Source organism: Eschrichtius robustus, chromosome 6 (genome assembly GCF_028021215.1).
Source record: "Eschrichtius robustus isolate mEscRob2 chromosome 6, mEscRob2.pri, whole genome shotgun sequence".
NCBI lineage: Eukaryota > Metazoa > Chordata > Mammalia > Artiodactyla > Eschrichtiidae > Eschrichtius > Eschrichtius robustus.
In genome coordinates, this window is record NC_090829.1 from 47042273 (window position 1) to 47186451 (window position 144179).

The window sequence follows — 144179 nt, forward strand, 5'->3', positions numbered from 1 at the left end:
GGTTAAAAATCTCATTTTTCAGTGTATAAGCTAAGTATTAGCTCATTTTCCTGGTTTTAGTTTCTCTGAACTAGTGGTAAGCTTTTCCATTGTCACTCTTTTGTATAAACTCTAGCAAATATCATTTGAATATCATAAATTATCTCATAGTTGTATGTGAAAATTCTTTCGCATTCATGTGTAGTTTTAGTTAAAAATATAATTCTACTCTTCTTACTAGTCTTAAATGAATATATATTAATAGGTACTATTTATATGATGGAAATTTGATATATAGATAATTAATATTTGTTAGGTTTTTTGAAATGACTAATCAGTTCTCTCTTGAAGGGGAAAAATATGTGTCTATAGTAAATAATACTGAGTAAAAGCAGTGACTTGCACATACATTGAAAGAAGTGGAAAGAATTTGTAATAAGGAGATAAAACTATGAATAAAGTAATATAATAACAAAATAAAGAGATAAAGTAATACATGGTATATTAATTTCCTACTGTAGCTGAAACAAATTGCCACACATTTCCATAGGGAAACACAAATTTATTACCTTTATTTCTGGAGGTCAGAAGTCCAAAATCAAAGTCTTACTAGACTAAAGTCAAGGTGTCACTAGAGCTGGTTCTTTCCTGAGGCTCTAGGACATTCCTTTTTCTTTGCTTTTTCAAGATTCTAGAGGCTACCAATTTCACTGGCTAGTGGCCACATCACTCTAACCTCTGCTTCCATCACATTTACATTTCTTCACTTTGACCTTCTTATAGGGATCCTGTAATTTTACTGGGCCCATCTAAATAAATCAGAGTAATCTCCTTGTCTCGAGATGCTTAATTAAATCAGATGTGCAAAGTATCTTTTAGTATGTAAGGAAAAATATTTATAGGTTCCAGGGATTCAGACATAGGAACACTTGTGGAGCCATTATTCCACAATAATATATGGGAAATATTTTTAAAAATTAAAAGCAAAATTCAAATGTTAAGTTTTATTATTTTCATGTCAAGTGACCGAGGAGTCACAAGTAAGATACAGACCCGAAAGAGTAATTTCCATAGTTTTCTTTAACTTGATATTATGTTCACTTCTATTTGACCTTCACAGAAATTCTAGTAATGTGTGTGGCAAATACCATGATTTCCACTCTCTAGAAGAGGAAATAGATACAGTGTATTCTCGTCACTTGCTTAAGTAGCATGTATAATTAGAGACAAATTTAGGGCTAAAATCCAAATTCCTGAAACTTAGTCAAGTGTATTTCCTATTATTGTCCAATATTTTTTCTTAAAAGAAAAAAAATTCAACCACTGTAAGGATAGAAAGAATGTCTAAAGAGTCTAATCCCAATTGCACTAGTTCTTCAAGTCAGAAAATATGTCATTTTCATCCTTGTAACCACAGGAGTAACCACAGTGGCTAACACATAGTAGGTGCTTAAAGTATGATAGAGAATAATAATGGATTGAGAATTTAGATTAATAACATGAGTTTATTTGTAATTTTCCCTATATATTTGATTTATTTAGTACAGATATACAATGTTTAGTGCAACTAAAATATTATTTTAAAAAGGAAATATTAATACGTACTCATGGATATTTTACTTTGCTTTTCTGGTTGGACACCTTCCTATACATTTATTTCCTGCTGACAGCAAAACATGAAAAATCAAAGTCAGAGTAAAACTGAAAGCAAAAAATAAATAAACCCTACTATATACTCCAGGTTTAGCTGAGATTCTGTAACATTAGCTGCACCTTCACCCAGTAGTTATCATGGACAGTTCCTTCAAAGATTCTCTATATTCACCTGGTGTAATTGGTTTTGTTGAAAATAAAATCATGCAAATCTTGGACTTTCATCATAGAACAAAATGTTCAGTGAACCAATTTCTTCACTTTGCCTGTGATTTTCAGTGCAGGTAACAAAGACCCATTTAAGGGTGTGTTATCTGTTTCCCCCATGAAATTCTGTTCCAATCTATAGTATATTGTATGACTTTGTTTCCTAGAGTCCCTATGTTTTGAAAGCCTTCAGCACCTCCTCTCATCATAGCATAGTGTACTTTCTTATTTCTCTGATTTGGGCATTGGCCATGAGACTTGGTTTGGCCAGTGGATTAGGAGTGGTTGTGGTATTTTCAGAAGCTGTAAATGTGCTTGTGTAGTTTGACCTGGCCCTTGCACTACCACTATTCTAGAAGAGAACATGTCTTGGGTAGCCACTAACCAAGGAAGATAAAAAATACATGACAGATGTGAGCTCCACCCACAGGCTGAGTCTAAGCTGAATGTAACCACTGCTTGAGGCAGAGCTGCCCATTCAAGCCCAGCTGACATTACCCAAGCTTTCTTCCAATCCACACACCTGTGAACATGAGAATAAATGTTCGCTGTAATAAACCACTGAATTTTGAGTGATTTTTAACAGCATTTTTGTTTCAAAACCTGACTGATAACCTTTCCAAATTAAACTCGAAGTTCACCCAGGCTGGCTAGTTGATTCCTATCCCCATCCCTCTCCCTCTTTTCATAGCCTGTGGCTCTCACTTCTGTTATAGCAAAGCCACATATCATTTGCTTTTAAGTTTCTTCCTTAAAATGTTTAAGGAAAGAGCTGACATTTAGAGATAATTTGAACGTTATCTGTATTGAAAGATCTATTATTTGCATTCCTTTTCTTTAATGAAAGGCTGAACACTACCTAAATAATGAATTAATTTTCAGGATATGACTGCGTGGTATGCAACATCTTACTGAATATATTACCTTTTTGCTATTGGTTACAAAGTAGAGTGCACTTTTGATTTAGAATGTCTTTCTTCTCCTTATCTTTTGAACTTTATCTTCCTGCTGCATAAGTGAGCTAAGGTAGACAAATGAGAAATACTGATTGAACGTGAATGTTATACTTTTATTTCACCATCTTCTAGTCCTTGCTCAGACTTTGCACTGTGTAAAGTAGCCATAATTAAAAATATCTCAATCATTTGAAGTCATACATTATTTTATTACATTGATTATTGCTTTTTAATGGTTACTATCAAGTTTCCATTAAATTTCCTTTATATTCACTGTTATGAGTCTACTGATCATATATGTTGACTTCTTTTGTGAAGAGTTTTCTGTTTATTAAAGCAGAATATGGCCATGTTTTGCTGGTGATTCTCTAATGAGGACTAGCAAAGTCATATGCAAACTATTTATTTCTCAGGCAGCATTTATATTTTTGTCACAAAAATATTAACCCCCTCTCAATATTATAGCTATTACTTTACTCCTAAAGGGCACATATCTAATGTCCATCAAATGCTAGTTTTGAGGCCATTAATCCTTAACTGTCTGATTCAGACATACTAATTCTCTCAAATATTTTTGTTAAATTGCAATAATTTAACTTATTCATGCAGTAGGTCCTAATTGTTTCTAGAAGATTCCAGGTAAAGGACGGATCTTATTGTTCATGTTTCAATTTCACACATAATCTCTGTGAAATGGTTAGATTATTGTATACTGAAAAATCCTCCCACTAATCAAGCATGAGAAGCCAAAAGATATATACTGCACAGATGGGCAGTTAATTTCTTTCCCATTGAGCTGGCAATGTGCTCCATGATTTTGCAACAGCTGTGATGAGAATGGTGGATATCCCCAATCTATGCTTCATTTAACTTCAGGAATTCTAAGAGAGTTCATTGTGTAGGAAATAAAACTGTAGTTTTAAGCAATGGAGCTTGTTGTCCTGAAGTAGCATTTCATTTTTAACAACTGAAGTTTTAGCACAAATGTTGATACTTGTATATTTCTTTCTTCTGACAACTTTATCATCAACTTAGGTTGTATTTCATCACTAAACACATACTGTCGACCTAGTCCTAGACACACTAGAAAATCAGTGGGATCTTGATGCAGTAAATGGAAGAATTGTACAGTAAATATTGTTTCAATTGTTTACCACTCAAGTTTAGTTTTCAAAGACATTGATAATACCATATTACATTTGTATAGCACTTTTTGTATTCGAAAGCATTCTCCTGTCAAATGGGAATAAAAATGCTTATCCTACTCTCTTCACAGAGCTGATGATATGATTACCTGACACAAAAGAAATAAAATGCTTTCTAAAGTAAAGAGTGCTCTAAGAGATATGGGTTTATCATTGTCATCATGCCTGAGGAAAATTTTAGTCAGTAAAAAGTGCAGAGGCTTGGAAACAAGAACTGGATTTCACTTCTGGTTCTTGGTAACTTGGGAATTTCCTTACTTTTACACTGAGCCTCAGTTTTTTTGATGTGTAAAACTTTTGAATAATTATAAACTAACATATAAGGTGTGTGTGTGTGTATACACGCTTGAAAATTACAGGCGTTTATATATGGAAAATGCATAGTTCAGTGTTGAGTTAATGTATGTCATTTACAATTTTTAGATACCATAAAAGCCATTATTTTAAAAGTATCAACTGTGGATAGACTGGTAGAAGACACATTTTAACAACAGATATTAAGGGCCTACATCAAATCCAAGAAAGAAGAGGAAATATAATTATAATGGCTGAAGGAAATCTTGTGTCCCTTGTCCTCCATTTAGTATGCCTAAGTGGTATATTTAGTATTTCTGCTTAGACAGAGCCATTTGATGATCATATTTCTGGTGGATCTGTAACTGCTAGATTACATGTCATAGATCATAATCCCTTTAGAAACAATCCTTGTTCAATTTCTAGAGGTAACTCAAAACTCCTTCCTAGCATCCTCTTCCAGTCTCCAAGAACTGGTCATGTCGCTTCATCCCCAGAGAGTAAAAGGGTGATTCAGGTTTTAGAATAATAAAATGAGTAACCATGACAATGGGTAATATTGGTATACTGAGTTAAAATTTCAAATATACATAGTTATGGTCCCTTTTGAGACTTTCTCCAATATAACTAGAGTAGTAAGAATTAGTGGCTATTTTCTGTGATTTCCTTTTTTTTGAGACTTCTTTTGCTGTTGCATTTTTCTTCCTACATAATGGAGTAGAAATAACAGCAAGGTTAATTTTTCCAAAGAAGGTGCTGATTAATTTATTGTGCTCCCTTCATTGGAATCAGTTTCCTTTCCTGCTTTCTCACTTCCGCAAGTCTCAAGGGGACATAAACCCAGGGCTCTTAAGAAAGAAAGCCCTACCATCTTTTCTTTCATGTATTTCTCTCTCCCTCTCCCATTCATATGCCATAATATGGGTGCTGTTGTATAGGACATCCTTCTTTACCTGATGCCTCAGGCTCAAAAGCTCACAGTTCTGTGGTTCATGAGCTAAACCATCTTCTACTCTGTTGCAGAGGATATGCTTGAATCAATCATTGTATCCTCTCCCTGTTCTCTATTTAACATTGAAGTTTTAGACTTTATTATTTTCTTTTTTTTTACTTAAATTGACAAAACTTTAATAGAAATATTATTCTGGCTGCCACTCCACCCTTATTGCAACTCATTATAGTTAGCAAGTTTAGAGAATAGAGTTATTCTGTACAATATTTCTAGTACAATCCCTGGAGACATTTAAAACTAGCCTAGATGAAGTATTACAAAGTATATTGAAGAGAATAATTTTGCACAGGCAGGGAGATTTATTTAGATTCAATACATCTTTCTTTTTTCCTATCATTGCTCCTAATTTTTAAAGGACAATTTTACAAATTATAGTGTGCCTATTCTTTTCTTTTTCTTTTTTTTTTAAATTTTTATTGGAGTATGGTAGCTTTACAATGTTGTGTTAGTAGACTTTATTATTTTTTTACTGTCTGGTGTACCTTACCTTTTATTTGTTTACCTGTTTAATGTCTATCTCCTCTTCCTCCACTAGAATATAAACTCCATGTAGGCAGGGGTTTTTATAGGTTTTTTTCCTGTTGCTTGGAGGAAATGGCAGGTGCAAAATAAATACTTGATGTACAAATAAGTCAGCACATAAATAGAAAACCTGTTTTGACTTTAAAGAAAAGACGTATTTCCAGACTTTGGCTTTCCTAGTACAGCAGAAATGTGCCATGTTCGTATTCCAGCTCAGCATGATAGAGCTCTACCATAGGAGTAAGCCAAATCCTAGCTAATAATAAATTATTGCTTTGCTTTCTTTGTGATTGTCTTACTCAGGATCCTCACAGTTTATGCTACTAAGAACAACTAGGCAAGAGATCAAGATAATACTGCCTTGGTATTACTGCCTAAAAGTACATCAATCCATCATTTTCAAAAATAGCATGGTTTTCCTAATAATAAGAGAAGTTATAATAATTCTATAAAACAAAAAATATAAAAGTATAGAAAAAGTACACATAATCCTAAAACAGGGGAAAATACAATAAAATTGTAGTACTTTTTATTTTAGGCATTTTTCCTAAGTGTATTTTTATTTTCTATGTTAAATTAGGTTCATAGTCTTTGTTAATGGAATTGTCTCTGCCATGATATCAGGAGTGTTGTCCCCTAGTATATGCTATATAAAACATGAATTCTAATGTTTGCATAGGGCACCAGATTATCAACCATATCGCCACATTTAGCTACTTCCCTAACATTGGCAAATTGTTTTGTTTTGTTTTGTTTTTCTGTTTTGTGCTCTCATTTCCATAGTTTGCTATCAGTGTTTGATTAGAAATTATTTAGTAAAAACCCTTTGATTTTACAGAGAAGACAAATTAGATCCATGGATGTTTAAGTTAATTAACCAAGCATCATAAGTTAAGACTCAGAATTTGAACTCAATCTCTAAATTCTTATTTCAGTACTCTAAAAAAATGCACATGTTTATTAAAAAATAAGTTGCATTACTTATTTTAAGCCTTAAGTTGTGCTCTGGATTTTTGACGTTAAAGAAACCAGATGGAATTATGGTAGAAACCTGTTATAACTGTTAGAGGACTTGTGAGTCAGAATTTTTTTCACACCAAGATCTTAATTTATTTCAATGAAAATTTACAATGAAACAAGTATTTATAAAATTATATCTAAAGTAAATCAATAATAAAAGACTACCCAAAAGTGGTGAAGGGGGTGGCTTAAGCATAGGCAAATGGCCCTGGATGTCTGGGAATGAAGGAAGAGGCCACAGTGTAGAAGAAGAGGGAAAGGAGGGCTGTGGACACCATATTCATCCCTTTTTGGTTCCTCAGCCTATTTCCTCCAGCAATGTATTCACTAAGGTATTACCCTGTTATATGAAATAGATCAAAACAAAAGGATGGGGAAAAAAATAACCACATTCATTAAAAAATGGCCTCAGTTTTCAAGCTCAATGTCATTTATAGTAATAATGTGTGTTTTGTAATAAAGCATTATACATATACATATTTATGCATATATGAATGTGTGTTTATATATGTGTGTGTATATAGTTCACAATGTTAAACTCACACACATATAAATACGTGTTCCCCAAAACAACTTTATAGGTTTAAAAATACTGATTTAGATTGAATAAAATTTTTGTTTTAATAGCATTAAAATATTTTAATTCCACTGTATATTACTTGATAAAATTTAATGGGAAGTGATAATGAAAAGAGAGATTCTAGGTAATGTATTATAAATAATAATTTAAAAACACTAAATACTAAGATCTTCTTGTGTTTATTGTGTTTGAAAATGATTACAGTTTAAACTAATAGTTCTTTTAATTAATTTTAAATTATTATGAAACCCCATAGATATTCTTATGATATCCTTATTACTATCAAGTGAGTATTAGATGGATATTGTAACAGTATTTACCAAAGGAACTAATGCAAATAACATCTTAATTTTTAAATGCTGCTGGTATATTTTTAATTTTACTTGAACCTAAACAAGCGTAAAATTAAACTGAAAGTGGTCTTCAAAGCCAAGCAGGTGTTCTGGTCAACAGCTCAACTTTATTGAAATTCAGTGAGAGTCTTGAAAACTCATTAAACATTTCAAAAAGAAACAGTCCCCTGTGAGAGCTTCACTTTTCTGTGAAGCCTTTTTGGAACTCCCATATTCAGAGTTGGAAAAACTAAACACCTGCTTTTAAGGGACTCATGAATGTTTAATCCTGGTGAGTAGATTACTCCAGTGAGATCCAGACAAACAGAGCAGATCAAGTAAACATGAAAACAAAATACTCCCTACTCCAGAGGCATTTCCTTGTGCTGCCTTCCTTCAGTCATTCTATTTTTCTATTTATTAAAATTTGTATTTTCTATTGCTCATGATTATATATGTACGTATGTATATTCTTGCAAAATTATGGACATATATATTAGATATAAATAAGAATATTTGATATGACTTTTGATTACTTTCTTAATCTGCTAATAATTTACATATAACATATTAATAAAAATTGTATCCACAGTTAGTTTCAAGTTCTTTTAATACCTGGAGTTAATCCTAGGAAAACCACGTTTTCTAAGTATAAAATATAATACTTTCTTTAAATAATGAATTCTTAGAATATATCTGAAGTATGCATAAGTAACCTTTGGAAAGGGTAAGAGTCATACACTCAATGGGTTATTCTATTTATCTGACCACAGATCTCCTTTGCTTTGAACAGAACTAACATGAATCATGTAAAAATTGTAAAAAGTTAATGTAACTTACAGGTTTGGAGGATAAAGAGAACCTGTATGAAATATTAGATAGATAGATACACACATACATACATAGCAGTTAAACATTTTACTTAGATATAAACAGTGCAATTTAAATCAATAATATTATTGTGTGCTGTTTTTAATTTACAGCCAGTTCTTCAATCCAATCCGATCATTCTATAAGCTATTAAGTTAGACAGTGCAAATAAAAATTGAAAACAAAAATACAATTGAACAAATACTTAATTCTTCAGTAGTCTGGTATGACATTTACTCTAAATGTGCACTTGAAGACATTCTGCCAGTTTTCCAATATCTCTTCTACTGTATTTGAGTATTTGAGTGGATTTTAGGTTCTTCATTGGCAAAGACATAAATAAGACATTTAACATCTTTTTCCACACCTTAAATATGGTGTCCTATTTGGGTTGTGCAACCGAATCTAATTAGACAGTTACTCTGCTCATTCAGTGGAAAACTAGGGCTAGGGAGAGCAAATATAGGATGGAATAAGGTGGTACAGAGGTGTCTAAACCAGAGAAACCTCAAAGCCAACAGAAATTAAGACAGCAAAAAATAATGCCTGATTTTTTTTTTCCTCACACTGCAAATTCTGTCAATCCCAACTTCCAAATATATATTGTATTTGTTTCTTTTCACATCTACCATGAATACCTCCAGAATATGTCACCATTTCTCACATTTGATTATAGCTCTAGCCTCCTTACTGTCCTACCTTTCTTCTTTTTTCTACTCTTGCCTATACTCTACTACGCACAGAAGAGCTGGCATGAACCCCCCAATATATATATTATATATATATATATATATATAATATATATAGGTATAATAATCTATACTGACAGACTTAGCAACATGGATGAATTCAAAGGCATTATGCTGATTGAGAGTAGTCAGTTTCAAAAGATTATATATTATATGATTCCATTTATATGACATACTGGAGAAGCCAAAACTACAGTGACAAAAAATATTCAGTGTTTGCCAGAGGTTAGCAGTAGAGAGAGGATATGACTTCAAAGGAGCAGGACAAGAGAGTTTTTGGGGCAATGGGATCATTCTATGTCCTGATTGTAGTGGTAATTACACAAATCTATACATGTGCTAAAGTTGTACACCAAGAAGTTTCAAATTTTCTTTGTTAATTTAAAAAATAAAATTAATTACATAATAATTAGTTCTGGTTTTTCAGTTGGCCAAATATAATTTTGTATTCCTGAATAAATTATTAACCTCTCCAGCCAGTGTTTCTTCATAAATGAAAAGAGAACAATACTGTTATTTTTGAAGGACTGCTACCTCTAAAATATAAAATGTTGTCTCACTATCGTATCCTTCTGTCTTGTTTAGGGTTATTTATTCAGTAAGTATAGAGAGATGCATTATTTATGTTTCTCAGGAAAGTTCAATTGATCTAGTCATTTCTGTTAATGCAGTGTATGCAGTACCTTGTTTTTGTCAGGGAACCAATTTGGTTGGAATGCCCACGGTTTTATATACCACAGTGGGTGTTCTGCAGATGATACATACAAATTACAAGTTAACATAATTGCTAAATCTCTTTCTATAAAAATATAATGATGACAGACTAAAATAATCTAATTGTATTTTTTAATGTGAAGGTGATATGCTTAAATAAGCAATTATAAAATAAGTCAAGGAGCCCTCCTAAAATGTACTAGGCTATACAGAATCATATTTTCCTAATTCAAGTCAAGTATAATAAAATGTCTGGACTTTTTAAAAAAATTGGCAATGCAGACATAAAATCCCTTTTCAAAATAGTGATCCTCAGGTGTCATACATATGAATTTAGATAGATACCTGACATGTTTATTCAGTCTTCTTGCAATCAAAAGGAACCATGTGCCTCTTACTAATTTAATATGAGGAGTGTAGAATATCTCTGCAGTGAAGGGTGATTATTCTATTTCTTTTATGAGTATGAAAGTTTCATAACTCATAGACAACACAAAATGCCTACGGAGTTTGTGAGTTATTAAGGTCAGCCATGGGAATAAAGAAGATAATCACTTTTTACCAGTGAAATATTCAGTTTATTTTATGAGAAAACGTTTTTATGTATTACCACTTCAAGAATGGCAGAAACTAATAAAGAACCCAGAGGACTTTTCTGTCCACCTGTTCATATCATTCCCAGACCTATGTGACTGTGCCCTTGTTGTTTTAGAGATGGTCACACACTGAAACAATAGCAGAGAAGGATAAAGATTTCTTTCAGTTAATTTTGTAATTTTTTTTTTAAATATTTAAACATAAAATAACTGTTCTCTGCCTTACTTAATAATTTATTTTCAGAGAGTAGAAAAAAAAATTTATTTTTAGTATGGCCCCAGTCAGTGTGACTGGGCACTGTGATTGGGGAGAATGAAAGGATCTTGACCTCCTGAGTAGCAAATGATGTAGTATGTGTGAGAAAATACATGTGTATGTTTGTCCTCCATGCACTTATAATGTTAAGAGTATTGAAAATTTTTGACAAGAAAGAATGATACGGGGAAATATTTAGGTAATCTCAGAAATCAGTGTCCTTTGATTCTTATTGCTTATGAGGATGACTTTTGTTTTTCTTGTTTTCACTCATTAATTGTTGATTCATTCAAATTTTATTTATTTATTTATTTATTTATCTATTTATTTTTTAACATCTTTATTGAAGTATAATTGCCTTACAATGGTGTGTTAGCTTCTGCTTTATAACAAAGTGAATCAGTTATACATATACAATATGTTCCCATTTCTCTTCCCTCTTGCATCTCCCTCCCTCCCACCCTCCCCATCCCACCCCTCTAGGTGGTCACAAAGCACCGAGCTGATCTCCCTGTGCTATGCGGCTGCTTCCCACTAGTTATCTATTTTACATTTGGTAGTCTATATATGTCCATGACACTCTCTTACCCTGTCACATCTCACCCCACCCCCTCCCCATATCCTCAAGTCCATTCTCTAGTAGGTCTGTGTCTTTATTCCCGTCTTGCCACTAGGTTCTTCATGGCCTTTTTTTTTTTTTTTTTTTCCCTTAGATTCCGTATATATGTGTTAGCATACTGTATTTGTTTTTCTCTTTCTGACTTACTTCACTCTGTATGACAGACTCTAACTCCATCCACCTCATTACAAATACCTCCATTTCATTTCTTTTTATGGCTGAGTAATATTCCATTGTATATATGTGCCACATCTTCTTTATCCATTCATCTGTCGATGGACATTTAGGTTGCTTCCATGTCCTGGCTATTGTAAATAGAGCTGCAATGAACATTTTGGTACATGACTCTTTTTGACCTATGGTTTTCTCAGGGTATATGCCCAGTAGTGGGATTGCTGGGTCGTATGGTAGTTCTATTTGTAGTTTTTTAAGGAACCTCCATACTGTTCTCTATAGTGGCTGTATCAATTTACATTCCCACCAACAGTGCAAGAGTGTTCCCTTTCCTCCACACCCTCTCCAGCATTTATTGTTTCTAGATTTTTTGATGATGGCCATTCTGACCGGTGTGAGATGATATCTCATTGTAGTTTTGATTTGCATTTCTCTAATGATTAATGATGTTGAGCATTCTTTCATGTGTCTGTAGGCCATCTGTATATCTTCTTTGGAGAAATGTCTATTTAGGTCTTCTGCCCATTTTTGGATTGGGTTGTTGGTTTTTTTGTTATTGAGCTGCATGAGCTGCTTGTAAATCTTGGAGATTAATCCTTTGTCAGTTGCTTCATTTGCAAATATTTTCTCCCATTCTGATGGTTGTCTTTTGGTCTTGTTTATGGTTTCCTTTGCTGTGCAAAAGCTTTTAAGTTTCATTAGGTCCATTTGTTTATTTGTGTTCTTATTTCCATTTCTCTGGGAGCTGGGTCAAAAAGAATCTTGCTGTGATGTATGTCATAGAGTGTTCTGCCTATGTTTTCCTCTAAGAGTTTGATAGTGTCTGCCCTTACACTTAGGTCTTTAATCCATTTTGAGTTTATTTTTGTGCATGGTGTCAGGGAGTGTTCTAATTTCATACTTTTACATGTACCTGTCCAATTTTCCCAGCACCACTTATTGAAGAGGCTGTCTTTTCTCCACTGTATATGCTTGCCTCCTTTATCAAAGATAAGGTGACCATATGTGTGTGGGTTTATCTCTGGGCTTTCTATCCTGTTCCATTGATCTATATTTCTGTTTTTGTGCCAGTACCAAACTGTCTTGATTACTGAAGCTTTGTAATATAGTCTGAAGTCAGGGAGCCTGATTCCCCCAGCTCCATTTTTCATTCTCAAGATTGCTTTGGCTATTCGGGGTCTTTTGTGTTTCCATACAAATTGTGAAATTTTTTGTTCTAGTTCTGTGAAAAATGCCAGTGGTAGTTTGATAGGGATTGCATTGAATCTGTAGATTGCTTTGGGTAGTAGAGTCATTTTCACAATGTTGATTCTTCCAATCCAGGAACATGGTATATCTCTCCATCTATTTGTATCATCTTTAATTTCTTTCATCAGTGTCTTATAATTTTCTGCATACAGGTCTTTTGTCTCCTTAGGCAGGTTTATTCCTAGATATTTTATTCTTTTTGTTGCAGTGGTAAATGGGAGAGTTTTCTTAATTTCACTTTCAGATTTTTCGTCATTAGTGTATAGAAATGCAAGAGATTTCTGTGCATTAATTTTGTATCCTGCTACTTTACCAAATTCATTGATTAGCTCTAGGAGTTTTCTGGTAGCATCCTTAGGATTCTCTATGTATAGTATCATGTCATCTGCAAATAGTGACAGCTTTACTTCTTCTTTTCCGATTTGGATTCCTTTTATTTCTTTGTCTTCTCTGATTGCTGTGGCTAACACTTCCAAAACTATGTTGAATAATAGTGGTGAGAGTGGGCAACCTTGTCTTGTTCCTGATCTTAGTGGAAATGGTTTCAGTTTTTCACCATTGAGGACAATGTTGGCTGTGGGTTTGTCATATATGGCCTTTATTATGTTGAGGAAAGTTCCCTCTATGCCTACTTTCTGCAGGGCTTTTATCATAAATGGGTGTTGAATTTTGTCGAAAGCTTTCTCTGCATCTATTGAGATGATCATATGGTTTTTCTCCTTCAATTTGTTAATATGGTGTATCACATTGATTGATTTGCGTATGTTGAAGAATCCTTGCATTCCTGGAATAAACCCCACTTGATCATGGTGTATGATCCTTTTAATGTGCTGTTGGATTCTGTTTGCTAGTATTTTGTTGAGGATTTTTGCATCTATGTTCATCAGTGCTAGTGGCATGTAGTTTTCTTTCTTTGTGACATCTTTATCTGGTTTTGGTATCAGGGTGATGGTGGCCTCGTAGAATGAGTTTGGGAGTGTTCCTCCCTCTGCAACATTTTGGAAGAGTTTGAGAAGGATAGGTGTTAGCTCGTCTCTAAATGTTTGATAGAATTCACCTGTGAAGCCATCTGGTCCTGGGCTTTTGTTTGTTGGAAGGTTTTTAATCACAGTTTCAATTTCAGTGCTTGTGATTGGTCTGTTCATATTTTCTATTTCTTCCTGGTTCAGTCTCGGCAGTTTGTGCATTTCTAAGAATCTGTCCATTTCTTCCAGGTTGTCCATTTTATTGGCATAGAGTTGCTTGTAGTAATCTCTCATGATCTTTTGTATTTCTGCAGTGTCAGTGGTTACTTCTCCGTTTTCATTTCTAATTCTATTGATCTGAGTCTTCTCCCTTTTTCTCTTGATGAGTCTGGCTAATGGTTTATCAATTTTGTTTATCTTCTCAAAGAACCAGCTTTTAGTTTCATTGATTTTTGCTATTGTTTCCTTCATTTCTTTTTCATTTATTTCTGACCTGATCTTTATGATTTCTTTCCTTCTGCTGGCTTTGGGGTTTTTTTGTTCTTCTTTCTCTAATTGCTTCAGGTGCAAGGTTAGGTTGTTTATTCGAGATGTTTCCTGTTTCTTGAGGTAGGCTTGTATTGCTATAAACTTCCCTCTTAGCACTGCTTTTGCTGCGTCCCATAGGTTTTGGGTCGTCGTATCTCCATTGTCATTTGTTTCTAGGTATTTTTTGATTTCCCCTTTGATTTCTTCAGTAATCACTTCGTTATTAAGCAATGAATTGTGTAGCCTCCATGTGTTTGTATTTTTTACAGATCTTTTCCTGTAATTGATATCTAGTCTCATAGCATTGTGGTCGGAAAAGATACTTGATACGATTTCAATTTTCTTAAATTTACCAAGGCTTGATTTGTGACCCAAGATATGATCTATCCTGGAGAATGTTCCATGAGCACTTGAGAAAAATGTGTATTCTGTTGTTTTTGGGTAGAATGTCCTATAAATATCAATTAAGTCCATCTTGTTTAATGTATCATTTAAAGCTTGTGTTTCCTTATTTATTTTCACTTTGGATGATCTGTCCATTGGTGAAAGTGTGGTGTTAAAGTCCCCTACTATGATTGTGTTGCTGTCGATTTCCCCTTTTATGGCTGTTAGTATTTGCCTTATGTATTGAGGTGCTCCTATGTTGGGTGCATAAATATTTACAATTGTTATAGCTTCCTCTTGGATCGATCCCTTGATCATTATATAGTGTCCTTCTTTGTCTCTAGTAATAGTCTTTATTTTAAAGTCTATTTTGTCTGATATGAGAATTGCTACTCCAGCTTTCTGTTGATTTCCATTTGCATGGAATATCTTTTTCCATCCCCTCACTTTCAGTCTGTATGTGTCTCTAGGTCTGAAGTGGGTCTCTTGTAGACAGCATATATATGGGTCTTGTTTTTGTATCCATTCAGCCAGCCTGTGTCTTTTGGTGGGAGCATTTAATCCATTTACATTCAAGGTAATTATCGATATGTATGTTCCTATTCCCATTTTCTTAAATGTTTTGGGTTTGTTATTGTAGGTGTTTTCCTTCTCTTGTGTTTCTTGCCTAGAGAAGTTCCTTTAGCATTTGTTGTAAAGCTGGTTTGGTGCTGCTGAACTCTCTCAGCTTTTGCTTGTCTGTAAAGGTTTTAATTTCTCCATCACATCTGAATGAGATCCTTGCTGGGTAGAGTAATCTTGGTTGTAGGTTTTTCTCCTTCATCACTTTAAGTATATCCTGCCACTCCCTTCTGGCTTGCAGAGTTTCTGCTGAAAGTTCAGATGTTAACCTTATCGGGATTCCCTTGTGTGTTATTTGTGGTTTTTCCCTTGCTGCCTTTAATATGTTTTCCTTATATTTAATTTTTGACAGTTTGATTAATATGTGTCTTGGCGTGTTTCTCCTTGGGTTTATCCTGTATGGGGCTCTCTGTGCTTCCAGGACTTGATTAACTATTTCCTTTCCCATATTAGGGAAGTTTTCAACTATAATCTCTTCAAATATTTTCTCAGTCCCTTTCTTTTTCTCTTCTTCTTCTGGGACCCCTATAATTCGAATGTTGGTGCGTTTAATGTTGTCCCAGAGGTCTCTGAGACTGTTCTCAGTTCTTTTCATTCTTTTTTCTTTATCCTGCTCTGTAGTAGTTATTTCCACCATTTTATCTTCCAGGTCACTTATCCTTTCTTCTGCCTCAGTTATTCTGCTATTGATCCCATCTAGAGTATTTTTAATTTCATTTATTGTGTTTTTCATCATTGCTTGGTTCCTCTTTAGTTCTTCTACGTCCTTGTTAAATGTTTCTTGCATTTTGTCTATTCTATTTCCAAGATTTTGGATCATCCTTACTATCATTATTCTGAATTCTTTTTCAGGTAGACTACCTATTTCCTCTTCATTTGTTAAGTCTAGTGTGCTTTGACCCTGCTCCTTCATCTGCTGTGTGTTTTTCTGTTGTCTCATTTTGCTTATCTTACTGTGTTTGGGGTCTCCTTTTCACAGACTGCAGGTTTGTAGTTCCCATTGTTTTTGGTATCTGTCCCCAGTGGCTAAGGTTGGTTCAGTGGGTTGTGTAGGCTTCCTGGTGGAGGGAACTAGTGCCGGAGCTCTGGTGGATGAGGCTGGATCTTGTCTTTCTGGTGGGCACATCCACGTCTGGTGGTGTATTTTGGGGTGTCTGTGGCCTTATTATGATTTTAGGCAGCCTCTCTGCTAATGGATGGGGCTGTGTTCCTGTCTTGCTAGTTGTTTGGCATAGGGTGTCCAGCACTGTAGCTTGCTGGTCATTGAGTGAAGCTGGGTCTTGATGTTGAGATGGAGATCTCTGAGAGATTTTTGCCATTTGGTATTACGTGGAGCTGGGAGGTCTCTTGTGGACCAGTGTCCTGAAGTTGGCTCTCCCACCTCAGAGGCACAGCCCTGATGCCTGGCTGGAGCACCAAGAGCCTTTCGTCCACACGGCTCAGAGTAAAAGGGAGAAAAAATAGAAAGAAAGAAAGAAAGAGGCTATAATATAGTGAAGTAAAATAAAGCTATTATAAAGCAAAGCTATAAAGACAAAATCTCACCCAGAAGCATATACATATACACTCACAAAAAAAGGAAAAGTGGAAAAATTAATATATCCTGCTCAGAAAGTCCACCTCCTGAATTTGGGATGATTCGTTGTCTATTCAGGTATTCAACAGATGCAGGCACATCAAGTTGTTTGTGGAGTTTTAATCCGCTGCTTCTGAGGCTGCTGGGAGAGATTTCCCCTTCTCTTCTTTGTTCGCACAGCTCCTGGGGTTCAGCTTTGGATTTGGACACGCCTCTGCGTGTAGGTCGCCTGAGGGCGTCTATTCCCCGCCCAGACAGGACGGGGTTAAAGGAACAGCCGCTTCGGGGGCTCTGGCTCACCCAGGCCGCGGGGAGGGAGGGGTACGGAGGAGGCAGGGCGAGCCTGCGGCGGCAGAGGCCGGCGTGACGTTGCAGCAGTCTGAGGCACGCAGTGCGTTCTCCCGGGGAAGTTGTCCCCGGATCACGGGACCCTGTCAGTGGCGGGCTGCACCGGCTCCCGGGAGGGGCGGTGTGGAGAGTGACCTGTGCTCACACACAGGCTTTTTGGAGGCGGCAGCAGCAGCCCCAGCGTCTCACACCCGTCTCTGGGGTCCGCGCTGATCGCCGCGGCTCGCGCCCTTCTCTGGAGTTCGTTTAGGCGGCGCTCTGAATCCCCTCTCCTTGCGTGCAGCGAAACAAAGAGGCAAGAAAAAGTCTCTTGCCTCTTCGGCAGCTGCAGACTTTTTCCCGGGCTCCCTCCCGGCTAGCTGTGGTGCGCTAACCCCTTCAGGCTGTGTTCACGCCGCCAACCCCAGTCCTCTCCCTGCGATCCGACCGAAGCCCAAGCCTCAGCTCCCAGCCCCGCCTGCCCTGGCGGGGGAGCAGACAAGCCTCTCGGGCTGGTGAGCGCTGCTCGGCGCCAAGCCTCTGTGCGGGAGTCTCTCCGCTTTTTCCTCTGCGCCCCTGTTGCTGTGGGATCCGCGCTGTTAGCTGCGGCTCGCGCCCGTCTCTGAAGTTCGTTTAGGCGGCACTCTGAATCCCCTCTCCTCGCGCACCAGGAAACAAAGAGGGAAGAAAAAGTCTCCTGCCTCTTCGGCAGCTGCAGACTTTTTCCCGGACTCCCTCCCGGCTAGCTGGGGCGCACTAACCCCTTCAGGCTGTGTTCACGCCGCCAACCCCAGTCCTCTCCCTGAGATCCGACCGAAGCCCGAGCCTCAGCTCCCAGCCCCGCCCGCCCCGGCGGGGGAGCAGAGAAGCCTCTCGGGCTGGAGAGTGCTGGTCGGCACCGCTCCTCCGTGCGGGAACCTCTCCGCTTTGCCCTCCGCACCCCTGTGGCTGCGCTCTCCTCCGCGGCTCCGAAGCTTCCCCCCTCTGCCACCCGCAGTCTCTGCCCGCGAAGGGGCTTCCTAGTGCGTGGAAATCTTTCCTCCTTCACAGCTCCCTCCCACTGGTGCAGGTGCCGTCCCTATTCTTTTGTCTCTGTTATTTCTTTTTTCTTTTGCCCTACCCAAGTACGGGGGGAGTTTCTTGCCTTTTTGGAGGTCGGACGTTTTCTGCCAGCGTTCAGTGGGTGTTCTGTAGGAGCAGTTCCACGTGTAGATGTATTTCTACTGTATCTGTGGGAAGGAAGGTGATCTCCGCATCTTACTCTTCCGCCATCTTCTCTCCTCCCTCAACTTTTGTTCATTCATTTCTTAGAAAGATCTCAATTTTATTGAGAAAAACTTCTCTCCTATAAGGTTTTACACCGTGGAAACAGTTATATTCTTTATCAATTTTTCAACAACTCTAATTTTATTTCCTCAAATATTTGAAGACAAATATAATTTCCTCAAATTTATCTTTTACATAGTCAAAGCCACAAGGTCAAGATTTCCTTATTTAACTTAGTTTGAAGTTCCTTCATTATTCTACTTACATTTTTCTCGTTTAATTTAGTTTTTCTGGCAATGATATTTTAAATTTTAAGTTTCTGTGTGACATGGACATACAGTAGGTGTGAAATTCACAAACAAAATGTCAAATGCAACATGCAGATTGTCGAAAGAATTGGAGAGAACTTGTTTTGGGAGTCTTGAAGACTCTTAAATGCCTTCCCTTACTTGAAGAATAATAAGAGAAGGTTGTGAAAACATTCATTTGTTAAGAATTAACCATAAAAAGAATGAAATTTTTCCATTTGCAACAACATGGATGGACTTGGAGAGTATTATGCTTAGTGAAATAAGTCTGACAGAGAAAGATAAATACTGTATGATATTACTTACATGTGGAATCTAAAAAATAAAACAACCTAGTGAGTGTAACAGAAAAGAAACAGACTTACAGATATAGAGAACAAACTACTGGTTACCAGTGGGAGAGGGAAAAGGGGAGGAGCAAGATAGGGTTAGGGAATTAAGAAGTACAAACTACTATGTATAAAATAAATAAGCTGCAAGGATGTATTGAACAGCACAGGGAAATTAGCCAATATTTTATAATAACTATAAATGGAGTATAACCTTTAAAAATGGTGAATCACTATGTTGTACACCTGAAACATATAATATTGTAAATCAACTATACCTCAAAAAAAAAAAATAAAAGAATAAATGAAGTTGTGTTAAGTTTTGCATACTGCTGCCACCTGGAGAGGAGAAGAGAGGTCAGCAGAATGAGACTTGTGAACCAAGAGAAATCTTGGAACTGAGAAAAGAAATATTTGCAGCCACATGAAGCAAGCACTCACTCTCTTGGGTAAAAACAACCATTGGTGGGAAGTGCCTGGTGATGGGGATTTTTATTTCAAAAAGTCCCTAAAAATACCCTGAAAGAAAAGCCAGCTTTAAACAACAATATCCTAGAAGACCCCAAGACAGATTTTGAGGGTCCTACTTCAAACAAGAATTCTGCGCTGCTTCATTCCTCCCTTCCCATATACCTGCTCCGAAGTGGTGAAGCAATATACTTCATATGTTTCATATGTTCCCTACTTGTAACTTTATTTTGATAGGTTTCTTTAATTTCAAATTATATTTCCTTTTATGAAGGGATGACATACTTTCAGAATTCTTGACTATTTGTTTTAGTCATTATTTCATTTGTTTGCCATTATAAGTGTTTCTAAATGTTCTCATTTGGAAAAATCTGGGGGTTCATTATTTTATCTTCCTCTGTCTTCTGTCTTCTGAAGTCTAATGTTAAGGAAAATAGACCTAGAAATAGCTTACATTTTTTTTTTTTTTTTTGGTTATGTTCTAGGTCATCTGTTTGCTTTACTTGGTAAATTTTATGAGACTACAACACATTGATATTGCATACACAAGCTCTTTTAGCAAAGTTCACTTCTCTTATGTTTCATTTATTCTCTTCTTAATGGCAGTCTCTTCCTTTCCTGGGTCAATCTTATTAGTATCTCTTTATGAGTCCTAAAGCTTATACTATGTTCTTTTTATTATAAATAGTGCTAATTATGTGTTTTAAGTGTTAATAATTTATTTTTTAAATTCTATGAAATCATTGTTGCTTTCCCCTTAATGTCTATTCTAGGCATTATCAGATATGCTTTCATTTTATTCTACTATGTTATCTTTCATTTTTTAAGCAATGGATTATTCTTTTTAACCTGGTGCAATTGTTAAATAGTTTCTACCTAAAATTAAATATGTTCTTCTTCTATCTGTTGTATCTTTCAGCTGTTCTTTCCTATCTCATTCAAATTTTTTTCCAAAATATCTGTGTTTTAAATTTTTTGTTTATTTTCCTGTTTATCTTTTCATGATAGCAGCACTAACATGGATCCCTATAAATAAATGTGTGTACAGGGGCTTTCTTTTACAGATTTGATTGCACTGATTAGGGAAGAATAAATAATAAAAATACCAAATATATTTATTTACTAATAGCGCAATTTTGAAAAAGATAAAACATCTTTTAAATTATCAGAAAATTTGCAGTAATGTTGTGCTGTTGTCTAATGTTAATATCATTTAAAATATATAAGATAATATGCTAGTAAAACATAACAGCATATTTTTGACCCCAAAATTCAGGTACATATGTTCCTCTTGGAAGAATCTCCTACTCTTGACAACAGAGTAGGAACTGACTGATCTGGGAGACAGTGGCCCAATTGTTCTGTTCCTTTAGGTGATATCTTGAAGATTAGATGACCCCTCAGTTTATCTGGAGTCACCCATTAAGATGAGCATTTCTGATTAGTAACATTGAATTCCAAGGGGAATTCTGTCTACAACATTCATCACAAGCCACACTTATTTCTAAGTGATATGGCTGGTGTATAAGTGGTTCTCAGGAATGAGAAAATAAAGTGTATAGCTGTAGCTGATAATAAGTGCTTATTCTTGGCTACTATGGCCCCAGTTAAAAGGTTTTTCATTAAGTACCTGTGGATTTAGGCTTAAAGTAGTTCTTCTATTCTCTAAAGGCTCAGAAATTACTTAAAATCTTTAATTAAATAGGGGATTTTGATTATTGATTCAGAAGCAAATCTGATACTTATCCTTTTTACAATATGTTTAGAATGGTGACTTTTGAACCTCTTAACTCTGGCACATTAAAAATACACTTTCTGCATCATGACACTACACACACACACACACACACACACCTGAAATGCATAAAACCTATGCTGTACTCTGTTATTTCTCTTTTAGTCTGTTTCATTTGAAATAATAATAATGGCTCTCACAAACTAAATCTATTTTGTGACCCATAATAAGTGACAAACAACAAATTTAAAACAATACTTCAAAAGGCCCACAACCACAATAATTTGAGTTTGGCCAACATCAACTAATCAAAATAAAAGTCTGTGACGCCAAAGATTCTTATATTCAAATATAGGTTTCATTACTAGATTGGGACAAGACCTCCTCTAACAGAGATAGAGAATGGGGGAAGTATTCGTAAAAGTCCTTTATTGCCAAATCCTAAAATAATCTATAATTAAAACTCAGAGAACAAACTAGATATTCCCTTCAGGGCTATAATTGCAGAGAGATACTTCAAAGTGAATACTTCTTCAGACTTGGTTTAGACTAAAGTTACATTTAACATTGATTAGTAACACTTAAATCTGGTATCAGAAAGGTAACCAGGTATTTGCCTTTTATAAAACTTTACCCACTAATGTATCAATTACTGAAAAATATATGCAAAATTTGTGTTTATTGATTATATATTATGAATTTATTAATAATACATTATAGATTAAATTATGTCTTCCCCAAATTCATATGTTGAAGTTCTAACCCTCAGTACCTCAGACTGTGACTGAATTTGAAGAGAAGGTATTTAAAGTGGTAATTATGGTTAAATAAGGGTGTTATGGTGGGGCCCTAATCCAATCTGACTGGTGTCCTTATAAGAAGAGAACATTTAGGCAAACAGAGAGACACTATAGCTGCACATGGACAGAGGAAATATCACATGAGGACAGCCGGAAGGTGACCATCTACACACCAAGGAGAAAGGCCTCAGAAGAAACTAAACCTCTCGACACCTTAGTCTTGGACTTCTGGCCTTCAGAACTGTGAAAAAATAAATCTCTGCGGTTTAAGCCATCCAGTCTGTGGTATTATAGCAAACTAATACAATATGTTTCTTGGGGGAAAAAAAGCAAAATGAACTGTGCTAAGTGTTTTCTCTCTTTTATTGTTTCACACTAGTAGAAAATCAAACATTAGATCTATAAAACCAAAATCTCAGTCACTTTATTCCATTTGATGTCAGATGCCTAAAATATCATTGTGGTGCCTAGAAGATAATCAGAAATAAGTAAGTTATGAATAAGTAGTATTGCTAGACAAACTTAAAATGATAGCAGATTTCACAAAGTGCAGATGGGGAGGAAAATAAAACGAAACCATAAAATAAACAACCCAATATTCTTTGTTTTCTAATGACTTCACCTCAACAGTAACAAAAAAATTTGTCTTGTCATTAAATCTCAGAGGTCTTAAGAAAGCAGCTGGGATGTCATACAGGTGTGGTTTTAGGTAGGTTATTTAACTGCACCATGACTCATTTTTGTCATGTTCAAAACATTCGTGTAACAGAAATACCTACCTCATAACATTGTCTTGTACATGAAACGTTAGTGCACATAAAGCAACTTAGTGTTTCCACAAAGTAAATGGTAAAAAATATTAAATGTTGAATGTTGAAATATCAGAAATATTGGTTCTGATTCTAAAAATTGTTATTTTTTACAAATGCACATAGCAGAATATTTTTCCACAAACTATAATGTTCCCTGAAATCTAATGAATAAAATTAATAAAAATAATATTACTAAGACCAATAAAATAAAGTAAAATAAAAGCATCAAGAGAAAATGAATCTAGAAACAAATAAAACAAACAAGAATTAGCAAAAATCTACATATGAAGAAGAATGGGAGAGAAGAAAATGTTTCTTCCTGTGAATAATCTATAAATAATTTATAGATTAGAAAAGCCATCTTAGACTTATGAATTTTCCGGTAAGATATATGGTTTCAAATATTCAAATTAATGACCACAATATCAAGCAATAGTCACAGTTTACCAGATAAGGTTCTCTTTGCCAACCATATTGAATATTCAAGCTCAGTTTCACAAACAGCCCACGTTCAATTCACATGTACTATGTGTTACGCAGGACTTGTAGGAGAGGAAAGGCATGCCTAATTAAAATGTCAACATTTGTTTTTGATGAAATGACATATATTTCTTTTCTAACTTAATTTGTATTCTTTGACTTTTAAAATTGTTCTTGGCTATAAAAATGTGGCATTTCAGGGACTATTCCAATTGACATTACATAAGTTCTTTCAATAGACGTTTCATAGGTAATTTAGCTTCTTGATCCACCTTCCCCTCTCTTGAATCTTAATAGTGGTTATTTCCAAAACTCAACTCTTGGAACATTCTCTTCTCTCCTTGCAGAATTACCCAGGCTCACAATCTGAGCTTTACATGGCTGCCTACATAGTTTAAATCTCTGACGTTTTTTCCATTTGATTTATAAGCTGCATCACTCAGCTTTCTATGTGGTAGCTAACTAACCATCCCTTAAAACTCAATATGTCACATATGAAGAGTATTTCTTTCCTCAATAAACACTTCCCTCCTCTTATTTCAGTTTCTGTTGGCTGCGTTCCCATTCTTAAAATCACCTCGGTTTGAAACCAGAAAGTAATCTTTTAGTCATTGTTTTCCTTCAGGTTCTATATTTGTCCAACTTCTGAAATCTACGTCTCAGTTCCATTCTCCTTTATCTTCACTATTATGATTCTACCTGGGATATTACCTCCTTACAGTCCAACTACAGAAAGGGTCACTTCACTGATACCTTAGTTTCTAGGCTTTGATCTTTTCAATACATCCTCCTTGCTATTGCCAGAGTAATTAGACTACTGAGTTATGTCACTTCTTCAAAATTTACAAAGCCTCTCTCTTTCTTCTTTTAAAATTTATTTATGTTTAATAAATAAATGATATATATATTTAAGGTATACAACATGATGATTTGATATACAAATACACAGTGAAATGATTACTACAGTCAAGCTAATTAACATATCCATCTCAGCACATAGTTACCATTTTTGTGTGGGTTGCGAGCACCTGAAACCTACAATCTTAACAAATTTCTGGTATTCAACACAGTATTATTAACTGTAGTCATTCTGTATATTAGATATCTAGATTTATTCATCCTTGTGACTTTGTACACTTTGACCAATATCTCCCCATTTTCTGTACCCTCTGGACCCTTGTAATGACCTTTTTATTTTCTGCTTCCATGTATTCAACCTTTTAGATTTCACATAGAAGTGAGATAATGCACTATTTTTCTTTCTGTGTCTGGCTTTTCACTTAGGATTATGTCCTCCAAGTTTGTATGTACTTTTAGGAAATGAAATCAGTACCTCAAAGAGATACCAGCACTCCTATGTTCATTGCAGCATTGTTCGTAGTAGCCAAGATGTGGGAATAGCATAAGTGCCCCTCCATGGATGAATCGATAAAGAAATTGTGGTATAGATATACATATAGATAGATAAATATAAATATTACTCTATCTTAAAAAAAAAGAAAATCCTGCCTTTTATGACAACAAAAATATTTCCTCTCTCTGAATTCTAAAGCCTCAAATCGTCTTGACTATCCCACTTGTATTCTTCTATATGCTGCTACTTTCACTCACTCATTCTTGATTCCAGTCTTATGGTTGGCCTTGGCCTGGAATGATTTCCCATTTTATTCTATCCATATCCTACTAATTCTTTAAGATCTACTTGCTAATATTTCCCCTTGAGAATGTAATGCTTGGTGAGTTTTCTTACCTCTCACCTTCACAACACTTGCTGACTGCATCAAGTGCTTAGGCTCTAACCTCTTGAGTTGTTTGTTGCTACTGGTACACTGAACACAGAGTATTAAATTGGGAAGAAACTGTGACAAAGACCAGTCCAGATTTTTTATGTTACAATTAAGAATCCTGGACTTTGCTACATTTAATATTCGAAAACTTCTAGAAGGTAGGATGAATGTTATATCATTCCTCTGTATTCTAACCCCCTCCATCCATGCACTTAGGCCAGTGCCAAGATTCCATTAGGTACTAATTAATTCTGTCATCCAACTGTATTATGTGACTTCAATTCTGTCTTAGAAGCTGAATTTTAAGCTTTTTGATGTTCTATAATTCTTCTGTACTCTAGGACATATCTATTTGAGTTAAGGCTATATGAGGTACTAATATTTCTTGACATGTAATTTTTCTCTCTTATATGTATATATAAATATAATATATATGAATTTATATTATAGACATACATATTCTCCCATATTACTGATGTGGACACTAGTCATTTACATGGCTGGTACGTGGTGAAGCTATGTTTAAGATAAGTCAGGTATCAGAGACTCCTCAGATAACTTCCATGTTATACTTCCTCTTAGGTACTTAAAAACAGTGGCTAAATAAATATATGTACTTCTGTTAGGTTGATTATGTAGCTGGTATTTAAGTTCTTTGTGATACCAAAATAATTTCATTGGATCCATTCTATGATGAAAACTATTCTAGTGTGAATTCCAATAAATAAGGCATGTATTGAGCAAATATTAATTAAGTACTATTTATGAGCCAGGCACTAAGCTTGTACTAAGAAATAAAATGATTCTCAGATGGTGCTTTTATAGGCATGTGACATCTTCCCTCCTTCGACACAAAGCACACAGGACATGTTTGGTAGTGTGGTGACAGATCTTTGAAGACAGGTACATTAACCAACTGGATTCTAAGATAAAAGCACCTCGATTTTGTATGACAATATGGACAGAGTCTTGATACAAATAGGTGAGTTGGTATAGTGCCAAAATGATAGGAGAACTCTCTACTGAAAAGAAAAGAATACAGAAGAGAAGAGAGAAGCAAAAAGAAAAGAAAAAAAAAGAAAAGAAAAGAAAACCCTTTATCTGCAACTCTGATGTCCTGAATCGTAGTGAGAGACCCATTTTTTATTTTTACAACTTAGCTTTTAGTGTACAAAATTCCAGTATGACTCGCATGTTAATTTGTGTATTTTTGTATAATTTAATTCATATCAGTGATCACTGACCACTGTATCATTTGCTGGCTGGTACATTTCTTCAGTTTCCTTGAATGCCAATCCTGTGTCCTCTGATTTATGTAGGCAAATCGACTAGATTGGAGTGAGTGAGAGATTAGAATATGATGTTGTTTCTTTCACTTTGCAGTTTTGTTCTTTTACTGAAATCCCATATCAAACGCTAAGTAGTTGCACAGATAATTTATAATAATAGCTGTCACTAACATGATGTTTACTCTGTGCCAGGCACTGTTCTACAAAATTTACACCTGTAATTCTTTCAAATAGCATTAAACCCTATGATATGTGTGCTAATATTATTTTTATTTTTTAGATGAGATTAATTAGCTGATCCAAGATGACATAACTAGGAAATGGCAGTGCCAATATTTGAATACAGTCAGCCTGGCTTTTACATTTTTGTTCCTAATTACCATGTTTTACCCACTCTTAGGAGTTTGACAGAAAGTGACAATATACATGTTTTTGATTACTTATTTTCTACATCATGACATTTGAATTTGATACTAAATACATTCTGACAGTGCGGCTCACTAATATTTTTATTTGAGTGATAGAAAAAAATAAATGATTGTAGAATTATTTAAAGATAGACCAGCACAAATAAGGAGCTAAACATTGCCAATAAATGTCACAATTAGGATGTCATAGGAGTAAATTTCTGAAAAATAGATTTGATAACTTTGCTTTACGAGGATGGAAAGGGAGACTGAAGGAAATATGAGCATTAGTAAGATATTTATCTTCTTATACTTTTTCCTATAGTCATTCTGGTTTCTATATTAAATTCATTGTTAAGCCTCTTATCTAGTGACCTGTTTATCTCCTCATGGACAGAATCTTTTCTGTTTTCTGTTGATTGAAGAAGTTATTTATTTGTTTATTTTTGCCATCCTAAAAAACACCAGTAAGAATCAAGTTAAATGTTAGAATTCATATATTTGGTGAGCAATGTTTAAGCTGAAACTTGAAAGATAATAGAATTTCCTAAGTAAAGTGAAAAGGTGGCAAGTATTTTAGGTTGTGGAAACAGAATGTGTGACTATCCAGAGATGAGAAGTAAGTCATATTTGGAAGGTAGAGTTAGAAGTGGAAATAGATGAGACAAGACATAATCATGAACGCAGGACCCTGAAAGTTTTTGTTGAGAGAGTGGTACTTAGTCCTAAATACAATGGAAAGCTGTTGAATGGATTTGAGAGGAGAGTTATCCAGGGACACATACAATAATGGTTATTCCAGGTTCATCACAGAAAATGATTTCAAATGAGGTAAATGTGAATTAAGCAAGATCAGTAAGGAGGGTCTCCTAGAAATGTATTTTAAGTGATGATGATCTGGACAATGCTTTGGCGTTTAGAATAAAGAGCAACAACACTTTTAGAGTATGATAGAGGAAGACAGTAGACTTGATAATAGGCTGAATATGTCAATAAGGGAGAAGAAAGAGTCACTGTGGCATTCTGACTTGGTAACTGGGTATGATGGCACCGTTCATTGAAACAAGGAATACTGAAGGGAAGGCAGGTTTTGAAATGTTGAATTAGAGATGCTTGTGGAGATGTCCAACATATGATGTGGTGAGCAGGGATGGAAACTGGTGAGTAGGTATGTTTTGATATGTAGATTTCTGAATATTTAATGTGGGGTAATGCTTGTAAATATGGTTACCCAAGGAGAGGGTTCCAGCAAAGAGGACAAGGTTAAACCCCTAGGGAAACTGATTTTAAGAGAGAAGGCAATGAATGGGTATTTTCTAAAGTGGCTGAACAGGAGAAGCCATGGAGGGAAGATTAAAACCATTAGAAGAACAGAATCAAAAAAAAAGTGTTAAGAGGTTAAATGTGTTGCCCCCAGAGGAAAATATAAAAATGTTTGGTTGATTTGGAAATGTTAACTAGATGTATCTTCTCTAGTTTATATTATCTTATATAGAAAAAAATCATGTGTATTTTTGGTGCTGTAATAAAAGGAGAAATGAGAGTGCTTTTTGTTTCATTTTGGTTATTGTTTTTGTTTTTTGCTCTGCATCTAATATAAACAAAACCAACTCCTGCTACTTTTTTTGAAAGCAAATATCTTTACAGCTTGAACTTTGAAACACCCAGCAAAATTCTAGAAAATTAAAAGAGGAAGCAGTTGAAAACAGTGTCTAAAAAACTTAATTTCCCCCTTTCCCTTTATAGGTTCAATGTATAACCTTGTTTTTGTTCTAGTATGGGATCAAAGGTTGCACTTTCTCAGCTAAGCATTATCACCTACAGGAAATTTTCCTTGAACTCTCAAGCTTGGCTAAGTTTCCAATGTCAACTCTCCCATAGCAACCTGTGCTGCAATCTTAAAATCATGTTGAATTTTTTTTCCCTTTTTGCTAGACATTAAAGTTAAAAGGCATGGAGTGTCAAGAAATGTGGAACTAAATTTTCATTTATATATGCTAAAATTGAGGTTAGCTATGTCCTCCCTCTGATCTTTAAGGTAAAAATTAATTTTGCTCAATAAGAATTCTGCCGTGAATAAACAAATTGAATGAAAGAAAACAAGAATTGTCTTCATTCCTTACATGCAGGTTAATAGGGCAAGATTCCAGGCCATATGAGCTCCATCTGGTAAGTCCTTTTCATTTTTGGGGGGTAGTGTCAGGAATCATTGGGGGATTGCTCCTCTTGGTGATTATAAAATAATTCCCTTAACTGCAATTATTGAATTTTTTTTGATCCAAGCGTACAGAATTTTTGTAAGTTTCTCCTTAGGGAAAATTTCTAACAGATCTAAGGTTTGTTTATTCCTTTCTCTCCTGTGTAAGAGTAGATTTTTCTCAGTAGTTGAAACTTGTGAGAGCTCCAAGACAGAAAATTGCACAACTTCCTTTTCTAGACCCCTATCATCATGGTTATTTCCCCCTAAACTGTTCATTCATTCATTCATTTTTTTCCAGAACTGTGCTATGACTCTTTCATTTTAAGTAAGGAAGAAAATGGAAGCAATCTTATATGAAAGTTTAAGTTATTAAGATTTGTTATTATAGGAATTTAATATAATAGAGCAATGTATTTTGCAAATCTTGCAAATCATTTATATGGGTTAAATTAAAAGACTTTTCTAGTCTGTCCAGATATCCTATGCTTGTTGTATATTTAACTATTTGACCACAGTGGGGAAAAATTACTTAATTAGACCTTCATTTGAAAAGTTTGTAATTATAGAATTGCCTCATGTATTTTATTTTATTGACTTTTAAATAATAAATATATATAGATTTACAGTTATGAAAGATAACATTTATTTGTAATTAAAACTTGATTAATATTTTCCCATAGTGCCTTGAAATCAGGGAACCCATCAAGAGGACATGAAAAGATAGACCTCACTCCCCTTTCTGTGTTTTCTAAGAAGATTAAGTGTTCTTTTAAAAAAATTCAATTTTGAGATAATTGGAGTTTTGTACTGCAGTTGTTAGGAATAATACTGAGAGATTCAGAGATCCTGGATTGCCTGTCTCTCCAATGGTAACAACTTGCATAACTATGATACACTATCACAACTAGGAAATTGACATGGATGCAATCCATCAAACTGGCTCAGAATTCATCAGTTTTACATGCAACCATTTGAGTATGTTTATGTGTATTTTGTACACAGTAATTCTATGTAATTTCTGTGTAGTGTTATCACATGTATAGATCTGTGTGACCAGTACCACGGTTAAGATACAGAATATTTCCATCACAAGCATTCCTCATGCTACCCTTTTATAACCTCAGTCACTACCTATCTCCCTCCTTCCTTTCCTAGCCGTGAAGTTTCCGTTTTGAAACTGGCGATTGTAAGTCCTCCTGGTTTTTTTTTCTCTTATTTTTTTTTTTTTTTTAGTTAAAATGCTATGCTTATATTGGTTGAAAAGGGGGTAAAGTTATATTGTTTTCCCTGTTTGTCCAATTTTGGCCCTTTGTTCTTGTCCAAAAACTGTCTTGGTGAATGTCTGGCATTTACAATTCATATTTCATTTAATTAGATTGACGATATGAATACAGAATTAGAAATAAGGGCATATTCTGTATGGGGAGGGAATATAGAGAGATATTAGTACACATAATAATAATAACCGAATATACTTTCATTTAACACTTGCTTGGGGAAATATTCATTTCTTCTATCAATCCCTGAAATGGGAGGAGGATAGATTTTCTGATTGGCAGTTTAGAAACTATCCTAGGAATGACAAGGAAAAAGTGGAGAATCCATAATGAAATAAGCACTTATACTTATTTCTGATGGTAGGGTATGTGAGTTTAATCACTTTGGATAGCACTTTGGCAATACAGAGTCAAGCATTAAAATTTTGATTTGTTTTCCAACTCTGAAAGTGTATTTTGAGAAAATTATCTTTAGATGTTTGTTCTCATCTTGTCATTTCTGAACTCATAATATCACACAACAAAACTACTTAACAGACCAAGAGAGGCAAATAGATAAATTATGGAATATTTATTTGAAGCAATTGTATTTTAACAAATAAAAATAATCTTCATACTGAATTTGTAATAACATCGAAGTGTTTAATTTGTCATGTTATATGAAAACATCAGTATTTAAACCGTTTAGTTTATTAAAATATGCACACAGAGTGTGGGAAGAAATCCAACTATGTTAGCAGTTTTATGTTTGAGTAATGTTTATCTTCTTTTCCAAAATTCCTTTGAAAAGTCTATAATGTTTCTCCTTTAATTAGTTTTAAATACAAAAGGAGTGAGTGAATACAAGCAAAATGTGCAGAAATATTACAAGAAATTTTAAAAAAAGATTAAAAAATGTATAGTGCTCTATCTGTGACTCTCCCCTTTCCATCATTGCCCCATTCAACAGAGACAATCACTTTTAACTATTATGCATTGCTTCTGGTATTTTCCTAGGTGTTTCTACCGAAAATTGTTTCCCGATTCATCAATTTTAAATTCACTTTAAAATCTATAATTTCAGTAGATGAAAAATTTTACTTCCTTCCATCACTCTACCTTCTGGCCATACTCCCAAAATAGTTCAGTCACAATTTCTTGGCTTAGTACTTGTATGTTCTTTGTAAATGTTGTATATTGTATGCCTTTATGAATAATTTCTCACTGTGAACCCAAGAAGTGTACTATGATTAAATTTCCTTTCTTGTGCAACTTTCTGTTATTCTTGGCATTGATAATTCTCTTTTTTGTGTGCTTAATTTTCTTTAAACCCATTATTAAGTTATCCCTACCTAATAACATTGCAAAATCTACCGTTGTATCTAATTTCAGTCAACCAAATCTATTTAAGAAATTTGTCCATTGCGTTTGCTCTTTTCTGAAGCACTAGGACCCTGCATGCCTTTGCTGAAATTTGGAATGTTCTCCATAGTGCTACGGTTTGGTTGTCATCTGAGACTTCTCTTGCTTTTACTCTGAAAATCAATCTAATAAATTTCTTCAAGTTTATCTTCTAACACCTTCACTGATTTTTTTTTTAATTTCAACATTTAAATAATTACTGTAAACGGTGTGTGTGTGTGTTTGTGTGTGTGTGTCTATGTGCCTCAGCCTCATTCTGGTCTCCCTACTATGTAACATCCTGTTCTTATTTCCTCATTCTTTATTAAATGAATTATAACTCCTTCTGCTCATTGCATTTTCTCTGATTTTTCCTAGTCCCCTTAATTCTCTTTAGTGGGTTTTTTCCCTTTCATGTTGGAAGTTCTTCACAAATGTCCGATGATGCTTCTTTATGTATTATATTTGAATGAAGCCCTTAAGAGTTACTGGAATGTCTTGTTGGAAGACTCTACTCAATCAGCAGTCACCTACCAGCATCTCATAAACCCGATTGTTTGTTTACATTAGTAGGCCAAGTCAGGATAATGGTTTCAAAATAAAGGTGGGTTAAAAAAGGGAAAAAAAAGGTAGGTGAAGGAGACTGCCCGGAAATTAAGTAGTATGATTCCTTCCCACCCAACCCCACCCCCTGTTTTTCTTTTTTTTTTTTCTGACAAGCAGACTTCAATAGTTAACAGAATCTTAATATAATGTTGAATCTGTGATTTTAATCTCTAAAGTGGTGTGAGTGGGCTTTATCAATTTCTGGGGTTTCATATGGGATTTTGAATAATTGGGAGGCCTCCGGTTTTACATTCAAAAAGGATTTGTGGTCTTTTCTCTAGGGCACATTGCTTCTCTAGGTCAGTTAAGTTTTTCCACAGAGTCATGCTATAATCACCTTCCTGGGATAAAAATGCCTTACACCTAGAATTCTGGGATTGAATAGGGCACATTGATGGTCTGGGCATATTTTCATTTGGAACATTATTCCAGTCCTTATCTGTGACAGGATTTCTAAGTCTTCTGACCTAGAGAATATACCTGTTTCCTTCAGAATTGGATAGAAGTGGATAGAATCAGTCTTTAGGCCTAACTGCTCTTTATTTTTTATTTTTAAAAAATTTTTTAAACATCTTTATTGGAGTATAATTGCTTTACAATGGTGTGTTAGTTTCTGCTTTATAACAAACTAAATCAGTTATACATATACATATGTTCCCATATCTCTTCCCTCTTGCATCTCCCTCCCTCCCACCCTCCCTATCCCAGCCTTCTAGGTGGTCACAAAGCACCGAGCTGATCTCCCTGTGCTATGCGGCTGCTTCCCAGTAGCTATCTATTTTACATTTGGTAGTGTATATATGTCCATGCCACTCTCTCACTTTGTCACAGCAGATGCTAATACAATTCTTTTGTTTTTCAGCCTTTTCATCCCTCACCTCCACCCACACCCACCTTTTGTTAAGTGTCTTTCTGACTTTGAAGAGGTACATGAGTTCTATAAACCTATTGCTCAGGGGTATTTTCTTCTGCAGGCATGAAGATAACCTTCCTAATTTCTACAAAATTATTTACTATTCTTCCAATTACTTTCAGTCTTCATGCACAGTAATGTAGACTTACAATTGTCTCCTAGTTTCTATTTTCTAAATCAAAATTGCTATTTGTGTTTCTTTTTCTCTGTGTTTAAGATGACTTTTAAAGAAGAGGAAGTATAGGAAATACAGCTACTTGTGTCAATACTGTGTATTCTTTTTAAAAATGTTTTTTATGGCGGTAAAAGTCACATAATATAAAGCATACTATTTTAACCATTTTTAACTGTACAGTTCAGTGGCACTAAGTACATTCACATTGTTGTGCAACTCTCACCATCATCCATCTTCCGAATTTTTCACCTTCCTAAACTGAAACTCTGTCCCCATTAAACATTAACAGACATAGAGAACAAATGTATGTACACCAAGGGGGGTGGTGTGGATGGACTGGGAGATTGGGATTGACATATGTACACTACTATATATGAAGTAGATGGCTGGTGAGGGCCTACTGTATAGCATAGGGTAAAAAAGAAAGAAGATACAATATGTTTGCATGACATATATTAAGTTAACCTTAAAAATGCATTCCAATATACATTAGGTGCAGACAAATACTGTTTGATTCCACTAATACTGTGCATTCTTAAAAGCATAACATTGAGGCTTCACTGGTGGCGCAGTGGTAAAGAACCCACCTGCCAAAGTAGGGGACATGGGATCGAGCCCTGGTCTGGGAAGACCCCACATGCAGAGTTGTGCCCATGCGCCACAACTACTGAGGCTGCTCTCTAGAGCCCCCGAGCCACAACTACTGAGCCTGTGCACCTAGAGCCCGTGCTCCGCAGCAAGAGAAGCCACTGCAATAAGAAGCCCATGCACTGCAACGAAGAGTAACCCTTGCTTGCTGCAACTAGAGAAAGCCCGCACGCAGCAACGAAAACCCAATGCAACCAAAAAAAAAAAAAAAAAAAAGCATAACATTGAGCATAAACTGCAGAAAAACATGTGATTCGAATTATATAAAATCAAATCCAGTAAAAACCAAATACCATGTTGTTTAAAGACATACACATATGTGGTAATTTTAACGGAAAACCTGGGGATGATTACCATAATATACAGAATAGTGTATATATTGGAAGTAAGGAAGGGAATAGAGTCAAAAAAGAATACTCAGAGAGCATCACATATATTGGCAAAGTATAGCCATCCAGTCTTTTATGTATACAAAAGATTTCATAATGAAAAGAACTTAAAAATTAAAAAAAAAATAAAAGAAGGGGAAGTATAATGTCTATACCTCACTATCTTGATACAGGAAATTTGTATTGCTTTTATTTTTATTTATTAACAATGTTTTTTCCTATTTCTTCCCTCTCCCCACCCTCCCCTTTCCCTCTGGCAACCAACTGTTCTCTGTATCTATAACTCTGTTTCTGTTTTGTTATGTTTGTTCATTTGTTTTGTTTTTCAGATTCCACTCATAAGTGAAATCATTGTCTTTCTCTGTCTTTCTCTTTCTGTTAGCATAATACCCTCTAGGTCCATCCATCTTGTCACAAATGTCCAGATTCCATTCTTTTTTATGGCTGAGTAATATTTCATTGTATATAGGTACTGCATCTTCTTTATTCATTCATCTATTTATGGGCACTTGAGTTGCTTCTAAATAATGCTGCAATGAACATAGGGCTACATATATCTTTCTAATTAATGTTTTTTTTTTTTTTCATGTAAACACCCAGGAATGGAATAGATGGATTGTATTGCAGTTTATTTTTAATTTTGAGGAGTCTCCATACTGTTCTCCATAGCGGCTGTGTCAACTTACATTCCCACCAACAGTGCAAGGGGGGTTGCCTTTTCTCCACACCCTCACCAACACTTGTTATTTGTTGTCTTTTTGATAATAGCCATTCTGATAGAGGTGAGATGGTATCTTATTGTTACTTTGACTTGCAATTCCCTGATGGTTATTGATGTTGAGGATCTTTTCATGTGCCTGTTGGCCAACTGAATATCTTCTTTGGAAAAATGTATATTCGGATTCTCTGCCTATTTTTTAATTGGACTGTTTGAGTTTTTTTTAAATGTTGAGTTCTTTGTATATTTTCAGTGTTAACCACTTTTCAGATATATCATTTGAAAATATCTTCTCCCATGCAGTAGGTGGCCTTTTCATGTTGTGGATAGTTTCCTTTGCTGTGGAAAAACTTTTTAGTTTGATGTAGTTCATTTTTTTTTTTTTTTAATTTTTGCTTTTGTTTCGCTTGCCTGAGGAGACATATCCAAAAAATATTACTAAGACTGATGTCAGAGAGAGTACTGTCTATGCTTTCTTTTAGAAGTTTTATGGTTTCAGGTCTTATATTTAAATCTTTAATCCATTTTCAGTTTATTTTTGTGCATGGTGTGAGAGAGTAGTCTGATCTGATTCTCTTGCATGTAGCTGTTCAGTTTTCCCAACACCATTTATTGAAGCGGCTGTCTTTTTCCCATTGTATATTCTCACCTCCTTTGTTGCAGATTAATCACCCATATAAGTGTGGGTTCATTTCTGGCCTTTCTATTCTGTTCCACTGATCTGTGTGTCTGTTTTTGTGCCAGTATCATACTGTTTTGATTAATGTAGCTTTGTAGAATAGTTTCAAATCTGGGAATATGGTACCTCCAGTTTTGTTTTTCTTTCTCAAAATTGTTTTGGCTATTCAGGTCGTTTGTGTTTCCCTATAAATTTTAGCATTTTTTCTTCTAGTTCTGTGAAAAACGCCATTGGTATTTTGATAGGGATTGCATTTATTCTGTAGATTGCCTTGAGTACTGTGGTATTTTAACAATTCTTCCAATCCAAGAACACAGCATATCTTTCCATCTGTTTGTGCTGTCTTCAACTTCTTTCATCAGTGTCTTATAGTTTTCTGAGTACAGGTCTTTTACCTCCTTAGGTGGGTTTTTTCCTAGGTATTTTATTATTTCTGATGTTATCATAAATGGGATTGTTTTCTTTACTTCTCTTTCTGATAGTTTGTTTTTAGTGTATAGAAACACAACAGGTTTCTGTATATTAATTTTGTATCCTGCAACTTTACTGAATTCATTGATGAGCTGTATTGCTTTTAAATTGAACTTCCCTGGTGGCACAGTGGTTAAGAATCTACCTGCCAATGCAGGGCACATGGGTTCGAGCCCTGTCTGGGAAGATCCCACATGTTGTGGAGCAACTCAGCCTGTGTGACACAACTACCGAGCCTGCACTCTAGAGCCAGTGAGCCAAAACTACTGAGCCCACATGCCACAACTACTGAAGCCCATGCACCTAGGGCCCATGCTCCACAACAAGAGAAGCCACCACAATGAGAAGCCCATGCACCAGAACAAGGAGTAGACGCCACTCGCCACAACTAGAGAAAGCCCGTGTGCAGCAATGAAAACCCAACACAGCCAAAAATAAGTAAATAAATAAATAATTTCTAAAAAATTTTGTAGGAATTTTTAACTGGTAAGATAAAAATATAGGCAAGTTTAGATCATTGGAATAATCAAAATTACTTCTTCCAAGAGTGGAGAATGGTAATAAAGCATGTTTAAGGTTGAAATAATTAAAGAAAGGGACCAAGAATGAGGTTTAGCATCAGACACAGCAGATATCAGAGAAATAAACATGAGGTTGGAGAACAAGGTGACCTAAAATGAGGACAAATTTTTCATTTGATTTTGAACTTTGGATTGCAAATCACAAAGACCTCTGGAAGAACCCTCCAGAAGATGTTTCTGATCAGTGAAATGTGAAAGAAAAGGAAATATATATGTATACACACATACACATACCCATACGTAAACACATTTTATACATTTAAGGTAAGGTGACTGTGATGGACGATTTGATGTGTCAACTTGGCTAGGCCATCATACACAGTTTTTGGTCAAACACCAGTCTAGATGTTGCTGTCATGGTATTTTTTTGAGATGTGATTAACATTTAAATCAGTAGGCTTTGGGTTAAGCAGATTACCCTCCATAGTGTGGGTGGGCCTCATCCAATCAGTTGAAGGCTGAGGTCTCCAAGAAAGAATAATTTCTGCCAGCAGACTGTCTTCAGACTTCAGCTGCAACATTAACTCTTCCCTGAGTTTCCAGTCTACCCTACAGATTTTGGTCTTGCCAGTCCCCATGATGGTTTATGTCAAAATAAAATAAATCTCTTAATATATTATATTTACACATTCTATTTCTCTTAATATATTATATTTACACATTCTATTGCTTCTGTTTCTCTGAAGAACCTTGACTAATACAAAGATCACTGTGGGTTTTTTTTTTTAATAAGAAGACCACCCAAAATATTTTACTACAGTAGGAAAGGTTAGAGTCTCTACAAAAATCAGTCCATGTGTTACTCCAGATTCTGATGTGGCTCTAACAGAAGTTTGTGGTGTTAGCTAACTGCCACTGCTGTTCCTACAGATCCCTAGGCCCCATGGGCAGCACAGACTGACAAAGAGGTACACACTGAAGTATTTATGCTTTGGCAGACAGTGCGTAGCAGAGTCTGGCTTCTGCATCAGTCACCTGGAGGGGACTGGTGACAGGACCTTGTGAAAGTGCAAGGCAGATAATGGCAACTGTAATCAAATGGGATAGGAAGGGGAAGGGGGAAAGAAAATGTGGTTAGAAATAAGACATATGCTTCTCTACCACTTATAGCCCCCGTGGGATTTTGTCAGGCACAATAATTCAAGGGGCAGCTATGAAGTTGCCCTATGAAATTGAGCTTGTTTAGAAACTGTGGCTAGCTTAGAAAAACATCTCCTTGTACTTGCTCTCCTTTCTCCCTCATTTTATATCCCTTTTATCCCTCACTTTTGCTTCCTAGCAATTATACTACTCAATTAACTGTTAGCACATGCACTTTTGCCTCACATCAATTTATTTTGTATGGGACTCAGGCTAAAATAAGGCCCCTGGGAATTGTACAATATTTTGTCCAGGTAAACTCACAATTCCACACTTTAGTGAGGAATAAAGATGTACCTGTGCTGCATCTGAGGTAAATACCGTAAACATTAACGTGTTTAAATGTTAATTACAGCAGGTTGGTAGGCTCAAATGAATATAATGAATTCAAGAATAAAATGTGTCATTTATTATTAAGAAAATACAAATAAAATGGTGTTGTTTGAACTACGATTCTTTTGAACCAAAAGTATCAATTAATGTGTACGTCTTGGGAGGTGCATTCTTAAAGCTAATATAATATGCAGTTATGGAAAAATAAATAGATTTCAAAGGGTTTCTCTTTCATGTTTTTCTTATATTTTGATATACTAGTTGAGAGTTAAATATAAAAATGCAATTCAAATTCCACTATCTCATTCTCCAGAAAAATTAACAGAACTTTTTGTGTGCATATTGCTTTATAATCTATAGTGATAATAACCTTTTGTTAGCATTCACTATACTAGAAAACAAGTTTTTGGCAGATATTAGTGACAGTTCCCAGAATAATTGGGTTATCCCTGGTGTTGAATAATTCCAATTTTCAGACCCGTGCTCTGAAAAGATTTATAAGGGTTACTTATATTAACATATGAAAATGTAGAGAAAAAAATTGATTTTGATGAATAAAGGCAGTTTCATAATTAAATCTCTAATAATATATATTAGGGTATCCCTGACCTAACCCATTACTAGGTCCCCTCTTTATCTTCCTATTCTACTCTCTCCATCCTTGCATAATGCTTTTCTGAATCATCTTGAGTCTTTTATAACTTTATTTTTAAAAAGCCTACTCTCTAGAAACCCTTTTTTCCTACCTTTAATCCAGATTGAGGTTTCCCCATTTAGTTCCTCTGTTCAAGGTAGCTAAGTTCTCTGTATAATAACTAAAAGTTCTCCATTTTAAAATTTACTTTCTGAATAAACAGAGGATCAGAGAGGAGGCTATGCCCTCCTCCTGGGCTTTAACCTACCTGAGTGGTAGGATTAAAAATAAATTTAGAATCTTATTTTGGAATTTGAGGGCCAGGAACTTTGGAGGACCAGAAACACATCTTAGAGCTGTGAAATATTTTATTCTAACATAACTGTGCATCTGCATTGAAACACAATGTATAATTCTACAGAATCCATGTTTGTTATGAAAAGATCATTTTATAGTAGATATAATTAGAAATCGTTCTTCTAGTTGTTCACCATTTCTTATATAATTCTTTTTCCTTCCCTTTATTATTTCTCTGAACCATATACCACCTTAGCATGATTATTTTTGTTCCATAAAACAATTACCTATAAAGATTCTCTTGAAAATATATTTAAAGAGAGTACCTTTGAGGCTACAGAAAGACACATAATGATACAAGGTGTAAAGAGAAAAAAGGCATAGACAGGGTTAGATTGGGAAAATCTTGACTAGCAGTAAGAAATTTTGATTCTTTTCATAGATAATAGAAGGAGGGAAAATTTAGGCTTTTGAGAAGAATGTGATATAATTAGATCTGAACTTGAGAAACTAACCTGGTGTCCACGCAATGGACGAGAATAGAGCATAGCAATGGAAGACTGAATGAGAAACTAAGAAATAGTTCAGGTAATGGACAAGGGAGTGTTTGAACTGGAAGCAGGAGCTAAGGATTTCCTATAGGGTATGACCTCAACATTTCCTCCTCACAGAAAACAATTCAGTGTTTGGAGAACCTCTTTACTCTCATGGCTGTGTTTATGAAACCAAACTGTGAAATTGGCAACATTTGCTTTTTGAGTTTTCCATATGGCTGCCTATCAATCCTCATCCCCTTGGCGATAAGATCTCTTATTTTTCCACACTATTAAATCCTGATCTCAGAAACCATATGATAAGCTTAATTCATAAAAAATGGGTGAATAACAAATAATGTTTACTATATCACACTTGCCAGGGCTTTGTGAAATTTAAGAAGGAATATTTATGAACTTTTCATGAACTGTGGGGGTTATAGGCATCATCCAGCGTGAGAGGTGATTTTTGAGGGTATAGGGAGTCTCTAATATTTCCCCTTAAGATTGCATCACATAGGTGACGGGTTATTATAGGTATGCGTAAGGTGTATCATATCAACACAAAGAATACAAAAAAATAAAATAAAATAGGAAACGGAAAGCTGGGTTTTCAAGTCACCTTAGGAATTCAGAAATTTGGTTAACTTCTTTAGGCCCAAATGGTCCTGATCAGCAAAATGTAATTCCTTAATCCCTTCCTACTTTGGAATTCTATGTTTAGATCTCTTCCTACTTTTAAAATTCTAAGTTTGTGAGCTATGATCCAACTATTAGAGATTTAGACTGAAGAATAAAGACTACTAATATTAAGGAGACCAATATAAGTTATATATTAAAAGAAAACTTGGTAGTTTACAAAAAAAGAACAGCCAAATTAGTCAACTGATTCCTGGGATGGGGGTAGATATTTACATATAAACTTATTGATAATTTAATGTATTTATGATTCGACAGAAATTCCCAAATTATAAAGAATGTCAACTCCCAAATTCTAGGGGTAATTTTCTAGGGATATCATGTTACTTTGTATCTTATAATAAAATACCCTACCACTTTCCCTTCCTAACTTTTCTTCAGAACACATCACTGTTTTAAAATATGTCTTTTTATCTCGTTATTACTTGCTTCTCCAGCTCTGCCATGATTTCCACAAAAAGGAGAGGATTAGTCCTTATTCTCCAGTGTATCCCTTATGCCTAAAACAAAGTCTGGCGTTAATCAGCATTTGATATTTGTTGGATGAGTGTTACAAAATTGGGGAAACTATTCAGATAGTTTAATTATTGAAAGCTCACAACTTTTGGAAATTATTATGACAGATATATCAGAAGTTAGTAAATTTAAAATGGAAAGTATATTTTAATTCAACTTTTTAAAATATGAAATCTGCAAACATGACATACTCATTATGAGTTAAAACTACCCAGGGGGAAAAGAAAGGACCCCTGCAGGGTTCACAGAGAGCTAAATTACATTCATAAATGAAATCAGAATGAATTTTTATAGTGTAAAGCAAGCTTGGTTAAGTCACTAAGGATAGGAAGATCACATTCCTACTATCTCTGGCAGCTACCTGCTGTATGTACTAAAGTTATAATGTAAGATTCCCTGAGACTCAATTTCTTTATTCTAAAAATTGGATTAAAAGTCCTGTTTTGCTTAACTCGCCAGGATTGAGATATTGCAGTATTCAAATACGATAATATATTATAAAGATAAAAGGGCTATACAAAATATGTTTGAAAATTTTCACCTTAGAAGATCTAAAAATTATTTCATTCAAATAACCAAAAACAAATCAAATATATAACAAAAGTTTTTGAAATGTTAAGTTTTATGGAGATGATATCAGTAGGTCGGGACGGGAGGGGAATGAAAACACTTGCCTTTAATGGAAACTTTTATAATATAATTTTGCAGCTGGACTTGGAATTTTGTACTTTCAGTCCAGTTTCTCCTTAACTTCGTTGGGGAAATTAGAGAGCATTGTATTTAATCATATTTATCAATCAAGGCACAATAGATATTTAAACAAAAACTAAAAGGGACATATAAAACAATGTTATTTGTACTAAAATTTTTTAGACTTTTTCTACTTACTGAGAGTTAAACCATGTACTGGCACATGTGTTCAGAATAATTTCCTAAGTTGATTCCCAGGCTTCTTGTTCTTTAGACTTATGGTGAGTTCGCTACTGACCTCTGAGCATACTCCAAAATAATTAAAATTTTTGAAAAAGAAAAATGACACTGAAGTAGACAAATTTTCCAAATAGTTTTTTTTCTTTCTCTTTCCTCTTCTTCCTTCTCCCTTTTCTCCTCCTACTTCTTCCTCTTCCTCTTTTGATAAACTACCAATCCAAACTTTTAGGTATGCATATCCATAACATTATGTGTCTTAGAGGATGTATAATATATTATACTTGTAGGACAATTTATGTCATCATAACATTTTCTTAAAACATTTGTGATGTGCTTAGAGCAAGGTCTTGTTGTTTATCTTGTAGATTTAGAAACCTATGATTCCCCAAATTTGTACCTGAAACTTTCCTAACATCTGATAAAACTGAAAATATGTAAACCATTGCTACTCTTTAATAGTATCTCTCTTCATTGTTTTTATTTGTTTGTTTGCTTTATACTAAGACTCATTTATAGCTAATTATGTGCCAGGCACTATTCTAAGCAGAGTAGGTCTCTTAGTTAATATGCGTAACAAGCCGGGTTTTTTCCTGCTTTTTTGAGATATAATTGAAATATAAAACTGTGTGAATTTAATGTGTGCAAGCTGTTGATTGTGTTGATACACTTATATATTGCAAAATGATTACTACCATAATGTTAGCTAACACAGGTTTTCCGTGCTTTTTGAAAGTAGAGTATTCCTTTGAAACCTTTCCTAAGCTGAAATGGCCTAAAGCAAAGGGTGTTCCCCTGCTTTCCAAAAGTCCCAGTCATGCCAATTTGCTTGTCCAAAATATCTGTATTAGTACAGTAACGGCTTTTTTCTTAAGTGGAAATCCTCTTCAGATTTCTTTCAGTTAGTGAAAACAGGTACTGATGTAACTACTCTGCTGGCAACTTTCAAGTGTATAATACATTATTATTGACTATAATCACTATGCTGTACATTAGATTCCCCAGAAATTATTCATTTTATAACTTGACATTTGTTCTCTTTGACTAATGTCTCCCATTTTCTCCACCCTCCAGCCCCTGGTGACCACCATTCTAGTCTCCATATCTGTGAGTTCAGCTATTTTAGATTCCACATATAAGGGATATCATATAGTAGTTGTCTTTCTCTTATTTTACTTTTTGCATAACAGTTCTTGATGTAGATATATTACTATCCCATTTTCACAAAAAATAAACTGAGTCACAGAGATATGATTATGAATGATCACAACAAAATTTTATCTTAAAATAATGTTAATCATTTATTAATTTTAATATATTGTTTTATTCTACAAGCAGAAACTCTCTATTAAACCAAGGATAAAATTAATGACCATGCAAAATGGGTGTCAGGATAAGGACTGGTTGATTCATGATAATTCCTATCCAATAATTATAGCATTGAGATTACATATTTATGTCTATGTCTCTATATATCTATCTGTCCTTCCATCTATCTGCTTTGGGGTCAGACTATGAGTTTATATATTGAATGGTCCAATGGGAAATGTATCTAACTTTTCTAAGTTTCAATTTCTTCATTTGCAAAGATAAAAAGAAGTAGAGGAAAATAAAGAATCAGGAAGAAATGGAGGAAGAAAAGAAGATGGAAAAGAAGAAAATTATATGCCTTAAAGTGGTCATTCTCAACTGGAGTTGATTTTTTTTCCCCTAGAGAACACTTGACAATGACTGGAGACATTTTTGGTTGTCACAACTAATGTGGGGGATGTACTACTGGCATCTAAGGGGTAGAGGCCAGGATGATATTAGACATTCAACAACTTGCAAGACAGTACCCTGCAGCAAAGAACTATCTTGTTCAAAATGTGAACAATATCGAGGTTAAGAAACCCTGACTTAGACAGATATGTCATGAGGATTATAAGTTAACACATGTAAAAAAAAATTTAGTGGCATATTGGAGCCAACTCACACCAGCTTGTGAGAGCAGATTTTTCACATCTCTGACCAACTGCTATTGAGTGATATTTTATTGGTAGGTTGAAGTTGGCCATACTGGGGGTATTTACACCAAAACAATGGACAAACTACAAATCAGGGCCCTCCCCTGACCCAGCCCTGGTTCCAGAGAGCTGGTGGTTAAACATTTACTAGCTACAATTGCTTAGCTACTATTTAGCATATTGCAACCACAATATAAATGTTAGCTATTGTTACTATTACGCTTAAGCCCTCTCAATTCATCTGGGACAACCACTCTAGATTTTATTCTTCCCTTTCCCCATTGTATATCAATTGTTCAGTTTCCATTTCTCCTTAAGACCTGCCATTGACTTCTAAGTGCCCCTACTTTTAACCACTCCTTCCTCTATGTTTCACTCTTCAGTCATATTAATTATTGTATAATGCAAATCTAATCCTGCTACTCCCATATTTAATATTTTGCAATGCCTTGTCATTCCTTATGGTATAAATCTGAACTCTTTCATATAGCATTATGGGCCTTTCGGCCTTATTCCAGAGTACCTGCAAGTCAGAGACCCTCTATTCAGATATCTATACTGTATCTATTCTATTGCTCTCGTTACATTATACTGTCCCTCCTCCCTGTCAAACTAATTTGAGGTATTACTCAATGTTAGGAAAAGCAAACTTTGTCATTTTACTAACCCCCCCTTTTTTTTTTTTTTTGCATATGCCTAGACCTTAGCTTTCAAAATCAAAAGCCAACCATTTCACTGTTTTTGTTCTGAGGAGTCACATTTTTTATATGAAAGAAGTGCACATAGAATTTTCCAAATATCTCCTAAATAAAAAGGAAGGTCACAACAGTTAATATGTCAAAATTTGGTTGCCTTGTGTGTAGCAATTTGAACATCTTTACGTTCTAAATTCTACAATGTGAATTATCTCTACTAAATACTTTATATAATTTATATTTTTCAAACAGTACATTACAGAAGCCCAATAAATGTTAAGTATAATAATTGGCATAGACAGAAAAATATTGGACAATTTGTTCATATGAAGCTCAAAATCATTTGAAACACATTCTATTTAAACTACAGCATTATTATAAAATCTAAATACTTACAGGCATCAGCTAACATACAATTTATTTTGAGCAACATTCAACAGAAAACTAAGGAAAACATTTCCACTATGACTTTTATAAATGTTATGCCTTATGAATTCCCAGCCATATACTTAAGACTACAAAAATAAAGACAGACTTTTAAAAAGTATTTTCCACCACAGGATTTCACTACTTAAAATTGCTATAATTAAGCTAAGCAGAGGAAGCCATGTGCAGCATTTCTAGTAAATGTATCATTATTCTCCACTAGAATATTTTTTGAATTAACTTTTTTAACCAAGCATATCAAAATTCAAAGCACAATAGGAAACTGTACCCTGACTGGTAACATAAATGTAAGAACTTATGTAGTGGCTATCACATGAGAAAGATACCAAATGCCTGCACCAGCCCCTATCGGGAACTTATGATTTTCAATCATCAAACATTTAATTGATCATCATAAAATGCCAGGGTGGAAAAATGAATAATACATGGCCTCTGCCCTTGAGGCTATCACAGGCCACAGAAAAGATGTCTTGTAAACTGGAAGAAAAAAAAAAAAATGAATGGGCAATTTACAGAAGAGAAAACAGGAAATGACCAAGAGGATACGAAGTTAGTGGAAAATAAAAGCACAGTGAGATACTATGTCACATCCATTAAATTATGAAAAAATAAAATATCTAGCAACACCAAATGATGGCAAACATATGGAGCCGTGGGAACTTTTATGCATTGTTAGTTGGATAAAATTGGAACACCACCTTGGAAAACAATTTGTCAGTATATAAAAATTAAGGTAAAATATGCATGTCCTAGATGCTAACAATTCCACTTCTTAGTGTGAGGCCTAGAGAAAGTAATGCACATATATGTACAAAGATATTGGAGCAACAGATTTTGTAACAGCAAAAAAATGTACAGACATCCAAAATGTCTGTTATCAGGGTAACATTAAATAAGTTACATCTATGCCATGCAAAGATACCACAAGTTTCCTCATAAATATATACACCACAAATTTATTGAACCTCTTTTCCAAAAAAGTCAGTTGTAGAAGAAAGAACAGACAAACACACATACATACACATATATTACATATATTAATACATAAATATTAATACATATATAGAGAATATTAATTTAAAACTTTAAGACATGCAAATAATATATGTATTATATATTTGTATATCTCTATATACTTAAGGATATAAAATGTAATAAAAACATAAAATATCTATAAAAACAACAAATACCAATATTAAGATAGTGGTTAACTCTGAGAAGAAGGTTGCTTCTATTTTACTGATAATATTTTGTTTCTTACAATAGCTTGTGTGAGCATGATTCTCTCATATTATTGTTTAAACTTTTTGAATATCAGAAATATTTAATACTACATGTTAAGTGTGAGTAATACAGTGGGAGCACAGAGAAGGAAATGACAAATTTGTCTGGAAAAGTTAAAGAGGACTTAGCAGAGTGCAATTTTGGGCACTCTGTTAAAGAATAAGCAATGATTTTTCTGGAGTGGAAGGAAAGGGTGCTGAAAAATCATTGAAGACAAGGAGAGAGAAGAGAGTGAGCTAAGACTAAGAAGCATAAAGAATGAAGTGTTTAGGAACCAATGAATACAAACTTCATTGGGTTATTTACCTAGAGGCCCTGGAACAGGAAATAGTGGTTAGTGGTGAACCTGGACAAGAAAGTAGAAAACATATTGATAGACTTCTAGAATAATATTTGACCAGCTATCTGGGTACCTAGCCAAGCTGACATAGAAAATTTGTCATCACACCCAATAATTCAGCTTTTGGATTAGTCATTGCAGTTTAAATCATGAAAATTCATTTTAGTACCATATAGGTATAGTTGACTACTCAAAAGTTTTCCAGGATATAACAATGTAGCACTTATCTGTGATGGACTTTAAACATTAATTTCAAAAAATATATAGATTTTTATTTGGGCATGTTAATCAATAAGTTTCATGTCTGAAATATCTCATTTTGTCTGTAATTTCTATAAAAATCTAATTCATAAAATGAGATGGTAACTATACATATTTTAATTTGTAACATTTGAAATGCTGTTAAAATATTCAGTCTCTGACTCTTAATATTATCCCAATATATAAATAGTCACAATGTAGTGTACTCTATTATGTTGTTGTCCAATTGAGGAGTTCATTTTTCAAAATGCATAACTTTTGTATTTTTTTCTAATATTTGTGCTCCAGTGTCATGTTGAAATTTAGAAGAAATGGTTGAAATGTAGAAGAAGGGTATGGCCAATTTTTGTTTGCTTATCTATTTACTATACTGCATCAAATATGTGATTTATATAGTCAGATTTATAGTAGAAAGAAAAATGAATCAGAGAACTAGGTGTGGATTCTAGGTATGACTAAGCAACCAAAATATGTGTGATTTTAGAAGAGTGGTTTAATTTCTTGGAGCCTAAATATCTTTATTTGTCCAACTATAGAAAAGATTAGCTTAAATATATTGATAAATATATAAATATCAAAACATTATTTAAAGATATAAATATCTTATTATCAATTAAAATGAGATAATAGAAATCAAAGGATTTATAACCATAGTAGTAAATGATACTTTAGTATATTAACACAATGTCTTTTATGCTTTTGGTAATTTCATTTTGCCCCATAGCCTTTTCCCCAGCCAATTTATCACTATATGCAGGATGGAATTCCACCCTAAAAAAACACAGAAGAGAAAATGATTCTGCGGGAGGCACCACACCACAGCCAGATGCGGCTGCAGCAGCTGCTGCCCTCTTCCCTGCCGCCACCTCTCCGATCCCTTCTGTGATTACCTTTCTAGTTGCTGGGAACGGGCGAGAAGGGGAGGAGGGTGAGAAACTCCCACCGACCCAAAGAGGTCCCCAAACTCCACGAGGACAAGAGCTCCTTTGTTCAGGACCCGGCCTTATGTGTCTCTTCATCTGGCTGTTGGAAAACAGCTGTCAGGCAAGGAGTCTCCTCCATTGTGCCTTATTGTAATTAACCAAAAATCTATTTCATGCAAGCCATCTAAAGACCAGAATCAAATGGTTCCTGGACCAGCATTTGTATCCGGAGTTCAATTCGAATGGCACTGCTTTAGTTGTTAATTTCCATCACAGCTCTACATAATTGCCTTTCTCAGACTTCAGTTCATGATTCCTGGGAGAGCTGTGAAAAAAAAGAGAACCTTGTTTTCATATTTACTGCTAATAAAGAAAACTAAGAATCTGAATACTTTCTGGTTGGCCTCTCAATATGTTGAGTTTATGAGTTTGAAAACAGCGTCAGGTTAAAGATGTGTTGGGACTTCAGTGGTGCCCCTTGGGTTATTAAAATTTCATCTGATGGAGCATGATGCAGTGAGTCCGGTTTCACAGAGACACACAAAGCCAGATCACACAGGCCAGAACACCTGCTTCTCAGATGTTATAGGGAAGGACCTTCAAGATGGTGGAGGAGTAAGATGTGGAGATCAACTTCCTCCCCACAAAAACATCAAAAATACATATATATGTGGAAAATTACAGAACACCTACTGAACGCTGAAAGAAGACCTGAGACTTCCCAAAAGGCAAGACACTCCCCACGTACCTGGCCGTGTGGCTGACAGGGTCTTGGTGCTCCAGCCAGGTGTCAGGCCTGAGGCTCTGAGGTGGGAGAGCTGAGTTCAAGACATTGGACCACCAGAGACCTCCCAGCCCCATGTAATATCAATCAGCGAAAGCTCTCCCAGAGATCTCCGTCTCAAAGTTAAGACCCAACTCCACTCAACACTGGAGTTGGAAAGAACCCATAAGGTTAACAGCTGATCTTTAAGCAGAAAGTCTGTAAACCAGAAGAGAGTGGCTGGACCTATTTAAAGTGATGAAAGGGAAAATCCTACAACCAAGATTACTCTACCCAGCAAGAATCTTATTCAGATGCGAAAGAGAAATTAAAACATTTACAGACAAGCAAAAGCTAAGAGAATTCAGCACCACCAAACCAGCTTTACAACAAATGCTAAAGGAACTTCTCTAGGTAGGAAACACAAGAGAAGGAAAAGACCTACAAAAACAAACCCAAAACATTTAAGAAAATGGGAATAGGAATATAGATATTGATAATTACCTTAACTGTAAATGGATTAAATGCTCCAACCAAGAGACATAGACTGGCTGAATGGATACAAAAACAAGACATATATATATATATATATGCTGTCTACAACAGACCCACTTCAGACCTAGGGACACATACAGACTGAAAGTGAGGGGATGGAAAAAGATATTCCATGCAAATGGAAATCAAAAGAAAGCTGGAGAGGAAATTCTCATATCAAACAAAATAGACTAGAATAAAGACTATTACAAGAGGCAAAGAAGGACATTACATAATGATCATGGGATCAATCCAATAAAATATAACAATTGTAAATATTTATGCATCCAACATAGGAGCACCTCAATACATAAGGCAAATGCTAACAGCCATAAAAGGGGAAATCAACAGTGACACAATAATAGTAGGGGATTTTAACACCTCATTTTCACCAGTGGACAGATCATCGAAAATGAAAATACATAAGGAAACACAAGCTTTAAATGACACATTAAACAAGATGGACTTAATTGATATTTATAGGACATTCCATACAAAAAAAAGAATACACATTCTTCGCAAGTGCTCATGGAACATTCTCCAGGATAGATCATATCTTGGGTCACAAATAAAGCCTTGGTAAATTAAAGAAAATTGAAATCATATCAAGTATCATTTCTGACCACAGCGCTATAAGACTAGATATCAATTAAAGGAAAAAAAAACTGTAAAAATACAAACACATGGAGGCTAAACAATACACTACTAAATAACGGAGAGATCACTGGAAAAATCAAAGAGGAAATCATAAAATATCTAGAAACAAAAGACAATGAAAACACAACCCAAAACCTATGGGATGCAGCAAAAGCAGTTCTAAGAGGGAAGATTACAGCAATACAATCTTACCTCAAGAAACAAGAAACATCTCAAATAAACAACCTAACCTTACACTTAAAGCAATTAGAGAAAGAAAGACAAAAACACCCCAAAGTTAGCAGAAGGAAAGAAATCATAAAGATCAGATCAGAAATAAATGAAAATGAAATGAAGGTAATGATAGCAAAGATCAATAAAACTAAAAGGTGGTTCTTTGAGAAGATAAACAAAATTGATAAACCATTAGCCAGACTCATCAAGAAAAAAGGGAAAAGACTCAAATCAATAGAATTAGAAATGAAAAGGGGAAGTAACAACTGACACTGCAGAAATACAAAGGATCACGAGAGATTACTACAAGAAACTATATGCCAGTAAAATGGACAACTTGGGAGAAATGGACAAATTCTTAGAAAAGCAGAACCTTCTGAGACTGAACCTGGAAGAAATAGGAAATATAAACAGACCAATCACAAACACTGAAATTGAAACTGTGATTTAAAATCTTCCAACAAAAACACCCAAGACCAGATGGCTTCACAGGTGATTTCTATCAAACATTAGAGAAGGGCTAACACCTATCACTCTCAAACTCTTCCAAAATATAGCAGAGGGAGGAACACTCCCAAACTGATTCTACGAGGCCACCATCACCCTGATACAAAAACCAGACAAAGATGTCACAAAAAAAGAAAACTACAGGCCAATATCACTGATGAATATAGATGCAAAAATCCTCAACAAAATACTAGCAAACAGAATCCAACAGCACATTAAAAGGATCATACACCATGATCAAGTGGTGTTTCTCCGAGCAATGCAAGGATTCTTCAATATACACAAATCAATCCATGTGATAAACCATATTAAAAAATTGAAGGAGAAACACCATATGATCATCTCAATAGATGCAGAAAAAGCTTTTGACAAAATTCAACACCAATTTATGAATAAAAACCCTCCAGAAAGTGGGCATAGAGGGAACTTACCTCAACATAATAAAGGCCATATATGACAAACCCACAGCCAACATCGTCATCAATGGTGAAAACTGAAACCATTTCCACTAAGATCAGGAACAAGACAAGGTTGCCCACTCTCACCACTATTACTCAACATAGTTTTGGAAGTTTTAGCCATAACAATCAGAGAAGAAAAAGGAATAAAAGGAATCCAACTCGGAAAAGAAAAGTAAAACTGTCACTGTTTGCAGATGACATGATACTATACATAGAGAATCCTAAAGATGCTACCAGAAAACTCCTAGAGCTAATCAATGAATTTGGTAAAGTAGCAGGATACAAAATTAATGCACAGAAATCTCGTGCAGTCCTATATGCTAATGATGAAAATTCTGAAAGAGAAATGAAGGAAACACTCCCATTTACCATTGCAACAAAAAGATTAAATACCCAGGAATAAACCTACCTAAGGAGACAAAAGACCTGCATGCAGAAAACTATAAGACACTGATGAAAGTAATTAAAGATGATACAAAGGGATGGAGAGATATACCATGTTCTTGGATTGAAAGAATCAACATTGTGAAAATGACTATACTGCCCAAAGCAATCTACAGTTCCAGTACAATCCCTATCAAACTACAAATGGCATTTTTCACAGAACTAGAACAAAAAATTTCACAGTTTGTATGGAAACAGAAAAGACCCTGATTAGCCAAAGCAATCTTGATAAAGAAAATGGAGCTGTAGGAATCAGGCTCCCTGGCTTCAGACTATACTACAAAGCTACACTAATCAAGACAGTATGGTACTGGCACAAAAGCAGAACTATAGATCAGTGGAACAGGATAGAAAGCCCAGAGTTAAACCCATGCACATTTGGTCACCTTATCTTTGATAAAGGATGCAAGAATATACAATGGAGAAAAGATAGCGTCTTCAGTAAGTGGTGCTGGGAAAACTGGACAGGTCCATGTAAAAGAATGAAATTAGAACACTCCCTAACACCATTCACAATAATAAACTCAAAATTGATTAAAGACCTAAATGTAAGGCCAGACACTATAAAACTCTTAGAGGAAAACATAGACAGAACACTCTATGACATAAATCACAGCAAGATCCTTTTTGACCCACCTCCTAGAGAAATGGAAATAAAAACAAAAATAGATATATGGGAGCTAGTGAAACTTAAAAGCTTTTGCACAGCAAAGGAAACCATAAACAAGATGAAAAGACAACCCTCAGAATGGGAGAAAATATTTGCAAATGAGGCAACTGGCAAAGGATTAATCTCCAAAATATACAAGCAGCTCATACAGGTCAATATCAAAAAAACAAACAGTCCAATCCAAAAATGGACAAAAGACCTCAATAGACATTTCTCCAAGGAAGATATACATGTTGCCAAGAAACACATGAAAGGATGCTCAACATCACTAATCATTAGAGAAATGCAAATCAAAACTACAATGAGGTATAGCCTCACACCGATCTGAATGGCGATCATCAAAAAATCTACAAACAATTAACGGCTAGAGAGGTTGTGGAGAAAAGGGAACCCTCTTCCACTGTTCGTGGGAATGTATATTGATACAGCCACTATGGAGAACAGTATGGAGGTTCCTTAAAAAACTGAAAATAGAACTACCATATGACAAAGCAATCCCACTGCTGGGCGTATACTCTGAGAAAACCATAATTCAAAATGAGTCATGTACCACAATGTTCATTTCAGCTTTATTTACAATAGCCAGGACATGGAAGCAACCTAAGTGTCCAGCGACAGATGAATGGATAAAGAAGTTGTGGCACATATATACAATGGAATATTACTCAGCCATAAAAAGAAAGGAAATTGGGTTATTTGTAGTGAGGTGGATGGACCTAGAGTCTGTCATACAGAGTGAAGTAAGTCAGAAAGAGAAAAACAAATACTGTATGCTAGCACATATATATGGAATCTAAAAAAAAAAAAAAATAGTTATGAAGAACCTAGGGGCAGGACAGGAATAAAGATGCAGACGTGAAGAATGGACTTGAGGACACAGGGAGGGGGAAGGGTAAGCTGAGACAAAGTGAGAGAGTGGCATGGACATATATACACTACCAAATGTAAAAGAGATAGGTAGTGGGAAGCAGCCACACAGCACAGGGAGTTTAGCTGGGTGCTTTGTGACCACCTAGAGGGGTGGGATAGGGAGGGTGGGAGATAGATGCAAGAGCCAGGGAATATGGGGATATATGTGTACATATAGCTGATTCACTTTGTTATACAGCAGACTCTAACACAACATTGTAAAGCAATTAAACTCCAATAAAGATGTTAATAATAAATAAATAAATAAAATAAATATATCTCCCCAATTAAAAGAAAAAAATGATTCTGAGTATAAAGTGCCTATTCTTTCATGTTGTTTTGTCCTGCAATGTTACTTTTCAATCCTTGAGGGTAGTCGAGCATAAATTATATTCCATAAAATACTATGGATTTTCAAGAATGCACCATGACGTAAGAGCCAGGTTTTTACCTTTCCCTGACACCATGATGGATATTCTCCTCTTGCCTCTCCAGATGCATTCTTCATATTCTTCACGTGCTCTGTGTCTCAGACTCTGCACTGTATTGAATGTATCAATGACTTCCCCTGCCCTCTGGAAGAATATCAGAGTCAAGGAAGAGAATACAGCCAGGGTATGTATTCTCCATTCCCCTGGAGCCATATTGCTATTGATCAACATTGGTTGGCTGCATCCAGTGTCTGAAGTGCACAGCTCTTGGACCTTCCATCAGTTATCCTTTCCATACAGTTACTTTTTCTTGTTTTCAAAAGCTATTATTTCCTTGGCTACTCTGACCTAGGGCTGCTAATATTTTACCATTGTTTTTAGTTCTGGGAATAGCAACATCCTGTATTGGTCAAACCAGCTGCCGTTTGAAAATGTCTCTTTATTGAAGCCTCCTTAATTGCTGTATTTGAATGTGCCTTCTTTTCCTGCCAGAACACTGGTGCAGTTCCAAATGATTTAAATATTTATAGACTGCTGTTGGAGGATAAAAGGAGAGAAATAATCTAGGTGTAAATATATTTTGGAAGACATTGCTCAAATAAATCCAGGCTCTTCCTTTGTGCTGAGTTTAATTCCACCCTGGAATTGGCCTGCTCTGCTTGCTGAATTACCTGCAGGGCACTGAATGCTGATCGAGGCACGAAACATATTGATTAAATAGTGTTGGTTGGTAGCCATAGGTCTATGGAGTTTGGAGATGGTTTGTATCAGCTTGTCAGCGTTCTTCTATTGATAACAGTGAGATTGATGATTTTCACCTGGTATCTGTGAGGTTTCTGGGACAATTTGCAGTTGGGTCTGATTAGGTAGAATATGCTTACATGACCATCAGAAACCTCAAGGGAGTCCCCATTTTGGGTTCTGTTTCTGAGGTATTTTGTATACATATAATGATCCTGATCTGAGAGGGAAAGTCTGTTTGATAAACCCTACAGAAGCAGGGCAATTGTGGCTCACAGTTGGCTTCTTTGGACACTTTCCTATGAGGCATCCTTCATCTGTGATACATATCCTTACTTTAATACTGTCGTCATATTGTATCTTTTCCTGCAATAGACTATGAGTATGTAAGTATTTTTATTTTGGGTCATATGAGTCTTCTTTATCAATCAAACCTTTCTAACTGACACTGTTAATGTAGCCTTGCTTTCTTTATGTTGCCTGAGAAGTTGGCACACCTCATTGCATTTATGGCATTCAGCATAGTTCAGAAGTCATAGGATAGAGACACTAGCAAGAGCCCTTTAGTCAGAGGGGCCTGAGAAAGTTTTGTTAGGTTTTTATGTACCAGTATGAGTAACATTATGTTTCAGTTGTGCCCAAGAAAGGTGTGGATATGGTGTTGACAACCAGGTTTAGAGAAGTCTTGTGATTGGGAGAAGGAGGCCTCAACAACACTTTATATGGTCTGACTCTGTGAGACTTGGTGAGGATGGAGATGACTCAGCAGATGCCAGTGGGGTGAGGTGACTGTACCCAAAGAACTTATAATCTCACCCTCCAAGTAGGTTACTACCTAAGCCCCAGGTCACAGAACTCACTATGGGGTGAAAGAGACCTGTTTTGACTAGGGAAACACATAATGGGTTGAGATTTTCATTACTGATTGAATAATGTTTCTCTATCATGTAATGTAATAAAGCTCATTTATAAATTAAGTTCTTTAATAGAAAAGTGAAGTTACATTTGTAGTACCTGAGGTTATAGCCTGAGATTGATATCCATTTAGAATACTGACTTTTTCCCCCAGGCCACACAGAACACTCATAAATTAACAGCCTCCAGAGAATCTTACCCAGTATACCATATTTAACAAATATTTATTGAATATGTGGTAGGAAATGAATAATATTATGAACAAAATCCAAAAAGAGTCTTGTTGAAAATAACATGACAATCAAATCATTACAAATAAATGTATAATTTATTACTTAATAAATCTTCTGAATTATGAATACAAAGGACATGGTCCTAGGTATCTGTTTAAAGCACGGTCCTAGTATTGGAGAGGTGGGCCAATGAAGCTGTCTCTGCTGAAAAGACATCCGTGTTAAAGTGTGAAAGATCAAAAGAAGATAAATAGGCAAGTTTGAGTGTACTAAGACAAGAAGGATATCTGAGAATGAAAAACGTTAAATATAAAATAAGGTAATAGATGGGTGTTCCCAAATATCTCTGAAAAGAAATCCTGATACTATCTCACCTGCAACTGAGAATCTCTACGCTGAGGGTGTGTATGGGTGTGTGTGTATGTGTTTGTATGTGTGTAAATGTGTGTTTCAAAAACAACTGCAATTGCAATATAATTTCTTAACAAGAGTGAAAGAGGCTGTTTTTTTTAAACTTTGACTTTAGCCAAATGTTATAACTTAAATCATACTAGAAAATTGTAAACTGCAGAGCTCATGCTCATCTAGAATGGAGAGTTATTAATAATAGCACTGTTGAATAATCAACCCAGGCTTAGGACAATACCAAGTATGATGTGCTAATAATGGTGCTAAAAACTACAACCGCACAGGGAGGCGATTAACATCATGTCCCTTCTTCAATGATGAGGAAGCCAAATCTAATAAAGTTAGCTCTTTAATATTCATCCAGTTTTTGAAAGTAGTGATCTTCCACAATGAAACATATGATACCCATATGCATGTTTATATTTATTGTGCTGTGTAAGTCTGAGATAGGAGCATTTATTTAATTTTACTAAACAGGGTAAGGAGTGAGTCTGTGTGGTATCCATGTTGTTTCTTCTCAGTGTGCAAATGCTGCTTTCTCCTTTTGTAAGAGAAACCTGATTGATGCACGTATGCTTCCTCAAGATCTCAACCCATGTGTTTTAAGGGAAACTGATTGATGTGTTCAAAACAATCTAATCTAATCCTGGTAAACGCATTCCCCCTTGCAAGTATCTGACACACAAAAGGGCAGGCCTAAGCAAATTTGGTCAGTTAACCTGAGAAGAATTTGATACAGCCTTCATGGAAAGAAGCTTCCTTACCATTAAAATACAACCTGAGGAAGACAGGCTCCCTCGCTCACAACTATGCATGAGGAAGTGTAGCCCAAATAGCTGCTGCAGTTATGAAGGGTCCAGTCTCAGGATGTAGCAAACATGCTGGGGGCAGAGCAAAGCCAGGATTTTAGCAAAACAATTTGTCCTTGCTTTAATCATCTACCTGCCATCTCTTTAAGACTCTGGTTCTGTAAATTAATGAGTGTATATGTGTGTGTGTGTGTGTGTGTGTGTGTGTTTTAAGTCAATTTAAGTTTTAATTTACTTCATTTATTTAACTAACTTACTAATAATGTAGGCAATGTCAAAAGTTAAAGAAACAGTATTTGGAAGAGAGTTTTCAAGCACACAGGAAAGGAAAAGGAATTTTAGGAAGATGAAAAGGATGGAAAGGAAAGAAAAGCATGACAAGTGGCCTGGAACCAAAGGAGTTTCAGTATGATTAAAGCAGAAGTTAAAATTAGGATGGAGATATGTTAAAATTTAGAAAAATAGAAATAAAGTAGAAAAAGATACAAAAAAAATCAAATTGCTGCTTGGTTAGGGAATTCTAAGGAAAAGCATTTACAAATGCCAATTTACATGTACTTTAATAACTATGTACATTTAATGAGCAAGGAATAGAATAAAATCTAAAGAGTTATAGCAGTTATGAAAGTAAAAAGGGAAATATGTATAAATTCCTATAAACAAATACAACACTAAATATTTTATGAGGGTGGATATACACCCAAGGACAGAATTGAAATATATTAGAGTATGTGCATTTGGTGAGAGAGGAAAATGATACTGGAGGTCAGTGATAATGTGGAGAAGAATATCTCTTTAGGATAGTGATTTTATTTCATTGGATATATACCCAGAATTAGAATTGGTGAATCATTTGATAGTCTTATTTTTTAATTTTTGAGGAAACTCCATACAGTTTTCCATATGGCTGTACCAACTTACATTGCCACCAATGGAGTACAAAAGTTCCTTTTTTTTTCACTTTTTTTTTTAAATAGACGTTTTAATTTTTTCTTTTTTTTTTAAATTTATGGCCATGTTGGGTCTTCATTTCTATGCGAGGGCTTTCCCTAGTTGCGGCAAGTGGGAGCCACTTTTCATCGCGGTGCGCGGGCCTCTCACTATCGCGGCCTCTCGTTGCGGAGCACAGGCTCCAGACGCGCAGGCTCAGCAATTGTGGCTCACGGGCCTAGTCGCTCCGCGGCACGTGGGATCTTCCCAGACCAGGGCTCGAACCCGTGTCCCCTGCATTGGCAGGCAGATTCTCAACGACTGCGCCACCAGGGAAGCCCTTTTTGAAAATGACTGTCTACCAGGTGTGAGGTGATATCTCAATGTGGTTCTGATTTGCATTTCCCTGAAATACTAGTATGTTGAGCATCTTTTCATATACCTGTTGGCCATTTGTATGTGTTTTGGAAAAATGTCTATTTAGGTTCTTGCTGAATTTTTAAGCAGATTGCTTTTTTTTTTTTTTGCTGTTGAGTAAATGTGTTCCTTATATATTTTGGATATTAACCCCTTATATGATATATGGTTTGAAAATATTGTCTCCCATACCATAGTTGCCTCTTCATTTTGTTGATTGCTTCTTTTGCTGTGCAGAAGCTTTATAGTTTGATGCTGTCCCATTTGTCTATATTCGCTTTTGTTGCCTGTGCTTTCAGTATCAAATTTTTAAAAAATTGCCAAGACCAATGTCAAGGAGTTTGTCCCCTATGTTTCCTTCTAGAAGTTTTATAGTTTCAGGTCTTACGTTTAACTCTTTACTTCATTTTGAGTTGGTTTTTGTGTATGATGTAAGGTAAGGGTACAATGTAATTCTTTTCCATTTTTTTTTTTTTTTTAATAAATTTATTTATTTATGGCTGTGTTGGGTCTTCGTTTCTGTGCAAGGGCCTTCTCCAGTTGCGGCGGGTGGGGGCCACTCTTCATCGCATTGCGCGGGCCTCTCACTGTCGTGGCCTCTCCCGCTGTGGAGCACAGGCTCCAGATGCGCAGGCTCAGTAGTTGTGGCTCACGAGCCCAGCCGCTCCGCAGCATGTGCGATCTTCCTGGACCGGGACACGAACCTGTGTCCCCTGCATTGGCAGGCGGATTCCCAACCCCTGCGCTACCAGGGAAGCCCCTTTTCCATGTTGATATCCAGTTTTCCCAGCATCATTTTTGAAGATACTACTCTTTCTTCCCTGGGTATTCTTGGCTATCTTTGTTGAAGTTTAGTTGGCCGTATATGTGTGGGTTTATTTCTGGGCTCTCTATTCTGCTCCATTGATCCTTGTGTCTGTTTTTTGCCAATACCATACTCTTTTGATTACTATAGCTTTGTAATATAGTTTGAAATCATGAAGTGTGCTACCTCCAACTTTGTTCATCTTTCTCAAGATTCTCAAGATTAATTCTCAAGATTAATCTGGATATTCAGGGTATTTTGTGGTTCTATATGAATTTTAGGATTTTTTTTTTGTACTTCTATAAAGTACGCCATTGGAATTTTGATAGGGATTGCTTTGACTTTACAGATCACTTTGGGTAGTATAGGTAATTTCAAATAATTTGTCTTTGAGTTTACAGATTCTTTCTTCTGCTTCATCAAGTCTGCTGTTGACACTCTACATTGCAGTTTTAAAATTTTTCATTCATTTTATTCTTCAACTCCATAATTTCTGTTTGGTTCTTTGTTATAGTTTTAATTATACTTCTTTTAACAATTGTAGATGACTTATGTCTCTCCCTCTTTAAAATAGAATTATCTCAATGTTTTTCATTAGGCATTTATCCAGATGAGTTATGCATGTTTATCTATATTAATATACCCCAATTGAAAACATCATTTTTGAAATAATTGTTGAACTTTCTTAAACTACAAATAAGATAGTGCTCATAAAATAGATGCATTTGTCATACAAGTGCATTTTTTTCTGTAGGAAATATGACAATACTTGTGCTTTCATAGTAAAGGTTAGTCTCTGAATTTAACAAGGCATTATTAAATATAAATCAAGTTTACACTTTTTCAAAAGATGAAAATATGACAAAGTATTTTGTCCTATTAATCTAAAGAATGGAAAGATGTGGAACTTCATTCAGAAGAGACTGAATTTGGGGGGAGAAACAAACATGTAAAATAAATAATTCAAATACAGTTCTCTAAATGATATATTAAAAGCAGGTACAAAATGCTGAGAGATGATTTAGGAGATAAGAGTTAATAAATATGCTCATGTATATACATGTTCTTTCATAGGTTCAATTTCTTTCCAAGTTTAATTCTTCCTTAGAATGTGGTGAGTTGTAATCATCAAATCAAATTATTCCCAGTGTCCAAGCAGTTTCATTCATAACAACTCTCAATAGGTCATAAAGGTAATTTTGAAATAAAGAATTGGCTTACTATTTTATTATAAAAATAACCTAAAATGTGTATAAAAGCACATTATGTATTATAGAATCTATAATTTTAGTCAATTACTATATTTAGTTGTCGACTTTAGTATTTTCAGAGGGAAGGGAAAAAAGTAAAGAAGTTGTATTGGTGGTGGTAGTGAGGGTATTATCATTGTATCTTACAACAAACACAAATCCTAGACATATACCATCTTGGGAAAGCAAAACTATGTTCTGTCCATGTTTGCAGTTTTCAGTCTAATGTTTCTCAACTTCAGTGCCTTTGCTTAAAATCTTTTATCTCCCTTTTCTTGTCCCCATATCTGTGTGTTCAAGTTTTACTTATTTGTCAACACCTATTTCTCCTACAAGGCTTGCTAGATTGTACAAGTTAAAATTAATTACTCCTTTATGGCATTTTTAAATCCCAAGTGTGTATTAATACTATTCATTATAATCTGCAATGTGTTCTTTTTAGGGATCTTATCACATTCATCTTTATAGTGCCCCATGGCCAACATGAGTCACAAATGTTCACTATAAATGGCTGTGACTAGTTTCAAGAATTCATTTTGCCTATGGTAAGAGATAATGACAAATTGTGATTAGATTTCAGATAGATTGCAAAAATATTTAAAAATAGAAATCAAATTAAATCAACCTCAGGTAGCATGACATAATGTGTAAAATAACATGGCTTTGGAACCATACATCTTTACATTATAGACCTAGCTCACTAACTTAGTTCTGTTATATAGGTCAAGCTATTACCCTTGAACTGTAGTACCCTTCTTATTTGTATAATAGGGATAATATTACATAACATTCACAGTAGGTCTGATAATTATAAACCATAAATGTGAATAGCTGGAATAGCATCTCTTACAAATGCTCAAAAATTGGTGGCTAGTACCAGGAGAAGTAATCACAGTCAGTATTATCAGTCATCTAAAGACTGGCTAGACGAAAGCACCAATAAGTCTATCATATTGGAATTAAGATAACAATCAGTCTGGTTAGGTCATCAGCACAAGATATTTGTAGTAGTGTACTTATAAATCTATATTAAGTGTCTGATAGAGCTTATGATAATGTTTGTCAAACATTAGATCCTACCAGCACAGAAAAAGCTGCAAATAATAGACAAGTGTAGCTCGATCAGATGTTTTGTGGTTTTGAGGTAATGAAAACGTTAAAATATGTAGTCACAGTTGATATGAAGATGTATGCTATTAACTGACAATATAAGCTTGTTTCTCTCAATTGATAGAGCTAAAATACTTAATTGTTTTGGAAGCTACCCATGTTGCTTTGTATAACTGGAAATGAAATTATATAAATATCCCAAATATCAGACACATGAATATATGTATCCACCACTTTGAGTTCTACCTTATTTCTTTATTTGGGAAAAACTGTTTTATATCTCTGTGGGGTGTGTGTGTGTGTGTGTGTGTGTGTGTGTGTGTGTGAAAGAGAGAGAGAGAGAAAAGAGAGAATGAGAAAGTGTATCAGGTAGAAATAATTTTTTAAAATAATGAAATAAAATAAAATAAAATGAATTGCAGAGACAGCATCAAAAAGTTATCACTAAGAAATAGAATATAATACTAATGGAAATCAACTGTTGTCTTTCCCTGAGATTTACATTTTGGGGGTACTTTTATAAAATATTCTCATAGTAATAGTTCTCAAAACATATTGCATACTTACTTAAAAACTACATAAGTATACTTAAAAATGCTCTGATTTTCAGAACTCATTTCTAAAGTAATTGTTTTCTAAAAGCTCCTCTTGTGCTGTCAGAATGGAGTTAGCATTCACACTCTACATTCAATTCCTCAGAAGCATAAATCCTTCCAAATGCAAAGGGATCCTAAAAATAGTCACTGGCCAGTAAGGATTAATCAGACTCTGCTCACGTTATCGTTATTTATATACCATTTTCCCCACTGAACATCCCTACCGCCATAATGACCTAAACGCATGCAGTGCTCAGCTGCCAAAGGAGAGCTTACAAGCAGATTTTATTGCTTTAGACACATTGAACAAAACAAGAGCCCATCAGCACAGGAACATTAGGATGCCAGAAGTGTGTTCCAATCATTTGCAATAGGAAATGACTCTACAGTATGAATATATATCAAACCTTGTGTCTCTTTTTTTCTAAGTCTATAACACCCAATAAACTATACCTTAGCAGCAGTGATAAATGCATTCTCCTGAATTGCAAATGATATTTATTTTTTTTAATTGAAGTATAGTTGATGTACAATGTTGTGTTAGTTTTGAAAATGGTATCTTAATTTGATATTTAAGTTAAATTAGCATCACTCCCCACAAATGGTTTTATAGTTAACCTCTTTGCCTTTTTGGCACTACTGAAATTTGGGGGCATATTGATTTATCTTCTACCAAATAAGAGCAATAACCTTCATATCCATGATACAGAATAGTACTTTTATTTTTTGGGTTGGGTCCCAGACCTTGCATAGAGTATTCCTATTCATATACCATAGTAATTTAATTTGTGTTCACTGTCAATCATTGAATTAGACAGATATTTATATCTTATTCATCTGTCCTTGAAAAATAAAAGGGTTTTTAAGTGTGTGTATATATATGTATATATATATGTATCTGTAGTATATCCATTCCAGAAGTCAAAGTAAAGATGGGATAATTATCTCTACTTCACAGATTTACAGCTAAAGATCTTCCTCTTAGAAATTTCACATATTCCAATTTATAGTCAATATGGTTGATGATTTCATATTGTGAGACCCTTATCTTACGCAAAATATAACATATGTTTAATTCCATACCATACTAGGAGGCTGACAGAATTAGAAACTGTCAAAAAAAAGTATCACTGTAAGCAATTATTTTGATATCACTATGTATTTTCTTACAACATAAAATCTCAGATTGGCAAAATCTAAAATGCTTATTCATTGTCATAGCTTCATCGTAGATAATGAAACTATAATGAAATTTTAGTTATTTTGAATCAAACAGAACACCTGTTGTGTTTAATTTTATGTTGATGACTTCAGCAAGAATCAAAAGCTTTCAAATATTTGACAAAGCAATTGCAAATGAGTAAATCAAAAAACAAATTTTAAAAACGTAAACTTTCTTCCATTTTTGCATTGTCATGATGATAAACACCTCTGTATATTTAGTTCATGAAATTTGTCATTGTTCATAGCTTTTTTTCAGATAATAATGTGAAGTTGTTTATGTGAGCCTATTACCAAAACTTGATCAATTTACTAATACAAATGCAAATAGTCTCATTTCTATCTTAATTATTTAATATTAAATTGCAAGAAATAACTGATAGAAATAAATACGGTAAATGGTATGGTCTGTTCAAATGCTTGTTTTCCTAATAAGGAGTGCAGCTCAAATAAACACATTAAGCATAAATCTGAGTGGTGGTAAATGATAGAACAATACCTAATTGAGAAATACCCTGAGTCATGAATTGTCAGAGCATCTAGCAGAATTCATGGCTTATAGCATGTGCTTAATAAAATATTCTTGCTGAATTAACAGTAAATTATAAAATGATGTTTAGAACACATTAGAGAAAATACTACATAAATACATTTAAGGGTCTTATGGACTCGTTGAATCAATTACAATACTGGAATTCTTTGTAATTAATTAACATTTAAATATTTAAATGTGTTTTGTTTTACCTTGGACTTTTAATAGAATTAAACCAATTTAAAATAGTTCAAAATAATTTAGAGTAAAATAATATTTGGAAGTATTCTCTTAGGCAATAAAATTGTACTAGATGCAGAGATGGAAGTGATGGTATGATTTAAGGAATGGGCAACGAACGTCAGGCAAAGTGAAGTTTGGGTGGAGGGTGCCCAAATCAATAGAATTAAAGGGCCAAAGAATAAAATCATTTGTAAAATCCAATATGCAATTGATTTTAACATTCAGTTTAGAAGATGGTGTGACCACAGGTGGATGATAATTAAATACATTTTCTCACTGTGATCTTGTGTCATGTTGACCAGGACTCTTGGGCATTTCTCTTTTAAAAATGTTAGGTGATCCAGGAGAAAGACCTGAATAGCCTATCATTGCAGAAAATATCAGCTGTTAATTGGATAAATAACAGAGTAACTATAATTTAAAAAGAGATTAATGATTTTGTCTAAAAAAATAAGATGAACTATTGTATGCAAAACCCCTAATGGAAAAAAAATGTTGAAACGATTATATAATCTGTAGGAACTACAAAACAGAGATATTTCCCTGTGGAAACAATAATGAATGTCATTTTGCCATCAGCGTTTGGTGAGTGATAGCATGAAATTATAAGAAATATTCAATTAATCCAAAGAGGTTAGAAAAAAGAGGAAAAAGGAACTAAAGCATATGGGACAAATACAAAGGAAATGTCAAGAGAACAGACCTAAACTGAAAACTATAACTAACATATACATAATAAAGTTAAATATAGAGTATCCAAACACCCCAATAAATGGCAGAAATTGTCAGATTGGAGCAAAAAGGAAGGCACGACTCTATGCTACCTACTAGAAACCTACTTTAAATATAAATAAACAAATAGATTAAAAGTAAAAGGATACAAAATGACACACATGCTCACACTAATTGAAAGAAAAAGTTGGAGTGACTACATTAATATCAAACAAAGTAGGTTTCAGATGATAAAATAATGATAAAAGCACTAAAGAATCTTATTTCATAATGTTAAAGTATTCAATTTATCAAAAATTGTCTTCCTGAATGTATTCTATATACATACTGGAAATTAATCATAAATAACTTGAATGCATACCTTGCCTCATATATAAATTCAAATGGAAATTCAAAATGTATCATAGACATAAGTCTATACCTAAAAGTATAGAACTCCAACAATAAAATGAGAAAATATCTATTACTTTCAGTGACCAAGATTTTTTAGTTTCAGTACCCAAAACACAATCCAAAATAGGAAAAAATTATAAATTTTGAATTTCATCATTGAAAGACATTTTTGATTTTAAATGATGTCAAATGACAGAAAAGACAAATAATATTCATAGAATGATAGAAAATATTTCCAAATCATGTATCTGATAAAGGACTTTGATCCATAATACACAAAATTTCTGAAAAAATCAGTAAAGGAACCAGAAAGCTCAAAAATGAGAAAAGTATTTGATATTTAGATGTCAAATGATATCCTATTTGATGTCAAGTGATATTTGGGTCTCATAAAAGCTCCTTCAGAGATGCTCAACAAATACTTGTTAGGAAAATGCAAAATAAAACCACAATAGGATACACGAAAACACCTATTAGAATATTTATAATTAAACGGATTGACCATGTTAAGTATTGGTTGAGAATTGGAGAAACTTCTCCAGTTGGAGAATGAGCTCCATGCTTATAAAATGGTGGTAGGAAATGTAAAATTACACACTTTGGAAAACAGTTTGTAGTTTCTTTAAAAGTCCATTATTGTCCACACAAAAAAATGCTCAAAGGTGTTTATAGCAGTTTTATTCATAATTGCCCAAACTTGGAAGCAACCAAATGTCGTTCAGTAGGTAAAGAGATAGCCTGTGGAATATCCATAAAATGGAATATTATTCAGCAGTAAAACGGAATGAGCTGTCAAGCATGAAAAGACGTGGAGGAAATTTAAATGCACACATGCTAAGTAAAATAAGCCCATCTGAAAAGGCTACATACTGTGTCATTCCAACTCTGTGACATTCTGGAAAAGGCAAATCTATGGAGACAGTAAAAAGATCAATGGTTACCAGGGACTAGGGGGAGAGAGAGATGAAGAAGTGGAGCAGAGGATTTTTAGGGCAGTGAAAATACTCTGTGTGATACTATAATGGTGGGTATATGTCATTATACATTTGTCCAAACCTATAGAATGTGCAACACCAAGAGTGAACCCGAATGTAAACTAAGGGCTTTGGGTGACAAAGATATGTCAATGTAGATGCGTCAGTTGTTAACAAATGTACTGCTTTGGTGGAGACTCTTGATAACAGGGAAGGCTATGTTTGTTTGGGGGCGGGAAGTATATGGGATATCTCTGTACTTTCTGCTCAGTTTTGCTGTGAACATAAAATTGCTCTAAATATTTTTAAAAAACCACTTTTGCATGTTTTCCTGCCTAAAAAGGATGACGGGAAAAAAAATTAAAGCCAATGTTAGTGGTAAAACAAATAGATCAGCAATTATCTTTGGAAATTGTCCTGATTCTGTGTAACCTTGGGCAAGTCACTCTTCTCATTTGTTTTGTTTAGTTTTTTTTCCCTTTCTAAAATGAGGGCTTAGGAATCTGTGATCATCAAGAATTGTTCTTGCTTTAAATTCTAGGACCCCATGGTCTTGTCTCGTTTTGTAATGTTTCTCTTGCTCATCTGATTCATAACAGATGATAATTCCTATAAAAGCAAGTAGGTATAAAGCTGACTCCTCATTTTAAATCTAAGATTAAAACAAGACTAGACACTGAAAAAGAAAGTCAGTCACTCGTCTGCTATTAGACCTAGCCATTCCATTTCTAGATATTTATTTATCATGGAAAAATGAAAGCTTATATCTGCACAAAGACTTTTGCACAGATGTTCATAAAAGACTATTTTTCTGTTATAGCCCCAAACTGGAAACAACTCAAATAGCCATAAGTAGTGGGATGGATAAACAAATTGTGGCAAATCTGACAGATGAATTATACTGTTTGGCAATATAGAGGAGGAGATTGTTAATACATCAGTATGGATGAAGCTCAAAACAATTATGGTGAGTGAAAGAATCCAGATGAAAAGAATGCATATTATAGGATTGCATTTATATAAAATCTTATACATGCAGACTAATATATATTAACAGAAAGCAGACCACTGACTACAAGAGGTCAACTGTGGAAAAGGGCAGGAAGGAAGGATTAAAATAAGGCATGAGGAACATTTCGGGGGTGATGGATATGATTATTATCTCGATTGAGGTGATAGTTCACAGGTATATGCATATGTCAAAACATCAAATTTTACACTTTTTCCATGTGGACTTTATAGTATGTCAGTTTTACCTCAATAAAGCTGTTACAAAGTAAGTGTAATTCATTCCAAAAGAAAGAAAGCTGAGACAATTCATTACAACAAATATATTTCTGAGGGTTGAACTACTGGCTAAAGCATGGCATAAAAATGAGTAATTTAAATTGGAAGAATCAGTGAAACTCCTGAATAATAAATTATGAGAAGATATAGAAGTCAAAGAAATGTGCTACTGATAAAAAATAAAGCCAACAACTTAGTGAAATTCATAGCCCCAAATAATATGCTTACTATGCATATAAACTTAATTTATGACAAGACGATTTACAAATCAATGAAGAAAGGAAGAATTATCCAACAAATGATGTTCAGATAAGACGCTAACACTTGGAAAAATAAATCAATATAGATGCTCAGATCAATTTCAAATTTTATGTAATTAAAATATAATAAATATCAAAAACTGCCTAAAAGTAGAAGAAAATAACTTTTATCAAATACACGAAGTCATTAAAAATTGTTGAAGGAAAGAGAAAAGAGGAAAAGAGCAATTCTCTTGTCTACATGAAAATGAAAAACTATTCATCAAAGAAGAAATATCTTAAAAAAAATGGCCAAAAATGAAACAGGAAAATATATTTGTAATAAATGATTTAAAAGGATATTTCAGTGAATTTGTCTGTATTTTTTGATGGCGCTTAACCAATGTCTTAGGCCTAAGATTGAGGGCATGAGGGCAATCCGTCTCCCAGGCCATACGTATCAATTCACAGATGAATATATTTCTCCAGCCAACCCAAGGAACCATCTTCAGGAAGTATGCTACAACGACTTTCTAAGAAATGGTCTGAGTTTGATGGTATAATTGACTGTGTGGATCATGGAATCCAGAGCTGCTGAGGGCCATTTTTAGTACCACAAATAGAGAGACTGGTTAAAAATGAACAACATAAAAATAAGACTACATTTGAAAGATAAAATGGAAGATTCTTAAAATATTGTTTGAACATTTGACTCTATGTCTGGAATTTTTAAATGCCTGGCCCTTCTGGCTCTATGAATTGGTAAGTTCCATTTTAGCTTCAGTCGAGAAATTCTTTGTCATTTGAAAATAACAGTTATGAATTATACTAGTATCATATTTTAAAAATGAAGAACTCATACAAATCAATGAGTGGAAATCCCCTGAATGAATATATGATGAACAGATAATACATGCACACTCATATACACTTCTATTTATCAATCAATTGAAAAACTGTTGAAATTCATTTGCAATTGATTCTAGAAAAGTACACCAAATTTCTTAATTGACGTATAATTGAAATACAACACTTTATAACTTTCAAGTGTACAAGATACTGATTTGATATTTGTATACATTGTGAAATGATCACCACAATAAGTCTAGTTAACATCCATTACCATTCATAGTTATAAATTTTCTTTTTTTTGTTTTGATGAGGGCTTTTAAGATCTACTCTCTTAGTAACTTTCAAATATGCAGTGCAGTATTATTAACTATAATCACCATGCTGTACATTACATTGCCATGACTTATTTATAACTGGAAGTTTGTACATTTGACCTCATTTTGTATATCAAATCTTAACTGATTAAAATAATATTTGTTTTAGTCGTGATTTGGACTGCAATTTGGAAAGTCCTTGAAAAGGAAAGCTAGGCTCTGCTGCCTCTGGAGCAGCTGGAAGGCTGCTAGCTTGCTGGAATCATCTGATGAGTTGCTTACTCATGTGTCTGGGACCTGGACTAGGAAGCCTTAGAGTTGGGCCTCCTTGACCGTTTTTCTCTATCTCTGTGCAATCTTTCCTTGCATCTCTCCAACATGGAATCTTTAAGGTAGCATTTTGTTTTGTTTTGTTTTGTTTTGTTTTTTATGTATTGGCTCATCTATCCCGAGGTGAAACTGCATTGCCTTTTAGGACCTAGAACTCAGCAGCTATGCAGTATCGCTTCTGCTGCATTCTATTCATTGTCAGTTTCAAATACAATAGCAGGTTCAAGGGAGAGGAAATGGACACTACCTTTTGAGAGTGACAAGTTTCTGAAAGATCATGTGAGACTACAAATGCTCTTATGGTCATTTTTGGAAAATATAATGTACCACAAGTAGATCACTGCTAGAAGCTTTCACTATAAAATCCTCCCAGAGATTCCCTCCTCCCAAAACACTTTGATACATTTCCTTTATGACATGGTCTTATCACTGAATGAATGTGACTTTAGTAATTTTGCATGTATCTGTCTCTCCAGGTAGACCCTATGTTTCTTGACAATAAATACCATATCTCATTCATTTATATGTGTACATGTATGACAATAGTTGGTGATTATATCTGTATCTATATCTATATCTATCTGCCATATTGTGGCACTCAGTAAATGTACCTTGTGATGGATTAACTATAATTGAACTAAGGTACTACTAGTGCTATGGGCCTTATTTCATTTCCTCTGGGTGCAAGAGTTAGAAGATTGGTAGAGTTAATGTGCCATGTTGGGTCCTATAAGAAGTAGAAGCATGGAGAGAATTAAACATGAATGGGATTTATTAAGGTTAATGTCTAGGAAAGCTGAAGAGGAGAAGGATCAGGGGTTGGCAAGAAAAACTTCTAACGAACATCTGATAGCTGTGAAACAAGAAGGGGAAGAAAGGGAGAGTAGATAGTAGGAAGCACTTTAGACTACAGCTATAGTACTTCTAGTACCTTTGCCATGCTTAGACATTGGCTGGGGGCAGCCCAGAGAGAATATGGCCTTGGTGCTACAATGAATTCAAAAGAAATATATAGAAGCTGGAGGCTGTTGTCTATAGTTCTCAGATCAGTTTCTCACTTGAAGGGAGATCTGGGTGGCACACTTATTAGCCTGTATAGCTGACTTCTTACACCTCTTGAGCTGCATCAATCCTCCACATTTTTTTTAGCAGTGATTTCTCCAGGTTTTCTGTAGCCTGTCGTCTGAGGAGAAACTTAGAAGAGGGAAGTTAGGTGGACAAATTATAGCTCATGTCACTAGTGATGGTCTTAAGGCTGCAAATGTTAATCATCTTCTTCCCCGCACTATTCATTCTAAATTCCCCTTATTCAGAGCTATCACATCTGTAGGTCTTTATTAATACTTTCCTGGTAATGTGGCCCAAAGTTTTATTCACTAATCCTCTGAGCCTTAGATAATATTATGCTTCTAAAGGCCAGGGTTGCTGTATTTGTTTACTCACCTTTGCTGTTAGGCAAGAGAGAATCAAATGGCAAACAGGTAAATCACTGGGGTTCTATACTTTCTGGCTCCAACTGTGTTAAAACAGTAGGCTTCTCCTGTTGATCAGAGTCAATTATTCCTGCCAAAAGGGTGACTCTTCCCACCCACTCATCAATAGATTCAAAGAATTCAAAGTGCCCAGATAGCAGCTATAATATACATTTCAGTAGGACGCTTGCTATGTCCCCTGGCAAGAGTGTGGCCTTTATGGAAACCAACACTCCTAATCATTCAGAGCTCAGAGTTTCAGGGACAGGAGACCAAAGTTCTCTAGTAGGAGGTCATGGGTAGGGATGATAAGTTGGGCTGCTCTTTCTTCCTATTTTGGTTGCCAGAATCATGTATTCTTCCTTTCAGGAATGCGTACTAAGGCCCTGCTTTTAGCATATATAATGTACCCTAGAGGATGGTAACCTCTCCTTTTTGAGTATTTCCTCTGGTACTGGAGTATATTCTCTGGCTGACACTACAGTTGTGTCTCCCATAGGTCATTCCAATGATTTATCAGGCCGATTGTTTCTTGATAGTGTGTCATATGATACAACCAGCAGATCAAAAGGTCATGTTCCCACTCTGCACCTCCACTGTTGTGAATGTCTCCTGGCTGGATGCTAGGGTCTATAAGATTCTATGGCTATGGGTCAAACACTTGGTAGGGACCCATTCAGTGTTGCTAGATGAAACTCTGCAAATAAGAAAAGGAAACCCATACCCAGAAAAGGTATCAGTCCCTGTGAGGATGAACCCCTGGCTCTTCTAGTAGGGAAGAGGCCCAAAGAGATCAACTTGCAACCAAGTGGCTGGTTCTTCTTGAGGAACAGTGCCATAGTGGGGGAATCTGTATTGATCTCTGCCAGACTAAACATTCACATGAGGCGATAGCTAGACTGACCTTGGTAAGAAGGAGTCTATACTTTGGGGCCCAAATATAGCCTCTATATCTGCCACTGTGGTCATTCCATTCCTGTGGCCATCATTCCATTATGGCTAATAACAAAGGCTGGCTGATACTGATTAGCCAGTTCATTTTTGTGTTCTTGGTTTTCCAGTGTGTCTTCCATGGTGGATATTTTCTGGTGGGCATTAACATTAATACATAAATGCTCACACTTTTTCTCTAATCCCATACGTCCATGTACATGATTCTAGTCCACCTCTTTGTCTCAGATCTTCTAGTCATTGTTATTCCAGAACCTGACCAGCAGTCTATGTCATGAGCCACTGCCCAGAATTCTGTATATATTCTTACCTCAGACCACTTCACCTCTCACAGAAGTGGATGATCAGTGCACTTCTTGAAACTTTTCATTCATTGAATGAACTTTTTGTTCATTGCTAAGATTTTACCTCAGTATTACCTCTCAAGGAAAACCCTGAATGCCCCTGTAATATAGCTGCCATCCATTTTTCAGCTACATGCACCCACTGAGTGGACTTATCAACATAGCTCAAGATTTTCTTTCTCATTCAGCTAGTTAAATGGGAACCACCCCCCTTCTTTGTAGCCATATATGTAAGCTAAGGACCCTTTTTTATACCATGGAGTTTCATGGAAGTCTGAGCTACTTGCTTGTATTGTTTACTCATGCTCTCTGGTCTTCTTTGGGCTTGGTACTATATGTATCATTTCCATCATATGATGGACAAATGCTGAGCTGGTCCATCTTTATGTCTTGGTAGGTCCAGTAGAATTTAGCTCATAATGAGCAGTTCCAAATGAATGGGCACTTAGTAACCCAGAGTCAAACATTTGTCTCTATCAGAACTACTAACATACTAAAACCTATTTCTTGAAAGGTGTAATACTCCAGTACAGGTGACATGGCTTTGTTCCAAAGGTCCAGTGGCTCACATTGTGATTCTGCCACTGGGTCTGGCCATACATTCCATACTGGGTTGTATCCCACCAATGATACCTCTAACAACATAAGGTCTCCAATTGTGAAGCCCAAAGGGGTAAGGCTATTTGCATTGTACCCTAACTTAGAGAAGAGCCCTTTCTTACATTTGACCCCACTGAAATCAGGCCGACTTCCATGTCACAGAGAATAAGGGCAGTTGCAGTAGCCCTAGCTGTAAAATGTATTACCTCCAAAATGTAAAGAGGCTTATCATGCACTGTGGCTCCTTTGCAGTAGATGATGCAAAATGCAGCAAAGTGACTTTTAATTTGGAGGGAATTTCTTGCTGTATTCTGTCTGATGTATCCTTAAATATTTTACAGAAGTTGCAGATCCTTCCATCTTCAAAAGGTTTATCTGTCACAGTATGGAGTGCATGTAGCTTACAAAAGTCTTCAGCAGGCTAGCTATCTCATGTTTATCCGTCTTGATCAACATGACGCTATTGATATAATGATTCAGAGTGATATTCTATGGGATTTCCAGATGGTCTAGAGCACAGAGGAAAGGAGATATAACATAGGCCTGGGGCAAACTGTAAATGAATGTTGTTGTACAGTCCAGGTGGGTATGGAATGATTTGGATCGTCTTCTCTGTTGGGATAAAAATAAGTGTATTTTCCAAATCAGCAGCTGTATACCATGCATCTGAGGTCTTATTAATCTATGGCAACAATAAATATGGCCAGAATGGCAGCTGCAACTGTGGCTACTATTTGTTTGAGTTGCAATGGCCACCAAGATCTATCAGATTTTGACAGAGGACACACTGATGAATTGAATGGAATTACATTGGGACCACCAAGTTTGAATACTTTAGAACTTCAAGGATTGCACCATTATTTACCATTACTCACTCTCTGCCCCCATTCCTTCATGAAATGCATTGTTGTTTTGACTTACTCTCTTGCCTGAAAGTGAACAATTTCAGAGGTTTTTATTTGGTCTTTCCCTCTATTACAGCTTTACCCTGTAGGTGAAGGACTTAAATTGCTAAGGATATCAGTTCCAATTATAACACTCAGGGGCTGGAGAAATAATCACACAAGTTTAGTTAATATTTCACTTAACACCTGGCCCCTGCATACCTCCACTTAAATATGGGGCCTTTATGCACTTCAGGTTTCTAGGTATAAATATCAGTTATGACCCTATATCCAACAGTCCTCAAATATCTGGATGTTTGTCTTCATGTGGTTTGCAGTCACCTGAGTAAATATCCATAGGCTCTTTGGGGGAAGAACTGGAGGAATCATTTCAGTACATACTGACCTAAGTCAACAAGTTCTGGATCTGAAAATTGGTTCATGTCTGGGAACTGAGAAAAGGATCATAAGTTTTTTTTGGGGAAACCACCTTCAGAGGCCTACTGTTCCATTCATGCTTTCTTCTGATTATAGATATTGAAGAGCATCTTCATTCCCTGCTTGATTTGCCCCAGTAATGTTGTGTTCTATTAACTAACTTAACTCCTTCTCAGTAAAGGTCTCTACCATTCTCCAACCTTGTTGATCTTTTCAGCAATTTGTGACTCTCTGGCATCAGGTAGTTAAGCAACAACACCTGGCCTCTATTATTCTGAAGACCCATTCTTTCCTTTTTATTAACACACAAGCTCTGTGGCTACATCTTCTACCATTAGCTCCAGCCTGTGGAGGAGAGCCTCCTCTCAGCGATGCTAGTGTCCCTTTCACCACTGCAGTTATTAAATCTTTGACTAAATGTGAGTTCTCTGGGCCTTCCTATGGCACATGCTCTTTTGTGGATGCTCTGGTCTTACATTACATAATTATTTTTACATATGCCCCTTGAGCCTTTTTATTCCTTTATCTAGCATCTGCCAAGGTAACTCAGGCACTTCAACCTCACTAGGGGTCATCACTTTTTCTAGGTTTTATAAGTGCCACCCTAGCAGTTCATTTGCATAATCCCTAGGGTCCTTGCCAGGGAGTTAAATATTCTGTTCCATAAAAGTGCCCCTAAGTCAATGAATTCTTTCTTATTTAGTTCCTATTCCAGGTCCCTTGAAATACAGCAGTAGAGGCCAGTGGTGCTACTTAACCACTGTAAAAATCAGCAAGGTCAGAGGAACAGCCAAGAGGGCTTTACTGACAGGAAGTTGATGAGTTAGTTAATAAAACATAGTGTTGCTAGGGACAAAATCCAATACCAGGAGTACTCCCTTGATTCCTGTTGTTACATGCTAGCTAATTTTTACAGCTCCTTTGGGTTGTAATCTCTTTTCTCTATATTGAAGTTAACATATTGCCAGCTTGGTTATGCTAAGATTTAACTGTAATTACCAGCCTGGGACAGCTCCTGAGGGGAATGCCTATTAGTCCACAGTATCTCCTCAAGCAAGGGAAGTGCAAGTTCTTAATACATTAGATGGGCCACCTCTACAAGCTCCGAGTGTTCAGAGAAGTCTGAGGAGCCCTGGTGATCAGGGGAACTCATCTTGATGTCTTCATTCCTTGTTTCCATGTCTTAGGTAAGAGACCTTCCTTGGCTGGGAATTTAGTCATCTCTGGATCTCTATGGAGACAATTAAAGATCTGAGTATAATATCTGCATGGCTACCATACTGGATAATAGTATAATAAAAGATTTTTTTCTTGGTTCAGGTGCATTAATGTTGAAGAACCAATATCATTTACCTTACAAATTTATATGCCCACAAAAAATGCACTGATCCATGTTTCCAGGGTTTATGTAAAAAATCAGAATTGGTAAGCATTGGTGAATTTAAATTTGCAAATTATTTGCTCCAGTATTTTTTTCCCCTTCTCCCCAAAGAAGATCAAGATTCCCTAAGACATATGTTTAATTTATCTACTGACCTTTGATTAGAGGGAAAACAGAATTTAGACTAAAAGTTAAATTTTTCAGAAGACCACATTAATAGATGAAGTGAAATAATACCTTCATATTAGAGTTTCATTTTTAAAATTATGTTTTCTCTTCATTCTCCAGTGACATAAGTTTAATTTATTAGAAATGATTTATATGAACTGGTTAACCAATTCTTAGTATAAAATTAGGAGTATTTTGAGATTGAAATTTGGAATGCTTACTGATATTTTGTATGCCAAACTTTCTGAGAGATTAAAGTTTCTATAATTTTCTCCTTTTTTGGAAGAAAATAAGCTCCCTTTAATTAAAGAAGTTCCCATTGGTTTATTCTTTAATTGTCTATAATATTAATAAATAAACTATATAAATTATTAATATAATTGGATGACACATTTTAAAAGTAGAAAATAAACAAATTTGAAATACTATAGCTAGCAGTGAAAACTGTATTCTTAAATGAATTATTTGATACTTACTATATTATAAATATAATTCAATTTTAAAGATTCAAAAACTGAACATTTCTTAAACAGAATGGTATAAAATGAAAAATATAGGAACCAAGTGAAAGAACAAATCAGAAAACCTGAATGAATTGGGCTCCATTAATCCATCAATTTGATAGCTTTCTCTGGGATCCTTGGATTTCATTCCCTTATTCTATCACACTAGAGATGGCTAATTAGATTTTAGTAGAGAAAACCTATACCTTATCTATTATAAAACAAATATAATATACATATATATTCTTTTATTTCTAAAAATATTTATCTAAAGATTGATCCTATATCTAGTACAAGACGTGATAGGGCATGGGAAAACCAGATTTTTACTAATTAAGCAATAACAATTTCCTCCAATAATATGAAGTATAAAATAAATTTCTATTTATTCAATGACACATAAAATCAAACCTCCCCACCTCATCCACATATAGGTAACATTTCTTTGTTTAAGATGATTTTCTATAATGTCAATCACATGCTGGCTAAAGTGAAAAAGACAAGATTTAGATGGATGAAAACATGACTTTTATATATATTTGTCTCTAAGATTGCTTTGTGTTCATGTATTATAGTGTTCATTTCTATTCTATATTGACATAGTTCTATAAGTTTATGAAAATTATGTTACAATCAAAATACAAATTGTGTTATATTTTTGAAATTTTAAGTTAATTTCCATGATAACACAGGTGAAAACAGAATTTGGTTTGCTGTTACATTGTTCAGCTAATATCAATCTCTGATCCAAAGAAAAAAGATCATAAGAAATAATGATTGTTGTCATTATAAAAATGTCAAATGCATGTGGGATTACTTGACTTTTTAGAACCTTCTAAATTATTTGCAGAATCTCCCATTTACAAGCCATTTTGTGTGTGTGTATATATATATATATATATATATATATATATATATATATATACATATATATATATATATATATATATATATATATATATATACACACATACATATATATGTGTATACATATATTTCTCTCTTCATGCAAATGTTTCAAGGCTGATGGCTTACCAGAAAAGTCATAGAAAATGAAATGGTAAAACAAAAATAGAAAATCATCGTCAAAGAAGAAGATAGCAAAGGTACCAAGCATGCATCTTAATGCCTTTTTTATGCATGAGCTTCAGATGTCCCAGAGTTTCATAGAAAACAAGGCACAACAGAAAACATAAGCAGTTATCTAGTTGTCATTGTTGGGAAAGATGAGGAGTGCCAATTCTTTAGGAGAATAGCTCTCTATCACTAAAATTATGGACAATATCTCTCATCTGCAGCATTGTAAAAAGGAAAATTGTATAAGAATATAATATATTCTTAATATTTCCAGAAATTTTAAGTCCTTTTCACTTAGTATTTTTGTCTTCTATCAATATTAGATCAATGTTGAGGGAATGGCATCAGTATGTAAATAAATAAGGACATGCCTTCTATTAATCCTTATTAATCTATTGTTGGAGCTTACAGAAACTTAAGGCCCAGAAAACTTATATTTCCATAAATACCAGTTATGTAATTTTATTGAGTGAAGGACCTAGAATACTAAGATGAATTATTTATTTCAGGCTACATAGAAAGTCAGTGATGGACCATAGTGTCTGCTAGAAAGACACATATGACTTTACTCATTTGGTTACACTTAGTTACACACCCTTCTTACAATCACAGACCTGTAGGAAATTTACTTGATTCACTTTGAAATTCTGTAATTTGTCCTTAAATCACAGGTACAGACATATGAAAGGAGGTGATGGTCCTAATGAAGAGATAGGTACAGCATGAGGAATGAGAAGGATGGAAGGAGTGAAGAATTAAAAATAGGGGAAAAAAGTCAACAAAATAAAGGAAGGTTCAAAATGAATGAAGGTCAAGAAAAAAGTAGTAGATCTTGACAGGAAGAAAAGAGACAAACCTAGTAACATCAAAGAAAGGGACAATAGGATACAGATTTTACTCACCACTGCGCTTATAACATGGGACAAACTCTGAGTAAATTTCGTATCTTGAACTTTCTAATATACCTAATTCACTGAAAACAGCAGAAACAGATCCAAAATAACTTCAGCTATTGCAATTACCTGAATTAAATATAAAATAAATATGTTTGGTACATTTGATGCATTAGAAGATAAGACTAAAATTGTAAGCTTGGGAGAAGAATATTTGAAGAAAAACTTAATGAAATGAAAATATAATAGGGTAGTTCAAATTTCAACCTCAATGATAGATCTAGCAGATTAACACAGCTAGCTAGCAGATTAAACACAGCTAAAGAAACAATAAATAAACTGAAAAACATAAATTGTATAGAATGTAGTCTAGGTAGACAGATGGAAAATATGAGAGAATGTTAAGTAGTATGAAGGATAGTATGAGATAGCTGAACACATACCTGATTATGCAGGAATATAGAGAATGGGAAAGAAGAGATGCTCAAATAATGGCTGATTTTTTTCATTTTTGTTAAAAGACAATAACCCCCAAATCCAGAGGCAACCCAAGGATTTAAGGCATACCATGTTGGCATCTAGGGACAAAAGAAGGTGTATATATCCTCATGGTGGAAAGAGTGATTGATCATTTGTACAGTCTTTTTGTTACCTGCTCACTCCACTGTTGAGTCCATTTCCTGGATTCATTTCAATGCTTTCTATCGCTGCTTCTCCTAATAAAAACTATTTACAGTTAATGTATGGTCTCTTATCTGGATGTAGTCAGGGCCCACTATCTTCCAGTCTGTCCCCTGCACTTCTCCCTGGTTCTGCAAATACCAGATTCTTAGCTATGTCCTCTATATGGTCCTTGCCTAAACTATACATTCCACAGATTCTAATTCAAGGTCTCTTCACTCAACTACACCACCCTTTGAAGGTCAGGGCTCTCTCCCAAATCTCAGCTATGTTTGACCTTCCTCCCTAGAACCTCTGGATCCCTTCCATGCCACATAGGACTCGAAGAAAGGTGAGGTACCATAATCTCTGAACCAATCCCTGCCTACTTGTATTCTGCTTCTATTTCTACAATGCCAAAATTACACTATATTCATGTGGGTTCCCAGGATTCCAACAGAAAATACCTCCTGAGTCGCCTCTGCTTGCCTTTGCACTCATTCTATTTGGCTTCCATTCTCTCATAGACCACCTTTGGCATCGCTCGAGGTCTAGAGTGGCAGAGAATGTGCATACATGAGGTAATGGGTTAAAGCTCCATGATTTAGTCCTATTGTTAAAGGTTGCAAAGAAGGGGAAAAGAAGCTGATTTCCAAAAGAGGAAACATAAAGAGGAATGTGGCAACTACTTTCCCTATGAGAAAAAAAAATTCCATGAGCACACACTTCTTTCTTTCTTATTTAAATGTGTATTTTACAAAGCTTGCTTTTAATTTAAAGCCAGTAAAAATAACTTTCAAATTATCAGAATTTTCATAAAGTGTATGTACAATAATTGTTTCCTTATGACTTAATCATTAATATGGTATAAATTAAGACAAATATTTTGTAAGGGAAAGAAGAAAAAGAGATACTTTAATTAATTCAAAAAATTTTACTATGTAATCATTACATTTGATTGGGTTCTTAATAAGTAACTAAGCAATGTTCATATATTTATGATGTTTTCACTGATTTATGAAATGGCATCTTATTTATATGATATAAAATTTATTGATAATCCATTATTGATCTCAAAAAGGACAGGACAATAATATTTTATGCTATCTCAAGACTACAATATTTTAATAATAGATGCATAATAATTTACATATTATTAAATAAAATATGAGGTCTATCTATTATTACAAAGAATCAAGTTGCATTAAATCCTATTACATCATTTTATCAGAAAACTAAGATATAATTATTAAGAAAAACTTGTGACATAATGATTCAAAGATATTAGAAATTAACCCCTTGGAAAATCTATGAAATTTATAATTATTTTAAATGCTATCTATTAACCTTCATAAGCAGCAACTATTTTGCATATATCAAAATATCTTCATTTTTCAAACACGTTAAGGTCATTATTAGGCAAAAGACATTCCAAACCCAAACAAATTCATCAGTTTCATGAAAATCACATGTTTTTGTTATTAAAGCTATAATCCCAGAATCCTGACTTGGCTTTGAGGTAAATATTCATCATGTTCCCATTTAATATTTTATTTTAATGAAAAATTGCTGTGATGTGTGAAATATCATATATCAAATTCCAGATAGTGTGAGGGGGATATAATACAAATCATATATATTTAGAACTTGTCACTGAAAAGAAATGATAAAACCTGATCAGATTTCCAGCAAATTTATGACAATGTTGGAGAGTCCTACAATTTCAGATATGATCCCCTTCTAACAGCATTAGCAACAAATCTCAGTAATGTTTTATCAATTCTCAATAAATGGATACTTTACAAAAATGAACAAGTTATGGTTACTTTTAATTGGGAGTGGGGCATTGTGAGCAAGGATGTGGAAAGGGGAAGGGGGATTGGATAAGAGGATACGGAGGAGAATTAAATACAATTTTGTGTTATCCCAGAAGCCTTGGAGAAGAAGCGCGTTCACGCGTTCTGCTTGTACTGCAGTGCGGAACGTTTAGGCAACGTGGCCTGGTTCTTTGCGGGAAGGTGGGCGCCCTGGTGCTTGGCCAGCCGCGGCGTTTCGGGCCTTGGGGAGCCGCAGACCTGGTCTTTTTTCACTGATATAAGAGCTCGGGGGCGGGCCGCGCAGCGCCCTGACCCGTCCTCACCATGTTGGTGCTGTTTGAAACGTCCGTCGGCTACGTCATCTTTAAGGCATGTGGTAGATTGAGCTGTTGGAGGTGGAAGGCGGGTGTTGGGCAGGAGAGGAGAGGGAAAGACGTAAGGAGAGGACGACGGTGCTCAGGATCGCGTGGGTGCCTTTTCTGTCCCCCTGCTCTGAAAGGAAGGGGGAGGCTTTGGGCCTGGGAGGCGCATGTTTCGGTGAACACGTGGCCCTGCCGTTTGGGGCGCTGGGTTCAGTAAGAGGATTTGGCCCAGTTAGAGAGGTGGGCAGGAGCCGTTTTAGAATTTTACAGGTTCTGATAAGGAGTTTGGGTTTTGTTCTGAGAGTTTTGAGGAATGATTGCAAGGTTTTAACACAGGAATGACCTGATCTAACTTTGTCTTTTAATGAAGTTGTTTTGCTCTGTGCAGAATAGATTACGGGGGATGGGGTGCAAGAAGGGAAGAAGGATATTTTTGCATTAATCTAAACGAGATGAAGTTGCTTGGGTGAAGGCTGGCATGGAGGGAAAGAAATATCAGGAGAAAATTAGAAGGTAGAACTGACGGGATTGGCTGGTTGAAGAGTGCGAGGTTTGGGTTTAAGTAAGTGGGTTTGTGGTGGTAGGGAAGGAAAGAGAAGGTTTAGGGATTTGGGGCCTGGGAATGGGGAGGATACTATAGAATTGCAGTTTGGGCTGTGTGAAGCTTTCGATGTCTGTTGGACGTGGAAATACAGTGGTCATTTCAAATTTGAAGCCCAGGGGAGAAATCTGAGCTGGATATAACCAATTTGAGTTTTGGTTTTTTTAATAGGGAAAGTTTGAAATTAACTTCAAGTTCATCAGCAAGGAAATAATTGAGCAATGGGATATTCGTGTAATAGGGTGCTGTTGAGATGTTAGGAAGCATGAGGTAAATTGAGTTCTGTCTACGTTTCAGGGACTCGCGTTCAACGAATATAGCAACGAAAAACAAGTTTTTCATATGTACTGACAAGTCAAAAAATTCTAGATAAACTATATATAGTGTGCTTCTAGTTATAAATCAAAAACCTATGTGGTATGCGTGCAGAGAGTCAGGAAGGGTACGTGCCAAAATGTTTATTTGGGAAAGTTTTTCATTTTATTTTCCAAGTTTCTCTTTTGACGTTTGAAAATATACTTCTATTTGCATGTTACATTAAATACTTGTTATTTTTAAGAAAACCAATAAGATAATTAAAAACCAAAAGGTGATTTTGCTCATTTTTCCTCTCATTAGAGTTGTCTGAGATTGTAGTATTAGCAATTTTAAGGGACTAAAAGGGTTTAGAGCTGGGGAGCGGGTCTATTAGACTTTCCACAGCTTTTCGCAGTCTTTTCTAAATTCTTTTTTTTTTTTTTTAATATTTATTTGGTTGCGGCAGGTCTTAGTTACAGCAGGCAAGCTCCTTAGTTGCGGTTCTCAGGCTCCTTAGTTGTGGCATGTGAACTCTTGGTTGCGGAATGCATGTGGGATCTAGTTCCCTGACCAGGGACTGAACCCAGGCCCCCTGCATTGGGAGTGCAGAGCCTTAACTACTGCGCCACCGGGGAGGTCCCTCTAAATTCTTAAATAGAGTTCTGCACATTCTCTTAGCCAGCGAAGTCTGTCATATTTTGAATCAGTGTCTGTGGATGAATTTCATCCAAATTGATGTTATGTATACTGTCCTGACCTGGATGCTAAGAGGAGAGGGGTAACTTTGCACTGTCCAGTGGTTGCTTCTAATAGTGGGGAGGAGTTAGTTTAGCAATTGTATGGTTTCTAGACCTGGGTCATAAAGTATAAAGTCATATGATGAATTATTGATTTCTACTAATAAAGAGTATTCTCCATTAAAAAAAAAAAGAAAATATAATTTTGTGACTGATATTTTATTATTAACATCTCCATAAATCAGAAGATCATGTATTTTTTTTTTCTTTATAGTAATTAAATGGCAGACTGGAGTTCTGTCTGTTACAGAGTTTCACAGCAGTTGTGATTCAACCTGAGGAGATACTTGCTTGTATATGGGAAAGGACCTTTTGTAACCTGAGTAATTCCATTGGGTGACTGTACTTTGAGACTAACGTATATGTAATAGCCTCAGTTTCTCTCTATTCTTTTCACTCACAAAAACACTGAAAATATTCTACATAAAAAAAAATAAAAGTCGATTTCTCAGCCTGTAAATCTAGAGGCTCATATCAATTATCTCATTTATTTGAAAATTCAAAGCATGATTTATGGCCATAAAGTCTCATGAGAGTCTTTATGTGATCTTATTATTTAATACTTAAGCTATTTCTTTTTATTAAGAGATATAAAAATAGCCATAATTACATATCTACATGCTATGGAAAATATTTAAATTTGACATATCTGTGTAGCTATATTGAGAAATATGCAGACAAAAGAAATAGCTTGAAAATTAAAGAGTTTTTTTAAGTCAAATTGTGTATTAAATCAGTAGAATGTAAGCACTAAAGTAAATAACAACAGAAAAATAATAGCATTTATATTGCATGAAGACCCATGTGGGCAAAATGGTGACACTGAGGATGAAATGCCTGTTTTCTCTAATGCCATCATCTCTTCCCTTTCGGCTCTCCTCTCTCCTCTCTCCCCTTCCCTTCTCTCTCTCTCTCTTTCTACCTGTGGAAATAGAGATTTATGTTAAACACATCTACTTTAAATTCCAGTTCCAATTTTTAATTTAAAACATTATGAATTAATTGTATGTGTAGCCTCAAATGAAGCATATTTAATATACAGCTTGTTTGTGTTTGTATGCATTTGATGCTCAGATTTCCAATAGACAGGTAGATGTTATTATAGGTTTAACTGAGTGTGTGCTCTGTGACTGGTGCTTTACATTCTCAAAGTCTGGAAACTAAAACTCAGAACTGAAGCTTTGTTATCATTTACCTTACACTTATGCAGTCACATGAAGACTTCCCCTCCAGGAATATATCTGCTCTGACTACATAACAAATACCTGGATCTAATGTTTAAATCACAATATTTAATTCTTTCCTCCAGGAAATTCTGACTTAATAAATCTGAGAGTTTCTCTAAATTTGTTTTCATTTTGTTCCTCAAACCCAAGAAATTCTGTTAAAAGTTTCAGGTTTGGGAACTCAAACAAATGTCAACCAACCAGAGTTCGTACTTCCTACCCGTCCTTCAGAATCTATGAAACTACTTCACCCTCACCTTTCTGACAATGATACAGTATCATTTAGATTTCTTTGCTTCCAAGCCACAAGACTTGATTCTTGATAACTGAATCAAAAACCATAACTATACATTTTTTTGCCTGACGAGTGTTGGCTGCAAATATGTGTGTGTACATCTGTACATGCACATAAGCATACTGTTGATAGTATTTCCTTATAGTCCTTTTTATTTCTGGAAGGTCAGTAATAATGTTCCCTCTTTCATTCCTGAGTTTAAGAATTTAAGGCTTCTCTTTTTCCTGGTTAGTCTAGCTAAAGGTTTGTCCTTTTTTATCTCTTCAAATAACTACATATAGAGAGACAAAGACTGATATACATTTATTAAATATAAATACATAATATCTGTCTGTCATCTATCTTCTATGTATGTATGTATGTATCTGTCTAAAAGATTGGGGATTTGCAATCATTCACAGAGTCTACTAGAAGGATAAAGAGCAAGGCTCAGAGAGTTTATGAACTATGATAATACTTGGTATCATGTTATTTGGACAAAGAATACATGTTGATTTTTTAATCTCCCGAACTTGGACTGAAACCATCCCTGATACTAAAAAAATGTTTAGGCGACTGTATGGTGGTCTGTGAAAAGCATCATTAATGAATCCTTTTGAAACTTAGATGAAATAATAACAACAACATCATATTGTCAAAACATTTAACTTATGCGTTAAAACGATTTAGAAAAACATTTTGATTAGCATAAACTTTTACTTGACAACGTTTGACTACAAATCGCACAGACCACTTTAGCAAAGTGAACTGAATTAAGCTATGAACTTTCTTGAAATCCAACATACTAATTTAATCTTTCTCTAACAGACTCCATCTTTTTTGACACTTGAAGCTTCCTGTAGGAAATAAAATGTTCTCCACTGGGAGTCATTAATTGGAGGATTTGAACAATAACTATTGTCTAAAAGTATAGCCTATTTTATTAATATACTCTGCAATATCATTTAAAATTATGTTTGGAAAAATTTTATTAGTGTTATTGGTGCATATATTGATTGTATAAAACTCCCATTTTGAAAACAGCTTAATTTTAACCTATGTAAATACAATTTCATATTCCACTTATTTGTGACAGGAAATAACTCCTGGCAGTAGTGGTCTTCATTAATGTCAACGGCCAAAAGACAAATACAACCTACTGCCCTCTAAATCTATTAGGCACACAGGCACAAAAAAAAAATTAAATAAAATAAATAAAGCAAAAACAAAGAAATGAAAAACTGGGGAAAATGTAAGTATATAAGTTAATAATAATTAAAAGGAAATTAATAAGTAATATTATTTCCTTTTACATTCCTCAAAGGACCTAAAAACATTTATTAGAATAACCTATTTTTTCTCTGTTTTAAATAATGCCTGTCATATTCCTTAATTCTTTTTAATCCTTAAATCATAGTATGCCTTTTTATTGGATTGCCTTCTTTTTTTCTTTTCTTGAATTGTAGGAGTTCTAACATTAACCAGTATAAGATCTCAAATGACTCTTATTAATAATAGATTTAATAGAGAATAATGGCTCATTGAAAAGATTAATTTTGTTTTCTGTGTTCAAATAAATTCTTTTCTGGAGTCAAATTATTTTATTTAGAAAAATCTTATCACTTTTTATAAAGCTAAATTTAAGTGGTTAAGTGAAATGTTTAAATATATCAGGAAAAGTTGATGAAGATAGGTTTAATTTTTTTAAATGGAGCGATTTTCCCCCTAATTACCTTAAAAGTATTTCTTTTGTTCCTTAGCTTGATATCTCAAACCTTAAAATCTTTAAAACGTGCTTATAGTTGGATTAAGAAATCTAACTCCAAGACTTGCAAAATTACTATTTTGGGGCTAATACTTCTATTCCCTTTCACCCACCCCAGAAAGTCATTAATGATGAAAGGTGCTCTATTTATCTTTAACACATATTATAAAGGTTATTAATTTGCTTCCCCACCTGTTATATACATATGTGGTAATACAGAATAATATATATAGTCCAAAAAAAATCCTTGCTTTTTGATCTAATACTGAACACTCACTGGGGTGATTAATATGCACTGACAAAGACTTCTCATTTTGTAATGAACGTATGTATTTCTAAATTAAATTTTCTATCACACATGGAAAACTTTTTGATAACTATGTTACACACATAGCCATATAAAAGCTACTGTGTTATTCCTATTTATATATTTAGTTCTCACTATTTCTTAGGCACAGATTAACTAGCAAATTCAGAAAAACCAGTTTCCCTTTTCTCCCTGTCTCCCTTGAGCTTAGTTATGACCCAATGACTAAGCCTTGGCCAGTGGATTATGAAGAGCAGTGATGCACGCCTCTTCCATGCCATTTCTATACGAAACTTGCCGCATGACTTCAACAGTCTCTTTGTCCTTCTCAGTCCTTGCTGAATTGAGGGTGACTCTCCAGGAAATTTTAGTAGCCAAATGTAAAAGCGTATTTTCTAACTCCTAAGTCACTAAGCACCTAAAGGACTGTGAAGCACAGTGACAGTTCTTACCATCAACAATCAGAACAGTGAAAAAGAAAGAAACTTATATTGCATTAAACTATTATTTTGGGGTTATCTGTATAGGAACTTCTATTACCATAACTAATACAAATTCTAAATTATCATTAACTTATTCGCATTTACATTCCTTTGGTATCGTATGGTTTCCATGGACATTATTTTATTAGCCAATTAATCTAAAAATAAAGGTAAGTCATTTATGTTATGGCCTTATCTAAAAATAGAGATAGAAAGGACAGAGTTGATTGTGAATATAATCATTGTTGAAGTGGTGGGTGTAACCATTATTTTTCATTTACTCATACTTTGGAAAAATGGATTATCATAGAGGAAAACAAGAGAAACAAACCCGTATTTACCGAACACCTATTATGGGAAGCTACAGTATGCCATTTGGTTTGCCTGTTATTGTACATTGATTACCTCAATTCATTATCATAGGAGTCCACTTATATATGATAAAGCTGAGGTTTAGAAACATAAATTGTAAATGGATGTGCTAGAACTAGAATTACAACCAAGTCCTAGTTATGTTATTATTGTTCTAAAATCTAAAAAGACAAAAGTTAAGGGTTCATAATACTGTTTTACTGTTATTTTATAAAATTTAAAATGTATTCTGGTGCTTTTACTTTTAAAATTTTCTTTTCTTACTTTTATTTTCCTATTCTAAAAACACAAAAGAGTCATAGGCATTTTCCTTTTTTCATAATATTTGTAAAGTACCTTTCCTTTAAATATCTTGCTGCTTTCTGCAAAGCTTGACTATTCTTAATTGCTGACTGCCATGATTCAGCTGATAAACTGTTTCAGCATCATTTGGCTTGGTAATCATTTTTTTTTCTTTTCAGGATTACATAAAACATGGAATTTGTAAAGCTCATTTTGCAAAATGATACATTCATGGGAATTTTAATTCACATTACTCATATTTATTTTGTATCTAGCACAAGGACCTGAGAACATACATTTCATATATTCTATAGATCAGGAGATATATTTTCAGTGATTACTTTAATAGTTTTAATTAATATGCACATAGATAAAATATTCCATGCATGGAATATATATCATGGGAGATTCACTAAAGAGAATATTGGAATTCAGTTTCAATATCTGATTGCAGCTTAGTGCTTAATTTTTAGTCAACCACCTATATCTATAGTTATTGTCTACATGTAAGAGAAAGGACACTAGTAAATATTTATTTGATAGTAATTCTGAAATTCAGGTGGGGGCCCTAAGGACCTTTGTATTAAAGTCTATCCTTATCTTCCTACTCCAGCCTCTCCCCATTACCATTTAGAAATATTAGGTCATTCAGTAAATAAGGTAAATGCTTAAAAGCTTGACACGATCCATACTAATGACTTCAATTGCATATTGGAATCCACTTGAATTGATGTTTCCTTAGTGTTGATATTGCTCTACAAAACTTAGAGGCCTGGCTGCTGAATTTCCAAGTAGGTCATGCTTCTTCTCCATCTGTTTCAGATTCTCTGTCATAATTAGAAAACGAAGAGAGAAGAGCAGGCTCAGCAAATTGAATGAACTAATTAAAAAGCAAATGTAGAGATGATTTTCCTTCATACATGTTACATGACCAAATTCTTTTAAAAAGTGCAATTGCTTGAATGAGAGCAAGAGATTGTTCAAATAAGACAAATAAGATTGTTCAAATAAGACAAGAATAAGACAACAGATTGTTCAAACACATGATCTTGGATTTTTAGTTGTCTTTGACTATTTTGGAGAAAGTTTAAGGCAGTTTCATTCTCATGAAGAATTTGCTTCCTATGTATTTAGACATAACTAAAAGTTATTACAGTTTCCAGAGATGACAACTACTTAAAAGTTGAGAAAAATTTAGCACAGGTATACACCTTGAGAAAATGCTGTTTCAGAATAAACCAGTTTTCATAAATGTGGACTCAGTCCATGTATGAAGAGACCAGCAACTAGATTAGAAACTTTCATTGAATCAAATAATTCAAGAAATATTTAATGAATAGAGTTTCATAGTGTACCTTTCAATATATAGATATACATCTCCTTTTATTTCAGGAAAGTTTTCTTCTATTAGCTAATTACCTGCCCTGAACTCTTGAGTTGGCTTTCCTTTGCAAAGATCCCAACTATGCATGTTGCACCCTCTTTAATTATGCTCTGCATTTATTGCTTCCTTTCAAATCATTTTTTTTAATTTTAATAACACAGTTTTCCTTTTCTATTTTCTAGTTTATTTATTGTGCTTTTTGTGGTGTATATTTTGATCTTATTTTTCTCCTAATTTAAACTTCATTTCTAAAATGAGTCTTATTTTTTAATACTTCTTGATTTTTATCAGTTCTCAAATTTTTCAACATCTGATCGAGATGTCTCAATCCCAAGACATCCTATTTCTGACTTTTTAAATTATTTTGAGGCCTATATAGGTTTTTGTTTTTGTTTATCTTTAAGTTTATTTCCAGTTTACAATTCTGGCCTGATGCATCTTTTTTTTTTTTTTTTTTAACATCTTTATTGGAGTATAATTGCTTTACGATGATGTGTTAGTTTCTGCTTTATAACAAAGTGAATCAGCTATACATATACATATATCCCCATATCTCCTCCCTCTTGCATCTCCCTCCCACCCGTACTAATTTATTTTATTTCATTTAAACATATTAGATAATGGTTTCATATGGTCTGTAGTCCCTATTTTCCTAATGACTTTGTTTTATCATAAACAAAATTTGATTCAACTTCATTTTTTCTCATAATAACCTTTTTGTTCCCCATATGTGAATAACTATAGTTCTCTGTGAAGAGGATGTTAAAGCCAGGGTACTTTACAAAGTTTCACGATTCATTATTTCCTCATCTATTATCATCATGAAGTAGTCAAAATGTGACCTGTGTAGCCAATTCAAGATCTTCATAGCTTTACATCCACTTAGAATATTTTTGTTGTTTTATATATGCTTTCTTGTTTCCAGATATTCCTAAATCTCTGTAGGTATTGCCTTTCAAGAAAGTGCTCTCAAATTTATAAGTTGTATTTTACTGTCACTGTACTTTCTTTCTACCCCTTCTACCTTCTAAATTAACCTCCTTTTTCTTTTTTCCCAGACTTTCTGCCTTGCTAAATTTGAATTTTGCATGCAGGGTGGATTTCTGTCCTTTGCAAAAGAATATTTGATGGATATTTCTGAGATCCTTTACATCTCTGACCACCACAGCCCTATTTGATCACTTGCTGACTCTGCAAGCATTTTTTTTGTTTTGGTTTGGTTTGTTTTGCCCTTACCCACAACTCCAGAACTATAATTTCTTTTTCTGGTACTTAAAATAATTCACATACTCAATTCCTGCTTTTCTCACTCAGAGAATCCTCTCCTTTTGGGCACAAGTTACTTGTTGGGGGGTTCATTATTCCAAGCCTTTAACACTTGGTAGCATCTTCTCACCAGCTCTTGCACAAAGCTGCTGATGCTGCCCATATTCTGCTTTTGGGGATGGTAGTTTGGGCAAACACCGCTAGATATAAGTAGTATTTTGTGTTGAGTAATTGTATAATAAAGGAGTCCCCATCTCATAACTTCTATTGTCTCTATGAATCAGAAAGCAGAGTAATCTTCTGAGAATGAGGGGAAGAGTTAGAAGTTTCAGACTGAAAAGAAAAAATTTGATTTAGTCATTGTAGAGAGAATGATTAGAGAGATGGTAACACTGCTTAGGCTTTCTGATGGCTTATTATTATTTTCTTTTTCACAAATTTATGGAAGAAACAATTTGTCTCTTAGTATGATTTTTTTCCTAGAAGTACTAGTTTGCTTAGATGCCAGTGTAGAGAATATCCAGAATTAGGTTCATTCAATATTGGGATTTTTTAAAACAAGGTTCGAAAAAATTTAGGCCAGCAAAGAATCTTTGTGAATTAGCAATCTAAGCTGGATAATGAGAAAATTAAAAATAAGAGGATAATTATAATTAATGTTAATGGAGTGGGAAAAAGTAGAGAAATGGATTGCACATCTTGACAAGGTTGAAAAGAAGTCCCAGAGAAATGAGCAAACTGGAAGTAGCCAAGGGTTGGTTCAGAGTGGGATGATTGAATCATATTTGGAATTGGATTGACTTAATTTGTTGACAGGGTTCCAGTTGTGAGCGTGGCAATGACTGATTGAAGTGGAAAAGATTAGAGGGTCAGTGGTTATGAATAGGCTAAGGACTTCACCGAACAGAGGGATTGATGGAATATTCAGCTGCTCATAGAAGTTGCACAGAAACATAGCAGGACTTGGAATTTAAGGAGAATAAATCTCATGCCAGTTGATGAACTGTTTGTAGCAGGAATAAATGAGGGCAACCACAAGGATGTGAGAAGAACACGGCAGGTGTCTTAGTCCATTTGGGCTGCTATAACAAAATACCACAAACTGGGGAGCTCATATACAGCAGAAATTCATTTCTTATGGTTTTGGAGGCTGGAAGTCTAAGAAAAGGGTACCAGCATGGTTAGGTTCTGGTGAAGGTCCTCTGTTGCATTGCAGACTTCTAATTGTGTCCTCCACATAGTGTAAGTGGCTAGGGAGTTCTGTGGGATCACTTTTATAAAAGCATTAATCCCATTCATGAGAGCACCACCCTCATGACCTACTCACCTCCTAAAGACCCCACCTACTAATACCATCACACATTACTTTTGGAGGTTAGGATTTCAACATGGAAATTTTAGGGGGACACAAACATTCAGACCATGGCAGCAGGGTTTCTTTAAAACTTTGGAATTAACAATAATCTCTGAATACTATCTGCAGAGATGACAGAGAACACTGAAACAAACCCCCAAATCTCCAAAAAATCGAGTCACTCAAGAGCATTATTGAACAGCCACCAGTCCAGTGATATTCTTAATAATGAGTCATTGAAAGAAAGAATGGAAGTAGAGAGAACTTTTAGATGAGAGATTAAAGTTATTAGAGGATTTCTTAGTTATGGTGCACAATTCTTGAGAGTACAGTGAAAAAGTTTAGGATTCAGGTAATAAGAAAGATCAGAACACTTAAGGTGATAGAAGATAGGTAGTCAGGGCCATGTACACTTTAATATTAACTGGTACAGGCAGGAATAAGTGGTGTGGAGGACTTAGTCTGTTTTAGAAGAGTGGACCCTGAGCCATGTATCCAGAGATTCTGCCCCAGTCTAGAGTGATGAGTAATGATGTATTTTGAAATACATACAGCATTTTACTAGTGCAGAGAACTATGTAAGCTTAGACAAGTTACTCAGAAGATGAGTTTTAGTGTCTTCATCTAAAAACATGACTATAATATCTATCACAAATAAAATCATATTAAAGCTTAATAATAAGTATTTATACTATTATTACCTGGTACTTAGAATGTGCTTAAGCTTTTATAATTATACCATCAGTTCTTTTTTGTCAATATTTCATATCTTTAGTTTAAGACCTAACTCAAATTATATGGAAATAGTAGGTTCTTTATGTGAAAAGGGATAGCGTTTTACTTTTTATGCAACTATTTACTTTCAATATTGTACCCTTCAGGGACTATAAATCTTGTTAATTATATATTTTAAAGGGGAAATCTATATTGTAGCCTGAAAGACAGATCAAGGTGGACTTTCTGGATCATGAACTTAAGGTATTAATCAAAGTATATACTCAGAAACATGATAATTTAATTGCTCAAGACATTAAGTGTATGTATTGTCAAAACATTTGTGAGAGTGATTTTTAGGTCATGATACAATCGAACAATTCAAGGAAATTTTACTGACTCTACTAATAAATATTAAACAGTATAGTCATGAGGCTGCATATAAAAAATAACAAATTTGTTTTCTAACTCACATTTATTAACCCCCTTTGGCAGCTTAGTTAGGAATTTTCCAAGCAGAAATGCTAATATAAAATGTATTAGCTTTCGTACTGAAAGCCACTTAGGGCCTTCTTGTAATGCCAGCATTAATGTTTAACAATACACTGGCAGAATTTTCCACTATTGCGAGATGTGTAACAAATGATCCACAAATATTTTCCAACTTTAGCATACCTAGAGAAGTTTCAATACATTGATTCATAGATAATACAGATGCATATGTTACTTCACATTTCTTTGCATGATAACAGCATTTATTCTGTTAAACCGATCACATGGCTTTGAAACAAAGGTACTATGAGTGGGAGGGTGCTGAGGGAATACTGTCAGCATGAGAAACTGACCTTGATTTTACAATAACTCATTTATTAGGGTGGAAGGCCAGAGCAAATAATGCAGAAAAAATTTTACATGCCATAGCACAGATTTTCTCTTTAATTACCAGTTTTTCTCCCATGTTCATTAAGGCATTTCTCCCTCCAGAAAAATGTAGTTTTTTTATGCCTCAGTCATCAGCAGATTTTAAAAATTCAATTAATATCTAGTTGTTTGAAATATAACTGTTGACTTCCAATTTATTTTACTTCTTTGATGTATTTTCTTCAAAAAATCTCATTGCCTAAATTTTGAATGGACAGCTTTGTATTTGCTGCCTTTAGATTACAGGAAACTTTCTATATTTGCATTTAGGCCTTATACACACACATGCACGTGCGTGCGCACACACACACTTTTGAAGTCTAAGTTCATATTTATGAAGAATGGTTAGTCAATGTTGTGTCTGTTTAGATTAAAAAAATCTTATTGACAGGCTAATTTGAGATACACTAAATTGCCAACACTACATAATAGCACCTACAATGGCTAAAACCATACAACAAAAGCACATAATATTGTAAAAATTCTAGGTGAGAAATCAGGAGAACATAGATCTTGATCTTGTTTTGCCAATTAACCATGTGATCCTGAACAGTTTTTCGTTCGTTTTGTTCGGGACCTCAGTTTTCAAATTGGCAAATGAGAAAGGTGGAATAGATGACCTCCAAGAGTGATTCAGTCCCTGAAATATTTTAATCTTTATTGGGAAGTTGGTTTGGCATATTACACAGTCTCATCACTTCTTATTATAAGTTCCTCTGATTGTAAAAGACTTGAGTTACAAAATAAAAATCACTTTAAGATGTAAATGTATAAATATAAGTACATAGTATTATCCACTTCTTCAGGGAGGGAAAACTCAGTATACAGAAGTTAAAGTTGTTTAAAATTCTGGTTATTTTTATATGGATAAATAGTTACATATTAAAAATTTTATTCCCAAGCAATCTTGAAAGAGCCCACATGGACTTAGTCTAATAAAATTCTGTTTAAATTCTAGTCTCGCTCTCGGCCTTCAAGATGGTGGAGAAGTAAAATGTGGAGATCACCTTCCTCCCCACAAATACATCAAAACTACATCTACATGTGGAACAACTCCTACAGAACACCTACTGAATGCTGGCAGAAGACCTCAGACTTCCCAAAAGGCAAGGAGCTCCCCACATACATGGGTAGGGCAAAAGAAAAAAGGAAAAACAAAGGCAAAAGAATAGGGACAGGACCTGCACCTTGGGGAGGGAGCTGTGAAGGAGGAAAAATTTCCACACACTAGGAAGCCCCTTCACTGGTGGTGACTGGGGTGGTGGGGGGGGGGAAGCTTTGGAGCCACGGAGGAGAGCATGGCAACAGGGGTGCAGAGAGCAAATTGGAGAGATTCCCACAGAGAGGATCTGTGCCGGCCAAAACTCACCAGCCTGAGAGGCTTGTCTGCTCACCCACTGGGGCGGGTGGGGGCTGGGAGCTGAGGCTTGGGCTTCGGAGGTCAGATCCCAGGGAGAGGACTGGGGTTGGCTGTGTGAACACAGCCTGACGGGGGGCTAGTGCATAACAGCTAGCCGGGAGGGACTCCGGGAAAAAGTCTGGACCCGCCTAAAAGGGAAGAGACCATTGTTTTGGGGTGCATGAGGAGAGGGGATTCAGAGGACTGCCTAAACGAGCTCCAGAGACAGGCACGAGCCGCGGCTATCAGCGCAGACACCAGAGACGGGCATGAAACGCTAAGGCTGCTGCTATGGCCACCAAGAAGCCTGTGTGCAAACACAGGTCATTATCCACACCTCCCCTCCCGGAAGCCTGTGCAGCCCACCACTGACAGGGTCCCATGATCCAGGGACAACTTCCCCAGGAGAACGCACGGCGCACCTCAGGCTGTTGCAACATCATGCCAGCCTCTGCCGCCACAGGCTCGCCCCACATTTCATACCCCTCCCTCCCCCCAGCCTGAGTGAGCCAGAGCCCCCTAACCAGCCGTTCCTTTAACCCCCTTCTGTCTGGGAGGGGAACAGACGCCCTCAGGCAACCTATACACAGCGGTGGGGCCAAATCAAAATTTGAACCCCAGGAGCTGTGTGAACAAAGAAGAGAAAGGGAAATTTCCCCAGCAGCCTCAGGAGCAGCGGATTAAGTCTCCACAATCAACTTGATGTACCCTGCATCTGTGGAATGCCTGAAGAGACAACTAATCATCCCAAAATTGAGGCGGTGCACTTTGGGAGCAACTGTAGACTTGGGGTTTGCTTTCTGCATCTAATTTGTTTCTGGTTTTATGTTTATCTTAGTTTAGTATTAGAGCTTATTATCATTGGTAGATTTGTTTATTGATTTGGTTGCTCTCTTCCTTTTATATATATATATTTTTTTCCTTTTTCTCTTTTTGTGAGTGTGTATGTGTATGCTTCTTAGTGTGATTTTGTCTATATAGCTTTGTTTTTGCCATTTGTCCTAGGGTTCTGACTGTACCTTTATTTTTTTGTTATTTTAGTATAGTTTTTAGCACTTGTTATCATTGGTGGATTTGTTTTACAGTTTGGTTGCTCTCTTCTTTCTTTCTCTCTTTCTTTTTGTTCTATTACTTTTTTCTTTTTAATAACTTTTTTCTATTTTAATTATTTTATTTTATTTATTTACTTTTTCTTTCTATCTTTCTTTTTGTTTCCTCCCATTCTTCTGAGCCGTGTGGCTGACAGGGTCTCGGTGCTGTGGCCAGGTACCAGGCCTGAGCCTCTGAGGTGGGAGAGCCAAGTTCAGGACACTGGACCACCAGAGACCTCCCGGCCCCACGTAATATCAAATGGCGGAAAGCTCTCCCAGAAAGCTCCATCTCAGTGCTAAGACCAAGCTCCACTCAACGACTGGACAAGCTACGGTGCTGGACAACCTATGCCAAACAACTAGTAAGACAGGAACACAAACCCACCCATTACAAGAGAGGCTCCCTAAAATCATCATAAGTTCACAGACAACCCAAAACACACCACAGAACGTGGTTCTGCCCACCAGAAAGACAAGATCCAGACTCATACACCAGAATACAGGCACCAGTCCCCTCCACCAGGAAGCCTACACAACCCACTGAACCAACCATACCCACTGGGAGCAGACACCAAAACAATGGGAACTACGAACCTGCAACCTGTGAAAAGGAGACCCCAAACACAGTAAGTTAAGCAGAATAAGAAGACAGAGAAATACACAGCAGATGAAGGAGCAAGGTAAAAACCCAACAGACCAAACAAATGAAGAGGAAATAGGCAGTTTACCTGAAAAAAAATTCAGAGTAATAATAGTAAAGATGATCCAAAATCTTGGAAATAGAATGGAGAAAATACAAGAAACATTTAACAAAGACCTAGAAGAACTAAAGAGCAAAAAAACAATGAAGAACAGCACAATAAATGAAATTAAAAATTCTCTAGAAGCAATCAATAGCAGAATAACTGAGGGAGAAGAACAGAGAAGTGACCTGGAATATAAAATAGTGGAAATAACTACCACAGAGCAGAATAAAGAAAACAGAATGAAAAGAATTGAGGACAATCTCAGAGACCTCTGGGACAATATTAAACAAACCAACATTCGAATTATAGGGGTCCCAGAAGAAGAAGAGAAAAAAAAAAAAAAAAAAGGGACTGAGAAAGTATTTGAAGAGATTATAGTTTGAAAACTTTCCTAATATGGATAAGGAAATAGTCAATCAAGTCCAGGGAGGGCAGAGAGTCCCATACAGAATAAATCCAAGGAGAAACATGCCAAGACACATATTAGTCAAAATATCAAAGATTAAATAAAAAGAAAAAATGTTAAAAGCAGCAAGGGAAAAGCAACAATTAACATACAAGGGAATCCCCATAAGGTTAACAGCTGATCTTTTAGCAGAAACTCTGCAAGCTAGAACGGAGTGGCAGGACATATTTAAAGTGATGAAAGTGAGAAAACTACAACCAAGATTGCTCTACCCAGCAAGGATCTCATTCAGATTCAACAGAGAAATTAAAATCTTTACAGACAAGCAAAAGCTAAGAGAATTCAGCACCACCAAAGCAGCTCTACAACAAATGCTAAAGGAACTTCTCTAGGCAGGAAACACAAGAGAAGGAAGAGACTTACTATAACAAACCCAAAACAATTAAGAAAATTGCAATAGGAGCAAACGTATTGATAACTCCCTTAAATGTAAATGGATTAAATGCTCCAACCAAAGGACATAGACTGGCTGAATGGATACAAAAACAAGACGTGTATATATGCTGTCTACAAGAGCCCCACTTCAGATCTAGAACACATACAGACTGAAAGTGAGGGGATGGAAAAAGATATTCCATGCAAATGGAAATCAACAGAAAGCTGGAGTAGCAATTCTCATATCAGACAAAACGACTCTAAAATAAAGACTATTAAAAGAGACAAAGAAGGACACTCCATAATGATCAAGGGATCAATCCAAGAAGAAGATATAACAATTGTAAATATATATGAACCCAACATAGGAGCACTTCAATACATAAGGCTAACAGCCATAAAAGGGGAAATCGACAGTAACACATTCATAGTAGGGGACTTTATCACCCCACTTTCACCAATGGACAGATCATCCAAAATGAAAGTAAATAAGGAAACACAAGCTTTAAATGATACATTAAACAAGATGGACTTAATTGATATTTATACGGCATTCCATCCAAAAACAGCAGATTACAATTTCTTCTCAAGTGCTCATGGGATATTCTCCAGGATAGATCATATCTTGGGTCACAAATCAAGCCTTGGCAAATTTAAGAAAATTGAAATCGTATCAGGTATCTTTTCTGACCTCAACGCTATGAGATTAGATATTAATTACAGGAAAAAAAACTGTAAAAAATACAAACACATCGAGGCTAAACAATACACTACTAAATAACCAAGAGATCACTGAAGAAATCAAAGAGGAAATCAAAAAATACAAGGAAATCAAAAAATACCTAGAAACAAATGACAATGAAAACACGACCCAAAACCTATGGGATGCAGCAAAAGCAGTTCTAAGAAGGAAGTTTACAGCAATACATCCTACCTCAAGAAACAAGAAACATCTCAAATAAACAACCTAACCTTACACCTAAAGCAATTAGAGAAAGAAGAACAAAAAAAAACCCCAAAGTTAGCAGAAGGAAAAAAATCATAACGATTAGATCAGAAATAAATGAAAAAGAAATGAAGGAAACAATAACAAAGATCAATAAAACTAAACACTGGTTCTTTGAGAAGGTAAACAAAATTTATAAACCATTAGCCAGACTCATCAAGAAAAAAAGGGAGAAGACTCAAATCAATAAAATTAGAAATGAAAAAGAAGTTATAACAGACACTGCAGAAATACAAAGCATCCTAAGAGACTACTGCAAGCAACACTATGCCAATAAAATGGACAACCTGGAAGAAATGGACAAATTCTGAGAAAGGTATAACCTTCCAAGACTGAACCAGGAAGAAACAGAAAATATGAACAGACCAATCACAAGTAATGAAATTGAAACTGTGAATAAAAAGCTTCCAACAAACAAAATCCCAGGGCCAGATGGCTTGACAGACGAATTTTATATAGACAAACATTAAGAGAAGAGCCAACACCTATCCTTCTTAAACTCTTCCAGAATATAGCAGAGGGAGGAACACTTCCAAACTCATTCTATGAGGCCACGATCACCCTGATACAAAACCAGACAAAGATGCCACAAAAAAAGAAAACTACAGGCCAGTATCACTGATTAACATAGATGCAAAAATCCTCAACAAAATACTAGCAAACACAATCCAACAGCACATTAAAAGGGTCATACACCATGATAAAGTGGTGTTTATCCCAGGAATGCAAAGATTCTTCAATATACACAAATCAATCACTGTGATACACCATATTAACAAATTGAAGGAGAAAAACCATATGATCTTCTCAATAGATGCAGAAATAGCTTTCAACAAAATTCAACACCCATTTATGATAAAAACCTTCCAGAATGTTGGCATAGAGGGTACTTACCTCAACATAATAAAGGCCATAAATGACAAACCCAGAGCCAACATCGTTGTCAATGGTGAAAAACTGAAACCATTTCCAGTAAGATCGGGAACAAGACAAGGTTGCCCACTCTCACCACTATTATTCAACATAGTTTTGGAAGTTTCAGCCACAGCAATCAGAGAAGAAAAAGAAATAAAAGTACTCCAAATCGGAAAAGAAGTAAAAATGTCACTGTTTGCAGATGACATGATGCTATACATAGAGAATCCTAAAGATGCTACCAGAAAACTACTAGAGCTAATCAATGAATTTGGTAAAGTAACAGGACACAAAATTAATGCACAGAAATCTCTTGCATTCCTTTACACTAATGATGAAAAATCTGAAAGAGAAATGAAGGAAACACTCCCATTTACCATCGCAACAAAAAGAATAAAATACCTAGGAATAAACCTACCTAAGGAGACAAAAGACCTGTATGCAGAAAACTATAAGACACTGATGAAAGAAATTAAAGATGATACAAAGAGATCGAGATATATACCATGTTCTTGGATTGGAAGAATCAACATTGTGAAAATGACTATACTACCCAAAGCAATCTACAGATTCAATGCAATCCCTATCAAACTACCAATGGCATTTTTCACAGAACTAGAACAAAAAATTTCACAACTTGTATGGAAACACAAAAGGCCCCGAATAGCCAAAGCAATCTTGTGGGAAAAAAAGCAGAGCTGAGGAATCAGACTCCCTGACCTCAGACTACAGTAATCAGGATAAAGCTACAGTAATCAAGACAATATGGTACTGGCACAAAAACAGAAATATAGATCAATGGAACAGGATAGAAAGCCCAGAGATAAACCCATGCACCTATAGTCAACTGATCTATGACAGAGGAGGCAAGGATATACTATGGAGAAGACAGCCTTTTCAATAAGTGGTGCTGGGAAAACTGGACAGCTACATGTAAAAGGATGAAAGTAGAACACTTCCTAACACCATACACAGAAATAAATTCCAAATGGATTAAAGACCTAAATGTAAGGCCAGACACTATAAAACTCTTAGAGGAAAATATAGGAAGAACACTCTGACATAAATCACAGCAAGATCTTTTTTGACCCATCTCCTAGAGTAATGGAAATAAAAACAAAAATAAACAAATGGGACGTAATGAAATTTAAAAGCTTTTGCACAGCAAAGGAAACTATAAACAAGACCAAAAGACAACCCTCAGAATGGGAGAAAATATTTGCAAACGAATCAATGGACAAAGAATTAATCTCCAAAATATATACATAGCACATGCAGCTCAATATTAAAGAAACAAAATGCCCAATCTAAACATGGGCAGAACACCTAAATAGACATTTCTCCAAAGAAGACATACAGATGGCCAAGAGACAGATGAAAAGGTGCTCAATATCACTAATCATTAGAGAAATGCAAATCAAAACTACAATGAGGTGCTGGGAACTACAATCAAAACTACCTCACACCAGTTAGAATGGGCATCACCATAAAATCTACAAACAGCAAATGCTGAAGAGGATGTGGAGAAAAGGGAACCCTCTTACACTGTTGGTAGGAATGTAAATTGATACAGCCACTATGGAGAACAGTATGGAGGTTTCTTAAAAAACTAAAAATAGAACTCCCATATGACCCAGCAATCCCACTACTGGACATATACCCAGAGAAAACCATAATTCAGAAAGACACATGTACCCCACTGTTCATTGCAGCACTATTTACAATAACCAGGTCCTGGAAGCAACCTAAATGCCCATTGACAGACGAATGGATAAAGAAGAAGTGGTACATATATACAATGGAATACTACTCAGCCATAAAAAGGAACGAAATTGGGTCATTTGTAGAGATGTGGATGGACCTAGAGGCTGTCATTCAGAATGAAGTAAGTCAGAATGAGAAAAACAAATATCATATATTAACGCATATATGTGGAATCTAGAAAAATGGTACAGATGAACCGGTTTGCAAGGCAGAAATAGAGACAGATGTAGAGAACAAATGTTTGGATGCCAAGGTGGAAAGCGGGGGTGGGGGGGGGATGAATTTGGAGATTGGGACTGACATATATACACCAATATGTATAAAATATATAACTAATAAGAACCTTCTGTATAAAAAAATAAAATTCAAAAAAGAAACCAACAGAAATGCACATGTACTAATCATTAGAGTTAGTTTGGTGCACCAATCTGAAGACAAATCTGTGAGTACTTAACCAAATTTAATACATTGTAATCTATGATCCAGAATTCCTATTCCAGAAAAAAAGCATATATATGTTCATAGGAGAGCATGTGTGAGGCTGTTCATCTTAGCACTGTTGTGGTTATGAGGATTCTGAGGCAATCTAGAAACATTAAACATCTATCTTGAAAGATAATACATTTTTCTTTTTCTTGTTATTTACTTTTCTTCTATTTTTTAAAACACTATAAAACAAATAATCTGTAGCCTGTGGACACCTTTGGTAACCTACTCTAGTAATTTTTCATTTTCCTTCAAAACTTTATTTGTATTTAACTTTATATATGCTCTTGTATTCAAAACCATATTCACCTATACTAACATGTGAGTTGAGGCAGAGATCAGAGAAATACATTACAATAATATTTTATATAATATAAATCAACTATACTTCTATAAAAAGATTAAATAGATTACTGCTTTACTCTTCTCTTTTTATACATATTTGTTTATTATACTATTACATATTATTTGTGGTATTGAATATGTAAATATTTTATCTTTTATCTTCTCAACGGTTAGCCACAAAAAACTTACATTTCTTTCCCTTCTTCCTTTCCCATACTTTTCTTGCTTCATCTCCTCACTTTCATCTCTCCTGCACTTCTTGATCATTGTATTCTTTGAAAGTATCACTTCTTAAGGGGATACAAATCTATTACAATTTAGAAGGAGTTATTCAATGCCCTTATTGAAGTTACGGAAACAAACCCACAAAAAACAAAAAACAAAAAAGCGAGCCAGTTATATAATAGCCACTTTTGGAACACTAGCAAAGAGAACTTTTGCTGAGGTGCAAGAAATGAACACAATTTGTTTACAGAACCTTCCCAGTATATCACATTCACTGTTAACTTAAGTAAATAGATATTTCACAATAAATCAATTGTGAACTGGAATTAGGTTGGTAAACTCTCTTCATACAAATGTATGAATTAAATAGAAGTTGCCCTACATGTAAGGTAGCAACACAAGTATTTCCAAAGAGAAATAGAGAAAAAAGACCTTGCAAACATCTAGTTAATATATAAAGGTCATTTTTTCTCCCATTAAAAAAAAATAAACTATACAAATCATCTAACACCTAATGCAATACAACGTAATTTTAAAATCGCTTAGGGGAGTAAATTATGTGTCAGAACTTTCTAAAAGTAACTAGTCTAATTAGCTTTTAAAAATAACATAGGAATGATGATTATAATTCTGAATATCTCCAGAAGGTGAAAAATCAGTATCATAAAATTTAAAAATTATCTTACTAAAATTCAAGGAAGTAATTTTTATCATATAACAGTAAATTATCACACACATACACACAAACCTACAGCAGATTGAGTGGAAATTAGTTCAGTTTATTGTATCAGCCAATCTTATCCATATGACCCCAAGTAATAGACTTTACTAATTGCACATTAGTTTATAGAAACCAGGAGAAACAAATCAAACCAATATTTTCATTTATGGATGGTTTTGTCTTATTTGTATATATCAGTTAACAGAGGCTTTATACAAGTTGTCATTGGAAGGTAAATCAATTAAAGATTTCTTTTCCATAATCTACCAATTAGATCATGAAATTGATCATTATAATGATAATGCAATTTTGAACATTTAGTTTGTTTCCAAAGACTATATTTTATACTTTGTGTTTATTATTACACATAGTAATTTTTGCTCATAGCAACCCTTAAATAGGGTTATATTTTTATCCCCATGTTACAGATGGGAGAAATGGGATGCAGCCCTTGCCTTGCTCATCATTATAGAAGTTCCATATGAATAGCCAATGTTTGAATCCTGGCCATATAAAAATACTATCTTGTGCTGTAATATAGAACAATACACACTGTAAACCAATTTGGAAACAAGTTTGGCAATTCATTACCATGAAAATTGAAAACACATGTTCAACAGAGTTATATGAACATATACATAGAAACTTTATTTATAGTAACCAAATATTGGAAAAAATACATGTCCTCAACAGAAGAATGGAAAAACAAATGTGGTATATCTATACAGTTAAATACTACTCAGCAATAATAGGAACAAACTACTGCTACATTCAATATCATTTTATTGAATAAAATAAGACAGAGGAAAGATTGTTCATCATATTATTACATTTCATAAAATTCTAGAATATGAAATCAATTAAATGGTGGCACAAATCTGATCAGGTTTTGCCTGGGGTTGGGATAGAGAGAAGGATGCATTAATAGGGCCACAGGAACCTGCAGGGTTTGCTAGAAATGTTTAGTACTTTGAATATGATGGTGATTTAATATTTTATGAATATATTTTAAAAACACCAAGATGTATAATTTAAATATAGGCAGTTTATTGTACATAAATTAAACCTCATTAAAGCTGTAAAAGGATTAAAGGGTTTAAGATTATATGCCATCTGACATCTGTGACACATTAAAAGTTTCAAATTTTCTCTTTATTTTCTTGAAACTTTTCATTTATTGGGAACAAGAGGTAATGGAGACACTGTGCATTTCATGGCTATTATAGTAAAATAACTAGGCCTTTGAATCACAAAGACTTGATTAAGTGTTTGATTCCAAGTGCCATGTTTCCCCAACAGAGGGGTTACACAAATCCACCAGCAATTTGTCCTGCCACAGAAACATGTATGATATGGAAACATGACACACAGTGAGGATCTCTAATGCTCTGCTGCAGTGTAGCTCAGAGCCTAGGCTGGTTATGCGAGGTATCGCATACAGTGACAATAGATGAGTATAGACCCTGAAAAAGTGCCAGCTTATTCAAGGGAAAGGAGAGTGAAAGAAATGTCTATAATCAAATGGATGTAAATAGAATACCTGGGATGAGAAATCGGAGTTAGTTCTAACTGGTAAGAAGTAAGGTGGTACTTCAGTGGAATTAGTAGTGAAGAATAATCACACTATGAGTAAGAGCATCTAAATCATTGACTGCATATGGATCTGGCAAAAACAACAAAAATATACAATTTAAGTGACCCACCCCAAAACGGTGTACAAGGTTATCCTGGGTTAGTTATACAGTGAACATTTTACTCTAGAATAATTTAACTGAATCCTGATAGAAGTGTAGGATATACAGAGGAAAGGCATCTTTCAGGCAGATGAAAACATGGCTATCGACCTGAAGGCATAATACAGTGTAGTATATTCTGGAAGCGGATGTAGCCAAATAGTACTATATTTTAAGAAGTGAGAAAGAAAACAATGGGGTAAAGATTGCAAAAGAAGGAGTAAATCATAAGGAATCTTTTATTCCATTTCTAACTTAAGATCTACTTTGTGGTGAACAGAAACCGTTGAATGATTTTAAGCAGGGAAATAAAATAACTCAGTATGCATTTTAGAGTACCTAGTTTGCAGTTGGGAAGAGACATTTGGTGGGGCATTCCTGACCATGTGGCTTTACATTATATTATACACTATGATACTAGATACTAATATCCAAGACACTGTGAGACCAGAAACTGCGGAGGTGGGGATAGTCTTTATATTAAGTTGAATATACAGAACCTGATGACAGATATATTTGAAAGAGGGGATAAAAGGTATAAGAGTAGTGTAAATTGCTTCAATAATTTCTGGTTTGAGCAACTTTTTAGTTTATGGTGTTGTATGTTAATATTGGAAATAGGACAAGCATTTTTCACGTTCGGCATGTTTAGTTTCACATGTTTATGGGAGGGCTCAGAGAAGATGTACAGTACTTAGGTATATATTTGTCTGGAACCCAGGATAGTGACCTGGACTAGAGATACAGATTTAGGAGGCTTCAGGGTATGACTAGTAAACGAAGGAATGGATGAAATCATTGAGACAGGCATTTTAAATTGAGGAGACTGAGAGAGAGACAGAGAGAAAAAGACAGAGATACACACACAAAGAGGGAAAACAACAGGAGAGGGAAAGAGGAGAAGAGGAAACAGATGTGTGGATTGAAAAGGAATGTTCATAATTAAACAATAAAAACTCTACAAAACTGGTTTTTCATAAGCAAAATAGAAAATTTCCATGGAGGTATGAATAATTGTTTACAATGTACAAAGAGCAAGTAAAACAAAAAGATTGAAATAATTCACTAAAATGGGCAAATTTCAATGGTGAAAGATGCCAGATTAAAGTAGGCTGGATACTAACTAGAAAGTATGAGGCCAAGAATTTCAGTTTGGCTTAGTCCTGTTTGATGTTGAGATATGAAGATGAAAAGAGGGGAGGGGAAAATAAAACATAATCAGAAACTGGCACAGAGTAGAGACAAGAAATTTTACTTATCTAGTAGTTTAATTTTAAGTTCATAAGCATCCAATATTTACTCACTACTAGGCATTTATCTTCACTGAGGACACAAATCAACTGACCACATTTTTCATCCTATTCAGTAGGAACTGCTTGAATGGAATCTGAATTAGTTTATCCAGTTTCAGGATCAAAAGTTCTCTGTTCAGGGAGGTGGTATAGAATGACAAAAAAACAGGAACTGAATTGGAAATGAGTAGGTAAGTTAAAAACAAGTCTCAGAAAACAGGTTTTATTATTTTTGTTGAAAATAAAATAAAAAATACTCTAACTCATTATACTATCCTAGCCTTTCCTTATTTATCAACTTTATGTTACAATTCTAGAACCAAAAATACATCATGAAAATAGGAAGAAAACTATATACAGAACCTCTAACATTTGATAAGAATTTATTAATATGATTTGTATCAATATATTGCTATTTCAAAAACTTTTTCCTTTTATAAAGGTCTTTCTTGTACTATCTCTTTGATCCTAAAGAAAAGTACGTCATTAGAATACCATTTTGGGGGGGATTTTGTTTTAGGTGAAGTAATTGAAGTTTCAGGGGCCCCAGGGAGGTGATTAAGATCTTTTATTCTGGAGCTTGATGCTTGAAGATTACATAAGAACAATAAGGCTACAGACATTACTCATATAGACTCCTAATTTATTCAAGTTTGAGGGAAAAAAGAATGTAAGCAAAAACTATACTGGTATTCATCTTATCATGAATTTCCCAGTACACTCTCTTACTAGTTTAATGATTCTTTGAAAATGGACATTTAAAGCAGGAAACACAAAAGATACACTGTAAGAAGACAATGCAGGGGTTATATATGGGGGTGGGCATGAATCATGCTCACCATGTAGAAAAGTGCTTGCTGAGCCTTTGAAATACTCTGTGCAATTTGTTTATAAGAGGCATTTGCAAAATTATTATTTGCCTTGCTCTTGTGTCTGCATTTGTGCGTGTGCCCTCCAAGTTATGATTTGATATTAAAGATATTTTGATATATATTTAGTCTTAGAAAAATATGAATTTAAGTTTAGCATCAATCCTCAGTATAGCCTATTTTTCTTCTGGTATATTCCAACCTGTTAATTTAAGATGATGTTGAAAGAGGACTAGAATTATATTTAGGTTTTTCCCTTTCTGGATGTCACTTGTACCTCTTATTACATAAGCTTGGATAAGGCACTTGAGTGCTTTGATTTTGATTTTTTTTTTTCTGTAATTTTGAGAATACAGTAGCTTTTTTTAACTTTTTATTTTATATTGGAACATAGTTGATTAACAATGGTGTGTTAGTTTCAGGTGTACAACAAAGTGATTCACTTATACATGTATCTATTCTTTTTTTTTTAGCTTATAAACAACAGAAATTTATTGTTCACAGTTCTGAAGCCTAGAAGTCCAAGGTCAGGGTGCCAGCATGGTTGGGTTTTAGTGAAGGCCCTTTTCTGGGTTGCAGACTGACTATTTCTTGCTGTGTTCTCACCTGGTAGAAGGGGCTGGGAATCCCTCTGGAGCCTCTTTTATAAGGCACTAATCCCATTCAGGAGTGTTCCACCCTCATGACTTAAACACTTCACACAGGCTCTACCTCCTAATACCATCACCTTTGGGGATTAGAATTTCAACATATAAATTCTGGGGGGGACACAAACATTCAGACCATAGCATCTTCCCATTGGTTCTGTGACATCAACATGTATCTATTCTTTTTCAAATTCTTTTCCCAATTAGATTATTACAGAATATTGAGCAGAGTTATAAATACTTCACTGGGCTACACTAAAAATCAGATGAGCTAATGAATGCATAATTAATGGAACATATAGCTGAAGCAACATGGTATAATGGTAAAGAATGCATGCTGAAGAACCAAATTCTGTGTTTAAATACTGATTTTGCCACTTTTTAGCTGTGTATGCTTATCAAGTAGCTTAGCCTCTCTCTGCCTCAGTTTCCTTATCTGTAAAATCAATATGATAATAATAGTTCTGACCTCATGTGACTGTGAGAATAAAAGGAAATAATCTATCCAATGCTCTTAGAACTGTGTCTAGAGTATAGTAAGGATTATTCAAATATTTAATGGTGATGATGGTGATGGTGATGATGATGACAATGTGCCAGACACCAGGATACAGTGGTTAAGAAATCACAATCATTTCTTTCAGTAGGAAAGCTGAAGAGACACAGAAGCTTAAAATTATAGTGCTGAAACTCTATTAATAAAACCTATGATATTTCTGAAATTTAACTCATAAAGCCTACTAATAAATTTAAACTTCCTCGAATGATTTGCATGCTAAATCATGCTGAGGCACTTTTAGGTGTTTTCTTTTGACAGAATCCCTAGGAGACTATGGGATGTGATGCAAAGGTCCAGGATCTGTCTCATCCAACCTTGTGTTGAGATCTCCTCATTTATAAAATGAACTTGCTGAATAACATGTTTTCTTAGGCTTATTACAGGCTGAAATTTAATGCTCTAGTGATTCCTTTATGTATAATTCTACAACTGAGAATGCAATAATGATAATTATTGCTTTGCAAGCTACTAGTTTCATTGCAAATGTCATTACTTATAATAAACACAGGATAGCCAAAAGAAGTACTTTCTAAAATATTATGTAAAACCAAAATGAACATATATTTCTTTTAAAATAATTATTCTTGAAGTAGGTAGTAACATGTTTTATAAAAAAAGTTCCAAAATGAAAGTTTTGGAATTATCTCTACATACATATTCCAAGAGGCAAGCAAGTTCTCAAGGACCATTATTGAATGCTTACAGAATATTAAAAAATAAACAGGAATATAAGTCAAAACAATATTTAACACAGTATTCTAAAAAATCGTTTGTAGATTATGATATTATAAAGAAGCAAAAGAAAAAAGTTAACTACATCTCTTCTGGGGTATGTGTGATTCCCAGCTTGAATTTTTAAAAATTCTACTGAATACTCCAATTTTGTCAAAAACAAAACAACAACAAGAAACACACACACAAAACTACCACAGCACTCCCAAAGCTGTGCAGTGCTCCAGTGGCATATATTCTCACAGTTCACAAAGCATTTCCACAAACGTTTCCTGGGACCCTCACAAAAAACCCCTGTGATTTAGGCAAACTATGTCTCTCGATCTCTTTCCATACTCCTACATTTTCTCCAAATAGATTATGTGACAATTAGTGTCACTTCAATATCAGAAAAATAAACACATACAGCTATTTTGTGTTACATCTAAAGAATGGCTTAATTATAATATTGTGGGTCAAAGACTGACTTTTCCTTTTTCTACAGAAAAGCAGTGTTCACTCTGCCAAATATTTAGAGTATAAAGCTTCAGCATCTATAAAATATGAACAAAAAATAATTACCTCAATTGTTGCAAAAATTCAATAACATCCTTAGAAATTTTCACATAATAATCTGCAGGTAATACATGCCTCTACACCTTAGTGCTTTCCTTCTCTTCTGAAAAAACACTAAGAGATTTCATTTGTACAGTAGAAATGGCTTCATGATCAGGAAATTGGAATTAACATTCTACCACGGACTATCAGAATATGTTATTGAGTTTTTATTGCAAATAAAATTCAAATAATACTACCTTCAGTGTTAATAACACTACTAGTAGTAAATATAATATTATCAGCAGAAATAATAATAATAATTATAATTATAATGACTAGATTTTATATAGTGCTTTTTTGTGTCATTTCTATCTTCACCATAACCCTATATGATTATCCTATTTTAAATACGAAAAAACTAAGGGACTTGACTTGTCTAAGAGCAAAGTTCTGGTTACTAGTGAAGCTGAGATTTGAACCTATGAAATTTTCACCTTCAGAGCTCATGCTCTTTATAATTGTTCTATAGGTTATTTGTAATTTATAAAAGCTCTAAATAGAGTTATGATTATATTTTTAGAAAAATTGACTGCTTGGCTAAATATATGGAATTGCTTGCCTGTTTAAGCATTTTTCAGGCAGACGCAATATGAAATAAACAAATACATTAAATAACATTCATATGAGCTTCTTTTTCGTTGTTGTTGTTTCCTATTTCCATGTAGTAGAAGTAGGATCTTATTTTCTGAAGAACAGAAATGTTAAAATTGACAAATAATTTGGAATAGATAATAGTGTGCCTTTTGAGTGCCTTAATTATGTAATGAACATTTGCTGTTTGCACATATTCTACTTTATTTTACCACTTGAAAAAGCCAGTAGATATAAATAATGTAATAATTGTGAGGAGCTTTGCATTTCTGGAGAGGCCATTACAAATAAAATGATCAACACAATAATTCAAAATTTTGTGAGGTATAATATTTTCCAAATTTTTCATATTCTATAATGTAACTATTTCCAGTGTCTTTCAAGATAAGGAGAATCAATTTTTCTTGAAGATACAGATTAGGCAACTGCAAAGAAAAATTCAAGTGACCTTAAGGATTTTCTCTCCTTAGTCATTCTTACACTGATTGTTCTAGCTTTCCACAGAAGGTAATAATATCTTTTGAATTACTGAACCATTAGTTCACTCTTAACCTTGATGAAAACTTCAAGAAATGTCTTATTACAAGAATAATTGTGAGGGAACATAACGTGTTATTTTGGTTTGCACTTCATATTTTATATTATAACAAACATAGCATTAACATTAACAAATGTGGCATTATTGATGTTGGAATATTTTTATTTAAGCTCTTGGCAAGTTTCCATATTTTTATTTTTAAAAAGTACAAGCTTTTTTGAGAAAAACAAAAACATAAAGAAGCAGAAGAATTTCAAAATATGTTCTAACCAAGGTGGCTGTTATCACGTAACACACAAGATAAAATAATGAACTTTACTGATTTTTTTTCTTGTTTCTAATTGTTTATTCTAATATTTTCCAAAATGTTCATTTTATATGTTATATTTTGAATACCAAATTTTAAATTTATATTTATAGAAATATATGTTTAAGTTATGAGTTTATGAGTTTTTATGCAACTTGCATTTTTACTTAATTAATTCTGCAAATTTTTCCATAACAGTAACTATTCCTAAAAATAAAATTGATAGAGCTTGTTATTTCCAAAATTTGAGTGTCAAGCTACAGTTGCCCTTTAGATCTTTTAACTGATTTTCACTCCCAGCTGCGGCTGTAAGGAGTCCCTCTCTTTACCTTGGTTAACTATGTGCTTCATCATCAATCTAAATATCTTAGTGTTGAAGAAAAAAATAATGAATTTGCCCCACTTCTTCATAGTTATTTTTGAATCATAATATAAAGCAAAAGTTACAAAATAAAGGTAATTATATTTCAGGTATTAGAAATTCTTTAAATGAATATCTACAAAGTATTAATTTGGTGTATACACCTTGCATTAAGAATTATTATAAATATTGTAACTATAATTTTAATACCAAGGATATTATAAACAAAACATTTAAGTGTATGCATATGTGTGTATATGTATTTGCACATATGTATAGGATGAATATAGAGTCTATGTTTATTCCTAGTTGCATTAGATGTGAACTCTCCCTTAATTTTACAAAAACTTACGTATAGATTTTTATGTGTATTCCTTTTTTATTGGGATTCGACTTTTATAAACTATTGAAAAAACAAAAAATTTGTTGATCAAGCAGAAATCTTGCTTTTTGTGGTGGAAATGGCCCTTTATCATATATCATCATCTGATGAACAAGACAATTCTGTTAGATCTACTGTAATGGGAATTTCTCTTTGGTATGTGGTATGTTGAAGATCAGAAAAAAAAAAAAAAAAAAAAAAAAAGTGTCTTGTCTAAGGTTCAACACTAATATGTGCCAGAACTTTGCCTGGATTCTATAAGTTTCAACCCAACTTTTTATTTGCCCTGTTCCACCAGAGTGAGAGTAGAGATGGTTTTTTTTCACCACTCTATTCCGTAAGCTTTTGAAGCTCATGATAGAGATAAAGATAGAGAGAGAGAGATAGGTAGAGGTAGAGATATAAGTAGAGAGATATATTAAATATTTAGTGTTAAAATCCACAAAGGAAACCATAAAATCCCTAACAAACTTATCATTTGATTTTGTGTGGTAATTAAGCTGTGCTGGAGCTCTATATGGAGTTAATTTTGAATGAAATGAGGGAGGAGGACCACAGGGATGAGACCTAAGCACTCCAAAGCCTCAGAGGACTGCTTGCCAACTCCAAGAAACAGGAGAACTTGAGGGACCTTGACCTGCAGATTCTAGCGAGAAGCCTTTCTTTTCACTTTGGGCAGACCTTATGATTCTGTTTTAACTTCATGAACTAAAAAAGAATAGCAAAGGTATGCAATCACATCTCTGTAAGAAAAATATTTTAAAAAGTAACATCAAGGTAGCAACATGATCATACTTAAAATTAACAGTAATTACTTACTACCATCACATATTCACTCAGTATTCAAATTTTCAATTGGCTGATAATGTTTTTGAATCATAATCCAAATAAGATCCTCACGTTAGTTGCTATGTCTCTTAAAGTCTGTTTTTTAGCTGTAGCCTCCACTTCTCTCTCTCTCCCTGCCTCCTCTTATAATTCATTTGTTGAGGACACAGATTTACCTGTCCTTAGAGTTTTCCACTGTCTGGATAATGCTGATTGCATCCCCATGGTATGATTTAACATACCCCTCTGCCTTCTTTCCATCCTGTAAATTCTTAGTTAGATCTAGAAGGCTTTTCCCTTTTGGACTATTATGCCGTAAGGGCAGCTGTGTTCTTTCACAAAGAAAGTCATGAAGCACTACTGTCTCTTATTTTGTCATAATAATAGTCATTGCTGATTAATTAATATTAGGTATAGAAAAAAAATGATATTTTAATTCTATAATTCTTTTTCATTTATTAAGTAGAATATTTCTATAAAAATTTGTCTAATTTGCTGTATGTCTTGAATACACACACACACCACTTCTTTCTCATCACTTTTACCTTTTTAGACATTTTTGGGCTTTTTTTCACTTTTATTTTCTAAATCCCATGTTATGTTTTTGATTGTATATATTCTCCATTGGAAACCTTTGTCATTTGACCTTCATTCCAGAGATTCTAGACTTTTATTCTCATTTATTTAATTCATTCAATTCTTATTTTATATTCTTTTATTTGTCCATTTGTAGTCAGATTCTTTGTATTTCTGATTTGTGGTATTATTTCAGTTCTGCAAATGCTTGTTTAATTACGTTTAATTCATGTCAAAATGTTGTCTTACACTTTTCTTTTTTTGTTCTTAGCTTAGTTTAGAGAAATTTTTGCCTAAAAATATTATGTTTGTGCTTTCTTTTATTATGGTAGCTCTGATGGGATCAGTGTTCACATTTTGTTGATGTTTTTAATTATTGTTTGAGTTTCCTGGGACTAACAGCAGAAAAATTATGTAAAGGTGAGGTTTGGTGGCATACTTCATTTCTTAGTTCAAGAGCAACCTTTCCTGCTGCTACAGTGATTTCTTCAACAAATGGAAAGTAATAGAATCTCTTCTGCTCTAACACATTTTGATTCTTTGCTGTTTTCTAATTCCAGTAAGGTTTTGATTTTCAGCCATCTTTTTATATCTGTTCACCACCAAGCCTCCAAAGAGTCCCTTCCTGAGGATCCTCCATTGCCTTCAGAGTTGTTGCTTGTATGACACTGCCATCTTTGGTATCACATAAAGTCATTCTGTTTAATTCCCTATTAAATGTTCTCTGTGCTTTCTTACCATGGTTAGGATCCTCTGCTTCTAAATATGAATATTATTAGATGTTATCTGTGGTCATCCCTACTAGAACCCTACAGCACTCTCCTGTGTTCATCACAATTGCCTGTTAACCTCCATTCAGGCGTGGACTCCACTTAAGTACAGGCATTAAACACACTCTGTGGTCTTGGGTGGCTATGCACCATTAAAGTAAACTGAAGGTGTATTCTCTGTGTCCTAGTTATGCGGTTAATATTAACTATGCAAGATTTTCTTATCTAACTTTGTCGATCAGCAGTTTTTCCCTTGGAGGATGTGTAGAGATTCAAATTTAAAAAGCTCCCATTATCCTTGAGGTACTTGGAAATTCTACGATAATATTTTGAATGGAACAAAGGTGCCAGAGTTTAGAAAGAATTCTAAATCACAAAGTCCTCCCGAGAAGGAAGACAATTGTAATTTACAAAGCAAAGCGTTTATTCTTAGAATAATGCTTTCTCTCATTCAAAGACCTTTGAATAGGCAGGATATGAAAATGAGAGTATTCTAAGTGAATAGTGCACTGGAATCTAAGCATGATGAAACTAAAGAAGATAAAGGAGAACTGGGAATACTTTATTTCACCAAAAAGCAGAACTTGCATGAGTTAAAATGCCTTTAAAACATAAGTAGCTTAAGTTTAAATAGCTTTAAAACATTTTTTAATATGTTGTTGAGAATAGATATTATATTAGAATTAAAGAAATAAGACAAAATATTGAGTTAGTTTATAACTATCTTTCTATAATTCTCCTTAACTAGTATACTTCAGAAAGCTTCTCAACAACTGGAAAAATTTTCCCCAAAATATCCCATATTTGCCAAAGTGCTCTGCTGGACTAGAATTACTTAGCAGGTATGGAGATACATGGGCTGCACTTCACAGAAGAACCAAAGAATGTGCCGGTGCTAGAGAGCTGGTGGATAGCAAGGTGGTTATGCTTTCAGCACACTGGGAGAAAAAGAAGACAGACCTAAGAGTTACAGGTGCATCCTCAGCAACTTCCAGGTTTAATACCAGATTTAGAATTTATGACAGCAAATCTGACCTATTTAATGTCTAGTTTTTAGGAGATAAAAACCACCTGCTGGGGCTTCCCTGGTGGCGCAGTGGTTAAGAATACGCCTGCCAATGCCGGGGACACGGATTCGATCCCTGGTCCGGGAAGATCCCACATGCCGCGGGGCAACAAAGCCCGTGCACCACAACTACTGAGCCTGTGCTCTAGTACCACAAATACTGAAGCCTGTGGGCTTAGAGCCCGGGCTCTGCAACAAGAGAAGCCAACGCGGTGAGAAGCCCACGCACCACAACGAAAACCCAACGCAGCCAAAAATAAATAAATTTAAAAAAAAAGAAAAGAAAAAACAGATGAGTTAACTGGGTAGGAAACACTTGTATTCTCTCAAGGATACCCCCTCCTCAGGCTCTCCAGATTTCAGGACTTTCATCTGAATTCCTCTCCAGTTAAAAAAAAAAAAATACAAAAAAAACACCTGCTGAATCTGGAGGTTTTACGTGGGCAATAGAAAGATAAAACATAAGCAGTCCCAATAACTGGAAAATGACTGGAAAAATAAGAGGAATGAACTTGAAATCTTCAAAGCTGAACTAGATGCAGAGCACACCCAGAAGGTCTTGGAAATGGAGCATACCCAGCAAATGAGGCTGAAGGAACAGCAGAAGGTTTTTGAGGAGGCCGTCTCGCAGGACGTGGAATAGTACCTTTCCACAGGTTACCTGCAGATAGCTGAGAGGTGAGGCAGTTGGGGAGAAGGCCCCCTGGCAGCAGGGACTCTCCCTGGTGTGCAGAGATAGTGTAATGCCATGCTCCCTAGAATGGAAGGGGCATGGAATAAAGTCCTCATAACTCCTGTTCTATTGTTAGACCCCCAGAATCAAAGAGGATGCATCATGCCATATTTGTCTTGACATTGTTTTGCCTCATTCTATAGTTCTAGGCTTTAGCTGAAGATAATTAGAAAATGCAGAATATGTTAAAAAAAAAAAAGTAAAAAAGGCAAAGGAAATATACACATAATCCTACAGCACAGAATAATCCTTAATACTATTTTAGTGTAGCTCTTACCAGTTTGTGCATGTGAAAGAGTCAGTCTATTTGAGATGTTCTACTTATGTAATTGGTATAAAAATGTATATATACATCTGGCTTTGTATCTAAGTTTTCTTAACATTATATGGGAATCTTTCCTCCTATATTATTAACATTTTTGAAATGCTCAAAAAAACATTATATCATTTCCATCTCTGTATAAAATTTTTATTTTTCATTTTGTAATAATTTTTGTATAATTTTGGATTAATTTCATTTATTAATAAATATATTAAAATAATCATACATATTCAGCATTTTCTTTAAATTATTTAATTTTTAATCACATATGTTCAGCATTTTTCTTTATCATGTTTCTAATTCTTGAAATATTAAAATATTTAGCTTCATTTTAACTAATTTAATTGTTATTATTATTTTATTTATTTTATGATTTCCAAATAACATGCAGGATAGCACTATTATAGTTTTGGTATTCTGAGAAACATATATCTAGAACTTGCTTTATTATTTTCTTTCAGTATTTAAATCAATAAATAGGACATATGCATTCTAACTTTAAATAGTACAAAACAAATTTAAATAATCCAACAAAATTTTAAAAAGAAAAATTAGACTACATGGGTGAGTTTCAAACATACAATAAACACTTGGAATAATTATAAGGACAAAAGAAACCACAATAAACGTGCAAATGTTAAATAACAAGATTCAAAATAGACATACCTACAGTTTTATATAAAGCATATAAATGATGAATAATCAAAATATCCATGTATATATACTTAAATTATACATACCTAAAGCTATCCCAAAAAGAATAAAAATAATTAAATTCATAGAAGGCACCAGGTAAATATTTTTCAAAAGCAAGGAAGTGTAATAAAAAATAATGTAAGTTTAAAATTTATAATGTAGCTCATATGCAGAAAATTTAACTTTCTTCCCAGACATATAATAAAGTTAACTTAGTTAACAGCTTCCATTTCTACCTGTGGTAGAAAAATTAATCTTGCCAAATTCATTCTGTTTTTTAAACAGTCTAATTTTGGGTAAATATTCTTCCAAGTTTAGGGTTCAGTTCTCTAATCTTTTACCAATCCAATTATTTGCAGTAGTTTATGTATTGTCCCAGGAGAGTACTGGAGAGTCACTCATCCAGGTGCTTTACTCTTTCCTCTGACCTCCACCTCTGTGTCACGGTTCCTGCCTGATCTCAGCGTTTTATGACCTGGAATAATGTCCACATGCATCAATATGAGTTCCATGCATGAAGTTCACTCTGTCTGCAAACTGTCTTTAGTCTTTTCCAGTTAATCAAACCTCCTAGAATTTCTACTATCATTGTAGTATTTTGGTCACTGATATTTTGTTCTAAGATTCACATGTAGAGAAAGCCCTCAGCAATCATTATTCTATATTTCAGGAAACATGTCCAACATGGATATCTCCTAAGAAATTCAAAATCCTTTGTCCACATCATAAAAGTAAAACAAAATTCTCTTCTGCTTTCAGGTTTTCCTACAACTTCTCTAGACTTCTATTAAATTATCGTAATAATTTCCATCATTGGGTGTAAATTCAGGGAGGTAATGTTTCTGGGCCCCTTTAAAGGACCTATGAGTTTTAAAACCCAAGTCATAATGACTTAGATTATCTTCTGCCATATGGTTTTCAAAAGCTCATTTATATTTGTGTGGAAAAATGCTTCTTCTGTCATCACATAGTTGTCCCTATTCTATAGACCCAGGAATAAACTATGGTGGTCCAGGTGCTTAAATCTCTATCTGCTTGGAATCTAAAATTTGTCTCTTTCTCCATCAATTATTGGTCTTGCAAATGGAAACCTTGCTTTCATGGCTATTGTTCCTGCAAGGTGCTTAAACTATTATTAAAGATTTAATTGTCTGAGATTATATGTGTATGTCTGCAGGACATGTATCTCCACCACCATTCAGTGACTAAATACTATCATTTAGTCTGCTGGAATTTGCTGTTTATCCTCTTTATCAGATATGCAGATTGGGAAAAAAGGAAATACAGAATGCTCTGTGAGAAGTACTTTTAGCTCAGCCATAGAAGTAGTATATATCACTTTCTTCTACATTCCATTGGCCAAAACCTAGTTCTATGTGTGGTTCAACTTCACTCCAAAAGGCACAGAAAATATATCCTGACTGTATTCCCAGGAAAAAGAGTACATTGGGTTTTATGCACATAGATTAATCTCTAGCAAAATCTAACATTTTGCTTACCAAATATGTATTTTTTTTTAATATATTTTTTTAAAATTTATTTATTTATTTATTTATTTTTGGGTGTGTTGGGTCTTCGTTTCTGTGCGAGGGTTTTCTCTAGTTGCGGCGAGCAGGGGCTACTCTTCATCACAGTGTGTGGACCTCTCACTGTCGCGGCCTCTCTTGATGCGGAGCACAGGCTCCAGACACGCAGGCTCAGTAGTTGTGGCTCACGGGCTTAGTTGCTCCACGGCATGTGGGATCTTCCCAGACCAGGGCTCGAACCCGTGTCCCCTGCATTGGCAGGCGGATTCTCAACCCCTGCGCCACCAGGGAAGCCCCCAAATATGTATTTTACTCCCACTCTCTTATTTAGAATGTATTTAACCACTTGTCAATGCAGAAACACCACAGTTTCATCCAATTCCTACATATAATTCACATTCAAGGATTTCTAGAGGATATACAGTCTTCTCTGTCAGATGGAAACATGGATCCTTGTGGTTGGCCAACATAAGAACTAGAAAGTTTTCTTCACACCACCACTCCTAAACAAATAACAGTAATGAGGAAGGGAGAGATAGCTATAGAGAAATTAATATAATGGAAGAGTAAAAACTAGATTAGAGCAGTAAAAGTCACTAGCAATTCTTAAATCTTGCTGTCATGTGTGAGTTTCACTTTAGGTTCTGATTCTACTCTCTGGAAGGAACTGCTGTGTCTATTTTTCTCTGTTGCTCTTGATTCTACTCTTTTGGAGGTTGCTACTCATGTACTGGCTTCTCTGGCTGTATCTGAAATGAACACAGGCCAGTAGCCTCTCATTGCTTATTGGGCAGCTTCCACATGCTACTCCACAATTGCTTTAAGAGGAACCGAAGAGTCACAGAATGTTTTAGACCAGTCTTATACTCTCCTTGGCAATATAATTCTCTCCAAATCGAAGTCTTAAAAACAAAAACAAAAACAGAAAAAAAAAAAACCCTAATCTGATTGTTGCTGCAGGGTATTAATAAGTTTTAGTGTGCCTCTACCACTCGAAAACTTCTTCAAGCTTATCTCTTTTAGTTCTAGAAATGTCAAAATTTCCAAACTTTTATGCCCCAAACTGTAGGTCTTCTTCTATTCCCTTTCTTTTAAGTGACCAATTTTTCCTGAATTTATATATATTTTGTAATGCTTTATAAATGGCAGTCCGTAGTAACCAATGCACAAATCCTGATGTTGATTAGTTTTCAAATGTTTAAAAAATTCTAGAAAACCCTGTTGATTTCCAGTGTAATTTCATTCTACTCAGAAAAAAAAAAATCTTTATTTCAAAGCTTTTAAATGTTTGAGACTTACTTTATGACCTAGAATATATTATATTTTTGGAATGTGGACCATATTTACTCAAGAAAAGTGGTTTGGTAGTTGTGTTTAAAAGTATAAATTATGTCAAGTTGATTAATGTTGTTTGCTAATTTATATATATTTATTGACTATTTTGTCCACTTGCTCTATTATTTATTGAAAAAATAGTGTTAAAAATATCCAACTATAATTTTGAATCTGTTTATTTCTCCTTTTAAATATTTGAACTCTTGCTTTATGTATTTCAAAGATGTCTCATTCGGCTCATACAAATTTAGGATTCTTATGTTCTTTTGAATAATCCCCCTTTTCACTATGAAGTTTTCCTCTTTTATCACTGATAACATTCTCTCATTGAAGTATATTTTGCTATTAAGATATTTCTTACCATTTTTGACTAGTGTTTTCAATTTTTTTTTCTTATCCATCTTATTACTTTCAAAGTTTCTATATTTTTACATATAGTGTATGTCCACTGCAAATGCACCACATTTATTTTTAATGCAATGTGGTGATATTTATCTTTTACTTGGAGTGTTGAGTTCAGTTATATTTAGTATGAGAGCTGATATAATTGAGTACTTATGTATTCAATTTATATTTGGGGGACTTCCCTGGTGGTCCAGTGGTAAAGAATATGCCTTGCAATGCAGGGGACGTGTTATCGATCCCTGATCATGGAACTAAGATCCCACATGCCATGGGGTAACTAAGCCAGGGTGCCACAACTACTGAGCTCGCGCGCCTCAATGAGAGAGCACACGTGCTGCAAACTACAGAGCCCACACACTCTGGAGCCTGTGTGCCACAACTAGAGAAGAGAAAGCCAGCAGGCAGAAAACTGGAGAGAAACCCCACACCACAACGAAGAGCCCATGACACAACGAAAGATCCTGCGTGCCGCAAGTAAGACCCAATGCAGCCAAAAATAATAAAAATTTTTTAAAAATTTATATTTGGTATCATGATCCTGAAGCCAAAACTGAGCACAGAAAATAAATGCATTTCACTAAATTTTAAACATGAATACAATTATACAAAAAAAAAAATCACGCCGAAATTGTACATTAAACATCATGAGCAAGTAGACTTTATTTCATGAATTCAAGAATGGTACATTGGGAAATTCCCCCAAATTAAAAGATGATTAGCATAATAAAATCTCAATAAGTAAAGAAAAGGCATATGATAACATTAAAAACATTTCTGATGTTTTCTTTATAATTGCAAAATGGGAATATAAATGACTTAATATCTTTTAAAGAACCATAACAATATCATATTTAATAAAGAATTAATTGAAAGCATTCACACTAAAGTAAAAAATAAGAAAAGATGCTCCTATTCCCAATTAATGTTAACAGTTGGAAGCTCTATGAATTATCAGACAAAAAAACAAAAATTATACACATTTGAAAGAAAAAAATTATTATTTAAATAGAAACATTTAATGATAAGAAGCTAATAAGTTTTCCTTAATAAAAGAGTTTAATGAGTATGACAAATGCAAAACTCACAAAATCAATGTTTTTGATACACTAGTAATAAAAAAATTTAAATACAATGAGAGCAGTATCTACCTTAATGTATATGTTTTAAAACTAAAATTGGTCACTGTGTACTTGCATGGAAAAATTTCCTGTACATATTGTTAATTTAAGCAAACAAAGTGAAAATTTAAAAATGTTTGAACACAAAATAATCTAAATTGCTTTAAAATTTCATTTTACTATTATCCTGTTTATTTAAAACACAGTCAAAACAAAACTATATATATGTACATGTTTATAGAAAACAGAAAAACGATAACAACAGTTAATTGTGTTTCCACTTGGGGATGAGAGTAGAATTTGGGTGAGGAAGTAGATCAAAAGATATACGCTTATATTTTTTAATGTTTATGAGAAATCATTGTGCAATTAAAATTATTTTAAGGCATAGTTCAGTATAGCAACTTTGGTAAAATCTTCAATAAAAGGAGGAGATTTTCATGACAGTTTTGAAAGCATTCTGATCTTTTAACAACAGGGTATTTTTACTGGCCAAATTTATCCTCAATTACCTGCATTATAATACATTTCTCTAGCAGCCAATAAAGTCTCACTACTCTCCATTTCTTCTTCTGACAAATTTTTGTTCTTTATACAGAGTATTTTAGTTTTTCTTGATTCCTCCTCTGGCTTTCATGGTGTTCCATCTACTAATGGTTGGATGACATGAATTTGTAGCACATGCAAGTAGTTTTTTTTTTTAGTGTATCCAATTCAGCAATATTCTCTATGGATAGAAATCACTCAAGTGAAAATTGTATGGTCCTTTTCTGGAAAAAAAACCCACTTCACATTCAGGCATAAAAGGTATTTTTCTTCTGGTTGTATAATTAAATAGGAAATTATAAACAGAGATACACTGATATAATAACCTAGTTTACCTTGTCCCTAATGGACAATCCTAAAATATGATCAATAGAGAAATTCACTAGTAAAATCTTTATCAACTGTTGAATACCCATGAGTTCCTATAAGTTAAACCATCACATAGAGTCTATTTCTTTTGTTGGTGCCACACTTACCAAGTTGTTTTATTATGATTTATTTTTCTTTACACATATTCACAATGTTTTGAAATTGATGGGTTTTATGGAATGTATTTAATTCAATATTTTAATTTTTCACAAAGGGAAATTAATGATTACATAGGATAAGCAACTTATCGATGATCAAATTGTCAGTTAATGATATGCATATATTTGAATATAGTTCACATGCCTGGTACTGGTAAATTACCTCCATTTTATTTCTTTTTTTTTTTTTTTTTTTTGTGGCTGGGTGTATGTTCTTGTTAAAATGAAAATATCTTAATTAAATAAGAATTACCATATAATCTATATAAATCAGTCATGATCAAGGAATCACACTTGAAATTCATCTTGAAATTCTATGCATTGAAAAAATTTATGAATCAATTAAATTTATCTAAATATGAATCTTCCCAAAAGAGCATTACAGCAAAACATTTACAGGTTCACAGATCATTTCCACGAAAGCCTGTGAAGTCTGTAACTTGTTTAATTCTGAATTTTAAAGCCTTTAGAAAGTTAGTCTGGATAAAACATACAGTCCAGTGAAATCTGTTAGTGGTTTAGAGCAACAAATAAACTCATGGTCTTGAGAAACATAATTTACTGAGACTCCAGGGAGACCACACTCCTTCCAGTAAGTGACTCATTGTTGTTCTCATGGCTCATGGGAAAGAGTTTAAAAGCTTATCTAACGCTACAACATGTTACTTACCCTTCAGATCTTCATCTGAACTTATAAATGAGCAAATGCACATCATTAAAGACCCTGAGAAACCTGAGGGATTAAATAGATTAAACAGTGCTATTTTGGGCATATATTCTAGTCTTAGTTTTCTGTAGCAAATCATAAGTATCTGTTACTTTTCAATGTAAGAGTATTTTCAATTAATACATTAGTAGATATAATTAATTTTCAGTGTTATGGCAAACTAGCACACACATTTACATCTATATATTTACATTTATATATTTTAAAAAAATGTTATGATGCTAAAAGCCTGCAACCCTTTAGGTATTGTTTTCTTCCCTCAAATAGCACAAAAGTCATAAGTAGTCATTTTGCCAATGTGCTGTTTCTTACTTTTGAGTCACTGACTTTCATTAATGCTTCTCCCAGGTTTTCCAGCAACTGTATTTATTTTGGTGTTTTATAACATGAAGTGAGTTCAAAACTAAAGACTGTATTCTTGGAAATAATGTAACTGGATGTGTATCAAACTGTAGTTTCATTTTTGTGTGATTAATGTTTTCACTTGGGGCTATTAAACTCTTTTGGGATTCGAGGTTGTTGAAATAATTTTTAACTGTAGCATGAACTACTGTAGCTCAGCTTAGGAATTTTGCAAAGTGCATTTCTTCCCTTCCCTCTACTGCCAGATTCTGGGCATGATATTTAATAACTATTAGACAGAATTGAATGGCAAGTTGCTTCCTACATTCTCACTCTAAATTTCTGAAATCAAATTATGGTCTAAGTAAATATACCAATCTGAATATTCAGAGTAGGTAATGGTCAGTTAAGTCGTAGTCTTATAAATGAGGCATTATATATGAAGGCAGATAATATATATTTGAAGTTAATATTTTCATGTACTACTCTGGTTTATAGCAGAAATAAAAACAAAATAGGAGTACACCAGACTGAAAATATATCACACTGCCCTTCAGTTGTGGAGAAAATGACAAAATTTAACTACCCGATCACCAGACAGAATAGGGGGCTAAAAGATTCCGTAACACCTGATGTTTAAAAATCACTAAGGTTAGACCAATGTCCTGTGTGACAATGAATAATGAAAAGTAACCAATTAGGGGCCAATGGAGAAAACATACTGAGAACAGAAAACACTGATTCACTGAGGAAGCTCAGAGACGGACAGAAAGAACCTCTGAAAAAAAGATCTTGCAAGACCTAGAAGAAAAGTTCAGAAAGCTGATATTCTCGGTAGGGTTCATGATTTCAATCTTTATGAAGCAGAAGCCAACACAAATAAAGAGTGGGGTGGGATGAAATAGGATATGGTGTAGTAAGGTAGTACTGACAGGCAACTAAATATTTAATACCAGGAATGAGAAAGACACATAATTTTAAAAATCAGAATCCATACCATAGTAAATGGGATAACCATTGTGGAAGTCACACATCTAAAGCTTTTCCCAAAACAAAAGCAAAAGTATAAAAATACAAAATTCTTAGAGCAAATATAAAATAAATTTAATTAGCAACTACGAAGGGAACAAAGGTAAAACAGTAGTGATCAAAGGCTTTGTACTAGTTTCTTATTGCTACCAATTACCAGAAACTTAGTGGCTTAAAACAACACAAATTTATTATCTTGCAGTCTGGATGTAAGAAATCCAAAACGGGGTTTTATGTGGCTAAAATGAAGGTATTGGTAGGGCTGCATTCCTTCTGAAGTCTGTAGGGTAGAAGTCATCTTTTGCCTATTCCAGCTTCTAGAGGCCATCTACATCCCTTGGCTCAATGGGCCCTTCTTACATCTTCAATGCCAATAGTGTAACTTCTTCAAATCTCTCTCCTCTCTGAGCTCTGCTTTTGTCATCACATCTTCTCTAATTCTAACCCTTCTTCCTTCTTCTTATAAAGATTATTGTGATTATATTGTGTCAGCCTGGATAATTCAGGATAATCTTCCCATTTTAAGACCCTTGACTTAATCACATCTTTAAGTCCACTTTGCCATGTAAGATAACATATTTACAAACTTGGGGGATTAGGATATGGACATCTTTGGGAAGTAATTTTTCTACCTTCCACAAGGTAGAAGAAAAATTTCCAGTTTGGATTAATATAACTTCTGTGCAGATTATAAGAGCTCACAAAATCCCAGGCAACATAATTGAAAAGATATCCACAAATAGACATATATTGGTGAAATGTTTGGGCTATAAGAATAATGATAAAAAAATTTAAAGCATTTTAAATTTGAAGGAAGAGAAAATAATGCACATTAGCTGAAAACATACAACAATCAGGCTGGCCTCTTAATTCTGTTTTATGTGAAAAAACAGAAGACAGTACAACTTTATTAAGCTGTCTATATTATTCTATTACCAAAAGCAATGATTAATAGTGGCACTAGCTTAAATTATATCATTATCATTATTACAAACCAATATTTCTAAAATACACCACTCAAGACATTTATTAATTTAGTGTCTTTCTTTGATTTACTACCAACCTATGAATGTGATTGTCTTTTTCTCCATTCTCCACTCTCTCTCTTGCTGAGAACTGTATAACCAGAAATAGATTCTGAACTGATAAAAAATACATAAAAATTGATCTGAAACATGACTGGTAGGACTACCTTTGAAATAACTTTCACATTTATTTTGATATTTTATTTCTATATTTCTATTGCTTGTATCTTAAATCAATTGAAAAACAATAAATTTTAGATAGTACTTCAAGCAGAAAAAAATGAGGGAAGGCAAAGACAAAATTAAAATTCCATTTTCCATGTTACATTATTCTGTGGTTCCAAAGAATTATAGGGATACAGAGTCCAGACATCATCTTAGCTTCTAAGAGAGACAAACCCAAATGCTTAATACACCTTTTGACTCCATTCAGATGGGTCAGAGTGTCCAAAGCCCTCTCTGTTCTTTTATTTCAATTGTGATTCATCATGTTCTGTAATAATCTTTATGCTTATTAATGTGTTTTAATCACCTCATGGGTTTTTTTTCCACATTAACAAATTGATTCTACCATCCTTTTCAAAAATATCTGTGATCCAAAATAGACAGTGTGGTTGGAATAGCTAAGGTGGGAAATCGTTTCCATTCTCAGTACTTGTGTTTAATCTCATTTTGCTTAATTTGTATTTTGAGGTACAAAAAAGAATAATTATATAAAAATATTAATGATTTTAAAACTTGTAATGTTTTAAAAGTAACTGTGATCAATCATTTAAATTTGAAGATATATTTAGGATACTTGAGTTTCAATTAGACATAATTATAGAAAAATTATAAATGCCAATTTCACTGAGAAAAAAAATTATTTTCTCACCTCAAAATCATCGTCTGAGAACTATGTAATAGAAACTTTACAAAGGATTAGTGGGGATCAAGCAATACATTTTGTGATTGTTCTAAAAGACAATAAGTTTACAGTGTATTTTGCTGCCTTTTAGGTATTTGTGTGACATGTGACCATGTGATTTATTGTTTGTGCCACACACTTCTTGGGAACAAAGTAATGTTAACTAGACAGGATGTTGGGACAATGAAAATGAGCCCAGATTTTCCCAGGAAAACTAACAGTTATGATTTTGTTACTTTTAACCCACCTAATTTTTAACCCTACCTAATATAGACCACATATATGTGACTATATAGAATATATACACACATATATATGTGTGTACACACATATATATATATATATATATATCTTCAATCTCCTTTCTTTTCTTAGATTTAATCATTCTAATTAAAACATACATTTTTATTAATATTCCTTCCCTTCCGTTCCCTTCCCTCCCTCCCTCCCTTTCTTCCTTCCTTCCTCCTTCCCTCCCCCTTTCTTCTTTTTCATTTCCTTCTTTTAAAAAAAAAAAATCCTAAAGTAACAATCTGTTCCTGAAATATGGACAGTGTCCAATTTTTCTTCTGATATTTTTCCTATTTAATCTCGTTCAACAGTTAGCAATATGAGGTTTTGTAAAAGTTTAGCATATTGAGTATTTCACATTCTTTAGAAATACAAGCAATGCTACAAATAGCCTATTCATTTTTACATATTTATTATTTATATTAATATATAATATTTGCATCTTGAAAATTAAGCAATAGTTTAGATTTGCATATTGTATCACTAAGGTCTTAAGTTTACCCAATGGATAAGTCCTGAATAAAGATACAAGAGTGGGGATGTTAACATATTCATTTAATGTACACTAAAAGGCAAAAGTACTTAATTAATTGTTTTGCCTTCTCCATAAATCCATATTAGTAATTTTCTATGTTACTTGTATATCTTATAAATTTGCTCTTATACAGAAGTAAGAAATATTAGTAAACAAGATCGGCTACGAGGAGCCAAAGCCAGTTTGATGAAATTACGGACTTTAGTCATAGAGAATATTTTCATCTCTTAATCACATTTGATTCTCCACACATCTCTACCCTCCACACACAGTTTTCATGAGGTTTATGGTCTATTTTCCAAGATTACAAACAAGATAGATATTTATAAGATTACAATCTACCGAAAGAAGAAGTGATGACTTTTAGCCTAGGAGCATAGGGAAGTCTGTTAATTCTTTGGAGCCGGTGAACGGCATGTCCATTTGTATTTTTAAAAGTCCTTCTACCACTCATTTGAGCACTGATGGATATGGTGTCACATGAAGCCAGGTAGCCCAGATAGCTGACAATTATAGTTATCCAGGAAAAGTCAGGATGATCTGCAGTGGGGTGATGATGCTGGGAATGGAGAGAAGTATCTAATATTAAAACTGTATCATTGATACAACTGCTGAATTTTTCATTCAGGAATGAGCAAACCGGTTCCTAGATTTCTGGCTTGGGATACTGAGTAGCATCTAGCACCTAGATGCTGTTTCTAAAATAAATAATTTGGGGGGTGAATCCATTTTTGGAATATTTACATTGATTTTCCTCTCCTATTATAATTAATTCACAATCAATTATTTTTTTCTCAGAATGACCTTTTTCTAACTTTTGAATTATGTATATGTTTAAAAATTTAAAAATGAAATTAAAATATATAGAAAACATGACCCCTAAATTAAAAAACAACATAAATAAATGAATTAACTTTATATAAAGTTGGTGACATAACCACTTAGTGAAGAATACTTTAATTCTTTAAGATACAGTATTTTGACTATATTTCCCAAGAGGGATAAATTCTGAGAACCAAAAAACAAAACAAACAAACAAAAAACCTGCAAAGAAATCTTAAACCAAAATTAACAACCTTATTATTATAATGTGAATTGTCAGATAAATAAAACTAATAATAAATTATAGTAATGTTTTTAGAAACCAAAATTTTAAAAAATTCAAGTATAAAAATCAAAGTAGTTAAGCATACCATGTATTATAACCTCTGGACTGTAAATGTAATATAAACTCATAATCTATCTGTTTTTTTTTTTTTTAATATTTTATTTATTTATTTATTTATTTATGGCTGTGTTGGGTCTTTGTTTCTGTGTGAGGGCTTTCTCCAGTTGCGGCAAGTGGGGGCCATTCTTCATCGCGGTGCGCGGGCCTCTCACTATCGCGGCCTCTTTTGTTGCGGAGCACAGGCTCCAGACGCGCAGGCTCAGTAATTGTGGCTGACGGGCCCAGTTGCTCCGTGGCATGTGGGATCTTCCCAGACCAGGGCGCGAACCCGTGTCCCCTGCATTGGCAGGCAGATTCTCAACCACTGCGCCACCAGGGAAGCCCCATAATTTATCTTTTATTTCTAAAAAACAAATAACACGAACAATCTCTGTTTACTGAAAAACCTTGAAACAATAACAAAACCACTCCTAAGGGCCCAATCTGTGGTCTCTAAAAGCCCCAAAGAAACAAGAGAGTCTTGGGGGACATGTAGAGTGCAATGTCCAGGGCATAAAATGCAGAAGATAAACTTTGGATAATCTGGAGTGTCAGAAAGTAATAATGCTATCATAGAATAATGGAGTCTTGACCAAAAAATACAGGGTCTATCTTGAAGGGGTTTGCATTGTCCACACATGAGACTATTTAAGCGCAATGAAGAAATTGACAGCAATGTGGTTGAAACACATAAATATATAACAATCCTTGACTTTATGATGATACAAAAAAACCTACTTGGTTGCCTTAGATAGGCAAAATCAATCTTAGTATTCTGAAAACTAATAAAGGAGAAAAAAATCAGGCATTTAGTCTGTGTTTCATGTACAAAATTTATTTTAGGATAGCTAAATTATTGATAAAGTTCTTCTTTAGAGAAGAATTCTAGCTAATAAATGCAGAAGAAATGATTGAATTAGGAAAATCACCATGTTGTAAACCCTAATGACAACAATAGATGTAAGCAACAACCATCAATGGTCCCTACCTGTAGGTGAGAGACTGATAGGGAACTTTGTTGTAGATGGATCAGGCTGACAATACCTTTATCCACTTGTACTAGTTTTGTATCTATGCCATAACAAATACCATAAGTTTAGCAACTTAAAACAACACAAATTTAACATCTCACACTTCTACAGGTGAAAAGCCTGGGTTAACTTGACAGGTTTCTCTGCTCCAGATTTCAGAAGGTCAAAATGAAGGTTTCAGCCAACCTGAGCTCTTAACTGGGAGGCTCTGGGAAGAATTTGCTCCCATACTCACTCAGGTTTTGACAGAAAGAAGTTCCTTGTAGCTGTAGTATTGAGGTCCCTTTCCCTTACTGGCTGTCAACAAAGACCGCCCTTAGCTCCAAAAGACCCCAATTCACCATCAGTTATTAAGCACCTGCTGCAAACAGCTTTAGGCCTACAGTGGGAGAAGAAGCTGTTTTCTGTTTAATGGGGGGATAAAATGAATATCGAAATAATAAAGAATAAAATGTTAATTGTAGTAAATGTCAGTTTAAAGGGAATATAGCATCTTTAAAGACCCTATTTCCAAACACATTGGGAGTTAGTGCTTCAACATACGAATTTGGGGGGAACACAATTCAGTACATAACAGCAACCATAATAATTGAGTAAAACTTCTGTAATACAGGTCTATTAATGAGAAGAATGGGAATACTTTTGCTTAATTAGTGTTTAAGGTTAGTGTTGTCTACATCAATATCGACTGCAAAAGTTCATCTATTAGTGCTAATCTGTAATGAGATTTCTTGTTTTTCATCTTTAAAAATATCTTTTCACACAGGTAAGTGATACATGTGACATTTGAAATATTATTAAATTATTACTGTATCACTGAGATTTGTAAGGAAGAAAGAAAGGGAGGGAGAGATAAAGAAGGGATGGAAGGAAGAAGGGAGGAAGCAGGCACAGAAGCAGAACAGAACACTGTGTTTTTATCAAGCGATTTTCCTCCTGTCTGCTTTGCAAACACCATTGAGTCTGCGTTGTTAGAACCACTAGCAGAATAATGAAAAGTGAATACATTATCTAATATAATTAAATTACTACAAATTAAATAGATGCTCTGGCTCCAAATGTATCATAAGTATAAATTAAGGCAGGTAACGTGCAATAAAATTGATTAGAGTTAGAATCTGAATTCATAGAAAGATATATTTCTAGTCAGATCCCAAATGTATATCTATGCATTGTCTCTGCCAAGTGATCATCCCAATGAATACACCTGGTTAAATGAATGTTTAAACAGTCTTCTACTTTTTTCTTTTTATCCCATTCCCTTTTATTTCTATGCTTTAAAAACTCTAACTTGTTTTTTAGTCTTATTTCTTTTTTATTTTTTAATCCACATTAGGTGAAGTTTTTTTTTATTCAGCAGTTTATTTTTTGAGTCTAACCCCACTTTTCAACCTCCACAGTTGAAAAGCAACAATAAGCTACAATATTTATCACAAGCACACTTAAACTGGGGGTGATGAGAAAATGCAGGCAGTAATGTGGCTAAATATTTCATGAACTGATCATTTAGCCTTGAGTTTTATTGAAAGAAAATCCATCAGGAAAGGAAAGCACAGAAAATGTGCAGCCTTAGGACCCATTACCAACATAGTCAGTTTATAATTTTAGTCAAACCAATACATATCATACTACAAATGTTTTAATGGCTAATAATTCAAAAATTGTATGAATAAAAGTAATAAAAAATTCATGTGATTAAAATTTTTTCAAGTACACTGTTTTTGTTTTCAAAATTACAGTCAGTTTTTCAAGAACCAAATACATTTTATGGAAATCTGTGATTGTCCATCAACATAATCAATAAAATTCTTTGTAGCTTATTGTACTACACCAATAAAAAAGCTGAATTTATTTAATCAATATTTCAATGTTTGGGTTTCTTTCAGAGCTATTTTGAAAGAAATTATATTTTAGAGTTTTCAGAACATTTTAAAAAGTATTCTCACCTATTTAAATATATAATATTTAAATCTTGAAGTATAAAATAAATGATTTCTTAAAGTAATTCTACTGAAGTTAAGTGATCATGTATTTTACAATTCAGTACAACACATAGATTTCCCTGCAGGTTTATTTTATGACATAATAAAATTGTGAAACTATTTAGAGACAGAATTGGAAGAAACAACTACATGTCATACTTTTTCATTTCAACAAGGGACATATAAAAACTTCCCACCACTGTCAACATTTATCTTTTTATAATATTTCATGGAGAAACTCATCTTCAGAGATGAAAATAAACTATCGCTAAGAATTATATTGATGAAAATTTTAAATGTAGACATTAGTTGACATTTAAAACATTAGTTGCTTCATGAAAATATGATGACAGTAGTTGCTTCATGAAAATATGATGCAAGATATTGTATAAGATCATAATCCTTTGAAATATAAAACATAGCAATTTCTATGTCCACAGAAGAAAAAAAATACAATAGGAAAACAAAACAGTTTGGCAGAATTTTAGATTTCTGAAACATAAAACATATCTTAATTAACATTTTAAAGTTATATTTATGATCTATCTATGTTGTGAACCATATTTAAAGCCATTCAGTGTAGATGTGACACAATGTTAATATCTCCTATACATTGTTTTTGCCAAGTGATCATCCCAGTGAATATATTGAGTGATAAAAACTCAACATCTGTTAATACATTGCATTCTATCTTTTAAAAACATATTTTTACATGGTTACTGTCATTGGAAAAAATAAAGAAAATATTACTTGGAAAATCTGAGAAATAATTCACGTTTTCTATCTATAACAACTATAACAATCTGAAATCATAAATGCATGACTTTTTCTTTTATTCAGTCTTACAAAATCAATGAAGGATATAAAAATGGAAATAGTATTCTATATCACAGCATTTTAGCATATTTATTTATTATCTACTAGCATTGTTCCTCTAATGGCTGATTCAATTGCCAAGTTTAAGCTTATGGGACTGGAATTTCCATGAGAATTGCTGATATTCACATCTACATATTCAAGGAGAGCCAATTAAAATGAATAATTATTCAATTAAAGGAGAAGACACTGAGTTAGACATTTATGACAATCTTGAGATCGAAAGTAATAGCAAAATAAGTAAATGACACTGTAGTGTCTTGTCTATGTTTAAAAAGAGTCAAAAAAAGGTCAAAAAATACATGTGGTAGGCAGAATCATGACCCCCTCAAAGATATCCACATCCTAATCATCAGAACCTGTAGATATGTTAAGTTTCATTGAAAAAAGGGATTACAGTCACAGATGGAATTAAAGTTAAAAATCAGCTTACTTTAAGAAGATATATAACACTGAATTAGCCAGATGGGCACACTGAAATTGCAAGCATGCTTAGAATTGGATGAGTGAGGTAAAAAGGGAAGTTAGTGATTAGATGTGAGAAGGATTCAGCCCTTTATTGATGATGATTTTGAAGATAGAGGAATAGGTTCATGAGCCAAGAAATGTGTGTATCCTTTAAAAATTGAAAAAAAAAAAAAAATGCATGGAAACAAATTCTCACATAGAGCATCCAGTAAGGAATATAGTTCTTCAAGCATCTTGGTTTTAGTCCTGTGAGACTCATGTTGGACTTTTGACCTACAGACCTGTAAGGTACTAAATTTGTATTGTATTAAGCCAATAAATATGTAGTATGTATATTTTTACAGCAGCACAACTAACACAATACTCTAGAGAAATTGTATGTTCTACTGTAATTAAAATTTTGGGCATTTTCAAAATAATATACTTTATTTCAAAATAATTTTTGAAAATATTAGTGGAAGAAGCTATTTTAATCCAAAATATTCAACTTATTTCACAAAAATAAACTAATTGATTATAACAGCCATCTTATTTTAAGTTTACATATTACCTGCATTTTCCTAGTAGATATATAGGTTAAGAAACTATGTCTACATTGCCTTTTTGAAAATACTCTGGTTTTCTATTATAATATTCTATTTATCTTTGTTTTTTCTATACTTTGATATTAATTTCTTAATAGTCATCATGATTAAGGTTTATTGTTTCTCTTGAATGTGTAGAATGAAGTATTGCATCAATTTTAGAAAACAAATACATCTTAATTCGAAATCCAATTAGACATGTTTCAGATTCTGACTGCTTCCTAGATGTGCTAGTCTTGCACATATATTTTCCATCATATTGCCTCTCCAACTTATTTCTCGGATTTTTTTTACCTGATTATCAATTCAGTAATCTTTTCTTTAGTTGTTTTTAATCTGTGTTTAATCTGCAGTTAATGTCCAATAATTTACTAACTTCAATTTTTCTATTTTTTTAGTTTTAAAATTATATTTGATTAGTTTTCTCCTTAGTCTGCTGTAGTTCCTCCTGCTTTGCTAATGTTTTTAATCTTTCCTTTTATCACCTTGAACATAATGACAGTCTTTTAAAAACCTGTATCTAATAATAGCAATATAAGAACTCCATTGTTATTCTATTTTCTGATGTTTCTGTTGCTTCTCCTTTATAATAATGCTGTCCCAGTGTGTCTGATTGCCTTTATTGTGTGCTTGTTTTTGTTTATTGTTTTGTGGAAATAAACTGAAAGCTAGTTTCATTATATCGTACCCCTGATAATTCTTCCCTGATTCCCATCTGCTACTGACACTCACCTGCTGACATATGCAGTCCTGTTACTACACACACACACACACACACACACGGGACTGAATTTCTTAGGGCCACTTACATATGTTTAAGCTAAATCACTGTCCATATAAGAACTTGTTTACTGATAGTTTACCTTTAATCCTAGAGTATAGCCCACAGTAGTCCCAATAGAAAGCGCAAGGTGTTTATCAGTGCCCTAATTTGGCAAGCTATGGATTGTACTTTTTCCCTACTTCTTCAAGGCTTTGGGATTTAGTGAGAATGACTTCTGTATCAGGAAAGTTGTGAAAGAGAAGTCTAGAGGCAAGTAAAAAAATACCAAATGATTAAAAGTTTTGAAAAACATAAGGCCTTTGAGAAAAATCAAAAGTGTTGCAATTATGTAGCTCGGAAGGGTTAATCCTAAAGAAAATTTAATGAGATTTCTAATGTATTTATAAAATCAAATATGTAGGCCCACCTATTAGCCTTCTTCTATAAAATATAGGACAATAAAGTACAATAAAATCATTTAGGAAAAAAAAAAAAAAGATTAAAAAATTGAGACATTTAAACAATTAAAAAAAGATAATATTCAGTATGCCTTTATTCAGAGTAGACAGGCACTTGTGTATATGTTTTAGTCCACAGAGAATTGTTCTAGAAAATTTTTCTCTCTGTCTATAGTGGACTCCAAGGAACCATTTTTAAGTTGATTAAAAAGGTGTTATTTTATTAACAATTACTATATTATTATATTAGTCATTAATCATTTTTTTTGTGTGAATTTTATAGACAAAGCTTTGTCTATCCTGGACTATAATAACCCATTAATCAAGATGTAGTAAAACAGCTATTTTGAAATGATTTTTTAAAAATCACCTTACTTCATAAAACTAATTGAACATTTTCGAGTGTGTTTTATAGGCACAGATTTATAATCAGTACAATGTAAAAAATATGCAAATAAAAATAAGATATGATTGTCTCTCTGCATCTGCGGGTTCGGCATCCATGGATTCAACCAATGGCGGATCAAATTTCCATAGTTATATAGATAATCATATTTAAACTGAAAATGCATATAATCAGAAGAAATTGATCGTCGAAATAACTGAAGATTATATTAAAATGCTATTTAGCTGTTTTGACCATTGAGAGAAGTGTTAACTGATACACTTTGTTATAGAAATGTTGTGAATACCTATAGCTAATTTTCCTAACTAATTGTCAATTTATATGTTTGTGTGGTTTGCACTGATGAATTTCTTTGAATTGGGTGAGTTCATGCTCAGGTGGTCAAAAAATTGGACAGAATTTCACTCTAGTGCTGAAGGTGAAGAAGAAAATCAGACCTGTGGCATTATTAGCTCACTGGTAAACAACAAATAGATCTGAAAGTGTGTAAAGGAAAATAAGGAAAAGATAAGGAATATTAAATTTATATTTTATTTTTGATCAAGAGGGAGAATTGCAGCAACCAAATCCTCCCCCTACTCCTCCCTTGCTCAAAACTTTTGCTGAAAATCAAGGTCAAACCTTAAAAACACTTCACGGATGGGAAACATTGTTTTTGCTTTGTGTATTGACATATGCTGTGCTAAGTCTTTTGGACCATATTTTAATTAAACATTTTAGTTGATGTCTTGCAGTGTTCAAAGCATTGTATTGGGTGACAATGAGAATATAAAGCTAAATATGACACAGTCCCTGACCTCAGGGTTTAAAATGTGAAAAAAAATAAGACATAAGGACAAGTAGCATTGTATGCATTTTAAAAGAGATACAGAATAGTATAAAGATACGTGCCACAATCAGAATGCGGTAAGTCAATTATATAAATCCAGAAGACCTTAGTAAACCATAAGAGGTAAAATTGTTATTTTCAAATGTTTCAGATATATTTATATCTTTGGACTTTGAAAAGTAGCTTTTCTATGACTGGCAACTTCACATAGTGGATATTTGTTATTTTGTTTTTAATGTTGTAGTAGTTTCCAACAAAATAATTTGCCTATACATGTTTACTATGCATTCTATTTTTATCCTTCCCAAGCTTTACTCTTTGATCTTCCAAATTGCATTAATTTAGTCCTTTATACCTAAATCAATGCAAAAATCATATTTTGGAAAACTTTAAGCATCTAATAATTCATTTGAAATGGAGTTGAAAAACAAGAGCTTACCTTCAGGAGAGATGAGAATAAGCATAAGTAAATCTATTATGGAATTCCTTTATTTTTTAATTTTTATTTATTTATTTATTTATTTATTTATTTATTTATTTATTTATTTATTTTTGGCTGTGTTGGGTCTTCGTTTCTGTGCGAGGGCTTTCTCTAGTTGCGGCAAGGGGCCACTCTTCATCGCGGTGCATGGGCCTCTCACTATCGCGGCCTCTTGTTGCGGAGCACAAGCTCCAGACGCGCAGGCTCAGTAGTTGTGGCTCACGGGCCTAGTTGCTCCGTGGCATGTGGGATCTTCCCAGGCCAGGGCTCGAACCCGTGTCCCCTGCATTGGCAGGCGGATTCTCAACCGCTGCGCCACCAGGGAAGCCCAGTAAATCTATTATGATAATGAAAAATTTCATTTGACATTTTCATTAAAGCATGGTATTTCTGTATAAACTAAGATCAGTTAACAAAAAGCAGCAAACAATATAACCCATTTTTTTAGTAAGCTTTTTAGAATTCATTTCTTTAATATGAGGTGCAAATGTCAAATCATAATCAAAATCCTTGACTTCAGTCTAATCCTTGTTCCATCAGGCTGGGCTGAGTTACCTTAGAACATTTGGCACTTCCCATGGATTTTATAGTTCAATTTAACCCTGGTTCTAGTTTAAGATTAATGTGATTATTTAGAAACTACAGGCTAGGAAAGTCCAAATAGTTCTTGCTACAAGAGACTTTATCAGCTTCTTGAATCAAGTAACAAATGAGCGGCATTCATCTCCTAGAAGTTTGAAACAGTCTGTTTGTTCTAGTCAAGGAATACTATTTGTTTAAAAATAATCAAGGGAACACAATTGGATTCAAGAAACACACAAGCTTATGTGTCCATATTAAGCAGAATGCTTCATTCTGGGTGAAGGCTGTTCACCAGGGCACAAAATGCAGCCTGTCAGCACCACATTTTACTCAGCACCACCCCTTTAATCATTTAATGCCAGTTACATGAGTCTGATATACCAAAACCAAAGCCCCATGGCCTTACTCCTGCAGTTAGTTTCACAGAACTTTCCCACTCCAGGAGCTCTATCTGGATAAATAAAGATGAGTTATATCAACATTCATTATTTATTAAACACACCCACATACAAAAGCATATACAGCTGACCCTTGAACAACATGGGTTTGAACTGCACAGGTCTGCTTATATGCAGATTTTTTTCCAATAAATGCATATATGTACTGTAAATGTATTTCCCTTATGATTTTCTTAATAACATTTTCTTTTCTCTAGTTTATTTTAAGAATACAGATACAATACATATAACATACAAAATATGTGTTGTGACTGTTTATATTATCGGTAAGCCTTCTTCTCAACAGTAGATTATGAGTAGTCAGTTTTGAGTTAGTCAAGTCATATGCAGATTTTTCACTGCACGGGGGAGGGGGTTGGTCAGTGCCCCTAATTTCCAAGAGTTGCATCAGGGTGTAGAATAGGTAAGCGAGGAATGGTTATTTTAAAGATAACTTTTACCTCATATTCATTCTTTATTATTATTATTAAGAGAAAGAAACAAAGCACTCAAAGGATGGCCAGAGAAGGAGAAGTCATATCTGTCTAGATTTCAGAAAGTAAAATAACTTAGTGGAACAAATGGTGCTGTGACAAGATTTTGAGGGTAAAGTGTATTCCATGTAGAGGAAACCCATGCAGAGACATGTCATTATGGAGGCATGGACATGATCAAATAAGATGAATATAGCAAATCAACTAAAGTGTAAAGTGAGGAGTATAATAGGAGGAAAAGTAAATAGAGAATTACTTGGGGCCATGATAAGGTCAAGTTTGTTTGACAAAGTTATTAGTTTTCTATTACTAACAAATTACTATAAACTTGCTGGCTTAACACAAATTTATTATATTTCTGGAGGTTGAAAGTCCACATTGTGTTGGCAGAATAGCATTCTTTCTGGCAGCTCTAAAAGAGAATCTGTTTCCTTGCCTTTGCCAGCTTCTGGAGGCTTCCTGCATCCCTTGGCACCTGGCCCCCTTCCAGCAACTGCATCATTCCAAACTCTGTTTCCATTGCCACATCTCCTTCTCCAAATCTGACTCTCTTGCCTTGCTCTTTCATATTTAAGGACCCTTATGATTTCATTGTGCCCTATGAGATAATCTAGGAAAATCTCTCCATTTTAAGATTCTTGATCACATCTGCAAAGACACTTTTGCCATGTATGGCAGCATATTCACAGATTCTGGAGATTCTAGCGAACATCTTGGTGAGGCAGGGGGCAGCATTATTCTGCCTACCACATCAAACTTTGAATTATGTTATTATTTGGTAGACAGTGTAGGATCCTAAAGGTTTCTCACAGAAAAGACATCTTATCAGAACATTAGGTCTATGTCATTTGATTTTTAAAAAAGGAGGAAACTTTGTTTCAAATTTAACTTAGACTACTTTATAAGCAAACTCTAGGTAACACATTATTCTTCACGAAAATCAACATATCGTATTAACTGGGGAATCCTATTTGTCTTTGCGACTTGTATTTTGTGGGTCATATATATCAAATAACTAATATTAAAACTAAAAAGTAAAACTTCAATATGATATTGTTGTGAATTTCAGTATGTCATTTAGTGACAAATACGAGGATTCTTTGATAAAATAGTGTTAAAGTATAAGCAGGGTATGATGTGACCATATAAATTATGATTGGGGCCAGTTTAATTTTTTCTGGGGTTACATATGAATGAGAAAATGGGTGTTAGCATTTTTATGAGGTCACAAAATGTCAGTTGTTGAATAATGACTATGAATAAATATCCTATCCACAGAATTTTAATCCTCCTCCTGTTCTACTTTGAAGGAACAGCTTTGGTAATGGATAGGTACTTTACTACTTATCATTTCATTGCAAGGCTCACTTTACAAATACATTTTAATGTTTAACAGCCAGTTTATATTTCCATCCATTTTACTTCAAAAACAAATTATTTCCTTACTACCTCTTTAGCATAAATCCCATATATGATCAATACAACAGTGTGATAAGTAAAATATAATATGATCTACACATACCAGACAGGACAATACTTAACATAATAGAATTGATATATCATGGGTTGATGTAATCAAATTATCTATTATATTATGTATTGAAGATCTCATTGTGTGCTGTGAGATGGTGCCAAAGTGAACAGGGAGTGAGTTCTGTGTCTACAGAACTTCAAGAGGATAGGTTTTCTTTACAAGGGCTGCCTCAGATGTAGTATCAGCTACTGAAGCAAAGTTTTAGAAAGATCCTTACCTCCTGATTATACAACCTAAGCTAAGTTGGCTAATAATTACATTTGGGCTGGCAGAAGAAGGACATGGCATACCAGCTAAATAAGAGGGCTAAAATATATGGAAGAATTATGGTGAGGAGAAGATTTCAAGTCATTGCTGAAGGAAAGAACAAGGTTTACCTTACCTGAGGACCTTGTCCCTTCAAATTTTCTTTGCTCATTGCTTTATAGCATCAGTATTTTTCCAGTTCTATTGAGATATAATTAAAATATAACATTGTATTAGTTTAACTGTACAACGTGATGATTTGATATGAATATATATTGCAAAATGATGACCACAATAAGTGAGTTAACATCCATCACCTCACATAGTTACACAATTATTTTCTTGTGATGAGAACTTTTAAGATCTAGTCTACTAGCAACTTTCAAATAAATCGTTAACTTTATTCACCATGCTATACATTACATCCCCAGAACTTATTTATCATATAATTGAAAGTTTGTACCTTTTGACCACCTTCACCCATTTCCCCACCTACCATCCCCTGCCTCCGGCAACCATCGGTCTGTTCTCTGTATCTATGAGTTTGGGTTCTGGGTTCTTTTTTTTTTTTTAATTCCACATATAAGTAAGACCATACAGTATTTGTCTTTCTCTCACTGACTGTATAGCATCCGTCTTGGTGAATAAAGATACAGGAATGAAAAGAAAATTGGTTCTGGATTCAGAGAGACTGAGGTGATTCCTGGTTCTGTCATGCATCAAATGGATATTCAACAAGCTACATAAACGTTCTGAGCCTCCATTCTCTGTGCTTTACCATAGGAATAATGTTATCCATATTACAGATCCTTGAGAGGATAGATTTACATGTGTAAATTGTTTGAGTGGGTCTCAAACAATTGGGACAATTTAATTATCTTTTCCTGTCAACTAACTTCTTCATTTTGATTCTGAAGCATGTTCGTGGGTTTTTCATTCTGAAGACGTTTTTTTCCTAGTCTGTGATCTCCCCATGAGTTGTCCTATTGTTGATATTCCTTTAATTACTAAAATGTTCACAAGATTGATCTACCTGCATTTCCTTACCATCATCTGATTTCTTATCCCTTGAAATCTGTATCTTGCTCTTATCACCTCATGGAATCTGCTAGAGGTCTGTTTTCCATGCTTACTCACCCATTTCAGTTCTTCTTTCGAAAAGCCTCTCTGCTTTTGGCTTCCTTAACTTTATTTTTTTCTCTTGACCTTCCACAGTTCTAACTGCACCTTCTCAATCCCTACACCAGACTCTTCTTGATGTTGCCAACCTTAAGAATTTTATTCCTTGGGGCTGAGTCAAGATGGTGGACTAGGAGGACGCGGGATTTGCATCTCTGCGCAACTAGGGCACCTACCAGGCACCGGTGGGGGACCACGGACACCTAAGGGGACAGGAGGAACCCCCAGTGACCGGGTAGGATGTGGGGTGTGGGGGGAGTGAGTGGGGAGGAGAAGTGGAGGCAGGATGGGACTGGCACCCCTGAGGGGCAGCTGGGGGAGGGGCGAGGGATCCCACGCCGGAAGGGGGAAACTGGAGGGCCATTGGGAGGGCAGAGGATCAAAAGGGAGCGTGGCCATGTTTCCCCTGCCCACTTGGGCCCCCAGGAACCTGCTGAGATCCCGGGCCTGATCCTCTGCCCACCAAGGCCCCCTCCAGCCACACAGGTCCTGAGGGAGTGGGAAGGAGAGAAGGGGGAGCAAAAGTAAAGGCCAGACCTTCAGGACCAGCACTCCTGAGGGGTGGCTGGGGGAGGAGAGGAGTCCTACACCCAGCGGGACCCACCCATGGTTAGGGGTCCAACGGGGACAGGGGAGACCCTGGGGGAGACAGTGGGGGAAGGTGCAGAGGAAAGGAAGGGAACGCGACCAGTGCTTTCCCTGTCCACTTAGGCACCGGCGAGCCTGTTGGGCTTCCAGACCTAATCCTCTGCGCTTGGAGCCTCTCTCTTGCAGCACAGAGCCCAAGCCCCGCCCCTACACCCCCACCCAGGGCCCCACCTCTACCCTCGCAGACCCCCTCCAACGCGCTGGGCCTAAACCCCACCCACACACCTGCACTCAGGGCTCTGTCTCCAAACTCCAGAACCCCACACTCCAGAGGCCCTCCTTTCCATATGCTGCCTCTCCCCTTCCACACAGGTCCTAAGCAGAGGCCCCACACCACACCTGAATATCACCCCTCCTAGGCCCTTCCCCACACTCAAACGTCATCCCCCACCCACCTAGGTCCCACCCCACCCTAAATCCTGCCCCTGCCTCAGTTCCATCCCTGCCCAAACTCCGCCCCCCATAGCCAAGGCTTTTTTTCTTTTTTTTTTTCTTTTTTCCTCTTTTAGATTGGGGTTCTGTTTTACCTTGTTGATTCATTTATTTTTTCTATACCTTCTCCTCAATTTTGCTGTGAAAATTTAAACTGTTCCAAAAAAATAAAGTTGTAATAAAAAGACAAGATGACCTCTGACAACATTGCCATATTTTATAGATTCTGTATTTATATTGTATGGTTTGCATAAGGATAGCAAGAATTTTGAAGTAAACTAGATGTATTTAAAAACAAAAAAAAATTAAAAACAAACCTTTAAATGTCTCTTTTGTTCTTAATAACCCCAATCTGGGCTTGGGGAAGCAAAGATACTGCCACTTGGGGCCTCACGGTTACCAATTTTTTTTTTTTTTCTGATCATTTTGACGTCTACTGGGCAGTAGCAAAGGCAATACCCACCAAAAAAAAAAAAAAAAAAAGGACAGGCTAGAAGGATTGGGCTGGTGGTGTTGTCTTTCCATAGTCTTAATTATTCCCTATGTGCTCCAAGTTTTTCTTTCCATTATAAGGAGCCTCCCAGGTTACTAATAGAAAGCAGCATTTCTTAGAAACTTAGAAAATGAGTTTCTACTAAAAAGACAAAACAGATGTAAACTGTGAACTTGGGAAACTCAAAGTAAAAAAAATTGACTTGTTCCTCTCTATTTATCCCATACAGTACTGCCATAGTTGCTCATCAATGAAAGCATAATATTTTATTAATCAAATTACATCACAAAAATATAAAATGCATGAGTTAGACATTAAAATGTCCAAGACAAAAGGACAAGCAATTTATCACTTTTAATATAATAATTTGTATGCTTTATAAACTCCCTTATCTCACATAGTAAAGTTACTCTTATCGAGTTTCTAAGCAATTGATCTGTAGCCTTCAGATTTTATCCCATTATGTTATCTTAAACATCTCACATTACAGTTTTATCCTCTCTGGTGATGGCTATTAGGTTCATCTCTTTATGGAATAATCCATTATAATGAACTACTGCTATCTTTTCACCTCCAACCCACAAAGACTTTCTGCTTTATGAACTCTACTTTGAAGCCAACACCTTCATTTTCTTTTCAGTTTTTTTTTTCCATGATCAAATTCTAAACTTCATTTAAGGTAGCAAGAAAGGACTAAGCTATTTTCATTTTCATTAATATTTTCATTTTTCAAAATTGTTACTATTTCAAAGCAACTGAAATTTTGGACTATGACAATCTTGGAGGGGGTGGAGTGATAATTTTCCATTAATTTTGAGATTTAATTCCTGTCTTTTCAGATATATGCCACATCTGTTTGCTGTTTCATCTTTGCAAAGTCTGGCTGGCCATGCTATAGATAACATGCAATAAAGTGTGTATTATGAAAGACTAATGAAAAAGCGACCTTTGATTTAAGTAGTTATTAAAACAATACTGTTATATAAGGGTTAAGGAGCTCCAAAAGTATGCTTTGCAAGTTTTTCTGAAGTCATTACATGCCAATTTTACCTTTTCAGTTAAATTATCTCCCCTTATACATTTCAATTCAATTTAATCTATTAGACATTTGATTAAAAAAAATCACTGAGTATTTTCATACATGTCATGCACTTTAATAGGTGCTGGGATATCAGAAATAATTGAATCTCTTTGCTGGTTCTAAGGTCCTCTAAGTTATGAAAAATAGATAGATGTGTAAATAAATACTTGTAATTTTTTCTAAAACAGATACATAAATTTTATATGGGATCACTGAATAGGAAAGTCCAGTACCACTTTTCCACAGAAAAAGTTACTAGAAGAGGTCACAGTAGACCTAAGCCTTGAAGAAAGCTTCTTCTTATTTGCAGTCTTCTACCTCATTTGAAAGATTTTGCAGACTGTGGTCCCACCAGAATATTACTTGTGTTGTGTAGACACAGATGGCATTCAGTAGAGACCTTAGATTATGTTTCAGAACATCTACAGATAATAAAAGACTACTCATTAGCAGCACAAAAGCAAACAACTTACGAAGCCAGAAAGAGGAGGAAAAATCATTGGTTTTCTCTAAGTGTTTAAAATAAAAATCCCAGTTTTATACTTCACATTTTAAAATAACAACTGTATCCCCTCATTATTTTCAGACATTAAGCCCAAGAGTTAGTTTACTTTTCACTTAGAGAAGAAATTTTAATTTTCTATCAACATTATAATCTCAAGTATTGAATACTTTCCATTGTTTATGTTTGGATGATGATTCAATTTTGATATTATGGCAGCTTCATCAATACACACAATACTTTTAAAAATAATATTCTATTCTTAAAGAATATTACTGTTTTATTGGTAAAATTAGATATATCGTGTTATAAGTTTAACTAAAAGGACATAAACACAACATATCTCTCATAATGTTGGTCTTTGGAAACAATATCTTTGAAGTAAATTCATGGACTTTTGTTCAGTGCTCAATTAGGTACTGTTCCTGAACACATTATGCTCATACATGGGTCTTTAGTATCTGTAAGTGTGCTCTTACATCTTTTGGAAAGTTCTCACCGTCAATCCATCAGCTAAAGCCCTGTCTATCTTTCAAGTTTCTGCTGAATAAAACTTCATTTGGAAGACCATGCACTTGGGCTGCTACTCTTTCCAGTGTTAATCACTGTCTCCATAATGCTGACTCTGAATCTTATTCATATTTCATATTTCTCTCTTCTTACACTTTGTACTGAAATTTGCCTACATAACTACTTCACCTTGGTTTGTATTTCTATTCCTTTCACTGGCACAATATTGTTACATAACAGCAGCACCAAAAAAGGAGTCAATATGAACAACCTAATTCAAAGTATATTTGAAACTACATCCCGCCTGTGTAATAACATGGATCTCTTGTATTGGGAGAAATGAGCGTGTTCCAGCATTTCTCCCTCTCAGTCTTCACGGCTATATATCAGTGCACTATCCTTCTATATTCTGGGAGGTACTCAACCTGTGTCAGTGTTGGTGGGGAATAAATATGAAGCTTTGTATTTGGACGAGTGGGAGGAGGGTGAAGTACAAAGCAAAGAAAAAAAGTCAAATTTTAGAAGTACTGACCTGAGGATTGTTTAGATTAGAGGCTCCTCTAACTCAATAACCAGACTTTGGTAAATAGCAGTCACCAATGTCTGTCTGTTTTTAATATGATATTTGACTGTCCTAGCTTTATTCTTTCCGGTTGTTGAATCGCAGAACTTAATTTTCTTGTTCTAATTTCATGCTTACAAAGCATCCTATTGATTCCAATTTGGCTTCTCGTGTCTTTTGTGTATAATGAAAAATATATGCTAGCCCGACAAACTGAATCTAGTTACATTAACAGTTACAGATTTTATAGTTAATTAATCTGTCTGCATTCTGTTTTATTATAAATGAAAC